The 144,179-nt window shown below is 45.0% G+C and overlaps 1 protein-coding gene across 1 annotated transcript; it reads left to right on the forward strand.

Moving 5' to 3' along the window:
- The first annotated feature begins 53,706 nt into the window (after positions 1-53,706).
- Positions 53,707-104,384, forward strand: PDYN (prodynorphin). The gene is made up of 4 exons (XM_082272398.1): positions 53,707-53,756; positions 54,548-54,666; positions 99,059-99,207; positions 103,385-104,384. The coding sequence occupies exons 3-4, from the start codon at positions 99,079-99,081 to the stop codon at positions 104,087-104,089; spliced, it is 834 nt and encodes a 277-aa protein (XP_082128524.1). The 5' UTR covers positions 53,707-53,756; positions 54,548-54,666; positions 99,059-99,078; the 3' UTR covers positions 104,090-104,384.
- The last annotated feature ends 39,795 nt before the right edge of the window (positions 104,385-144,179 follow it).

A 144,179-nucleotide genomic window follows, 5' to 3' on the forward strand; every position in this document is an offset into this window, starting at 1 on the left:
AAAATGCCCCAAGAACAAGCAGGAACTGAAGACAGTTGCAGTAGAGGCCTGGCAGAGCATCACCAGGGATGAAACCCAGCATCTGGTGATGTCTACTGTATGTGTTCCAGACTTCAGGCTGTAATTGACTGCAAAGGATTTGCAACCAAGTATTAAAAAGTGAAATCTGTCCCCTTACTTTTGGTCCCTTAAAAAGTGGGAGGCACATATACAAACTGTTGTAATTCCTACATCGTTCACCTGATTTGGATGTAAATACCCTCAAATTAAAGCTGAAAGTCTGCAGTTAAAGCATGTCTTGTTTGTTTCATTTCAAATCCATTGTGGTGGTGTAATAGAGCCAAAAAGATTAGAATTGTGTCGATGTCCCAATATTTATGGACCTGACTGTAAATCCAACTTGTGTGCAATAAATGCCTTTGGAACCTCAGATACCTTAAAATAGTAGTGACGTCATCACTGTGCCGTGCATAGCCTGTGCAAACAAATGGCTGTAGGAGGAGATCAGCAGGTCCACCCACTACAGGCTGGCTATAGAAAGTGACAGGTGAGGGCAGATACAAGACCAGTCACTCTGCACATGGAGAAAAAGCAGAGCTGTGTGAGGGGCCTAACAGGTCCCACCTACTACACTCTGCCTGCAAAATACTACAGGAGGGGCAGAGACAAGACCAGTTACCCTCCACAAGGAGAGAAAGCAGTGCTGGAGGAGGGGCCAGCAGGTCCCACCCGCTACACTGTAAAAAAAACTCCTGGAGGGGGCGGAGACAAGATGGCTGTAGGAGGAGATCAGCAGGTCCACCCACTACAGGCTGGCTATAGAAAGCGACAGGTGAGGGCAGATACAAGACCAGTCACTCTGCACAAGAAGAGAAAGTAGAGCTGTGGGAGGGGCTCAGCAGGTCCCAACCCCTACACTCTGCAGAAAACTATAGGAGGGGCTGGAGACAAGACCAGCCACTCTACACAAGGAGAGAGAGCGGAGCTGTGGGAGGGGTCCAGCAGATCCCCACCCACTACGCTCTGTCTGCAGAAAACTACTGGAGGGGGTGGAGACAAAACCAGTCACTCTGCACAAGAAGAGAAAGCAGAGCTGTGGGAGGGGCTCAGCAGGTCCCACCCCCTACACTCTGCAGAAAACTATGGGAGGGGGTGGAGATAAGACCAGCCACTCTACACAAGGAGAGAGAGCGGAGCTGTGGGAGGGGCCCAGCAGATCCCACCCACTACAATCTGCCTGCAGAAAACTACTGGAGGGGGCAGAGACAAAACCAGCCACCCTGCCAAGGAGAGAGAGCAGAGCTGTGGGAGGGGCCCAGCAGATCCCACCCACTACACTCTGCCTGCAGAAAACTACTGGAGGGAGGCGGAGACAAGACCAGTCACCCTGCACATGGAGAGAAAGCAGTGCTGTGGGAGGGGCCCAGCAGGTCCCAGCCACTATTTTCTGTCTGCAGAAAACTACAGGAGAGGGTGGAGACAAGACCAGTCATGCTGAACATGGAGAGAAAGCAGAGTGGGAGGGTCCCAGCAGGTCCCACCCACTGAATTCTGCAGAAAACCACAGGAGAGGGAAGAGAACAGACCAGTCACCCTGCACAAGGAGAGAGAGCAGCAGTGACTGGACTTTAATTCAGGAAATTCATTCACATAGGAAAAGTTACAGACTAAGACTTTACAGCCCTCTTGTATTTAGAAAATAATTGCTTATCTTGTGATTTAGCTTTAACAGAATCCCAGCAGAGTTTAAAAAAAAAAAACACTTTGGAGACTAATGCTTTTCTGACATTATCTTTTGTTTTGGTCAAAGATAAACGCTGATTGGTATTGTCATATGTTTGTTATCAGGGTAGATTATTGATCGCTGTCGTCTCTATGCCATACCTCAATATCTTGGGTGTGCTACCTCCTTCTCTGTGTTTCCATGTGGACATATCTCAGATTTATGGCTCCTCCACATTCTGCTGCCTCTGCAGATCACCGGCTTATTAATTTCTCTGGCAGAGTGGTGATAAACTGCCAATTAAAGGGATAATATCTGTCTTGCATCCACACTTCACCTGCCATCCAGCCAAGCAGGGTATATACATCACAATGATCTATGTATCGTGATGAATCTGGTTATCTCTGGTAGATGGAAGGCTGCCATGCTGTGCCACCAGAGAGGAAGGTGTGATCCTATTAACCACTTAAGCCCCGGAGGATTTGGCTGCTAAACGACCAGAGGGCATTTTGCGATTCGGCACTGCGTGACTTTAACGGACAATTGCGTGGTCGTGCGACGCTGTACCGAAACGAATTTGGCGTCCTTTTTTTCCCACAAACAGAGCTTTCTTTTGGTGGTATTTGATCACCTGTGCGATTTTTTGATCACGCGCTATAAACAAAAAAAGAGCGTAAATTTTGCAAAAATAGCAATATTTTTCCCTTTTTTTTATATGAAATTCCCCCCAAAAAAAATGTAAAAATCAAAATTTTTTAATATTTTCGGCCAATTTGTTTTATGCTACCTATGTTTGGTAAAAAAAATCGCAAAAAGCGTATTTTGATTGGTTTGCGCAAAAGTTATTGCGTTTACTAACAAAGGGAAAGATTTTTGTCATTTTTGTTGTTTTTTTTTTTAACGCGTAATGGCGGCGATCTGCGATTTTTTTTGCGGTACTGCGACATTGCGGCGGACAGATCGGACCCTTGACTGACATTTTTGACACTTTTGGGGTTACCAGTGACATTTCTACAGTAATCAGTGCTATACATATGCACTATTACTGTAAAAATGCACTGGTAGTGAAGGGGTTAACTTTATTTGAGAGGGAGGGGCTGTGTGTGTCCCTAGGGGCGTGATTCTAACTGTGATTGGCTGTGGCTTCAACTGTATGAGGAGTGATCAATGGATCTACATAGTAGATCCATGTGATCAGCTCTCATACAGAGAGGAGAATGACAGGCAGCTTGTTTACACAAGCTGCCTGACTATCTCCCTCTCCCCCGCCGATCGCAGAGTGGCCGGCGGCGATCGGGTCCGCCGGTCACGCGCGCGGGGGGGTCCGTGACCACGCGGGAGCGGGAGCGCGCCTCCGGCGGCGCGCGCTCGCTCCCTAAACCCTCACAGGCGAGCGACGTAGACCTACGTCACTTTGCCTGTGAGGGGCTGACCGCCCACGTAGATAGTCGTGCGGCGGTCGGCAAGTGGTTAAGGATGCAAACGATGCCTTCTCCCATACATGGGAAAAGTCTTATGTGGCATAGGCTGGAAGGTCTTTTCTTTATAGTATATAAGGCTTAAGGTATATGTCTGGTCGAAATATAAAAAAATATATTTTGTTATAAACGCTGCAAGAACAAAAAAATACCCATTGTTTCTTCCATAAATCTAGCATTTATCTGGCCGTTGACTTTCCATTCAGCTCCAGTGTTGGCAGTGGGTGGACTTCAAGTGATTGTAAAGGCACATTTCATATTTTGTAAAAATAACAAACATGGTATTCCTTCCTGCTCTGTGTAATGGTTTAGCACAAAGCACCCCCGATCCTCCTTGTGACAGACCCCCTTACTCAAGAAGAGTATGTCTGCCGTATAAGCTTCCCTTGCCTGGTACCAGCACGATCCAAGATCCCTTAGCCCACCCAGTCGCTTGTCAAGACATCAGTGTAGGGTGGTAAGAAGCATAGGACTGTTTATTCAAACACAGGCACAATGCGATATACACTCTGGTACAATCCCCTCTCCCCCACATACACATATACATCCCATAATAGATTGATTCCAAGGCAGACAGAAACAATAGAACAATGGGATACAGGCACTTAACAATAACAAACCCCACCCCACCTCAAACTATCTAGCAATCTGAAAAGTGAAATGTTTATCTTCATATATTTCTTGAGTGATATTATTCTGAAATATTATTGTTCCAAGTGAAAGAGCACCTTCATTCTTTCAACACAAACCACACATATAGAACCCAGGATAACCAGGGTAACAAGAAATGCTGAGTCCGGCGTGGTTGTACAGCGAGTGTGATTAGTGCAGACCCAACTGGGGTTCTTGGTCACCCTGTGTAATATACACAAGGTGACTTACACATAAGAGGGTCTGGGGAAGCTGGACAAGGAGTTTTCCAACCTCTCTAAGGTAATCTGGGTTCCAGAAGCCCCCCCGCCCAAAGTGACATCACACTCCTCTTCTCTGGTCTCCCACCGACCCTCCTAGGCCCCTCCCCTTATTGAGTTTCCCCATTGCAAGCTGCTTGCTATGGGGGGCGTGCATGCTTGTGCCCAAGCCGGTTCTGTGTGTCCATGGGTCACGCTGCTGTGTGTGAGCCAGTGAGGAGAGAGAGAGCCAAGAGTGCATCTGCTCTCGTGCACATCACTGGATGGAGATGGGGCTTAGGTAAGTATAGGGGGGGGGGAATTGGGAAAGCTTCTTGCAGAAGGTTTTCTACCATAATGCATAGAATGTGTAGCACTACCCCCATAGGGGTTGTCAAATGACAGGGTTCCCCACTGCTACAAAGCCAGGCACACAACAGCTTCAGCTTTCATCCAGACACAGCGAACAGTCCTTTTGAGCTTTGTTTTGTGTTTTTATTGGGGGTTAATTTTTTGGACGGGGATAGGAATTATGGGATGCCAAACTTGATAGTAACAAAACCAGGACAGCTTCCTCCCTATGTATAGCTCCAATTGATTCTTCTCCTTTATCCTGTACACCTCTGATTTCTCTTCCTTGGTCTGTACAGCGCTGATTGATTCCTCCTCCCTTAGTAGCTAACGGTCTCTATTAGATCAGCAACAGCTCCTTACAGGCTAGGAACTCTCAGTCCCTTTGAGAGTATCAAAATGTATTGTGAGCTGCATCCTGGAGTACCTCCAACTCCCTTGTAGACATTGGTCCCAGCTCTACCACTGCAGGAAATGCTAGCCCACCTGGCTTCTCCACCAGCCCACCTGGCTGCTTCTTCACCAGTCTTTCCCCGACTGACTCTCTTCACCAGTCTTCCCCCGGCTGACTCTCTTCACCAGTCTTCCCCCGGCTGACTCTCTTCACCAGTCTTCCCCGACTGACTCTCTTCACCAGTCTCTCCGACTGACTCTCTGAAGTTCTCCCTGGGCAAGGTAGGGAAGATTAAAGCACACCACAATATTCCAGAGAGTAGATCCCTGCACCATGCTGTAGTACTCACACAGTCGTACTTGCTCCCCTTGCCTTCCAAATGTCTCATGTTGTCAGGATCCTCCCAGGCTAGCGCTTGAGCCCCGGCCCGAGGTAGAGCCCCTCCCCAGTAGGGGTCCCTCAAGGGCCACCGACGGTACCCTGAGCAATGCATCTCTATCTTCCACCCGAATCCCCTGCTGGCATGACTCATTCATATTTAAAGGATCACTTAGTCCCCTGCCAGGCCCACCATCTTGGGATTGGCCAAGCTCCCTTAAACATGCAGAACAGTCCTTCTAGCCTCTGCCCTCCAGCTTCCAGAATGTTCTCCAACTTTCCAGAACTGGGGGGGCGGCACCAGACCTCCCTCCAACAACCACTGTTTGTTCCTAAAAAACATAAAGGGGAGGGGGAGGGGGGGGGGGTTCGGGAGCTCATTGAGAACGTTACAGGTAAAAAAAAAGCCAGTAATATTGATTTATTGAAAAATATATTACAGGGACTTTATATAGTGGATGTGAATAGGTTACTTTTGGAGAATGATTCACGTGTCCACACAGGGTTAATCCTGACTTTATAACTCCCACACACTACTAAACTTACCTCATTAGTATCACTTAGAGACCGCAGCATTGCTTTAGTGACCGCAGAGTCACTACTAACCCCAGGGCTTCTTTAAGCCTCTCTGTCACACTCCCCCGAATTCTCACCCCCCCTTCCTTATTTCATCACCTGGTAATACTATCATCACCAGGTAATACGTGACAATAAGCACACAACAGTAATCGAAGGAGAGATCTATAATGTATATTTAGCAGCGCTGTCAGCATCAGCGTGAATGAATCAGAGAAGCTATGAGAGGACAGATAGGTTCGGTGTAATTGGTCTTATACAGCGTGTTTGTTGTCTAATAAGTGAAAGCGCTGTCAGAACTGTGTGATAGAAATGAGCTGGCGGAACGTTTACTTGTAGGATAGCATTAGCCAGGATGACCAAATACGCAAGCAAGGCACGTGTGTCGGGTAGTAGCTGTAATAGTGAGCATCCCAAAAGTATTTGTATAAAAACAAGAAATGTAAGGTGGCAGGGATTTTTTTTAAGGCACCAAGAAACAACACTACACTGGACGTTATAAAAACACCAGTAGCTTTGTAGTGCGTTTTTAAGCATTTTTAGCTTTTTTGCATTGGCTTTTTTGAGCGTTTTTAGCTAAAAATCACCCCTCTGTTATTTTTGTAACTCAGACTTTCCCACAATGCAATGCTTGCCAGAAATGCATCGCATGGATGTTCAACACCAAAGCGATAAGATTTAGGTGCGGGGGAAAAAAGGGTCCTACAACGATTTGGTGCAAATGCGGACCCTTTTTTCCCCACATCAAAATCACATTGCATGGGTGTGAACACCCATGCAATGCGATTCTGTCAAGCTCACTACATTTTGCATTCTGTTTCGGGGTGTCGTTTATGGAACATTAAGCCGCCGTTCACATCGTGCAGATTTGACATGTCAAATCGCATGCCAAATCAGAGCCTATTGCGGGCAACGTCACTGTCCAAATTGGTGCAACCCTGACTTTGCGGCGCCGCAGCAATTCCCAAAAATAGTTTCTGCACTGCTTTTGGCGACTTCATGGCGATTTCAATAGACATCTGTGCATGAACCCGTACAGATGTCTGTCAAATCGCCCCCATAGTCGCACTGATTTTGATTCCCAAAAGTAGTTTCTGCACTGCTTTTGGTTACTTCAGGGCAATTTCAATAGACATCTGTGCATGAACCCATACAGATGTCTGTCAAATCGCCCCCGAAGTCACACTGACATGCGAGTTTGAAATTGTGAGTGTTCAGCTGAATGATTTTAAACCCACCCTCAGTGTGAACCGTTGCCGGAAATAGGCTCCAATTTGACTTAGGATTGGACATGCCGAATTGCATGCCAAATCGGCACAATGTCAACAGGGCTTCATGTTCTATGAACGATACCCCGAAACAGATTGCAAAATGCAGTGTGCTTGCCAGAATCACATTGCATGGGTGTTCACACCCATGCAATGCGATTAGGTGTGGAGGAAAAAAAGGGTCCTACAACATTTTGGTGAAAATGTGATGCAATTTGAGCCATACAAAATATATGGCTGAAATCGCATCGCACCGACATCACATGTGATGTGCACAGGAATGCGGTGCATTTTGGGTGCAAATCACATGCGGTGTTCAGCATGCACCAGTGTGAACCCAGGCTATGTTCCATAAATGACTCCTCCAAACACAACCCAGGCTTAAAAAAAGCAACGGAATATAAAAAGGTAAAAAAAATGCCAGTTAGCGGCATGAAACTGCCCCTACAAAAACTGCTGATAACAGCCTATGTGTGCATGGAGACATAGGATAACATGCTGGGGCTTTTACTTGCTGTTGAAAAAAACTTCTGATTCCAAAAACAGCCGCTGTAAAAACATCCAGTGTGCATGAGGCCTATTATCTAAAAAAAATGATCAAAACGATATTACAGCAATGTTAAAATCTACAGACACAGGCCTAGAACTATCACATCTCCCATAGTTTTAGTGATGCCAAGAAGATATGGCTATCTCTATACATCTAAACATCAATAAGACACCCATACTGGCTTGTTAAATAAAACTTCTACAGAATGTATCGTGCCCGTATTACCGACGCGTTTCAACACTTTTTTTAGGGGCAATCCATGGACCTTTTTTTTTTTTAAATCAAGAAATGTTTTACCAAAGAATAAAAGCACATATATCAGAATTTACAACAATTCCAAGACAGTCATTTAGATTCCTTAATCATATTCAGAAAACCTCTCATATAACAAGCACAGTAGTGTGAATCTTGCTTGCCTCACTCACTAAATGGCAATACAGTGTGGTCATATATAAACAATAGGAACAAGCTCCAGTTGATGGACTTTCATATTGAAAAATAAGAAGATGTAAACAGAACACCAATCTTTACATCCATGCATCAAAAAAAACCCATAAAAAGGAACTAAACCTAGTGGACTACCTTAAACATAGAGGTGAACAAAACACTGCAAAATATGTGTTAAGATGTGGCCTATGGTTATATTTTAACCAATTCAGTTTTCCTGCTACAGGGTGGCACCTGTGAGCCAGGTCACATGTGTTTATGTATATATATATATATATATATATATATATATGTTATCCAACAATTCTGGGTAGGGGGACGTACCTGTGCGCCAGATCACGTGTGTGTGTGTATATATATATATATATTATCCGACACACTTCTGGGTAGGGGGCGTACATGGATGCCCCTGGCTCACTCCCGCTGTTTTTACACACAGCAGACTCGATGTCCACCCGCACACGCCGATTGTGAAGAAAAGACAGAATTAGTGCACTGGTCCAAATCACTTGGTGGAGGGTTGTTTTTCAGGGGTTGGATTTGGCCCCAAGTTCCAGTGAAGGGAACTCCTAAGGCATCAGCATACCAAGAAATTTTGGCCAATATTTTAGCCTCCCAACTTTGTGGGAAGAGTTTGGGGACGGCCCCTTCCTGTTCCAACGTGACTGCGGACCAGTGCACAAAGCAAGGCCCATAAAGACATGGATGAGCGAGGAACTTGACTGGCCTGCACAGAGTCCCGACCTCAACCCGATAGAACACCTTTGGGTTGAATAAGAGCGTAGACTGTGAGCCACGCCTTCTCTCCAACATCAGTGCCTGACCTCACAAATGCGCTTCTGGAAGAATGGTCAAACATTCCCATAGACACACTCCTAAACCTTGTGGACAGCCTTCTCAGAAGAGTTGAAGCTGTTATAGCTGCAAAGGGTGGACCAACACAATATTGAACCCTACGGACTAAGACTGGGATGCCATTAACCACTTCCCACTCAAGGACGCACCTGTACTTTCTTGGATTTCAGTGGTTATACCGGGATGGTGGGGGCACCTACAGGCATCATCCCGGTATCATTCTTTGCAGCCGGCAATCCCCTTTCAGGCAGAAGTGATCCAAAAATTAGCCACTTGATCACTTGTGCAGGTGGCCGAAAGGAATCCCATCCTCCCTCCAACAGCCGCCGCCTCTTAATGCCAGGGCCCGGTTGCAAGTGTGACCTTTGCGATCCTGGAAGTTAACCCACTGGTGTCAGTAGTTTTTATTTTTTGGTATTTAATTGTATTATTTTTTATCATTTTATTTTTTTACAGTGTCACTGACTATGACTCTGTCCATTCAGAAAAGGAAGGAGCTGGTAAATTACATATTTACCGACCCTTCCTTATTCTCTATTGTGACACATCCCCTGCAGCAGCTGGCAGGAGAGGGGAGGGAGCACAGTAGGGGAGGCCAGGGGAGAACACAAGGCCCAGAGACAGCAGAACACAACTGAACTGGATAGGAGGAGTGGCGGGGGCAGCATACAGAGGAACCAATCTCCTCCATTTTCCCCCTGCAGCTACAGAAGGAAAAAAGAGGACAGATATTTCTCTACATGCTGCCCCCGCCGCCCCTCCTATCCAGGTGTACAGGGGAGCCGCACAGGCCCCCTGGAGCATGGGGTCCGGTTGCAATTGCAACCCCTGTAGTTACGCCCCTGACCCAAGTTGATCGATCGGTCAACTTGGCACAGACTGCCCATTAACGGTTCGAATATCGGCCGGTTCCTGCTGAACCAGCCAAGATTCAAACTGTGTATGGCTGGCCTTATACATGAAAGTGTAAAGTGTCTAAAGGTGTTCTTGTTGCCTCTAGCAGCCAAACAAATGGATGCCTTTTATTCTTCCAGATCTCTGTGGGAAACGGGGAGATTCTGATTTTCTTATTTCTGTACATAAAGCCAGAGAAACTAGAGAAAGCAGGGAAAAGAGTCAAGGTCAGTGATCTCCCTCTACAGCCATAGATCTGTTTGTGGTTTCCTTCTTCTGAAGGCTGCATAATCACATTATTTCCATTATACATTAATACTGAGATATATTCCAGAGTGCTTTTGTTCTTTAAAAGCCTGCTTTGACAGAGCATCTCTGTATTCACAAAGCTACAAGGGAAAGAGGGGGTGCTTCACCTAATATTAGCTCTGTTCCTATGCACACATGACAGTATCAGTTACAAGTCAGCCACCCACTAGCATCTTCCCCCTCCCGGAGTAGTTTGGTGTCCCGGGGAACTTTTAATGTCTGTCATTCTCACCTGACAGCAGAAATTGTTCCAATGACAAATTAGCCTATGAGAGTCCCACGCAGACAGCACTAATACAACACAAGATCTTATGCCAGGCTTGTGCTAGGGGGTAAGCTGGAGATAATAGGGTGCCCTTCCCAGGCTATAACCTTGTGGAGTGGGCAGGGGCTCAAATCATGCCCTATGTCTTAGAGCCCAGGTTCTGACACCGTACCGGTTATCAGATGCTGGCAGCCAGAGGGAGCCTGAAGCTGCTCGTAGGTAAGTTATAGTAGCAGTAACCTATACCTGCAATTAAACTCCACAACTCTAACCCAGTTTGTGAAAATACATCAGTTTGCTGTTAAACCCTACCAGTGTTGACATCTTGTGATTCCTTGCTTGGTTTTACCTATTCAACCTGCAGGTTTTGTGCATCAGCCAATTAGAAATATGCTTTCACTACGTCTCTGATGCTAAGCTGCTATAACATTGGTCTCCAAACTGCAGTACAGAGGCCAGATGCAGCCTTTTGCTTGCCATTATCTGGCCCTTGGGGCACTATTCCTCCCACCGACACCAATGATGGAGCGCTATTCCTCCCACTGACACCAGTGATGGGGCACTATTCCTCCCACTGACACCAATGATGGGACACTATTCCTCCCACTGACACCAATGATGGGACACTATTCCTCCCACTGACACCAATGATGGGGCTCTATTCCTCCCACTGACACCAATGATGGGGCAATATTCCTCCCACTGACATCAATGATGGGGCGCTATTCCTCCCACTGACACCAATGATGGGGCGCTATTCCTCCCACTGACACCAATTATGGGGCGCTATTCCTCTCAATGACACCAATGACGGCGCACTATTCCTCCCACTGACACCAATGACGGCGCACTATTCCTCCCACTGACACCAATAACGGCGCACTATTCCTCCCACTGACACCAATGATGGGGCACTTTTACTCCCACTGAGACCAATGATGGGGCAATATGCCTCCCACTGACATCAATGATGGAGAACTATTCCTCCCACTGACACCAATGATGGGGCACTATTCCTCCCACTGACACCAATGATGGGGCAGTATTCCTCCCAGTGACACCAATGATGTGGCAGTATTCCTTCCACTGACACCAATGATGGGGCACTATTCCTTCCACTGACACCAATGATGGGGCACTATTCCTCCCACTGACACCAATGATGGGGCGCTATTCCTCCCACTGACACCAATGATGGGGCACTATTCCTCCCACTGACACCAATGATGGGACGCTATTTCTCCCACTGACACCAATGATGGGGCAGAAATCCTCCCACTGACACTAATGATGGGACAATATTCCTCACACTGACACCAATGAGGGGGCACTATTCCTCCCACTGACACCAATGATGATGCACTAAGCTTCCACTGACACCAATGATGGGACACTATTCCTCTCACTGACAACAACGATGGGGCATTGTTACTGACACCAGGACTTTTCTACTCCCACAAGCCACAGTCCGGCCCCTCTAGTGTGAAAGTGTGAAAGATAATAAACTGACCCATTTTTATAGGATGATTTGTGATTGGTTTCCTTAAAATGTCTCTAAACCCATATTCTGCAAAAAACCTGGTTGATCCTCATGTTGTTTATTAGGGATGGGCTGTGTGTTGGAGTCGAATGTAAGTTCAACTCGAACATCAGCTGATGAGCACCCCATAATGCAATGCGATCTTGCAGTGCATTGATTGCTGATGATTGGCCAAAGCATGCAGCTGACCTGTATGCTTTGGCCAATCACAGCACAATGTTCTGTCAGAGCCATGATTGGCCAAAGGCGGAGTGCCTTTGGCTAATAATTGCTCAGGGGCTATGTCAGCACCCCACACTATACAAGGCTGCTTACACAGCAGCCATATATAGTGTGTGACAACGTAGATTAGGCAGGTAGTTAGTGGATAGTGTGTTCAATCAGTTTAGTGCAGTCAGTAGTGTACAGGCATACCCCACTTTTAAAATGTATGGATATGTTGTAGTCCTGGGTCCCCTCTTGGTTCTCCCCGAGTTTGGTATCCCTGTGACATATGGTTTGGGAGCAGTGCCATGTCAAGCTGACCAATATTTCCCATACACGCCAATGTTAAAAACAGGGAGCAGTGCCATGTTAAGCTGTGCAAGATTTCTCAAAGACACCAATGAGCACGGAAAGCTGAAAATTGGTCTGGGCAGAAAGGGGTGAAAGTACCCTGTATTTAACTGGTTAAGGGGAACCCTTTAAACTGATTTAAAAAATAAAAAATAAAACTGCATGGGCCCCCCCCCCCCAAAATCTAAACCAGGCCCTTTGAGGCTGGTAAAAATCTAAGGGAAACTCCACGACAAAATTAAAAAAAATAATAATAAAAACTGTGTGGGATCCTCCCAAAATACATACGAGGCCCTTTGGGTCTGGTATAGATTTCAAGGGGAACTCCATGCCAAAATGTAATAAAAAAAAAAAAGTTGTGTGGACCCCTCAAAATCCATACCAGACCCTTATCCGAGCGTGCTGCCTGGCAAGCGCCCCCCCCCCTCCTGAACCGTACCAGACCGCTTGCCCTCAACATGGTGCTCCCCAAAGCACCTTGTCCCCATGTTGATGGGGACAAGGGCCTCTTACCGACAACCCTGGGCTGTGGTTATGGGGGTCTGCGGGTGGGCTTATCAGAATTTGGAAGCCCCCTTTAACAAGGGGACCCCAAGATCCCGCCCCCCCATGTGAATGGGTATTGGGTACATCGTACCCGTTCACCAAAAAAGTGAAAACCACAGGAAACAGTTTTTGGCAAGTCCATTATTAAAAAAGAAAAAAAAATTGTGTCCCTTTATGTAAATCCATCGTCCAAATCCATCGTCCATCACAACGCCCACCGGACTGAGAGGCTACCCCCTGATGTCACGTGACGTCAGAAGGGGGAGGTGCCACCCAGTGATGTAACCCAGTGACTCGGCCTCTTAACTATAAAAGAACTGTCAAAGCCTAAGAGTGGGCATATGGCGGGTAGCGTTTTTTGCAATTTTTCTATTTTTCGGGTCGTATGCCCACTCTTCGGCTTTGACAGTTCTTTTATAGGCAAGGGGCGGGGCCAGCCAGTTACATCGCCGATGTACCCCATACCCATTCACATAGGGAGGGAGCCGGGATCTGGGGGCCCACTCGTTAAAAGGGGCTTCCAGATTCGGATAAGCCCACCACACGCAGGCCCCAGTAACTACAGCCCAGGGTTGTCGGGAAGAGGCTCTTCCCTTCCTTCTGTCCATGTTGCTGTTCGCTATCCCTTCCTTCCGTCCATGTGCCCAATGCAGCTAGGAATTTTGCAGAGCTATGCTGGCAGCTCTGCACATGCTCAGTTTTCAGTAAGCTTTTATGCTGTGCATTTCCTCCCTATCACATCTGAGCAGCCAATGTGACTATAGAGTCATACAAGTGGGCGTATACACAGCGGTAAAGACAGCCCACACCCTCCCTTCTCCTCCATGCCCACTAACCAGCTTTACACAATGGGGGTGGGATATTACATGTAGATTGATAGAGGCTTCACTTGTTATTCTAAGACACAGGCTGGAGGGGACTGACACAGCTTGTGACTGAAAAAATCCGCCCACAACATGTTATTGGCAAAAAATAATAAAGATTTGTTTCAAATATATATTTGTATGACAATTTATTTTCACTTTGTATTCCAAAGGCTGTTTTTTTTTTTAATTTTGAACATGTGACCAGCAGCTCCTCCTGCAGACTGGCTGTGCATGAGCTGGTTCATTTGACAGCTGTAAATCAATTAGGAAAAAGCTACTATGAATATAAAGCATTTTTTTTTTCATTTTGGATAGAGTAAGGTAGGGTTATAATTACTGTCGGTTTTTTGCCATCTGTGTCTCATTGGGGAGATTTCCCTTCACTTCCTGTCACATACAGGTGCATCTCAAAAATTTTTAATATCATCAAAAAGTAAATTTATTTCAGTAATTCCGTTTAACTTTACCATTGGAGGATTTTGCTGTCTTACGTCCGGGCCACTTTTTGCGATTCGGGCACTGTTCGACTTTAACTGACAATTGCGCGGTCATGCAACGCCGTACCCAAACGAAATTTACGTCCTTTTTTTCCCACAAATAGAGCTTTCTCATGGTGGTATTTGATCACCTGTGCGATTTTTACTTTTTGCGCTATAAACAAAAAAATAGCGACAATATTTTTCACATTTTTTTATATGAAATTCCCCCCAAAAAAATGTAAAAATCAAATTTTTTTATCATTTTAGGCCAATTTGTTTTCTGCTACATATTTTTGGTAAAAAAAAAAAAATCGCAAAAAGCGAATTTTAATTGGTTTGCGCAAAAGTTATTGCGTTTACTAACTAAGGGAAAGATTTCTGTAGTTTTTGGTGTTTTTTTTTTAACGAGTAATGGCGGCGATCTGCGATTTTTTTTGCGGGACTGCGACATTGCGGCGGACAGATCGGACCCTTGACTGACATTTTTGACACTTTTAGGGTACCAGTGACATTACTACAGTAATCAGTGCTATAAATATGCACTGTTACTGTAAAAATGACACTGGCAGGGAAGGAGTTAATTTTATTGGAGAGGGAGGGGTTAATATATGCCTGGTGCTTACTAACGTGTGTGGGGGGAGGTGACTGAGTGACACAGGGACAGATCGCAGGTTCAGCTATGCTGAACCCTGCAATCTGACCCTGCCTGTCACTTAGGAGATCCGCCCGCTTGTGTTTACACAAGCGGGTGGATCTCCAGGCTCGATTTCCTGACGATCGGGGAAGAGCAGTGGCGATCGCCGCCGCTCCTCCCCTGGCCCGACTCCCGCTGTGACTGAATACAGCGGGAGCGAGGCTCCGGCGGCGCGCGCGCGCCGCCAATAGAGGCGAATGTCTGGCGACTTAGGTCTACATTGCCAGACGTTATCGAGCCACTTTGCCGCAGTAGAGCTCTAGTGAGCAGCGGTAAAGTGGTTAAAAAGTGAAACTCGTATTTTATAGATTCATTACACACATAGTGATGTCTTTCAAGCAGTTCTTTCTTTTTCTTTCCTGGGATGAATTAGAGTGCAGACTGCGAGCCAGGCCTTCTCGTCCAACATCAGTGCCTGACCTCACAAATGCGCTTCTGGAAGAATAGTCAAACATTCCCATAGAAACACTCCTAAACCTTGTGGACAGCCTTCCCAGAGGAGTTGAAGCTGTTATAGCTGCAAAGGGCGGCCCAACTCAATATTGAACCCTACAGACTAAGACTGCGATGCCATTAAAGCGGAGTTCCGGCCTTGGAAACTTTTTTTCATAAAAATACCCCCGGGACAGTCTGGGCTTGTACATTTCATAATGGATAGCCTCTAAACTGTCCCAGGTCGCACTTACCTTTTAGAAGAAATACTTACCTTGAAAATGTCTTGTCCAGTGCTGCCATCTCTGGTGTGGGCAGCTGAAGCCAGAGCTCCCTCTTCGGTGTCCTTTTCTGTGTCCTCTTCGGTCCCACAATGCCCTGCACCAGCCCAGCTCATCAGTTCCGGGGCAGGCGCGTCATCCCTGCACAGCTTCTGGGCAAGCCCAAAAGCTGTTTAGCAGGGAATGAGGTGCCTGCACCGGAAGTGACGAGCGGGGCCGGTGCAGGCGCATTGATTCCTGGGAGCAAAGACGCTCATCTCCCAGGAGTCAATGCAAGCAGGAAGTGACGCGCGGGCCGCGGCCGCAGAGGGAGGAAGTGGAAGAAAGGTAAGTATATTTTCTTCAATAACAAGGTAAGTAAAGAAAAAAAAAATCGGGACTATCCATTTGTTTTTAAAGTGAATGTCAGCAAGCGGATGGCCCAAAGTCCTTTTTGAGGCCGGAACTCCGCTTTAAAGTTCACGTGTAAAGGCAGGCGTCCCAATACTTTTGACAATAGAATGTATTACGATTTTGGTTTTATTACTGCTTTAACCACTTAAGCCCCGGAGGATTTTCCTGCTAAACGACCAGGGGGTATTTTGCGATTCGGCACTGCGTGACTTTATTGGACAATTGCGCGGTCGTGCAAAGCTGTACCTAAACGAAATTGAAGTCCTTTTTTTCCCACAAACAGAGCTTTCTTTTGGTGGTATTTGATCACCTGTGCGCTTTTTACTTTTTGCGCTATAAACAAAAAAAGAGCGTACATTTTGCAAAAATAACAATATTTTTCACATTTTTTTATATGAAATTCCCCCCCAAAAAAATGTAAAAATCAAAATTTTTTAACATTTTCGGCCAATTTGTTTTATGCTACATATGTTTGGTAAAAAAAATCACAAAAAGCGTATTTTTATTGGTTTGCGCAAAAGTTATCGCGTTTACGAACAAAGGGAAAGATTTTTGTCATTTTTGTTGTTTTTTTTTTAACGCGTAATGGCGGCGATCTGCGATTTTTTTTGCGGTACTGCGACATTGGGGCGGACAGATCGGACCCTTAACTGACATTTTTGACACTTTTGGGGTTACCAGTGACATTTCTACAGTAATCAGTGCTATACATATGCACTGTTACTGTAAAAATACACTGGTAGTGAAGGGGTTAACTTTATTTGGGAGGGAGGGGCTGTGTGTGTCCCTAGGGGCGTGCTTTCTACTGTGATTGGCTGTGGCTTGAGCTGTAAGGACACTGATCAATGGATCTACATAGTAGATCCGTGTGATCAGTGTCTTTACACCGAGGAGAATGACAGGCAGCTTGTTTACACAAGCCGCCTGACTTTCTCCCTCTCCCCCGACGATCGCCGAGTGACCGGCGGACATCTGGTCCGCCAGTCACACGCGCGGGGGGGTCCGTGACCGCGCGGGAGCGCGCCTCCGCGCGCTCGCTCCCCAGAGCCTCACAGGCTAGCGACGTAGACCTACGTCACTCTGCCTGTGAGGGGCTGACTGCCGCAGTAAATATACTGTGAGCAGTCGGCAAGCGGTTAACATCAGAAAGGGATGTATCTGATGTCACTTCAGAGTCAGCCTCTCAGTGTCCCTGGCCAGGATGGCTGGAAAAGAATGTATTGTGCAATGTGATCTGCATTCCATTACATTCAGTGGAGCACAGGGGAGACATGCAGGGTTTATTAGACCCTGGATGTCTAATTAAAGAGACCCTGTCACCAAAAATCATCCCATAGAAGACTTTTTGTCCAATGTGAAGAAAAAAAAAGTTAGGTAAAAAAAAATGTTTTTGAGGCCACCCCTTCACCTCCACATATTTGCACATACGAACGTAAAAACATGCTTGAGCGCTTACGTATGAATCCGTCACCGGACTGAGAGCAATATTTCTCGCACCAGAACTCCTCTGTTACACTAAACTCATGAACTATAGGGGGCCTTTAAAGTGTTTTCTATGGAAAATATAGGGTGCTGAAGTTTGTCGCTGGGGCATGCAAATTTAAAGTTTGACATGTTGGGTATCTATTTACAGTGGGGATCGAAAGTTTGGGCACCCCAGGTAAAAATTTGTATTAATGTGCATAAAGAAGCCAAGGAAAGATGGAAAAATCTCCAAAAGGCATCAAATTACAGATTAGACATTCTTATAATATGTCAACAAAAGTTAGATTTTATTTTCATCATTGACACTTTCAAAATTACAGAAAACAAAAAAATGACGTCTGCAAAAGTTTGGGCACCCTGCAGAATTTATAGCATGCACTGCCCCCTTTGCAAGGCTGAGACCTGCCAGTGTCATAGATTGTTCTCAATCATTGTAAATAGATCCAATCAGCTTCATGTAAGGGGATCCAACCCGGCCACTTAAGGCACAGCACACCATGCAGTCTCCACCCCTACTGAGGAAGTCAACACCTGTGGTTGGGCTTCGACGTCACGCGTATAGGGGACAGAGCCTGCGTGCTGGAAGCTGTCTCTTACTAGATACCGTTTATGCTGATTGCCATGCTCTTTGGAAGCGCCACCTTTGTGAGTACCATTCCTTTTACTCAATATAGGGCCTGGTCATTGAGCAGCCAAATCCTCCGGTCTTAAAGTGGTTAAAGGATGTGTCCACCCTAACACTAAAACCCTTGCATCTACAGACCTCCACGATCTAACACTAATCTATCTAGCGCTGTAAAGAAGAAATCATTATACATACTTTTTTGAAACCCGACATGACCCGATCCCACGCTGAGCTGTCAGCTGCGGCTTCGCTATGGAGGCGGGTGCTGAGGACACAGCCGACAACGGAAGCCCCATAGTAAGTCTATGGGTGACGTCACTTCCTATTCATTTCACTGCCATTGTCGGGTGTGTCCTCTGCAGAGCTTCTGCCGCTTGAGACCGGATAGGATCGGCTTTAAAAAGGTAAATATACAAATTTCCTCTTTACAGGGTTAGATAGGTTAGTGTTAGATTGTGGAGGTCCATAGATGCAGGGATTGTAGTTTTAGAGTGGACTTCTCCTTTAATTTTGCCAGAACTAGGTTACAGCGTTTCTCTTTCTATTTTAACAAATCCTCTTATACCCCATCCTGTCTTCTGTGATATTTTCCCAACAAGAAATGCTTAGGATGCAAGCAAAAGACTAGAGCGAAATAAGACACTTTGTCTAGTGGAACTACAAGTTTCAGCAGGCCATGTCTGCAGCTTGATGGAACTAGTAATCCTCCAATAACTATTAAGTAGCAGATTTGGCCAAGTCTGTTTTTTTTTTTTTTTTTTTATTGCTGGTCTTATGTTTTTTACCTACCTTGGAAATTATTTGCCGTCACTTTGTCTTCTTGGTGTTTATATTGTCCTTCAGCCTCATGTTTCTACACTCTTCCTGTCCTCTCACTTCCACCCACTCCTAGTGACCTCTTCTCCCTCTCTTGATTCTCTTTATCACTCTCCTTCTCCCCCTTTTCTCACTTATCTGCTCTGCTTTCACTTTGTTCATCACAAGCCTGCGTTCTTTCTTCTTTGTCTTTTTCAAGGCAGCGATTTTCAATCACCAACGCATGAGCTTATACTATGTTGATCGATGTCAACAACATGCACCACTCCAGCACTTACTTTTTTTTAATAACAAACATGTTCTACTTACCCCCTCTGTGCAAGGGTTTTGCACAGAACAACCTGGATCCTCCTCTTTTGCGGGTTCCCCTGCGGAGAGCAGCTTTCCATGGGGGCACCCGTGCGGGCGTGCTCCAGAGTCCTGCTGCTGCATCCATTGACACAGATAGCAGGACTCGGCCCCACCTGGCGTGCCACTGGATTTGATTGACAGCAGCAGTAGCCAATGGCTATCCAATCAGGACCCGAAATAGCGGCTGGAGCTGCTGGGCTTGTCGCTGGAACGATCAGGTTCAGGTAAGAAAAAGGGGGGGGGGTCTGGGGGACAGGTGAAGAAGAAAAGGTTTTTCATCCTAATGCATAGAATGCATTAAGGTGAAAAACAATGAGATTTTACAACTCCTTTAAGAGGGCAGGCCCAATTAGCTCCTATGTGAGAGGTTAAAGTGGTTGTGAGCCCCAGAATAAAGTGGTTGTAAGCCCCGTTTCACGCCTAGTGTGTCTTGTTATGCAATTTGACAGTTCAAAAATCACATGACAAGTCGCACCCCATTGCCAGCAATGGAACTGTTTAAATCATTACAATTCAGAAAAGGTTCCTTCACTTTTTTGGGGGGATTTCATTGCGACTTGAATTGACTTCTGTTAAATGAAGTCGCAGACCGCAATAAAATTGGAGATCCAAATCCCACTGATCTGTGGCTTTGAAATTGTGCTGAAGTAGCGTTATTTCAAGGCTGCACTGTTGTTTTACCTTTTGGATAGTAAAACACTTTTTTCTGCCAGTAAATACCCTATACAGCCCACTTCCTTTTTCTTAACTCTTAAAAAGCCTAGTCTAATGACATCTTGCACAGCTCTCTCTCACTCTGGTGAGGGTTTACCAGCAAGGGAGGAGGGGTGAGTCATAGGAGAGCCAATGAGAGCTGCAAAGCAGGATGAGTATTCATCAAGAGAGGAGAAATGTTCAGGCAAGCAGTGATGTGAGTGTGTCAGTGTGTGTTTGTGTGTATATATATATATATATATATATATATATATATATATATGTGTGTGTGTGTGTTGAGTCATTTTGAGGGAACAGCAAATTTGCACTGTTATACAAGCTGTACACTCACTACTTTACATTGTAGCAAAGTGTCATTTCTTCAGTGTTGTCGCATGAAAAGGTAAAATAAAATATTTACAAAAATGTGAGGGGTGTACTCACTTTTGTGAGATACTGTGTGTGTGTGTATATATATATACAGTATACATATATATTGTGACAGGAAGTCAGGTAAATCTGTGGATGTTGTCACAGACAGGAGATACATGTCTGCTTGGTTTAGACAATTCACCAATTACTATAGGGTGTCGGCTGCAAAGGCAGCAGGAAGGTGTAAAGAAGTTGAAAATCATTCAGCTATTCAGAATGAGGAAATTAAGGCCTCTATAATTTGTCCAAAGGAAGTCTATTGATTGCTGCCTCCTGACGCCATGTGAGCTGGGGAGAGGAGGACAGTCAGATGTGTGCCTCCCGACGCTGTGTGAGCATGGGAGAAGGATTGCTGCCTCCTGACGCTGTGTGAGTAGAGGAGGACAGTCAGATGTGTGCCTCCCGACGCTGTGTGAGCATGGGAGAGGAATACCTGAGTCCAGCGATGTGCGCTGAGGAGGGTAAAAAGTGTGAAGACTACTCAAGGTGAGGTCTTGGATTGTTTCTATGTGAAAAGAAACCAATGGACATTTCCTGTGTGAAGGGAAAATGAATTAAGACTGAAGACTACTCAAGGTAAGGTCTGGGATTGTTGCTATGTAAAAATAAATAAATGAACTATTTCTATGTGAAGAGAAAAGGGACATTTGCTGGGTGAAGAGAAAAACAAAGGAATGTGTTCTATGTGAAGAGAAAAGGGACATGTTCAATGTGAAGAGAAAAGGGACATGTTCAATGTGAAGCGAAAAGGGACTGTCATGGGTCTGCAACCTAAGGGGTTAACTTAGTGTAGAGTCTGCAGACTAATTGCAGTGATTGGCAACAGGCTGCTCTATTTAAACTCCTCAGAAGCATTATGTCTTTGCTGTCTGATAAGCAGCTTCCTGTGACCCCTGCTCCTGTTTACCTGCTTCTGTGATTGATCTCCTGTTTGACCCGGCTTGACTTTGGACTTCCCTTGCTTTCCGCCTGCACCTGACCTCGGCTCCCTTCCGACATTGAACCTGCATGCTCCTTTGGATTCCACGCTGCCCGCCTGTTGTTGACCTGGCCTGTGAACTGATCCCTTTGCCTGTGAGCCCCCAGAGTGAGTGTGGACTTGGGTGTTCCGTCCTTCTGCCTGCCTGCTGTTGGGATCCTCCTACCTGCTGGTTGTCCCCTTTTAAAGCATCTGGGACCTTGGAGCTGCCCATCCAACAGCTGACCCGCCAGGCCCTCATACCATTCTGCTCTCCCGTGCCACCTGTCTGCTCTACCAGGGGCCGCAAGTCAGATACGTAAGGGAGGCCTTCCTCTGCACTATCGGGCTCATCAGTCAGGTCCGTGAGAAGTTGACAGGGACATGTTCAATGGACATTTGTTGTGTGAAGAGAAAAAACATGGACTATTGAGTATCTGCTTGTAACGCTCCTGCGTTTCATGTATGGTGTGGATTTTCAGCTGCAGAAATATTCCACTTCAGTAGTCATGTAAGAGAGATGCTGAGATACCATTCCCAACCTCAATGACTCATCATGTGTGGAAGGTCTTAATTCAGCTAGTAAATACACACACTCAACAAGCTGGTTCCTAGAGTGACTTTATGTATGTAGTAACACAGTGATGAAGATTTAAGAGATAGGTTGAGTGGAGGTGGTAGGTGACAGACACTTGAAGGTAAGACAGTAGCAGATGGATGCAGGTAGGTTTAGCAATCATGTATGGTAGCAGATGACAGAGTAGCAGGTGGACATACAAGAGTGATCAACCCAGTGCAGGAATAAGTAGCAGTAGTCTTAAGAGCTAGCAATCTAGATATGCAGATTTGATAAATAGTCTTTACTATGCAGAGCTAGATAGTGTAAGCTTAGTATAAGTTTATAGAGGGTTCCCCTGCGGGGTACTTAGCACTAATAGCAATACAGCCGAAGGTTGGTTCAGGAGGAGCGGATGATCCGGAAGCGGGATGCAGGGATCAGCGCAGCGAGGTTCCGTCAGCGAGGTATGCTTGCAAGCACGAAAGCTTCAAGCCAAGTTAGCATCCAGGTAAGGGTGTTTGAACGAACACATGTGAGTGAGAACCGGCGCTTTAAATAGCCATCTAGTCCGGCGCTGAGTGATGACAGCTTCAGTCTTAAAGGTGTATGCGCACCTTTCCAAAAGAGAATGGTGGGGCGCATACACTTGTGAAAAGAGTAATTTAGGGTACCAAAGGTACCGGAACATTACAATACCCCCCCCTTAAGGCCGGCTCCTGAAGGCCTCTGGAGCTGGTTTGTCTGGGTATCTCGCATGAAAATTGCGGATTAATCTAGGGGCATGTATTTCAGAGGTGTTTAGCCAGGTGTCGTCTTGGGGCCCATAGATCTTCCATCTAACCAAGTACTGAAGTCTTCTTCTGTAGATACGAGAATCCAGAATCTCTTTTATCTCGTATTCTTCTCCACCTTCAACTTGTACAGGAGGCGGAGGTGGAATATTAGGCCTTATTCCGTGGTCCGGAACATGGGGCTTCAGTAGCGACACATGGAAAATGGGATGGATTTTTAGGTCTATTGGCAATGTAAGCTGTACTGCAGCTTTTCCAATAAGTTTTTTGATTGGGAAAGGTCCCAAGAACAGAGGTCCAAGCTTTTTGCTAGGGATCTTCAGTCTTAAATTTTTTGTTGAGAGCCAAACGAGGTCCCCGATAGTGTACTGTGGAGAAGGTTTTCTGCGAAGATCATAGTACTTCTTTTGTTGACTGTGAGCGTGTGCAATGGTAGTATTTAATAAACCCAGAGAATCCTTTATTTGGGTAAGATAGTCTGAGGCTACTGGGTTGTTTGAAGGAAGGATGCGTGGTGGAAGAATAGAGGGATGAAACCCATAGTTCAAGTAGAACGGACTCTGCTTGGTTGTACTGTGGGTTGCGTTGTTGTAGGCAAATTCTGCCAGAGGGAGAAGATCCACCCAATCATCCTGTTGGTAAGAAGTGTAACAACGTAAATACTGCTCGATGCATTGGTTGACTCTTTCAGTCTGTCCGTTGGTCTGCGGATGGTAAGGAGAAGTGAGCTTCCGCTCGATCCGTAGTATGTGACATAGTTCTTGCCAGAACTTAGAAATAAATTGGGATCCACGGTCAGACAGAAGAGTTTTTGGGATACCATGTAATCTAAAGACATGTTTCATCAGGAGTTCTGCTGTTTGTTTGGACGAAGGTAGTCTGCGAATAGCAATGAAATGTGCCATCTTTGTCAGATGGTCCACTGACACCAAGATGGTATTAAATCCTTTGGAAAGAGGCAATTCTACGATGAAGTCCAAGGACAAAACTTCCCATGGAGTTTGGGGTATTGGTAGACTGCATAGTAGACCGGATGGTCTCGTAGTGTCAATTTTGGACCTGGCACAGACATTGCATGAAGAGACGAATTTTTGTATAGATGTTTTCATGTCAGGCCACCAGAATTGCCGGGAAATCAAATTAAGAGTCTTTGTCACACCCATATGTCCTGCCATAGGCACATCATGAGATAATTCCAAGATCTTGGTGCGTAGGGTAGGTGGTATGTAAAGTTTGTCGTTGTAGTAGAGGAAGCCTTCTGCATCAGTATTTAGTTGTGGTGGGGGTGAATCCAAACTTATACCATGCAGAACCTCTTCCTTCAAGGAACGGACAACTCCAATAATGGGTTTGTGAGGTATTATAGGAACGGAAGGGATTTCAAAGTAGTTTTCTTCAGTTAGTCGTGATAGTGCATCCGCCTTTTTGTTCTTATCTGCAGGTGTGTAAGTCACTAGGAAGTTAAACCTTAGAAAGAATAGTGACCATCGTACCTGTCGGTGCGAGAGAGTTTTGCTAGTCTGAAGATATTGGAGGTTTTTATGGTCCGTGTATATAATTATTGGTAATTGGGTGCCTTCGAGTAAATGTCGCCAATTCTCCAGAGCCAATTTTATAGCAAGCAGTTCCTTTTCACCCACGGGGTAATTTATCTCGGGACTGCTTAGGGATTTAGAAAAAAAGGCAACTGGATGAAGTGGTGAAGTGTGGGTTGGTCGTTGGGAGAGTATTGCTCCTACTGCCATGTTTGACGCATCTACCTCCAGAATGTATTGGAGGGATGGGTCTGGATGGCGTAATATGGGAGCGGAAGTAAACCTTGTCTTTAACAAGTGAAAAGCTTTATTGGCTTCTTCTGACCATTTGAATGGTTTTTTTATGCTAGTGAGCTGTGTGAGGGGTCTCACAATAGCAGAAAAGTTTTCAATGAACTTCCTGTAGAAATTTGAAAATCCCAGGAATCGCTGTAGCGCCTTGCGTGTGGTTGGTGTAGGCCAATCCTGAATGCAGGATATTTTACTCATGTCCATCTCGATTCCTGTTTTGGATATGATGTAGCCTAGAAAGAGTACCTCGTCTTTATGAAACAAGCATTTCTTCAGTTTCACATAAAGGTTATGTGCAAGCAATCTCGATAGTACAAGTCTTACATGTCTTATGTGTTCAGACAGGGATCGTGAATATATAAGTATATCGTCCAGATATACCACAACACAGACATCTAGTAAGTCTTTAAAAATATCGTTTATAAATCGTTGGAAAACTGCAGGGGCGTTGCATAGCCCGAATGGCATCACAAGATATTCGAACAATCCGTATCTGGTTCTGAATGCAGTCTTCCACTCGTCTCCATCACGGATTCGAATGAGATTGTATGCTCCTTTCAGGTCCAATTTTGAAAAATAGGTAGCTCCACGCACCTGCTCAATGAGCTCAGGGATAAGCGGTAGAGGATAGCGATCTTTTATTGTGATAGCATTCAATTTCCTGTAGTCGATGATAGGTCTGAGACTTGAGTCCTTATTGCGAACAAAAAAGAGTCCTGCTGCTGTGGAAGAAGTGGAAGGTCTAATAAAACCTTTTTCCAAATTCTCATCCAAATAGGTTTTGAGATGGGAAAGTTCATCCTGTGAAAGAGGATAAACATGACCGAACGGCAATTTGCTATTTGGGAGTAGATCAATGCTACAATCATAGTCTCGATGAGGAGGTAATGCTTGAGCATTTTTCTCAAGAAAAACCTCAGAAAGATCCTGATAACATAGTGGTGCAATCTCATCTGTCACCATAGACAGAATCTTCCCGGAAGACGGGAGGTTACACGTATCCTCGCAATAGCAAGAGAGGAAGGTCAAGGACCGTTCCTTCCAATCTATGGTTGGTTGGTGTGTGTGTAACAAGGGAAGTCCCAACACAATGGGAAAGTGGGGTGAAGATATTAAATCGAAGGTAGTAGTCTCCCTATGAGACTCGTTAATAGTGACTAGAAGTGCTTGTGTCTGATCGGTGATTGGACCAGAGGATAATGGGACACCGGTAATAAGACTTACTGAGACAGGTTTAAGTTTAGAAATAATAGGAATTTTATTTGAAGCAGCAAAACATATATCAATATAATTTCCACAAGATCCTGTGTCAATCATGGCCTTAGTAGTAATCCTGTTCTGGTCCCACTGTAATGTCAAACAAACAAAAATGTAAGGGTTAGTGAATGAAGTTGTCAATCCCCCTAGGAGGACATGTGAACACTCACCCTTCTTTTTGTTGACTAGGGGACAGACATTTATCTTGTGATCCGGGGATGCACCGTACAAGCAGAGATTTTCATATCGTCTTTTGGCTTTTTCCATAGTTGATAGCGGTGGGCGTATGGTTCCTACTTCCATAGGAACGGGGTTAACGGCCGGAAACCGAGAGGAAACGGATAATGGCATTCCCATTTTCTCAGCCTTTCTTTCTCGTAGTCTTCTATCTATGGTAATACTGAGTTGTATTAATGCATCCAGGGTTTTTGGTAGATCCGCTCGGGCGAGCTCGTCCTTAACGGCTTCTGATAGGCCAAGCCTAAATTGGGTTTTCAGAGATGCATCATTCCATTCTGAATCAAGGGTCCATCTCTTGAATTCCGCGACAAAGTCTTCTACAGGCCTCCTTCCTTGTTTCAAGGATCTTAATTGAAGATCGGCAGTACTCTGCCTATTGGGGTCATCATATAGGCTAGTGAGTTCTGCTAGGAACAAGGCATAGGAGTTGAGAAGCTGGTCGTTTTTCTCAAAAAGAGAGTCTGCCCAGGCTCGAGGATCGCCTGTTAGGTAAGAAATAATAGTACAAACCTTAATGTGATCAGTAAGGTAGGTACGAGGTTTTAGCAAAAAAAGTAACTCACATGCGTTTTTAAATTCGCGAAATTTTTTGCGATCGCCTGTAAATACCAAAGGGGGATTTATCTTGGGTTCAGGGGACTGAGCAGAGGTAAGTTGTGTCAGTCTAATTACCTGCTGCGACAGAGCCTGATTGTCTTCTTTTAATTCAGCAAGTGCGTGTATTAACGCAGTTACTTGCTGTTTTAATTGTGTCACCTGAGTGGTTATTTCTGCTGAATCCATTTGTGTGTTCGTTCAATCTGTAACGCTCCTGCGTTTCATGTATGGTGTGGATTTTCAGCTGCAGAAATATTCCACTTCAGTAGTCATGTAAGAGAGATGCTGAGATACCATTCCCAACCTCAATGACTCATCATGTGTGGAAGGTCTTAATTCAGCTAGTAAATACACACACTCAACAAGCTGGTTCCTAGAGTGACTTTATGTATGTAGTAACACAGTGATGAAGATTTAAGAGATAGGTTGAGTGGAGGTCGTAGGTGACAGACACTTGAAGGTAAGACAGTAGCAGATGGATGCAGGTAGGTTTAGCAATCATGTATGGTAGCAGATGACAGAGTAGCAGGTGGACATACAAGAGTGATCAACCCAGTGCAGGAATAAGTAGCAGTAGTCTTAAGAGCTAGCAATCTAGATATGCAGATGTGATAAATAGTCTTTACTATGCAGAGCTAGATAGTGTAAGCTTAGTATAAGTTTATAGAGGGTTCCCCTGCGGGGTACTTAGCACTAATAGCAATACAGCCGAAGGTTGGTTCAGGAGGAGCGGATGATCCGGAAGCGGGATGCAGGGATCAGCGCAGCGAGGTTCCGTCAGCGAGGTATGCTTGCAAGCACGAAAGCTTCAAGCCAAGTTAGCATCCAGGTAAGGGTGTTTGAACGAACACATGTGAGTGAGAACCGGCGCTTTAAATAGCCATCTAGTCCGGCGCTGAGTGATGACAGCTTCAGTCTTAAAGGTGTATGCGCAACTTTCCAAAAGAGAATGGTGGGGCGCATACACTTGTGAAAAGAGTAATTTAGGGTACCAAAGGTACCGGAACATTACACTGCTGTAGCATCAGCAAAGTCTGCCCAACAGTAGGTTGGGGACAGACTTCCTTAGGTAGGTTCCTGTGTGTAAGAAGGTAGCCGCCCACAGTGGCAAGGATTTATTTTGTGTTTTATTTTATTTTGAATGTTTTTGACGCTTGCACTTGTGTGAAGAAAATTGCATGAATAAACCAAACTGTTGTTTGCAACCACTTCTCGGCTATCTCCCTGTGTAACAAACCCCCCAAAGGGGTCATCCACACCCGCCACCGAGCTAATCCCTCACATATGGTGGAGGTATGCATTGGGCAGAAGCAGAGATCCCTGCAAAGAAGTGCATATGTTCTATGAACTTTGTCTGGTGCATGAGATTGCACAATCTGTGTGTGCAGGAGAGAAGATCCTGAAAGAGAGAGAAAAGCTACTTGCTTTAAAGAGACAGTGGTCTCAAAATTGCTGGACTGTGAAAAATTTATTGTGGAGTAATTGAAGATGGGGCGATCAAAACGCCTGAAAGATGCAAAGATAGCTGAAATGAGAGACCAATTCTATGGATGGAGGGGATGCTACTGCCTGAACGAGCCCCATCCATGCCTGAACAGAGTCTGCTAAAGAGAAAGGTTGTTGTCCCTAGCAACACTGGTGCAAATGAACCAGTTATGGAGACGTAGTGTTCTCAGATGGAAAGTAAACCCAAAATGGAGGAGATGCTGAAACAACTGATTATATCGAATGCAAAACAGCAGCAGGCCAATGCAGCTTAACTGCAGGCAAATGCAGCTCAACAGCAGTCAAATGCGGATTTTCAGCGGAGCTTTGCAGCTCAACAAAAGGCTCACCAAGAGAGCATGGCAGGCTGGAAACAGAGACGCCAGCAGCAAATGGAGGTCATCGGTTTGGAGGAGACCGAGTATGTGTGCAGGGCTGAGCTGGATGCCTTGCAATGGAAAATGGAAGAAAAGGAACACGCCCTGGAGTTGCTTAGGATGGAGCATAGAAACTTGCAGGCTCAGGTGTTACAGTGGGAAGAATCCACTGCTCTTCTTTTTTCCGAGTTACAAAAACGTAGAGAGACTATAATGGAGAAAGATACCATCCTCATGAAAAAAGGAAATTGAAATTCAGACTTTGCAGAAGCAAAGTATGTGTGATATGTTGGAGTTGCGTAATCAGCTGGAAAAAAGTCTTCAGTCTTTGGAAGCTACCAAAATAGGCCTGCAGGGTGTGCAGGAACAGAATGTCGCTCTGAAAACGACATTGTCTCTCAGCTACAAGGAGAAAAATGAGAGAGAGGCTAAATTACTGAGTACTGTGTATGAGCTCACCACTTTGAGCAATGTGGTAGATAAATTGCGTACGGACTGTGAAAGTTGGAAAGATGAAGCCCAACGTGTCCAGCAGCAGTTAAAGAAGAAAGAAGCCTGTGTGGCAGAATTACATTCTCATTCCCAGAAACTAGCCAATGAGGTGAAGGCTCTTATGCAGGGAAAAGGAGATTGTGAACATAAGAGGGAAAAAGTAGAGGCACAGCTTCTGGAATCGCAAGTCAAGGTGTCAGAAGGTGACCGATTGTGTGCTAAGCTGTCAGAGAAGGCAAACCGACTGCAGGTTGAGTTGGACACTGTCACAAATCAGCTTTCTCAAGCAGACAGCAAATCTAGAGAAATTGCCAAAGATTTCTCTATCTTGGAATCGCAGATGCAAGACACTCAGGAACTCTTACAGGAAGGGAGGTGTCAAAGGCTGAGTTTTAGCACAAAACTAAAACAAATGGAAGTTGAGAAAAATGGCTTCCTGGAACAATTAAAAGAGGAGGAGGAAGCAAAGAAAAACCTATCAGAGCAAGTCGCAACACTGCAAGCTCAGATAGCGGATATGAAAAAACGCATGGAAGAAAGCGTTGGTTCATTAGAGAGTGTTGAAGATGTGAAAAGGAAGTTTGATCAGATGCTTGGTGAGAAGAGGACTGTGTCTGCAAAATATGCAGAAGAACGCGACCGTGCAGAAACGGAGGCGCGTGATAAAGAGAGCAAAGCCCTGTTCTTGGCTCGCTCCTTGGAGGAAGCTCTAGAGTGTAAGGTTGAACTAGAAAGAGTTAACAAACAGCTGCGTACAGAAATGGAAGATTTGGTCAGCTCCAAGGATGACGTTGGGAAACGCGTTCAGGAGCTAGAAAAGTCTAAGCGAGCCTTAGAACAGCAAGTAGAAGAAATGAAGATTCAGTTGGAAGAACTTGAAGAGGAATTACAGGCAACAGAGGATCTGTCCCAAAGAGGGGATAGTGTGCCTGATGCAGTTTATAAAAGGATCAGTGTTTTGGGGTCTGTCCTGAGTGAGCAACAGAAATTTGATGACATGTTGTTTGAATCACCCCTCTGGAATAAACAGTTCCTTCAAAAACCTTTAAGCACTGGAAAATGTGTCATTAGAACTTTAGCAAACAAAGGAGCTGTGTAAGAAATGTGATGATTTCTCAGTTCAGGCTGAAAACCTAGTGGAGAAAACTAAGGCAAGTGATATAAAGCTTGGAGAAAAAAGCAAACACCACCTAGTGGAGAAAACTAAGGCTGTTGGTGAAAACGTGAAGCAAATTAATAAGTGCCTTTCAGGGAATATTTCCAAAATGGAACTGGTGAAAGACAGCTGGCAGAAGTTTGATCGTGATCTTGAGATGCATTCCATGTGGAGTTCAGATGGAGAAAAGGAACTAGGTGACCTTGAGCGGTCAAATAGTTCAGCAGATATGCAATTCAACCAAAGCAAGCAAATACTAAAGGAGCTACAAGGGAAAAGTAGTGCAATAGCAGAAAGTGCATTGAAGAAACCTGTAATAGACTGTGTTGTTGCCTTTGACCCATATGATGGTGGAAGGAAAGTTGATAAAGTACAGATATTTCTTGTAACAAAGCCAAGTGAAGCAGAGGTTCTCAAAGTTTTGTGGAAATCATTTATTGATTGCAGAGAGCAAGCTAAGCTCAAGAATGTTGAAGACATTAAGACTAGCAAAATTGAGTTGCCTATGGATCACGGTCCTCCTTGGCGGATAGGACAGACGGTTATGCAGGACAAACTTGAGAAGGAGCGAAATGGCAAAAATGCAGTTGAAGAAGATGTATATGAGATAAGAGACAAACTGTGTGACATTTATGAGAAATCTGTCAATGAAGATGACAGAAACAGTTTCACCCTGAAGCTTGAAGATACTAAGAGGCTTATCAGTGAGAGTCAAGAGAAGTGCCTGACACATGCGTGCCTGGAAAACTGTGTCCCAACCCTAGGGTTGAAACAAGAGGGGGGGGGTATGTGACGGGAAGTCAGGTAGATCTGTGGATGTTGTCACAGACAGGAGATACATGTCTGCTTGGTTTAGACAATTCACCAATTACTATAGGGTGTCGGCTGCAAAGGCAGCAGGAAGGTGTAAAGAAGTTGAAAACCATTCAGCTATTCAGAATGAGGAAATTAAGGCCTCTATAATTTGTCCAAAGGAAGTCTATTGATTGCTGCCTCCTGACGCTGTGTGAGCTGGGGAGAGGAGGACAGTCAGATGTGTGCCTCCCGACGCTGTGTGAGCATGGGAGAAGGATTGCTGCCTCCTGACGCTGTGTGAGTAGAGGAGGACAGTCAGATGTGTGCCTCCCGACGCTGTGTGAGCATGGGAGAGGAATACCTGAGTCCTGAAGCGATGTGCGCTGAGGAGGGTAAAAAGTGTGAAGACTACTGAAGGTGAGGTTTTGGATTGTTTCTATGTGAAAAGAAACCAATGGACATTTCCTGTGTGAAGGGAAAATGAATTAAGACTGAAGACTACTCAAGGTGAGGTCTGGGATTGTTGCTATGTGAAAAGAAATAAATGAACTATTTCTATGTGAAGAGAAAAGGGACATTTGCTGGGTGAAGAGAAAAACAAAGGAATGTGTTCTATGTGAAGAGAAAAGGGACATGTTCAATGTGAAGAGAAAAGGGACATGTTCAATGTGAAGAGAAAAGGGACATGTTCAATGGACATTTGTTGTGTGAAGAGAAAAAACATGGACTATTGAGTGTCTGCTGTAGGATCAGCAAAGTCTGCCCAACAGTAGGTTGGGGACAGACTTCCTTAGGTAGGTTCCTGTGTGTGAGAAGGTAGCCGCCCACAGTGGCAAGGATTTATTTTGTGTTTTATTTTATTTTGGATGTTTTTGACGCTTGCACTTGTGTGAAGAAAATTGCATGAATAAACCAAACTGTTGTTTGCAACCACTTCTCGGGTATCTCCCTGTGTAACGAACCCCCCAAAGGGGTCATCCACACCCGCCACCGAGCTAATCCCCTCACAATATATATATATATATATATATATATATATATATAGTGTGTGTGTGTGTCTGTGTAAACCCAGGAAGTGAATAGACAGCAGCTTCAGCTGCCCACAGGTAAAATGGCTGCAGCCAGACTTAGTGGAGGGAGATTTCTGCCGTATATTTAGCAAGTACAGAGCCATTGGCTCCTGCTGCTGTCAATCACAGCAAATGAGGAGGGAGGGGAGCTAGGCCAAGCTCTGTGTGTCAATGGTTGGCACACACACAGGGTCACACATGCGGTCTGCAGCTCGTGATCAAGCCTGCATGTGTGCCACCATAGAAAGTGGCTTTCTATGGTGGCGCACACACAGAAGAGATGGAGCCCAGTGCGCCGAAGGGGGAGCCCAGAAGAAGAGGATCAGGGCTTCTCTGTGCAAAACCATTACACAGAGCAGGTAAGTATGACGTTTGTTATTGAAAAAAAAAATATATAGGTTTACAATCCTCCGCATTGTGTAAAAAGGCTGTTTGATCCTTTCTTCTCTGATCCTCTCCCTATTCCACTGCCCCCAATCCATCTCCTAATAAGACAGAGCCTTTGAAGTCAGGCTGCACATGCTCAGTTTGGTGTGTATTGCTAGATAGTTTTTTTTTTTTTCGTAGGAGGGTGCATGTGATCAGCACAGGGCCAATCAGCACTGTCTAGACAGAGGACCAGAAGTCGTGCAGCCTCATAGGCCCCAGGATGACGCCACTTGTGACGAAACGCGCCGGGTAAGTGACCGCTGATGTCACCATGCTCATACGATCCCGGAAGGACGGGTGTGCAGCTGTAGCCGGCCGGCTTTTTTGTGCTTTGATCTAACTTCTTATGTAAGTGCAATTTGTATACATTTTTAAATAAATTTGTCGGTTTTACACTATGGCGCCTCTTCTATTGTGTTATATGGGGAATCCATATCTTGCTGCCAAGTGAGCTCTGGATGGATGTATATAGTTGAGCGCCCTGTGATCCTTATTGGAGTTGGATGCCCTGGTTGTCATTGTAACAAGCGCTGTTGACCCTTGAGGTCAGATTGTTCTGGTAAGCAGATTAACTTTAGCGGTGGCGGATACTCCAATTGGTTGTGGATACTATATTAATTTACGGACATCATCTTTGTGCTACTCTCTCACGTTTGAAGACTCGCATCCTCAATATATGTTGGACTGTCACTGGTGTTAACAATATTGAATTTTTCATCACATTACATTGTTTAATTATATTGTTTAATTTATATTCACCTAATAGTTCATGAATGCCATTTTTGATTCATGTCTCACATTTTTAGCGCAACTTGTATTTTTATTGGTTTGTTTTGGTGTATATCTCACTTTATAGTTTGCTGCTCAGAACTGTAGTTTAGCACAGTTTTTTTCCCCCTATTAATACAGACTCATAGGACAGTCAGAGGAGAATGAAAACTCCTCCAATATACAAGCTCTAACCAGACACTGATAGAAGTCACAAGACACTGTTGATGAGAAAAGGTATTTTAGCAGTTTATATTTACTAGAACTTGAATAGAATTTCCATGTTCTGTGTACTGGGGGAGACCAGATATAGTGACTGCAGGCTCCTGGGCTTTAGTAACACTTTTAAAGCGGAGTTCCACCCAAATTTTCAACTTAACAGATTTCAGCAGTGATATGGTTCTTAAAAATGAATTGGGCTATTTATTTATTTTTTTGGATCACTTACCTTATTTTAACCACTTTACCGCTGCTCACTAGAGCTCTACTGTGGCAAAGTGGCTCGATAACGTCTGGCAAAGTAGACCTACGTCGCCAGACATTCCCCTCTCTCGGCGGCGAGCGCGTGCCGTCGGAGGCTCGCTCCCGCTGTATTCAGTTACAGCGGGAGTCGGGCCAGGGGAGGAGCGGCGGTGATCACCGCCGCTCTTCCCCGATCGTCGGGGAATCGAGTGTGGAGATCCGCCCGCTTGTGTAAACATAGCTGAACCTGCGATCTGTCCCTGTGTCACATAGTCCCCTCCCCCCACACACGTCAGTAAGCACCAGGCATACATTAACCCCTTGGTCACCAATAAAAATTAACCCCGTCCCTGCCAGTGTCATTTTTACAGTAACAGTGCATATTTATAGCACTGATTACTGTAGTAATGTCACTGGTACCCCCAAAAGTGTCAAAAATGTCAGTCAAGGGTCCGATCTGTCCGCCACAATGTCGCAGTCCCGGAAAAAAAAATGCAGATCGCCGCCATTACTCGTTAAAAAAAAAAAACACCAAAAACTACATAAATCTTTCCCTTAGTTAGTAAACGCAATAACTTTTGCGCAAACCAATCAAAATACACTTATTGCGATTTTTTTTTACCAAAAATATGTAGCAGAAAACAAATTGGCCTAAAATGATAAAAAAATTTGATTTTTACATTTTTTTGGGGGGGAATTTCATATAAAAAAATGTGAAAAATATTGTTATTTTTTCAAAATTGTCGCTCTTTTTTTGTTTATAGCTCAAAAAGTAAAAATTGCACGGGTGATCAAATACCATCAAAAGAAAGCTCTATTTGTGGGAAAAAAAGGACGCAAATTTCGTTTGGGTACGGCGGTGCATGACTGCGCAATTGTCAGTTAAATTCGCACAGTGCCGAATCGCAAAAAGTGGCCTAGACGTAAGACAGCAAAATCCTCCGGTGGTAAAGTGGTTAAAGGATTGTTTGTCCTACTTCCTCCTTCTGCAGACGTGGCCCCAGACGTCACTTCCTGGTTTTGCAGTGCATCCTGGGAGATGTGTGTCATCAATCCCAGGAGGCAATGGGCATGGCTGGCCGCTCCTCTCATTGGCGATAGCAATCTGCAGCGCATGCGCGAGATTGCAATCTGCATTCTGTGTAGCTTGCAGGGAAATCAGGAAGCTGCAAACACAGCGGCTTCAGACGCCCACACTGGAGATGACCGCGTTCTGCAATCATTTAATCATTTAATCATGCAATCAGTAAGAAATTATCTACAATCAAATACTGTACTGTAATCTGAGAATAGTGTTAATGTAATTGGCGATATATTAGTATTGAAGGGGTATTTTTATTGAAAAAAAAGTATTTTACCCTGGTTACCCTGGTTTAAGGAAGCTTATATTGAGACACTGCCACATTTCATACCCCAGGAGAAGCAGTGCAGATCTTGGAAAAAAAAAAATTGCACTTTGAGAAAATGTCTGCTTTTTGGGAATGTCACCACACCTGCTAGAATGCTGTGACATACTGTACTGTATACAGTATAGTACTTTGTTTCAGTCCTGTCCCACATACTGGACTCGACTATCCAAGTTCAGTCTGATAACTGCTGGCAATTCAAAACAGTTGATCACTTTTGCCAGATGAGCCATGTAATGGTAACAGACAGCAGATAATGAATGCTTCCAAGAATTGCAGGGGCTTGTTATCACATAATGTGGGGAAAAACCTATAATCTTTGTGTTTCTCTATAGAAGGATGTAGCCTCCCAATTACTTCCTACTTAAAGCGGAGTTCCGGCCTCAAAAACAACTTTTCACCATCCATTTTTTACCTGAAAAAGAATTGGATAGTTAAATTTTTTTTTTTCATTTACTTACCTTGTTTTTAAAGAAAATCTACTTACCTTCCTTCCTCTTTCTCCCTCTGCGGCCACTTCCTGCTTGAATTGACTCCTGGGAGATGAGCGTCATCGCTCCCAGGAGTCAATGCCCTGCACCGGTCCTGCTCGTCACTTCCGGTTCAGGTGCGTCATTCCCTGCTAAACAGCTTCTGGGCAAGCGCAGAAGCCGTGCAGGGATGACGCGCCTTCATAGGAAGTGACGAGCAGTGCCGGTGCAGGGCATTCTGGGACTCCGACGTCACCGAAGAGGACGCTTCGGCTTCAGCTGCCCACACCTGAGATGGCAGCGCTGGAGACAACATTTTCAAAGTAAGTATTTCTTCTAAAAGGTAAGTGAAACAGGGGACAGTTCAGAGGCTATCGTCGCTAAAATGCACTAGCCCTGACTGTCCCGGGGGTATTTTTATCGGGAAAAAATTTTTGAGGCCGGAACTCCGCTTCAACCACTTCAGCCACGGAAGGTTTTACCCCCTTCATGATCAGGCTATTTTTTGCAATACTGCACTGCGTTACTTTAACTGACAATTGCGTGGTCGTGTGACGCTGTATCCAAATAAAATTTTCCTTTTTATCCCCACAAACCGAGCTTTCTTTTAGTGGTATTTGATCACGTCGGCGGTTTTTATTTTTTGCGCTATAAACAAAAAAGGCCGACAGTTTTGAAAAAAAAAAAAACAATATTTTTTACTTTCTGTTATAAAACACAGCCAATAAAAAAAATGTAAAAAAACAAATCTGATTTATTTATCAGTTTAGGCCAATGTGTATTCTGCTACATATTTTTGGGGAAACTAAATCCCAATAAGTGTATATTAATTTAGTTTGCGCAAAAGTTATAGCATTTACAAACTATGGGATAGATTTATAGAATTTTTATTTTCTTTCTTTACTGGTGTAGCACCCTCCTAGGTTGGTGATAGTGAGAGAGTATAGTTTTGAGCTCTGTCTGCTTACAAGAGGGGCTGCAGGTAAATCTATATTGTTCTTTGCCTATCAGAGAGCAGCATCTGTTAGCGAGGTCTGCTTATTGTGCTCAGTATGCGATTCATTCAGTCTGGAGAGTGTTTCACGCTGGTCCAATAGGGAGGCATGTTGGACAGTGGGAGGAAACCTGACAAATGGGTACATAGACTTTTGATACAGTTCTGATGATTGGCAGGGGGTGGGGGGGTCAGGTCACCTCGGTGCATGCTGGGATACTGTATAAAAGCCAGGAGCACATGTGCTCAGGTTCTTTCATTGGAGAGCGGAGTCCTGGGGGGGGGGGGGGAGCTGCCTTCTCCTCTGTGGGGGTGCCATGTGGTCGCAGGAGGTCGTCCTGAGGGCCAGAGGATCTGTTGAGAGGAGCTAAACCCAGAGGTCCAGGGAAGCTGACTGAGAGGGGAGACACTGGAGACCCTGTGGCCAGGGCCAGATTAACGTAGGGGCTATTGGAGCTGCAGCTCCAGGCCCCTACCTTTATATAGGCCCCGGGTTGGCCATATTCACTGTTACCGCTCTTCTGTCACTTGTAAACACAGAAGTCTGGCTTCTATGCTCGCTTCCCCAGGCAGCTCCCTCAGAACCTCCCCACACAGCACGAAGGCCAGACAAGGAGGGACAGTTGCCGATGCATGGATGTGTTTATGGGCTTCAGAGACAGCATCCCATGTTGAATTAGGCATGCATGGCTGCACCCTTCCTCCTCTGGGTGCATGCCAAGGCACGGCCCTTAAGGCCCTTCAAAATCCTCAGCACCAAGCCCATGATGCTCTTAATCCGGCCCTGCCTGTGGCTGCAGTACCCCGTGAGTACAGGGGCTCATGTCAAGGGGCTTGACCTGAGGGGGGCCACCCCTGCTCATAGGATAGTCAGTGGACAGGTGTCAGCAGAAAGAGGATGCTAGGGAGAGCATCTTGAAGATAAGATAAGATACTGTTCACCAAGTCATCTTGAGGGAAAGCAAGAAACCTAACCCCTATTCATCTAAAGTGGCAGGATGAATAAACAGCCTGGCTGTTCCATACCTACAAGTGTAGCAGTGAAGATAGAAGTCCTCAAATACTGCGAATAGTTAAATTGGAGTTTTCCACTATTCCCTTCTCCTATCCCCATTCCAAAATAAACAACAACCAAAAAACCAAATACCCCTGGACTGTTTATTGAAGTGAAGAGCCAAGGGGAGTGTAAGAACTGCATTCTCTTATAGCCGTGTGTTGGTAACCAGGGGGGACCCGCAGAGTGTATATTTAGCAGTCCCAGTGTTGCCAACCCCCCGGAGGGAAATTTACTGGCAGAACGTCCAAAATTTACGGACAGCACCAATTTTTTACGGACACTGAAAAAAGTACCTAAAATAAAAATTTTCAGTGCTAAACCGTGTAAATATCAATATTTTAACTATAAACATATAGCTAGTGCTATTAGCAATGTGTTCAAGTTAAACAAAAGTAAAAAAACATATTTCTCAAATTTACATGAAGGTTGGGTTACCATAACCCAGCCAGCACAGAGTTCCCCCTTACATCAGAGTCTGCAGACTCTGGTCAGACACGGTACAGGAGGTGGTCAGACACTGCGGACATGGTACAGGAGGTGGGCAGACACTGCGGACATGGTAAAGGAGGTGGGCAGACACTGCGGACATGGTAAAGGAGGTGGGCACTGGGCAGACACTGTGGACATGGTAAAGGAGGTGGGCACTGGGCAGACACTGCGGACATGGTAAAGGAGGTGGGCAGACACTGCGGACATGGTAAAGGAGGTGGGCACTGGGCAGACACTGTGGACATGGTAAAGGAGGTGGGCACTGGGCAGACACTGCGGACATGGTAAAGGAGGTGGGCAGACACTGCGGACATGGTAAAGGGGGTGGGCAGACACTGCGGACATGGTAAAGGAGGTGGGCAGACACGGTAAAGGAGGTGGGCACTGGGCAGACACTGCGGACATGGTAAAGGAGGTGGGCACTGGGCAGACACTGCGGACATGGTAAAGGAGGTGGGCAGACACTGCGGACATGGTAAAGGAGGTGGGCAGACACTGCAAGCATGGTAATGGAGGTGGGCAGACACTGCGGACATGGTAAAGGAGGTGGGCAGACACTGCGGACATGGTAAAGGAGGTGGGCACTGGGCAGACACTGCAGACATGGTAAAGGAGGTGGGCAGACACTGCGGACATGGTAAAGGAGGTGGTCAGAGACTGCGGTCATGGCACAGGAGGTGGTCAGAGACTGCGGTCATGGCACAGGAGGTGGTCAGAGACTGCGGTCATGGCACAGGAGGTGGTCAGAGACTGTGGACATGGTACAGGGGGTGGTCAGAGACTGCGGAAATGGTACAGGGGGTGGTCAGAGACTGCGGAAATGGTACAGGGGGTGGTCAGAGACTGCGGAAATGGTACAGGGGGTGGTCAGAGACTGCGGACATGGTACAGGGGGTGGTCAGAGACTGCGGACATGGTACAGGGGGTGGTCAGAGACTGCGGACATGGTACAGGTGGTGGTCAGAGACTGCGGACATGGTACAGGGGGTGGTCAGAGACTGCGGACATGGTACAGGGGGTGGTCAGAGACTGCGGAAATGGTACAGGGGGTGGTCAGAGACTGCGGAAATGGTACAGGGGGTGGTCAGAGACTGCGTGGACAATGGAAGTGCCCTCCTCACCCCCTCAAAGTATTTTCTTCCTCTGTCCCCCTTACCTTAGCTCTCCACATCAGTGTCCTCCTCCTAAGTCCCCTTCACCTCTCCATAGCCATATCAGTGACATTACTGCAGAGTGAAGCTGTGTGACTCTGCCTGTGGAGAAGTGAAGGGGGCACAGGAGCAGGACACTGATGTCCTCTGCCCCCTGACTCATCTCTCTACTACTTCAGTGACAGTCTGCGCTGCTACTGCTAGCTGAGTGTCTGAGCCTCAGTGGCTCAGAACCCCACTCACCAGACCAGTCCTCCTGCTCTTCTGTGTGCTCTCTCTGCGGCTCTGCCTCTGCTGTCACAGCCTGTCTGCTCTGTCCACTCCACTCCACCATGTGTCCGTCCGTCCAGCAGCATCTTCTAGAGTTCTAGTGTCCACACTCCACAGCTGCGCTGCAGCACAGACTCCACTCCATACTGCTGGCGCGGCGCCTGGCAGCCGGCGGGAAAATTTAAATGACGGCGGAGGCAGGGGCGGGCACAGGCGGGCACTCGCAGGACACGATCATCATCCAGTGCGAGTCTACATCTCTCTGCGAGTGTGAGAGAGCTCGGGGATCTCCGGAACTGCGCGCCGCGCACGCGCAGTTCTGCCAGTGCCGCCGCCGCCGTAGATTTACGGGCACTTTTCTCCTGCTACGGGCATTTACGGGCAGGAGAAAAGTGCCCTGATTTCACAGGCTGTCCGTAAATCTACGGGCGGTTGGCAACACTGAGCAGTCCTTACGGGGGCAGTGCTACACTGGTAATGGCGGCGATCAGCTTTTTTTTAACGTGACTGCTACATTGCAGCGGACAAATCTGCCACTAAGTGACACTTTTTAGGGACCAGTGATCAGTGCTAAAAATAATGCACTGTCACTGTATAAATGACACCGGCAGGGAAGGGGTTAACACCAGGGACCCTCAAAGGGTTAAGTGTGCTCCTAGGGAGTGTTTACAGCGTGTGTGTGTGTGTGTGGGGGGGGGGGGGGGGGTTGGTCTAACTCGAGGAAGGCAGAGATCCGTGTTTCTGCTTAGCAGAAACACGTGATCTCCATCTTCCTCTGGGACAGAACGACGGACTGGCTTGTTTACATAGGCAGACCGCCGTTCTGCCTCTCCTACAAACAATCAGCGGGTCACAGTGGACATCGCACCCGCCGGACCTGCTGATTGGCTCCCGCTGTGTCCAATCACAGAGGGAGCCGGCCGGCGGCGGTGTGCGCACCCCAGACCCAGAGCACGAGCCGACGTAAAGGTACTTCGGTTCGCACAGGAGGGCTGCCCTGCCACAGTAAATCTGTGTGAGGTGGTCCTGAAGTGGTTAAAGAGGAAGTAAAGTCTTCTTTTTTAATTGTACCTACAGGAAAGCCCATAATGAGGCTTACCTATAGGCACTGTGAATATCTCCTAATCTGCCACTGTTTAGGAGATATTCAGAGTGCATCCAGCTGATGACGTCATCGGCGCATGCGCTATGAAGGTCCGGCTTACTTTGTCGGACCTTCAAAGCCCATGCCGCAAACAGCGGCTCCATGGGCGGGAGTAACGTCATTGTGGCTCCAGCCATTCACAGCGCCAGAGCCCGCGAACCAGAAAGAAACACCTGGAAATATGTCAGCTGTCTCAGCGGTGTGCAGGCACTGCTGGAGAGCTTCGTTCTAAGGTAAGTATTTCATAAAGAGCTAGTATGCGATGCACGCTAGCTCATTATGCCTTTGTCTTACAGATTTTTTTTTTTCTAGAGGTTTACAACCTCTTTAAAATCTGCCTCCTTTTTATTATTATTGTTATTATTGTTGTCACATTTTAAAGACATAGCATTAGATATAGTGTCGGTTCACACTATGGCGATCCGACTTAGGGGGCGACCTGTGAAGTCGCGTGCACCGCGACTTCGGCGCGACTTGCATGGACTTCACATAATGGAAGTCAATGCAAGTCGCTCCGATGTCGCCCCGAAGTAGTACAGGAACTATTTTCTAAGTCGGAGAGACTTGAGTCGCTCCTATTAGAACGGTTCCCGTAGCACAGTATGGACCGCGACTTGTCAGGCTGACCAGTCGCCTGACAAGTCGCGGTAGTGTGAACCAGGACATAGGGCAGGTGAATCCATGCTTTGTGATGTGTTAGTGTAATATTTTCAGGTGTTCATTACCTATTACTACTCTCCTCCTGACAATGCCTTCTTCTGCTTTTCTCTTCCAAAGGTTGACACCTTCTTTGTCCAGATCTATAACAAAGAATACCGTGCTATTTGTCTAAGGAATTGAAGCTGCTAGCACTATAGTTGACAAACCATTGTGCAAAAAACAAATACAGTACAAGTGCTGCGCTAATTAGAAGCGATTCAGTATATATGTGAACCATATGAATCAAAATATGCATAATCAAAATGCAAAACATTAGTGAGTATTTAGTACATTCTCTAGAAAGTGCAACGTGCATATAAAAATAAGAAATAGTATATAACTGTGATAGTCCAAATAAATGGTGAAATAGTCCAGTTATTAAATCCCAGTGTTTTTCCAGCAATTGTGGTTAGCAGCCACAAATAACCATGTGCAAATCACCAAGATGTGATTATCCACCACCAGTGGAGGGTAAATGCGCTTACCAGAGACCAGCGGTACTGAGTCAGATGAGCTGATATAAACATATATATATCCAGGGGGATGGTCCATGGGGCAACTCCAAGGGTCTGGCACCTTAACGTATTTACCAGACACAAAAAAATTCCAAGCTCTTCTTACCGACCAGTCTGCAACCAACCAAATTGACCTGTCCAACAGTATGGGTTAAAAACAGGGGTTTAGTTGCACACATTTACAAATACATGCGTAAGCCACAGAGCCCCGACAAGGCATCCCATTTTCTGTGGTCCAAACTCTATATTCGGTGAGTCTCCAGCAATGGAACCACATGCATTTAAATGGACAGGTGTAGAGCAGATATACCTGAAGGGAGCCCACCCCCTTCTTGAAGGCACAGGGGCACACTGAACACCCAGCCTATAGCACCATGGCAGCATTGCCTGGCCAATATAATCCATATCACAAACAAGTGGTTACTGCTCCCACCTGTAACTGGTCTCTGCAACAAGGAGCATTGGAAAGGCAACGCATAGGACAAGACAACAAAAATTCCAAGCTCTCCTTACCCCACCAGTGTGCCACCAACCAAACTGACCTGTCCAACAGTATGCGTTTAAAACAGGGGTCTAGTTGCACACATTTGCAAATACATGCGTAAGCCACAGTGCCCCGACAAGGCACCCAATTTTCTGTGGTCCAAACTCTAAATTCTGTGAGTTAGCCACAAATATCCATGTGGAAATCACCAAGATGTAAATATCCACCACCAGAGGAGAGTAAATGCACTTACCAGAGACCATGGACTCAGATACCAGTGGTGCTGAGTCAGATGAGCTGATTTAAACATGTATATGCAGGGGGATGGTCCATGGGGCAACTCCAAGGGTCTGGCAGCTTAACGTATTGGCAGGGGCAGCACTCTCTTGGTTGCATCATACGATCCAAACATCCATTAAAAACAAAGCATATCCAGTCAGAAATTACAACGCTCATCAATACATCCAACGGGTATGGCTACAGAAGACATGTAGCACCCAAAGGCCGGGATATTACTCAACCTCAACTCAAATAGGGGTCGAGTCATATCCAGGACATTGCGTACTAGTTGTCTTCAGTACCCATCTGGTGGTGGAAAATCACATCTTGGTGATTTGAACATGGTTATTTGTGGCTGCTATCCACAATTATTGGAATAGCACTGGGATTTTATAACTGGACTATTTCACCATCTTTGTCCAGGCAACATCCAGGGTTCTCCATTTCCCCAGTGATGACGTCTGTTCGGACAAAACACACAGGGCGGTGCTTTAGTGGTCACATCATAAAGCCCGCCAGGGCGCACGATGCTGTGTACATATCATGCCTTTGTTACTTCTCGTTTATGCGAGTAGATAAATAAACGATCCCCTTCCTTTTTGCATGGGATCACCTGGACTTATACGGTTTGCGAGTACATTGCCTCCCTTTTAGTGTGTGATGGCGGCTTGAGAAGCACCTAGTGGAGATATGTGGAGCTGTCTGGTGCGCTGGCTGATTCAAGACTGGAGCTGAGTTGTATCCCATCCATCCATCCATTTGAGGGCTCTCTTCATTAAGCACAGCTGGATCTTTTTCATAGAGGTCTTAGGATCTGGTAGGGGGCTTTGATATTCCTCTTGATGGAACACATTCTGGTGATCACTGGAAACACAAGATTTTTTTTGGATGTCCTTTTGATGCACATGAAGAGCACCTTGATCCTTTCAGCACCTTTGCCGGGGTTGATTTTTTCACTTTTTCATGAACTTCATGAATTTTGGGACTATTTATTTATTCAAATATTTACTTATTTATATAGTTATTTATTTATTCATATATTTACTTATTTATTCATACATTTATTTATTTACTTATATATTTACTCATAAATTAATATATTTACTTTTTTATTCATTTACTGGTTTATTTATTTTTTTCATATATGTAGTCATTTTTTGTATTAATAATTTATGCACTTTATTAGACATTTCTTTAGGAGTTCACTTTGTATTGCTATTTTAGATGCAGTGAGTGCTTCTATTTATTGCGGGAAAATTATTTTATTTCTTTAATAAAATTTCTTTGATTGTTAGGATTTGTGACACATTTAGCACAGGATATCTCTGTTAACATCCATGGTCAGCATCTACTTCCTGGTCTGAGATGGCACAGTCATGTAGATCCTGGCGCCTTTGGAGTCAGGCCATTTTTCGCGATACGGCACTGCATTATTTTAACTGACAATTGTGCGTTCATGCAACACTGTACACAAATAATATTTATATCCTTTTGTTTGCAACAAATTGAGCTTTCTTTTGGTAGTATTTGATCACCACTGCATTTTTACTTTTTTTGCGCTATTAAACAAAAAAAAGACAGACAATTTTGAAATGAAAACAATATTTTTTACCTTCAGCTATAAAAACATATCCAACAAAACTTTTTTTTTAAAAAAAAATCAATTTTCTTCATCAATTTAGGCCAACATGTATTCTGCTATATATTTTTGGTAAAAAAAAATACCATTAAGTGTATATTGATTGGTTTGCGCAAAAGATATAGCGTCTACAAACTATGGGATATATACTGGAATTTTTACTTATTTATTCTATACTAGTAATGGTTTAGGGACTGAAGTTGCAGCGGACAATCGGACACTAACTGACACTTTTGACACTTTGTAGGAACCAGTGACACCAATACAGTGATCAATGCTAAAATATGCACTGTCACTGTACTAATGACACTGGCTTGGAAGGGGTTAAACATCAGGGGTGATCAAAAGGGATAACTGGGTGCCTAGCCAGTGTTTTTGTGTAGTTTGTGTGCTGATTTTACTAAGGGATGTGATGCAGGGAAAAATAAAATCTATCACTTTCCCCCCCTGTGAGGACGGCGTTCCATCCAGCCTTTTTTTCCCAATGATTGGCGTGGGTGCCGACGGACATCCAATGGCCGGCACCTGCTAATCGGTTTCTGCTGTGACAAATCACAGCAGAAGGGGCATGCCACCTACTTTAGAAATGCAGAATCATTATATATATATATATATATATATATACACATATACATACTGTGACAGGAAGTCAGGTAAATCTGTGGGTGTTGTCACAGACGGGAGATACATTTCCACGTTGTTTAGAAAATTCACCAATTACTATAGCTATATACTGTAGCCAGAAAGGTGTTAGGACGTTAAAAAGGCTTCAGCTATTTAGGATGAGGCAATTAAGGCCTCTATAAGTTATCCAGAGGATGACTACTGATTGCTGGCTCCTGAAGCTGTGTGCGCTGAGGAGAGCAGTCAGCTGAAATACTTCTGAAGGTGAGGTGATGGACTTTTTCTGTGTGAAAAGAAAACAAATGGACTATTGGATGTCTGCTGTATGACCAGCAGTGTCTGCCCAGCAGTAGGTTGGGACAGACTCCCTAGGTAGGTTCCTGTGTGTGAAGGTAGACGCCCACAGTGGCCAGGGTTTATTTTATGTTTGTTTTGAATTATGCTGTTTTGAGGCTTGCACTTGTTTGAAGAAAATTGCAAGAATAAACCACCATGTACACATAGCACCCCATACTGACAGAAAAACACAGAATTGTTGACATTGTTGCAGATTTATTAAAAAAGAAAAACTGAAATATCACATGGTCCTAAGTATTCAGACCCTTTGCTGTGACACTCATATATTTAACTCAGGTGCTTTCCATTTCTTCTGATCATCCTTGAGATGGTTCTACACCTTCATTTGAGTCCAGCTGTGTTTGATTATACTGATTGGACTTGATTAGGAAAGCCACACACCTGTCTATATAAGACCTTCCAGATCACAATGCATGTCAGAGCAAATGAGAATCATGAGGTCAAAGGAACTGCCTGAAGAGCTCAGAGACAGAATTGTGGCAAGGCACAGATCTGGCCAAGGTTACAAAAAGATTTCTGCTGCAATTAAGGTTCCTAAGAGCTCAGTGGCCTCCATAATCCTCAAATGGAAGACGTTTGGGACGACCAGAACCCTTCCTAGAGCTGGCCGTCCGGCCAAACTGAGCTATAGGGGGAGAAGAGCCTTGGTGAGAGAGGTAAAGAAGAACCCAAAGATCACTGTGGCTGAGCTCCAGAGATGCAGTCAGGAGATGGGAGAAAGTTGTAGAACGTCAACCATCACTGCAGCCCTCCACCAGTCGGGGCTTTATGGCAGAGTGGCCCGACGGAAGCCTCTCCTCAGTGTAAGACACATGAAAGCCCGCATGGAGTTTGCTAAAAAACACCTGAAGGACTCCAAGATGGTGAGAAATAAGATTCTCTGGTCTGATGAGACCAAAATAGAACATTTTGGCCTTAATTCTAAGCGGTATGTGTGGAGAAAACCAGGCACTGCTCATCACCTGTCCAATACAGTCCCAACAGTGAAGCATGGTGGTGGCAGCATCATGCTGTGGGGGTGTTTTTCAGCTGCAGGGACAGGACGACTGGTTGCAATCGAGGGAAAGATGAATGCGGCCAAGTACAGGGATATCCTGGACAAAAACCCACAAAAAACACAGCTAAAATAACAAAGGAGTGGCTTCACAACTCCGTGACTGTTCTTGAATGGCCCAGCCAGAGCCCTGACTTAAACCCAATTGAGCATCTCTGGAGAGACCTAAAAATGGCTGTCCACCAACGTTTACCATCCAACCTGACAGAACTGGAGAGGATCTGCAAGGAGGAATGGCAGAGGATCCCCAAATCCAGGTGTGAAAGACTTGTTGCATCTTTCCCAAAAAGACTCCTGGCTGTATTAGATCAAAAGGGGGCTTCTACTAAATACTGAGCAAAGGGTCTGAATACTTAGGACCATGTGATATTTCAGTTTTTCTTTTTTAATAAATCTGCAACAATGTCAACAATTCTGTGTTTTTCTGTCAGTATGGGGTGCTATGTGTACATTCATGAGGAAGAAGAATGAACCTAAATGATTTTAGCAAATGGCTGCAATATATCAAAGAGTGAAAAATTTAAGGGGGTCTGAATACTTTCCGTACCCACTGTATATATATATATATATAAATGATTCTGCACAGAATGGCCGCCCTATAGCAGTAAATCTGCTATGGGGCGGTCGATAAGTGGTTATGTCTAGCTACCCCATTTTATTGTATGTAGAAGCACAGTTGGACACCTGGCACCTACAGGGATGCTGTTATAGGTATCTATCAATTTTAGGCTCCGTTCACACTTAGGCATTCTGGTTTGCGGGCGGAATTGCCACCATTCTGCCTGGGATTCCAAAACGTGGGCCGCGTTTGCATTCCACCTAACTTTCAATGGCACCCTAAATGTGGTGGCCTGACGAATCATAGTAAAATCACCCAAACAAAATTGTGGGACACCTGTCACCCAAAAGAAGTTGCGGAACTTGCGATTTACCGCCATTCGTCTTACGATTCCCTCTGCGATCTGGAACGCCTAGTTGTGAATGGAGCCTTATGCCTCGTACACACGCAACGATTATCGGCCGACCGATCGTCCGACTTTTGTCCAGAGTGGTGTTTTGTTGGTTGGAATGTGCCTAGACTTCACCCGAATTTTCTCGGCCAACAAAAATCTACTTCAGAAGTGATGTCATGTGCTGGTTTACTTTCCGTATGTTTTTTCTTCTCTGAGCATGCCCAGTCTTGCTCATCAGATTTTTGTCTGCCGAAATCTGTACTGACTGACGGAAAATCGGCATTTGTGTTGACAGCCAACAAACATTTTATAGCCTGCACACTAGATTTTTTTCTGCCCAAAAGTCGGAGTAGGTTGTCGGAAGCATCATACTAACAAGCCGAAAATCGGCCGATCGGACGTTGGCCGAAAATTCACGGCCAATAATCGATGCGTGTGTACGAGGCATTACGAGTTTTTCTTATACGAGACACATTCTTCATTTTGGAGTAACAGGTGTTCATGAAGCCACACAGTAACAGCATTTACCATTACAATACTACACAACACTACTGTGAGAGGGAGCGTGTTTATATAAAACTCCTCAGCTCGGTACGTTGCCCAGGTAAAATGTCAGGTGGCATCGCTTTGGCAACATGTACGAATGTCGAGTTATTGCAGTATCGTCACAAGGAGTGCCGTGTGTAAAGAAACAGTGGGTAGATATAGACCGTGTAGACAGGCTAGAGTAGGAGTAAACAACGAGTGCAACAAATATAACATCTGGTAAGTTAGAATTAAAGAATAACTGCCTCTGATACAAAATGGGGTTGATTTACTAAAACTGGAGAGTGCAAACATTTCTCTGCATAGAAACCAATCCGCTTCCAGTTTTTTTTGTTTTTGTCAAAGCTTTACCACTTTAAGGTGTACGTTTAGTAAACTGAGATAAGCCGAGATCTGGATGATCACGGCTTGTCTCAGAGCATTGCCGGTTTAAATTACTGAGAAGAGTAGTGGAGAACATAGTCTTCTCTTCTCATCTCAGTACACAAACGGCTTGCATTCAGTGCAATAGAAACGGCCAGTTTAGTAACACATGATGTTACCTTATCACTGTGCTTCTCTTTGAAGATCTCCTCTTCCTGCTTCTCCAGCTCAGAGGTGGAGATAGCAGGAAGAAATAGGAGATCTCTGCTGTGAATGTCCCTGTGCCCAAAAGTGAAAGTAAAAACTCTCCCTACTGCAGTGAAATATACATCAACAGCAGGTTAGAAACACATTAACTATACAATCACATATATATCTGTGTGTATATATATATATATATATATATATATATATATATATATATACTGTATGTACTTGTGTGTATGTATGTATATATATATATATATATTTTTTTTTTTTTATTTCAGGTACTTATATAGTGCTGTCAATTTACGCAGCGCTTTACATATACATTGCACATTCACATCAGTCCCTGCCCTCAAGGAGCTTACAATCTAAGGTCCCTAATGCCTCGTACACACGTACCAATCGTCGGCCGACCGATCGGCCGTCTTTTGTCCAGGGCTGTCCTGTCCGCTGAAAAGTGCAAAAGACTGCACACGAATTTTGTCAGCCAACAACAGCCGACTGCAGAAGTGATGTCATGTAATGGTTAACTTTCCTTGTGTTTTTTCTTTTCTGAGCATGCCCAGTCTTGCAAATCTGCTGTCTGTCGGCCGAATTCTGTACTGACTGGCGAACAATCGGCCGTTCTGGTGTTGGACAACAAAATTTTTAATGCCTGCAGGACAGATTCTGTTCGGCCGAAAATGCGCTGTCGGCTGTCGGAAGCATCATACTAACAAGCATACAATCGGCCGATCGGTCGTCGGCCGAATATTTACGGCCGACGATCGGTACGTGTGTACGAGGCATCACTCACATACATACACAGTAGGGCCAATTTTTTATACAGGATCCAAGTAACCTACCAGCATGTCTTTGGAGTGTGGGAGGAAACCAATCTGTCACGATTCAACCACTCCCACGGCGACTAGCTAACCGAGACGTGATGAATCGTGACTGGGCAGTATAAGGGGATAACGTAAATAAAGAAAATTCCTACTAAAGGCTCGTACACATGTACCGATTGTCGCAGAAAAGATTCGGCAGACGACCGATCGGCCAAATGTAGGCTTGTTAGTATGATGCTTCCGACAGCCGACAGCGCACTTTCGGCCGAACAGAATCTGTCGTGCAAGCATTAAAATGTTTGTATGCCGACACCAGAACGGCCGATTGTTCGCCAGTCAGTACAGAATTCGGCCGACAGACAGCAGATTTGCAAGACTGGGCATGCTCAGAAAAGAAAAAACACAGGGAAAGTTAACCATCACATGACATCACTTCTGCAGTCGGCGGACAAAATTCGTGTACAGTCTTTTGCACTTTTCAGCGGACATGACAGCCCGGGGACAAAAGACGGCCGATCGTTCAGCCGACGATCGGTACGTGTGTGCGGGGCTTAAGTAATTAGATTGGTTGCAATACTTTCACAGCCTGCACTGCCTTCGGTCACCACTAGAGGGAGACTCCAGTCCAATCCAGCTGGCTGACCACACACAGGCAGATACAAATCTTACATACAATCTGATGCACTCTAAGGGTTGGGGAGCAGTCTAGCAATTACCACACACTACTAGGATTCCTCCAGCTATCCTACAAGCCAGAACCCCTGTGTTGATCACTCTTCCCACTGTTCCCACACCCACACACCACAAACGATAGCCTGCCACCACCCAACAGTTTGTCCGCAGACTGGTCTGCTGGGACACCACACACACGCAGATCTCCGTCTGGTGTACAATCTGCATGCAATCTGCCAACACACAGTGCAATTGCATACAGATTGGCATGTATGATGTATGTACTGTATGTACTGGTATGTGTGTGTGTGTATATATATATATATATATATATATATATATATATTTATATACTGTATGTATATATACCGTGCATGTGTGTGTGTGTGTATAGATATGTTTTCATGTGTCAGAACATGTCATTACGAGTTCTTTTAAACTTTAGTTTCACTTTTTAAATTTAGCAGTGCCTGTAATCTCACAAAATCTCGTGAGATTACAGGCAGTCCACCCAGTTATACAGAGATCACGGCAGTTCTCAGAGAAAAAACTTCTCCTCTGATCACCCTGTGAGAAGTGAAGTTCTCCGCCTTCTAAACTGGGTGCCAGAGGAGATATTTTTTCTCTGAGAACTGCCGAGAATTGAACTGAGAGAAAACTTCTCAGTTTACTAAACGTACACCTAAGGCCGGAAGGATTTGCCCCCTTCCTGACCAGGCCCTATTTTCCGATTCGTCACTGCGTTACTTTAACGGACAATTGCGCTGTCGTGCGACGCTGTACCCAAATGAAATTTATGCCTTTTTTCTCACAAATAGAGCTTTCTTTTGGTGGTATTTGATCACCTGTGCGATTTTTATTTTTTTACGCTATAAACATAAACATTATAAACAATCTTGAAAAAATATATATATTTTTTTCACATTCTGCTATATGACATTCCCAAAAAAATAAATTTAAAAATCAAAATTGTTTTAACATTTTAGGCCAATTTGCTTTCTGCTACATATTTTTGGTAAAAAAAAAAAAAAAAAAAACGCAATAAGCGTATTTTGATTGGTTTGCGCAAAAGTTATCGCATCTACTAACTACGGGAAAGATTTATGCCATTTTTATTGTTTTTTTTTTTTTTTTACTAGTAATGGCGGCGATCTGCGAATTTATGCGGGACTGCGGACAGATCGGACCCCTGACTGACATTTTTAACACTTTTGGGGGTACCAGTGACATTACTACAGTAGTCAGAGCTAAAAATATGCGCTGTTACTGTAATAATGACATTGGCATGGAAGGGGTTAACCCTGTGGGGGATCAAGGGGTTAAATGTGAGCCTAGGGGAGTGATTCTAACTGTGGGGGGGGGCGTGGCTTCTGAAATGACCATACTGTAGAGACATGTGATCCTATATAGCAGGATCACATGATCGCTATGATCATCCCAGGGAGAAGGACGATCGGCTGTGTTTACAACAGCCGACCGTCCTTATCTCTTAGCGGGGAACGATCGTAGGTGTCAGGCGGCAATCCGAGCTGCCTGACACAGGCATCGCCTTCCCCGCTGACGAGAGCGAGTGCCATACATGTACAGCGTTTCGCCTAGGAGCGGCTGCCTGCCACAGTACATCTGTGGTGGGCGGTCGTAAAGTGGTTAAAGTGGCTGTTAACCCACTTATACAACTTATATAATCCTCTGTGTAGCCTGACGAATGCCTCTCTCTGTATTTTATAAAAACAATGCCGCCTTTACCGTATTTCAGAGCGGCTCCCGGCGATCACTTGACCAGCCGGCTCTCTCCTCTCCACGTCTGACAGATGCAGGGGGCGGAGCCGCGATTCCCTTGCTGATGTCAGGCGGGGTGAGAGGAGGAGAAAAGAGAGAGCTGGCCGGTCACGTGATCGCTGAGAGCCGCTCTGAAATACTGTAAAGGTTTAAAACACTTTTTTTTAAGGCACAAGTTCTAAGAGGGTTTACAACCTCTTTAAGCCATACAGAATGAATGGCTCAAATCGTACTGCTGAAGAATTTCATGGGATTTGAACAGGAATGCGTTGCGATTCCTGTCCAAATCGCATGCAGTTCCCGCACTGCATCAGTGTGAACTGGGTCTTAGCCCTCGTTCAAACTGAACCTGGCATTGAAATAGTGTGAATTCATCTGAACTTGCAGGATTTGAAAGCCGCATTTCAGTCCGACTTCGGAGGCAACTTGAAAGACATCTTTGCGGGTTCATGAAAGTGCCCCCAAAGTTGTTAAGAGTAGTGCAGGAACTAATTTTTGAAATCAGTGCAGTGCCGCAAAGTCGGCGTCGCACCAATTGGGACACTCCTATTGCCCACAATAGGCTCCGATTTCACCTGTCAAATCGCGCTGATTTGAATGGGGGCTAAAAGGAGTGAATTAACTAACTAGAGACTCATATTCCGTTTTTGTCTGGGAGTAGCAGCATACATTTCGGCTTTTCTAGCATTTTCAAGGATGTGTTCTTACCGGTCATCTGTCTTCAGTCCATTGTTGACATCCACCCATACGGGGGGACTGAGGAAGGTGACAGATTGCAATCATTAAATCTTCCACTTTTGCAGTATATGGGTACATCTCTGTAAAGACATATTTATTATTATTATTTCAGGTACTTCTATAGCGCTGTCAATTTACGCAGCGCTTAAAGCCCCGTACACACGCACAGATCGTCGTCATACAAATGTTCGTCTTTTCTCCCCGGGATGTCGGTGTCTGTTGAAAAGTGCAAAGACAGCACAAGGACAGCACAAGAATTTTGTCCGCAGACTTCAGCTGACTGCAGAAGTGATGTCATGTAATGGTTAACTTTCCCTGTGTTTTTTATTTTCTGAGCATGCCCAGTCTTGCAAATCTGCGGTCTGTCGGCTGATTTCTGTACTGACAGGCGAACAATCGTCCGTTCTGGTGTCCGCAGACAAAAATTTTCATGTTTGCAAGAAAGACTCTTGTCCGCGGATTGTGTGCAGACAGCTGTCGGAGGCACCATACTAACACGCATACAATCGGCAGATCTTTCGTCCGCCGACGTTTGTATGACGACGATCTGTGCGTGTGTACGGGGCTTTACATATACATTGCACATTCACATCAGTCCCTGCCCTCAAGGAGCTTACAATCTAAGGTCCCTAACTCCCATACATACACAGTAGGGCCAATTTTTTTATACAGGATCCAATTAACCTACCAGCATGTCTTTGGAGTGTGGGAGGAAACCGGAGTACCCGGAGGAAACCCACACAGGCACAGGGAGAACATGCAAACTCCAGGCAAGTAGTGTCATGGTTGGATTTTTTTACAGACATGTCCTCCTTGCGTGGGTGCACTCACCCCGATTTTTATTTTTGGATGATTTCATCTTGATTATAACTATTTCTATTTTGTCCATACACATCAGTCATTTCTTAGCTGCTTTTGCATCATCATATCCATTGACTGAGTGTAACAGATGATGTGAAGCTGAGAGTTTGCAAGGCACGTGAAATGCAGGTTTGCACTGATTCCTGAGGAGGGGGGGTCACCATCCAAGCCCCTCCCAATGCACCTCCCATCACATAAGTAGTTGTGGAGAGTCTGATGTGCAGATATCAGACCTGTAAAGGATTGTGAAGAGTTGTCATCACTGTCTGGTCTCTGCACAGCCTTAACCCCCCCAAAAAAAGGAGACGGGGGTCCTCCACTACACCTGGACAGCATCATCCGCAGAACAGGTAACTTAATTAAACTCTAATTCATTTAAACGTTTTATAGTTTCTCTGATGCCTTAAATTTAGCCGGCACCCCAGAAGGGGTCCTGCAAAAATTGTTTGTGACCCCTAGATTTATAAAACATATATTATTTGAACAGGGGGTCTGCTAAAACTGGTCCTAGGAAACAGTACACCAATACATGTTTGCAGCTTAAAAGTGGACATCTCCTCGAAAACAACCGTCCTGCATCAATGTTTGTCCCCAACAAAGTGGTTCTTTTATTTGGATGCACGGGCATTGAAAAAGATCATTCCTTTATAGTGAGGAAAAGAGCAATTTTTGATCAACGGTAGAAATTTCCCAGCATATCTGAACAATCTCAAGGGGACACAATGGAATTATGATGTATCTGAGTAATCCTTATAATTAGCAATGCTCTGATCAGTTGCAAAGGTGCTGAAAACCTTGCCACTTTTAAATATGATCTCTATTCAGTTACTCTAATTAAAATCAATTACAATTCAAAAGGGAGGAAGAAACAAGAGTGCATGACACACCATCTCATACATTAGTGTCACATTGTGTCACCGCACAACAATAAACTTGCAGCCGTATGCCGTGCACCAACCCCGCATCAAATTCCACAATTAGCAGTCCCGTAATAATCACTAAAGTTCAGCGTTTAATGTGCAGATCTGTTGAACCTTGTAATTACATTACACCGTGCCTTTCTGCGCACCGCAACACTTGCAAAGCTAGGAGCCACACAGCTCAGTGTTCAATACTAATTGTCTGCTTCTGTATTTTAAAGGATCGGACCCTTTCAAACAAAAAGTGGATTTTCACAACAAAAGGAGTGTCTGAGGACTGAAGATCTCTGGAGACAAGCCGAAAAACAGAAGAGGATTGCGCAGAATATCTTTCACAAAGGTAATCGGTTTGCAAACATTCATTTGAAAAGCAGTACACAAGATGAATGTGTAGCTAGTAGCAAATATATAGCTAGAACCCTTTAATCATGGGAACATTAACAATTCTGATTGGTCTAGTTCTAATGAATCACTGTACTGTTTAGTACGTTTGACATTAAACTTTTCATATATGTATAAGCTTGTGAAGCCATTGTTTAACACCACTTTTGGCTCTTCTAAGCTTTTTCTTGTTTTTTTTTTTTAATAGTTTGTTCGGTGTCTTGTGCTTTTTATATAATATAATATATATATTTATTTATTATACATTTTATTTTTTTTTTTATTGTGGCTAATGGTTTTCACAGGGTTGGTTTGCTGTCCCAGCACCCAACCCTCCTCTTTTCGCAGCAGGGGTTTGGGACCGGCCATGGTTTCGTTATATATTTTTGTCTAATGGCAACCTGTTATGCCTTGTACACACGCAACGATTGTTGGCCGTGAATTTTCGGCCAACGTCCGATCGGCCTATTATCGTCTTGTTAGTATGATGATTCCGACAACCGACTGCGACTTTTCGGCCGAACAAAATCTGGTGTGCATGCTATAAAATTTTAGTTGGCCATCAATAGAACGGCCGATTTTCCATCAGTCAGTACAGATTTCTGCAGACAAAAATCAGATGAGCAAGACTGGGCATGCTCAGAGAAGAAAAAACACACAAAGTAAACCAGAACATGACATCACTTCTGAAGTTGGTTGTTGTTGGTCGAGAAAATTCGTGTGCAGTCTAGAGCACATTTCAACCAACACAACAACACTGGACAAAAGACGGCCGATCGGTCGGCCAACAATCGTTGCGTGTGTACAAGGCATTAGGTTAAAAATTATAAGAGCTCTCATTCTTGACTTGGGGGGAAATTTTCTAAAACTGGTGCACACAGAATCTGGTGTAGCTGTGCATTGTAACCAATCAGCATTTAGCTTAGGCCCCTTTCAGACGGGGTGGACAACGTCATGCGGTTCTGACTGCTCAGCGAGAAATCCCTCCGATGATCCCTGCTGAGCAGGCAGATGACAGGTCCGTGTCCGCTCTACAATGCAAAGCAGACACAGCCCAACTGTTTTCTACGGGGCTGTTGGATAGAAACAGACCACCTGTCTGTTTCCATCCAACTGTCATCCGATCCGCCGGACTAATAGGGAACGATCCCTATCTGTCTGTTTTTAGTGGGCTGTATCAAATTGGATGCCGGCGGGTGTCAGTGGACACCTGTCCGCTGACATCCACTGCTCCTTAGAGAGATATGGATGGTTTGATCGGGTTCGCCTGAAAAACTGACAGGCGGACCCAATCGGTCTGTCAGTGTGAAAGGGTCCTTACTTGAACAAGCTGAAGTTAGAAGCCAATTGGTTGCACAGCTGCACCAGATTCTGTGTGCTCCATTTTTAGAAAATCTAACCCGTGGTGTCTTAAAATATACCTAAACCCCATTACTGTTATCTCATAGAACCTTTAACACGTTAATGTTATTTCAAAAGTCGTTTTTAGTTTTAATAACTTTGCAGATTTTATTAAATTAATCCCTGGTAATCCTGCCATAGAGGCACCTTTACAGGCACTTCCTGTTATGGGGTGACAACATTCTGTCCCTATCTTCAAATTGTGCTCCAAAATTGTCACCCTGACTTCTTTATTGTCAACACAGGCTTCCGATGGAAACTACAGGTTGCTTTTTTAGCATACATTGCAAACACATTGTCCACTAGTTTTTACCATCAGGAAACTTCCACTGAGAAAGTGCCATGTATATATTGCTGGGGTGCAGGTAAACATGAAGTGGCTGCAGCAGATCAGCAGCATTGAGATATCAAGGATGTAAAAAAGGGGAAACCAGTATTTTGTTTATTAAACCAGATTAATTTGTTGTATGTGTTTCTCTTGATTTAAAACTAGACCTGTCATGCCATTAAATCTTTTGATAGTTGGCAAGGTAGTTAATGCACATTGCTATGGTAAGGTAAATGTCATTCAATAGGAGTTTGTGTCTACTTTCAAGTTGCAAGTTCTGGTGTCACCATCCTATCGTGTAACGTTTGAAAACCAAGTCCGACAGAAGATAGGATATTTAAAGGAGAAGTACAGCTAAAGCTCGTTTGGATATACTTCTCCTATGGATCAGAGTACAGTCCGTTCTGCACTCCTGTGTCTGTTGACGTCACAGAGCTGGTCCAGGCTTGGGCAGGATCACGACAATGGACGAGGGATCCGCCCACATGCCTGGACCAGTACCCGGCTCAGCCTGTCAGCGAATCTCTCAGAGCCGGAGCCTGCCGCTCCCGCCCCCTCCACAGCCCAGCACTCCAGTGAGTGTGGAGGGCAGAGCAGAGAGCTGGTGGTCACCAGCTCTCTGCGCAGGGAGCTGTGAGAACCGAGTGATCTGCTGTGTTTGATCGCTCGGTTCTCAGTGTTAGAGCCGGTGGGGGGCAGATGCAGCATCCACCTAGATGAGTGTGATTGGGGCAAAAAAGTCCATACTTCTCTTTAGAGATGAATTCCAGGCTTGACAAATTTTTTACATTTACAAGCGAGTGGGGATTGTTGGAGTAGGGGTGTCTACTGGGCATCGGCCAGGTATAGTATATTCATGGTTACATTGATCCAAGCTAGACCATTGTAACTATGCCAAATATACCATACCTGAAATTCTTTTTTTAAGTCTTCAATGGTTTATATCTGCTCCAAGTTGGTGAGTGACTAGTTTGTGATGTCAGAACCAAGATGACAACTATGTAGCCTGCCCCTTTAAAAACAAAATCGACAATGGTAGCACTTAGATTGTTTTTATGCTTACGGATTCCAAGTATAATCTAAGCTTTCAGAACCATGGACAGCACCAGACAATTAGATCTTTGTGGATATTGAAAGAAGGATGATACAGTCCTTAGTTTTTAACTGGTTTGAATTTTTTTTTTGCTATATTTTATCAGTTGCACATTCCCACACAGTGAGGTTGATTGATAAAAGCTGGGGCAAAAGTAATTATGCTTCCTAGATCAAGCAAGGTCCTTTGTTTCGATTGACCAGACCAGTAACATCTGAAAGCTGACTCTGTGCAGTGAAAGGTGGTTGGCCATTAGTCAAATTATTGTTGCCTTTATGGGACGCGTGAGAAATATGTAAAAACTGCGCTAAACCCAGTATTGGAGGGCATTGACGTCCTACTAATAGTATATGTCTGTATATATTTACTTATATTTTATTGTATTAAAATACCTTTTATACAGACATATACTATTAGTAGGACGCCAATGCCCTCCAACACTGGGTTTAGCGCAGTTTTTACATATTTCTCACATTTTATATTTACCTTTTTGTGGTATCTTTTGAAACTAGCTGCTCACCCTCCCATTATAAATAAGTACCAATTCCAGTGGCGCGAGTGGTGCACCAATATCACTTTATGGGACACGTGATTTAAAGTTAGTCCACTCAAAATAATATTTCCGTTATGAATGCAGAGAATTGGAGAGATTCGCCCATTGAAGTCTTATTTGTTTGGGCACTTCAGTTAGAGCAGGCATGTCCAACCTGCGGCCCGGGGGCCACATGCGGCCCGGAACCCCAGGCAATGCGGCCCACTGCCCCCTGACCATTTTTTATTTTTTTTTGCTGGGGAGGAATGAAGTTGGGTCGGGGGCACAGCCACAGCGGCTTCCAACTAACGGTAGGCAGAGGCTGCCTCGGAGGGTAGGTGGGGGGGGGGGGATGTGAGCATGTGCAGTGTTTCTGACTCCTACCACCATGACCACTTCAAATCACTGAAGTGGTCATGGTGGTTAGAGTGTTCCTTTATTATCTCTCAGAAGAAGTAAACCCCTGTATACTGATTCCATTTCATTTGATCATCCTCTAGTTGTGTTAAATTAGTGCGGGGGGTGCAGCCGCACGGGAAGGGCGCGGCGGCATTTTATTACTTTTATATCTTAACTATAGTATATATTTTATATGCGGCCCGAGAAAATTTCTCTTCACTCAACGTGGCCCAGAGAAGCCAAAAGGTTGGACACCCATGAGTTAGAGGATCTCTTTGCCTTCTTATTCCATCTAGCGTGAGGGCTTTCTGGCCTCCAACAGAGAGCCCAGTGTGCCCAAAGATGATATTTTAATTATAGGTGAAGCTTGGTGGTCAGAGCTCACCCCTGTCCACAAGGGAGTTTTGCATCTAGCTCCTCCTGTAACTCATCAGTAATTACAAAATTAAATAATAAAATCCAGCAGGGGTGGTGGGACCAACTCATAATGGGTATAGCAGGTGTGTACAGACCTGGGACCTTGGCATAGGGATGGTGGGAACCCCTCATAATTGGCACAGCAGGTGTACAGAACTACTAACTCTGCACAGGGATGGTAGGAACCCCTCATAATGGGCACAGCAGGTGTGCAGACCCAGGAACTTAGCACAGGGATGGTGGGAACTCCTCATAATGGGAACAGCAGGTGTACAGACCCGGGAACTCAGCACAGGGATGGTGGGAACTCCTCATAATGGGCACAGCAGGTGTACAGACCCGAGAACTCAGCACAGGGATGGTGGGAACTCCTCATAATGGGCACAGCAGGTGTACAGACCCGAGAACTCAGCACACGGATGGTGGGAAACAATCATAATGGGCACAGCAGGTGTACAGACGTGGGAACTCCTCATAATAGGCACAGCAGGTGTACAGACCTGGGAACTCAGCACAGGGATGGTTGGAACCCCCTCATAATGGGCACAGCAAGTTTACAGACCCGGGAACTCAGCATAGAGATCTCATTAATAGAAGGATTTGTCAGGAGATTTAACTCTCCAGTGTTTCTGAAAGATTAAAATATCCCTTTTGGGTGGACTGGCCATTTTAATACTCCTTTACATTAAGTGTTTCACTAAGATTCTAGTTTACTAACATTTCATGGATTACAGGTACATTTAACTATTTATTATAAAGAGATAATCCTGCAACATCATAAAAAAAAAAAAAAACTGGAATAGCAGAAGTAAGTGCAGTTGTCCATAACATGAGTGCACATCACAACTTTCAGGATAGGATATCCACTGAGCAGTGCTGTAAAGTTTTTTTTTTTTTAATGAAACTGCAATCATAAGGAAAGGGGATCTCTTCTTTACATGTAAAATTTTTTTAAAAATGGGCCTGGCGCTGGAGTCATACCCGGGCACCGCTGTCTCCCCCAATGTGCCCTTATGGATCAACCCCACTCTGCCACATTTGTTTTACCTTCCTGACCCCGCGGCCTGGACCAAATTTGGCATAAAAAAGATATCAGACCTGTCCACGGACCTTTCCCTCCCCATGTTTGACCAACTCCTTGCCTCTCATGGTGTGCCCCCTTCCCATTTCTTTCGCTACCTGCAGTTGTCCCACTCCTTTAGAGTCCAGCTTCCGCAGGGGGTGGCTCTGGTGGTGCAGTCGGACTTGGAGCGGGTCCTCCGCTACGACTGCTCCAAGGGCGCGCCGCCTCTGTCCTGCATGCCCACCTCCTCCGAGTGTTCTCTCCGGAGCTTTCGGGCCTTCACTCCCATTGGGCCCGGGACTTCCTGGACATGGACTTGGAGGACTGGCAGCAGGTGTGGGACTCTCCTTTCAAGATATTGGTTTCTCTCAGGGGCCGGTTGGTCCAATACAAGATTGCTCACAGGGCATACCTTACCCCCCATCGCCTGCACAAGATCCACATCTCTCACTCCCTGGAGTGCTGGCGGTGTGGCCACACCCCGGGTGACTTTATCCACATCATCTGGACCTGCTCGGAACTCTCTGTTTATTGGTCACAGGTGTTTGCTGTGGTGAATGGAGTCCTTCAGGTTTCAGTTGACCCCTTGCCTAAATTGGCCCTGTTAGGCCTGCTGGATGATCTGCTGCCCAGGGTAGCAGACCGTACTTTTATGGGTCTCCTCCTTTTCTATGCTAGGGAGAATATTGTGCTTCACTGGAGACAACGGTCCCCCCCCCCTTCACTTCAGCGGTGGAGGGCACTGGTGGACTCGGTGATACCACTATACCAGGACACGTACCATCATACGGAGTGCCCCAAGAAACATGATAGAGTATGGGCCAGGTGGTTATCAGACTCTACCTTGACCTTGCTTGCCGAGTGCTTGAGCACCAGAGTATCAGGGGATCAGTGATCGGCGGATCCGGATAATGACACTGTGCCGCCGTCTCCTCCCCTCTAATTGCCCTATTTGCTCCATTACTTGTCCCATAAGTATTGTTCGCTGCATTGCCGTGTTATGTTCACTTTTACTTTTCTCGGCCCTGAGAAGGTAATCCGCATTTTTGTTTATCATGTGCTGTACAGCTTACGAGTGAACCTTATGCACTTTGTTGTTGTTTGGTTTGTGTGTAAAAGCAAATAAAAAGATTAAAAAAAATAATAATTTTTTTTAAATAAGGAAAGAACCAGTCGGTAAAAGATGTATCTAATTTGTGTTCTGAATGATTCCTCGAATCAGTGAGAATCATGACCAGTTGTGTCCTGTGCATACGAGATTAATGTGAGATTCTGATACTGCATGTCATGTCTCTATAGAAACTATTTTTGGGGGTCCAATTGTTTGCTAAAGCTGAATTCCATACAAATATTAAGACACCACTATATATATATATATATATATATATATATATATATATATATATATATATATACACATACATACATACACACACAGTATCTCACAAAAGTAAGTACACCCCTCATATTTTTTGTAAATACTTTATTATATCTTTTCATGTGACACTTTGCTACAATGTAAAGTAGTGAGTGTACAGCTTGTGTAACAGTGTAAATTTGCTGTCTCCTCTAAGTTAAAATGTCCAAATTGGGCCCAAAGTGTCAATATTTTGTGTGGCCATCATTATTTTTCAGCACTGCCTTAACCCTCTTGGGCATGGAGTTCACCAGAGCTTCACAGGTTGCCACTGGAGTCCTCTTCCATTCCTCAATGATGACATCACAGAGCTGGTGGATGTTAGAGACCTTGCGCTCCTCCACCTTCCATTTGAGGATGCCCCACAGATGCTGAATAGGGTTTAGGTGTGGAGACATGCTTTGCAAGTCCATCACCTTTACCCTCAGCTTCTTTAGCAAGGCAGTGTTCGTCTTGCCGGTGTGTTTGAGGTAGTTATGTTGGAATATTGCCCTGTGGCCCAGTATCTGAAGGGAGGGGATCATGCTCTGCTTCAGTATGTCATAGTACATGTTGGCATTCATGGTTCCCTCAATGAACTGTGGCTCCCCAGTGCCGGCAGCACTCATGCAGCCCCAGATCATGACACTCCCACCACCAGTGGTGGCTGGTGCTCTATGGGCCGGGGGGGGGGGGGCGCGGCAGATGGACTGCACCATACTACCTACCCCAGAGGACCACACCAAGCCGCAGACCAAACCTACCCCGTCCCTGTCCCCGTCGTCCGCTCACTTATTCTGCCTGGATATGTGGAGGGAGGGAGGGCAGGCAGCAGCAGCACACGGCGACGGTGGCTTCAGCTTCGGCTTCTTCCTCCTGTCTTCTGCATCTCCTCCCTCCTCCTCCATGGCCAATGGCATGGCTTCTTCTTTCAGCCAATCGGGAAACAGGTCTCAGCGCCGCTTCCTGATTGGCCAGGAGGAGGATCCGTGTGACAATAGCGAAAATTCATTCGCTAGTGTCACACGAGTGGATGGGCTCGGGGCGCAGTGCTCTGCCCACCTTTTTTTTTTTTTGCCTATTGAAGCCTGGATTTTGCGGGAGCTGGGCATATCTGGCCCTGCAGTCTCTACCCCGGCGTCACTATCACCTTCCGTTCCCGCCCGCGGCCCGGCTGGCGCAGAGAGAGAGGAGCGGCGATCGACTCGCAAGAGCAGCGTGACCGTGGAGGAGGCAGGAGCTGACAGTCAGACGGATCGGACATCAGAGCGCGAGGAGGAGTGAGTGAGCGTAGCCGCCCGCGACCTAACGTAGGACGGTAGGAGACGTCCTGAATCCTGGCTCACCCCTGTTCATTGACCTGTGGCATCATGCCTGTACATTGACCTGTGCCATCATGCCTGTACATTGACCTGTGCCATCATGCCTGTACATTGACCTGTGCCATCATGCCTGTTCATTGCCTGTGCCATCATGCCTGTTCATTGACCTGTGCCATCATGCCTGTACATTGACCTGTGCCATCATGCCTGTACATTGACCTGTGCCATGCCTGTACATTGACCTGTGCCATGCCTATACCATCATCTGTGCCATGCCTGTACCATGACCTCAAAGTCACGCAATCTTTTTACCGCGTTTTTTGCCGCGAAGCTTTTTGAGCCCATTTGGCATATTCATCTGGTTATTTTGACCAGGAAGTTAGTCTTTTTGGTTGCAGTAACTTCAGTTAAAAGTGTCCGAATTAACGTCTCTTTCTTGTAAGGCGCTATTTTTGATTATACATCAAGATAGGGCGATTCTACATCCACACCCAGGGTTTTTGCCCAAGGTGGTGTCCGCTTTTCATTTGAATCAGGACATTATACTGCCTTCCTTCTTTCCAAATCTTCAAACAGCAGAGGAAAAGTGGTTACATTCTCTTGTCATACGTGCATTTAAGGTCTATTTGAAGATATCCACTCAGATTCGTTAAACCGACCTTTTGTTCGTGCTGCCAGAAGGGTCCAGGAAAGGGCAGGCGGCATCAAGGTCTACAATTTTTCAATGCATTTGCCAGGTTATTATCCAGGCGTATGGCTTAAAAGGTAAGGTTCCACCTTTTCCGGTAAAGGCACACTCTACCAGAAGTGTAGGTGCATCTTGGGCAGTTTGCGTCAAGCTTCTATGGCTCAGATTTGCAGGGTCGGTACCTGGTCTTCGGTGCATACGCTCACTAGATTCTAATAAGTGGATGTGAGGACCCAGGAGGAGTCTGCATTTGGCTGCAGTGTGCTGCCGGCAGCTATGTAGATCTTTTCGGTGTGATGGCGGTTTTTTCATATAGTGTCCCCCTCCCCTCAAGTGCATTGCTTTGGGACATCACAGTTTTATGCAAAGGGTTTTTACGAGAGGCCAATATCATGGCAGATTCATATACTTCTGTGGCAAGCAATAAACATCCCAAAGAAGAGGGGAGGGACCTCTGTGTCCCGTGATGTACTCCAAGAAAAGGATTTTACAGGAAAGCTGTAGGAAAAATCTGTTTTTCTTTATCATATATTACGGGACACAGAGGTCCCTCCCCTCTTCTTTGGGATGTTTATTGCTTGCCACAGAAGTATATGAATCTGCCAAGATATTGGCCTCTCGTAAAAACCCTTTCCATAAAACTGTGATGAGAATAAGGGGGTGTACAGCCCTCTGTGTCCTTCAAGAAACTATTTTCAGCCAGTGTGCAAATGTTTACAAGAGGAAGAGCAGGAGGGGCAACTTTATCAGCATACTGCTGCTTCTTTTTCCAGTCACAGGCCGAGGTCCAGGGTCTGACTTTAGTATCTGACCAAAGTGGCTGGATCTAAAGACCAGTTCTACAGTGTTACAGATTCTTGCCTTTCACATAAATTATATAGCTTAAAAACATATCTGTTTCATTCTAGTCCAGCTTTACCAAATGAACTTTCTGAATATGGAGAAGTGTATATATTTACACACCTGTCATCTTCTAGTTCAGCGTTGCTTGTGAAGGACATACATGTGTTAAAGTACAAGTTCTCCTTTGAAATCTTCTCTGCTGATAACATACAGGTATTGCATGTACTGGAATTTCTGTGCAGTTGCTCGAGAACCTCATAAATCCCTATCTGTATTTAAGCTGTCCCCAACTGAACCACTGTGTCATTCCAGAAGAAAACTGGATATTTTTTAATTTTAAATAACAATTCCAGGTATGGTGTTTAATACTTACTGTAGTTACATTGGTCCACCGTTGACCAGTGGAACAATGCATATATCATACCTGTGGGATTTCTCTAGAACAGGGGTCTCCAAACTTTTTAACCAAAGGGCCAGTTTACTGCCCTTTAGTCTTTAGAGGGAACCAGGCTGTGACCAGTGGGAGAAGAAAATAATATAGGTAGAAAGAATAGTACCCCGTGGATGGTGCCTGTGAGAATAGTAGTGTCCCATTAATGGGGTCACAGAAGAATAGTGTCTCATCATTGGCGTCAGTGGGAGGAGTAGTACCACAGCTTTGGTGTCAGAGTGAGAAATAGTGTCCCAAGGACCAGATAAAGGCAAGGAAATGGTCACACTTTAGAGCAGTGGTTCTTAACCTGGGTTCGATCGAACCCCAGGGGTTCGGTGAATCAGTCTCCGGGGTTCGGCGGGGGGGGGGGGGTCAAAGGGGCAATTGCTCCTCCCGAGAAAATATTACTGATTGTGAGGCCGAGTGCACCCTGGGAAATCAGAGCTGCGGTCAGGACAACTCACAGCCATTACACATAGACACTTGACACCCCGCCCCCTGTACCTCCCCCAGCAGGTTTCCAGCCTATCTCCTGCAGGCTGCTTGCTGAGTGAGTGGGCGGGATGGGGATGTACCTGACCACGGAGATCGCGCCCGCCTGGAAGAGGGAAGTGTGAGCAGCTGAGCAGAGGGAATGTTCCTGGAGGTAGGCTCAGCTAGCTGTACATGGTGGACAAGGACCTCTATGCTACGTCTGCTGAGTTACTGCAGCTTAGCATAGAGATGCTGTTAGCTGACAGATGGAAATGCATGTCCTTTTCATTTAGCTCAATAAAGCATTGTGAATACCCCCTGGTGTGTGCCCTCCTGATACCCCATGGAATGCTCTCCCAACACCTCCCCCCAATGTGTGCCCTCCTAACACCCCATGGTATGCCCTCCAAACACCTCCCCAATGTGTGTTCCCTCTTGACACCCCATGCTATGTCCTCCCAACCCCCCCAGTGTGTGCCCTCCTGATACCCCATGGTATGCCCTCCCAAACCCCCCCCCCCCAGTGTATGTCCTGATACCCCATGGAATGCCCTCCCAACACCTCCCACCAGTGTGTTCCCTCCTGACACCCCATGGTATGTCCTCCTAGCCCCCCCCCAGTGTGTGCCCTCCTGATACCCCATAGTATGCCCTCCCAACACCTCCCCCCTCAGTGTGTTCTCTCCTGACACCCCATGGTATGCCCTCCCAACCCCCCCACCCCAGTGTGTGCCCTCCTGACACCCCATGTTTTAATGGTTTTGTTCTTTGTTCTTAATGGTTTTGTTTTTTGAGATACAGTTGCCAACACTTGCAGGGAGGCCCCAGCGAGATTTGAACTCGCGACCCCTGGTTTACAAGACCAGTGCTCTAACCCCTGAGCTATGGAGCCTTTTTTTTTTTTTTTTTTTTTTTTTTTTTTTTTTTTATGGTTTTGTTCATTTTGTGCACCTATGTATAAATATATACCTAAATATATACCTATGTTTTGGATTTGAAAAAATCATATTTTATTTTTTCAATTAAGAAGGGTTCGGTGAATGCGCATATGAAACTGGTGGGGTTCAGTACCTCCAACAAGGTTAAGAACCACTGCTTTAGAGACCACTGCTCTAGAAGTTAGAAGTCACTGTAGTAGACACTGCTGCTCCAGTGGTCTTCACTAGCTTCTGGGTCCTGTGCCGAGCAACTGCATTTTGAACAAAGGAAGGTTAGTCGCTTGATAAGGGCACCATTCTCTTAATGGACAAGGAGGAAAGGCTGGGCAGTGATACCATGATGTCTACCTCATTCAGTCAGTGGATGCTTTGCATTTATTGTGAAAATGCATTCTGAATGGCGCCCATGCTGAGCTGGACAAATGTAATTTATATATTTTTTAAAATGCCGTACCTGGAATTCGCCTTTAAAATGGCATTCTTGCAGAGTTTCACGTTTAAAAGCTTTATATGGGCCCCCTTTTGTTAGCTATACTTTGAGTAAGCCTGACACCTTAGCTTGATTGAATTTCAGAGGTCATCTGAAGCCTGACAGAATGTGCCCTTATGGTTGACCTCATACATCCAATATGCAGTGCTTAAGGTTGGAAAGTTGACAGACTAGCACAATGTCAATTGTCAGGCTCATGGAAAGAGAAATAAGGGACCAAATACCAAGAACGCTTGCGTGTTAATACATATAAATCTGTAGATTAAGAATCTTGCAAAAAACCAATCATGACTGGTTCTCTTTAAAGCAAGGCAGTTAAGGAGATCCATTTATTTGTGTATAAGTAGCCCTAGCATCTGCAGAAACAGAAACTGTATGTTGCACCACTCAGCAGTCTCAGAAGATAAGTGCATGCGGTTTTTTTTTTTTTTCTAGTTGCTCACTTGACAGTTGAGTTGGAAAAAAAAATGTGAAAACATATACTGGAAATGAGGCATATATCTAAATGAAATGTATTGGCACATATGACGCATCAGATTTTATTTTTTTTTGCGCTACAAACCAACTCCTCACCCCGCCGATCCCTTGTAATGACGTTCATGGCACCGTGTCTGAGAGGACAGGGAGATGCGAGTTATTAACTTCATTTAAAGCAATTTTTCACCCCATTACAATTCCCAGGAGGGAGAGACTTAATGACCTGAATCTTCAATCAGTCACATAAAACATGAATAATGAGCTAACCTAATAAAAAAAAAAAAAAAAGATAAATACAAGGCAGAAACAATATGAGAAATGAGTTCATGACGAACAAAGAGGGGGAGTTCCGCACAGATGCCAAAATGTAACTGTGGAGGAAGGAATAAGAGACACCAGGCTTTCTGTTTGTGTAAAGCTATCTATTTTATCTTATCAGCATAAAACAGATGACCTTTATGCTATGGACGCTTCGGATCTCGCATTTTATGGTCTGTTAATTTTAAAATGGCACTGGGCCTTTATGGTGGCCAGATGCCTCACCGAGAACAACACATATTGCGATAGCTTCCATTCTTAAACCTGTCGTAAAGCCACCAGCATCTACTGTAATGTTCTTGCCAAGAAACAGGAGCTCCATGGGCTTGAATTCCACTTTTCCCATAGAAAAGAGAATGATTTTGACATCTTACGTAAGCTGTTCTCAACCAGGGTTCTGAGAAACTCTAGGGTTCCTTCAGAGGTTGCTAGGGGTTCCTTGAGCTGTGGCTAATTGACCTACCATTTAATGGTGCCTTCATGATTCCAGGGCCAACACTTTGGTAAAGCCAGGAGCATGACACTCATAGGCGTGCGCACAGTGTGTGCCTGGGCACACCCTAATCACCTAGTGCACATTAGCATTATCGCTCTATGTGCGGGTGGGGAGATGAGAAATATCTCACTCTTACCAGCTCAGCCATAAGAGAAGTGCTTAAGCACTTCTCTTTCATTGTGCCAGCAGGGAGATGAATGCACCAGGGACATATATATTTAGACACACTTGCATGTGTGTTTGAGATTTGGGGTGCACACCCTAATGCAATAGGCTGCGCACACCTATGAATTGACACTAACTTTTTTTTTTAGCTGTATGTAAGGGTGGCATTCTGACCAGCACTTGAAGGCAGGCATTTACCGATGGGGTGTATACTGCCTCATGTTACTGCTTTGCACTGTGTTGTAATGAAGTCTGTTTTAGTGAGTTTTTGTGTAATAGGCTGCCCAGAGAGTTAGTAAGGTGTTAAGTCAGCTCACTCATGGGTATTCATAGGGCTATAAATATAATGGGAGGCAGCCCCTCAGGGTCTCCCCTTCCACATGGAAATAAGGAGGCAGGAATGCTGCCCCAGACTAATGAGAAAATCTACTGGGCCTGCATCCCTTTAGATGTGTTCCTTTTTGGAAGTATCTCACCAAAAATTACATTTTTGTTGCAGGGGATGCCTGAAATCTGACTTGTATTTTAGTGCAGACTTCTGGGAAAATTGGTGAGCCAATCACACAAGCAGGAAAATATGTTTCTGGGGGTGTGGTCAGTATACATTCTGTGTACAGAACAGCTCCAGATGGCCATATTGCATTTTCAGAAAATTACAGCAGCTATAGATTGCAAAGGAAAGGTAATATTAAAAAAAATTCAATTAAAATATGACTTTTGTCGTAAATTGTATATGCTATATAATTTTTCTTTATTTGCTATGTTTTTTCCCCCACGAAAATGGGATTACCCTTTAAGGCCATACATGGAGCGGATTTTTTTTTTTGCCATCACTGGCTCAACTCCCCCCGATTAACACTATTGACAGGGGAATCCCTCCTGCCGAGCCATTGCATGCTTTCAGTGGAGGATGTCTTTCTTGCCGGGAGAAGACAGTGATTATTGCTAGTGGCTATAGCAGCCATTAGTGATAATTAATTGCATGTAAAATCCGGCAGGCTGGATCGATCAGCTTGGTACATTCAGCCTTCCCATACAGGGTTCAAATCTTGGCCGATTCCTGCTGAACTTGCTGGGATTTGAGCTGTCTATGGCCGGCATTAATACACCCTGTGTGAATGAGGCCTTATTGTCACTTTTACTGTTTTGTAAAGCAGTGCCTAAATCTAATGCACGCATGGTGTTATCAGTCTGCACGGGGTAAAGACTAGTACACACTAATAGTTTTAGCTTCCTGTCAGAGCCGCTGTACTAACAGCCTGATGTTAGTACAGTGATCTCCCCTGCTTAGCTGTTGTGTTCTGACGGGGGGTGGTCTGCTGCCAGAACCCCCCTGATCAGCGCTCCCAGCCATTGGTCTGAGAGCTCTGATTATGAGCCATTCAGCTGCTGGTTTACCAACATGCTTGTTCGACAGAAGCCAGCCAAATGGTCAGCATCATTTGGACCGGCTGACATATACACTGGTCGAATGTCACCGGTTTTTATTGAACCAGCCGATGTCTCCCCACATTCAGCTCATGTGTGCTACGTATAAGCCTAGGTTAGGATGGCCATAAATGTGTGAAACCTGCCCCTTTTATATGTTGAATCAGTGAAATACGCAGACAAGAATTATACTGTTCAGGGATATGAAAAGGGCGTTAATGAACATCATCAAGTGCTGTTTAACGCACGCAGAGAAAACCTTGAACGTCATGGCCTATTTGTGTTATCATGTAGATGCTGTCATCTCCTTATCGCATGATGCAGGTTTAGGCCTATAATGATCAGTTGTTGTTTTTTTTTACTGGACAATAAAAAGGCCAGAGCCAAAGATTAGACAGCCAAGGTCTTATCCCTTCAATGACCCTGACCTCCTCAAGGCTTTCCTTTATTTTTCCATCCCATTTCCCTTTCACAAAAAAAGGCTATAAAGCCATAAAGTAAAGATGCAGAAGGTAATTATAGGAGATGGTTTGTCAGAATAAATTACCTGATCATCATTTTTAGTTGACCATTTTTCCTCTTGTTGCAGAAGATGGTTCATTTACTGGATTAAATTCAATTAAGGAGTATATAACTCATCAATTTAAAGCCTAACTCTATATTTTTTAACATTTCTTACTATAACCTATTAGGGTCCATTGAATGCTGGAATTTTCGGACGCGTTCTGTCGCGTTTTCGCGTTTGAAACGCCGGGAAACACACGTTCGAACGCAAATAATTGCGTTCTAAAAAAAGTCCCTGCACGCAACTGCCCGCAAACGACCGCAAACGACCTGGTGTACATGGACAGATAAGATAAAATGTAGATGGGTTCAGGGGCTTCTAAAAAAAACGCCCAACTGCTCCTAAACGGCCATTTCCAGCGTCCCGTGTACATGGAGCCTTAAAGGGGAGCTTGAGTCCTTTCAGAAACATTTTCTTGTTTTGGTCCCCCCCCCTTCCCTAACAAAAAAATAAAAATAAAGAATTATAATTTGTATCTTTGTAATTTGTAGGGTTGACCCCCCCCCTGCCTTCTGGGATTGCTAGATTACAGCTATTCTAGGAGGCTGTACATCTGCACATGTTCAGATTTTCTGCAGATGCAAATAAATGCGTGTAGGCATGTTAAAAACTGCCCCTGTTGGTAAAGGTATGGTTAATTATGTTCTCAGGTTTTCTTTTTGGCAGGCTTTGCTGGGTCCAACCCACTGATTCCATGTGATATAAATGGAAACAGGGGGTTTGTACCCTGGGGCTCAGAGCTAGAGAGATGTACGGTTTGTCACTGTTGCCAGAGTCTGGATCGCCAATGACATGTCGCTATTGGAGGTCCTACTATTAGAGGAGATTGCTGGGACTTGTACTTCTCCCTTAAAGCGGTGCTCTGCCCAAAAGGGAAAGCTTTGCTAGTTTGCTTCCTCCACTGCCACATGTGGCATCTTTCGGGGGAGACCTCGCTGCGGTGAGGTCCCTCGGAAGTTCGGGCCCCCTTCTCCTATCCCCGCCACCAGGCCATTCACAAAGCACAACATGTTTTGCGCATGAGCAGTAGGGAACTGGCTGTGAAGTCGCGGTAGCACCTGAGAGCCGATAGGAAAATCGGCTGGGGTGCTGACATCGCGGGACAGGTAAGTGTCCTAATATTAAGTATGGAAGAGGAAAAGTTAAGTGAAATGCACGCATAGAGTCAGCGGTAACTGTACAGCGGGGCTCCATACCATTACTGGGAGTGAGGTAGCGGTGATATGCAGAACAGGGGGAGAGGGCAAGGACTCTGCGTGTCCCTTCTAGATGCACAAGTAACTGTGGTGATGTATATTACATCAAGAGAGTTAGAGGTCAGTCAGTTGTTCCAGTAAAGGTACCCTCTATGTAAGACAGTGAACCTGTGCAAAGTGCTCAGCGTAGCCAAGAAGAACCTACGCGGAATGCCTAAGCCAGGTGGACACAGCTAAAGTCTCCCATCTCTTTGATGTGTGGCATGGTGATCTTCCCACCTTGACAGATGGAAAGTAGTGCATGTAGGGTCATTTTAAAATGAGATACATGTTGCTACAAATTTGGTAATTGTGGGAGCAGAAGGTTAAAGAATGAACTTTGGAAGCGGTGTCCAAAAAAAAGCCAGGCAGAGGACAAAGGACTGGTCTCCCTGCAGCTGATTTTCCCTATTACGGATTACCATGCCTTGTTCTGAACTGTGTCTGTGTAGAAGCAGACATCTTGGTGAAGGCATGGTTTTGCTTCCTTATGTTAGAGCCTCCAGCAAGGAAAACTGTGAGGAGCACCACGATGACATCCCCAAATCTCCAGAGACGAACAGTCAAAGGCAGCAGTGCTGATACAGATATACAGCTATTAGGCTGTTGGTACAGGAGTACCTAGGCACTCTCATGTACCAGGAAGTGTAGTACTTGTAGCGCACCCCCAAAACCTCCTAGGGCCTAGTGATGACCCTCAGAGGCAGTGAGGGCCTACATACCTCGTGTGGGTGTGGATTGTCAGGCATGGTGGGTAGTGATGCAGGTAAAATAAACGATGGGCGCCAGTCACTTTTATGCTGAAGTAACAGAATAGTTTATTTCTTCTCAACAGGACAAGAATAAAAACTGGGGGAGAGAGGGGTAGGGCTCAAGACACCCTGTGAAAACAGTCTATTAGGCAGACTCCAATTACAAAAGACAGGTACTCAGACAGCGATATAGGATAGCAGACCTTGAGAATCATTAAGTATCCATAAAGCTTCAGATTGATCTGGGAGGCAACTCCTCTCCACCAGACATGTGACTAGGCCCCAGGCTTCAGGCCTAGCCAGCAGCAGCACAGCAGTACACACCCACCCCAAGGGGGTCCGGGCGGAAGAGAACGATTATTGGACCTCCCCTCACTTAAATAAGGTCTCCCATAATGCCACAGTAACACTGTAATTGGCTGAGATAGAAATGGACATTAACAGTTTGTTTAACTGTAGTCCTCACTCTAGTGTCAGAGGCAACAGTGCCACCTACTGACAGAAGGGAGAAATGCAGTCAAACCCAGATTAAGAGGAAGCCCAATTGACCACAGTATAATTACAGCCAAGCTAGTTACTGCCCAGCAAACTAAATTTGAATAGCAACCTTGCATTAAGACAAGGGTGCTACATACTATTTTAGGAGGACTTTATGACAAAGGGTAGATTTTTCAGGGTATTGCATAGGCATCAATAATATTTTTAAATGTTCCCTAGAACAGTGTTTCCCAACTCCGGTTCTCAGGGCACACTAACAGGCCAGATTTTAAGCATTACCTTGGGGAGATGCAGACTAGTATACTGCAATCACTGAGCAGCAAATGATATCACCTGTGATGTATTTCAGTTTTCTTGCAAACCTGGCCTGTTAGTGTACTCTGAGGACCGGAGTTGAAAAACACTGCCCTAGAAAATAACAAAATATTCACTTTTTGAGTATGGGTTCACTTTAAGGCAGTGGGTAAGATAAGTGTAAGAAGTGATAAGAGTCCCCACCCTCCTTGTCCTGGGGACACAACAGGAAGTGTGAGGAAATCTCTACAACATGAGAGAAATACAGTTGTCACAGGAAAAGGTGTGCCCATTGGAAGATTTACCCTGACTTCTTTCTCTGGTGACTCCTAAAAACCTTTTAATTTAATATTGCTTTTTGTGTTGGTGACAAAGGACATTGGCACCGTCAAAACAAAAAAAATGCAATAGCAGTTGTCAGGAGCTGGATCACCTGCTGGTGACACTGTGGTTTTCCAGAGCGTAAAATCGTAGTTTTAATTTCCACCAGCGGGTGTCTCCTAGCAGTCATCATATCTCAGTATTTAGTTTCCACCTGATGCTGGCTGCAGAGAGGGTATTTAGTCCTCCTCTACTGTTCGCTTGTGCTTCAGTGTTTGGCCCTGATAGCCAGGCACTGCTTGCTGTTTGATCCTGAACACAATTATTGCCTGTTCCTGCCTCTGCCTTGTACCTGGCTCTATCTTATCTGATCCCTTGTTCCTGATCCCAGTCCTGGCTCCCCTTTCCTTACACCTCCAGTTTTACCCTATGCTCTGTGTTCCCCATTTTGCATATATTGTGTATAGTTATTTTCTAGTTAAGCTTTCTGTTACTTATTTAGGTCTGTTGGTTATGGTTCACTTTAAATCTACCTAAAATGGTTCTAAAGGCTGAAGGTTTTTTACCCTCATGCATTCTGTGCAGGAAGGTAAAAACCATTCAATGTGCAGCTACCTTCTTAGCCCCCAATATTTATCTGAGCCCCATCTCGCTCCTGCATTGTGCAAAGGAGCAGCAGCTCTCCCGGGTCTTTCCCTCTTCATTGGCTGAAAAGTAGCAGCAGGAGCCATTGGATCCCGTTGCTGTCAATCACAGCCAATGAGGAGGAAGCAGGCGGCGGGGCTGAGCCCTCTGTGTCTTATGGACAATTTTCAGCAACAACGGAGCATAGATCCTGCCAATATCATCGACAATGGGACACTAGTCCTCTCATTGACACTAACTATGGCACACTATTCCTCCCATTTATACCAATGATGGGGCACTATGCTTTCCATTGATACCAATGATGGGGCACTATGCTTTCCATTGATACCAATGATGGGGCACTATTCCTTCCATTAATATCAATGATGGGGCACTATTCCTCTAACTGACACCAATTATGGAGCTATATTCCTCCCACTGACCCAAATAGAGGGGTACTATTCCTCCCATTGATACCAATAATGGGGTACTATTATTAGCCCCTAATACAAATGATGAGGCATTGTTTAATCCCGCTGAAGCCAAGACATTTTCTTCTCCCAATGGCCACGGTCCGGCCCCCCTAGAGTTTGAAGGACAGAAAACTGCCCCTTTGTTTAGAAAGTTTGGAGACCCCTGATGTAGACTGTAGCAGTTTGCAGATATCTTGCTACCTAAGATGAATTTTATATTGTCGAAGCTTTAACAGTTTTTTTCTACAATAGATTTACCATAATCATTTAGTCCATCAAATACCTCCCATCAATGTACCTAATGATTAAATCACCCTTAATGGCCATCTGACTCTTACATACCTGTTTTATTGTATTTTATCGCTCAAGGACGTGTGTGGCAAGGCCGCTTTATGTTTATTTCCTAGGATAAATGGGCCATAGACAATACTGGGGGAAGACAGGAATGATGTCTAACTTTAGCCCACCACCTCCTGCTTCAATACAGCTGTGACAAATGGATAGAAACTAAACTTCCGACTGCATAATCACTTGATAATAATCAATATCAGGCAAGGACTGAAAACTAGCATGTATTATACGTGTGCATAGACTTTAATGGCATCCTAGTCTTAAGGGCCATACACACTATAAGATTTTCTGAAGACTTTTTTTCCTTCAGATTTACCTTTTCTATGTAGTGCAAGGGCCTGCCAGATTGCATACAAATTGAAAGTGTTTAGGTTTGACCTTATATTATATGGTTTTGGTAAATCTAAAGGAAAAAGTCTTCAGAAAATCTTATAGTGTGTATGGCCCATTAGTGTGTAGGGTTCAATATTGAGTTGACCCACCCTTTGCAGCTATAACCGCTTCAACTCTTCTGGGAAGGCTGTCCACAAGGTTTAGGAGTGTGTCTATGGGAATGTTTGACCATTCTTCCAGAAGTGCATTTGTGAGGCCAGGCACTGTTGTTGGACGAGAAGGCCTGGCTAGCAGTCTGCGCTCTAACTCATCCCAAAGGTGTTCCATCGGGTTGAGGTCAGGACTCTGTGCAGGCCAGTCAAGTCATTCCAAACTTGCTTATCCATGTCTTTATGGACCTTGCTTTGTGCACTGGTTCAAATCATTTGGTGGAAGGGGATTATGTTGTGGGGTTGTTTTTCAGGGGTTGGGCTTGGCTCCTTAGTTCCAGTGAAGGGAACTCTTAAGGCATCAGCATACCAAGACATTTTGGACAATTTCATGCTTCCAACTTGGGGATGGCCCCTTACTGTTCTGTTACATGACTGTGCACCAGTGCACAAAGCAAGGCCCATAAAAACATGGATGAGCGAGTTTGGGGTGGAGGAACTTGACTGGCCTGCACAGAGTCCTGACCTCAACCCAATGGAATACCTTTGGGATAAATGAGAGTGGAAACTGCGAGCCAGAATCTCGCCCACCTCAGTGCCTGACCACATGAATGCACTTCAGGAAGAATGGTCAAGGATGGGCCAACTCAATATTGAACCCTACAAACTAAGACTGGGATGCCATTCAAGTTTGTGTGCATGTAAAGGCAGGCGTCCAAAACCTTTGGTAATATGGTGTATCTGAGAGGCAGAAGTTGTTGCTCGAGGACCCCCTAGCTACCTCTGGAGGGCCCCTCGAGTTCCATGGAACCTTAGTTGAAAAACCCTGTATTAAAGTGACACTAAACAATATCCTTATTCTCCAAAAATAATCCATTCACATCCACAACTTAATGACCATGTAATCTAATTTTTCATTAAATTGTTTTTTTCCTCCTTGTATGATCCTCTGTGACATCCTGAACCTCTTAATTTCCCCATCACTTCACAAATGTCCAAGGTGTCCAACTAAAACTTTTATGATGTCTGATAAAGCCATGCTAGTAAATACAATGCAAAAGGGAAGGGTTCTCTGTGTCTATTGCAAATTATCCTTGTTTAAGTCAGTTGTGGAAGTTGGTTGGGAGTGATTTGTGAAGCTGCTACCTTCCCTAAAGTACTCCATTCTGCCTTAATCGGTCACTATGAATTTTCAAAGGATATCTACTGAGATGTTTGGGTTTCATTGTGAAACACTTCCAAGTTGTGGTCCTCAGGGCTGTCCTGCAGTCGGAATGGCATACGAAAACATGGGGCAAAAAGCTAGCCCATGAAGATGCAGAGGTCAGGCGGAGAGTGCTCAAGCAGAGTTGTACCATAGGTAAAAAGTCAGGGCAGACAGCAAATAGAGGAACACGCCAGTGAAGCAAGAGAAAGAAGAACAGGACAGAATCTCTTAAACAGAGCAAGAGGAACTTTTTTTGCTCAGGCACTGTCCCAGAATTCATAATTACTATCCAGTAACTTTGTAGGCATTTCTCTATGCTGTATAAACAAATGGCAACCACCCCAACCTATAACTGGCCTTTGCAGCAAGGAGCACATGAAAAGGGTGACGCATGTCAAAAAACAACAAAGAAAAATCCCAGCTCACTTGCCATCCAGCCTGCAACAAACAGAATCGTCCTGTGTAACAGCTCACATTAAAACCATGGGTTTAGTTTTCGCACATTTGCAAATTATATAAATAAGCTGCAGGGCCACTTTGTGGCACCCTAGTGTATTGCAGTCCTAACTCTATAAATTTTGAGAGTCTCCAAAATTTGATCACATATATATTTATATTCATGGATAGATTGAGGACAGGTATGCCTACAGGGAGGCCACTCCTCCTTAAAGGTATAGGGACGCACTGGATACCCAGCAATAGCACAATGGCAGCGAAGGTATCCAGTGCGCTCCCTCACCAAATAACCAACAGTACAAACAAATGGCAACCACCCCAACCTATAACTGTCCTTTGCAGCAAGGAGCACATGGAAGGGCAACGCATGTAAAAAAAGCAAAGACAAATTCCCAGCTCATTTACCAGCCAGCCTGCAATAAACCGGGTTGTCCTGTCTTACAGTTCATGTTAAAACCAGGGGTTTAGTTTGTACACCAGTGGCGGCTGATGCTCCATGGGTCGGGGGGGGGCTGCAGATGGACCTGACCACAGACCACAAACCACACCAGCTCCAGCCCGCACCGCACACCCCCCCACCCCCGGCTCACTTACCCTATGCTGCCCCTGGACTGACATGTGGAGGCGGCGGCGCCAGCTTTCCCTTCTCCACAGTTTCCCCCTTCGTTGGTCGGGCTTCCCCTGCATCTCCTCCCTCCTCCTCCTTCACCAATAGGATGGCTGCTCCTTTCAGCCAATCAGGACCCGTTTCTTGATTGGCCAGAAGGAGAATCCGTGTGACAATAGCGAATATTCATTCACTATTGTCACACAACTGGGTGGGCTCGGGGCGCAGTGCTCAGCGCCCCGAGTTCACCTTTTTTGAAGCCTATTAGAACCTCTGGCTCTAATCATGTGCTTAAAAAAAAAATCCCCCATTGGAATCCATGCATCCAGCACCCTGCATGTAGATTAGGGGGCCGGATGCATGGATGGGGGGGGGGGGCGGCTCCCCTGCTCCCCTAATGGACGGGCTGCCACTGTTGTGCACATTTACAAATATATGCGTAAGCTGCAGGGCCACTTCACAGCACCCCAGTGTACTGCAATCCTAACTCTATACATTTTCAGAGTCTTCAAAGCTGGAGCACACATATAGCACGTATTTGGTATGCCCACCAGCAAATGCTGGCACATGTCTAAGAGCAACAGGGTAAGCCACGCAAGGAAGACACAATTTGAAGATGGAACTGAATTCTGCCAAAAAGACCTGGAGATTGGAGACTGGGCTGATGTGCTACTGAACAATAGACCAAATTGTCCACCATGGCTTATATTGCTTCCATGATGTTCTGCAGAACCACATTGTTCTCCAGGAGGCTGCCTTTTATGCATCCATCAATATAGTGACAGTTTGGGTACTAAGATGCCCTAACCCACAAGAGTAAAGTATTTTTTTTTTTTTTTTTGTTTTATGCAATTGCCAATGAATCCAATGATAATGACTCATTCTTTAACATTGACTGTCTCCATGGAGATTTATTATAACACCTACTGTGGATTTGCACAGAGCAAGCTCCGTATATTGACAACCTGGCCTTGCTTCCTGACCTGCTTTGTCTTCAGCTACATTCATGACACAAGTTCTCAATGTCTCCAGCGAACACATAGGCAGAACAAAAAAGTAATTCCAGTGATAAAGATTGTTTTTTTTTTTTCTGGAGTTGCCAAAGAGCTCTTTGTGTATATATAGCAACTGGTTTGATAGCTCTTTTTCTGGTTTTTACCTTGACAAGATAATTGACAGATGGGTTTAGTTGTTATACTATTTTTTTTTCCCCCTGAACCTTTTTTATTAAGGCAAAACTTGTAAAATAAATAATAATTTGAAGAAGGAACTAATGAAGCTGGTCTGAAACACAATGCAATGTATTTACTAAAGGCAAATAGGTTTTTCACTTTGCAATTGAATTTTCGCATAGCTTGGTGAATGAGGCGAAGCTCCGTTGACTTCCATCTTTGTCATGTACTCCTTTTTTTTTTTTTTTCAAAGTGTATTTTCACCATCTTCACTAAGCTAAGGGAAAATAAAACTCCTTGCAAAGTGAAAAACCTATTTGCCTTTAGTAAGTAAGCTAAATTAGTTCTTTTTGCTTCCAAGAAAAAAAATGAAATGTCAAGCCCCCCATGCTTTTATTTTATTTTGTTGATCTTGGCTTTGTTCCTAAGACACTGCCCTAGGTCCAAGGTTAAAAATCAGGGTCAGATGGACCAGTAGAAAGGTGAAAGTGGGCCAAAAATGTCACCCAAAAAAGCTAGTCACCATTTTTTATTAGCACCCTTGGTGTTTTAGATGCTGGGATGCTGAGGAAGCTAAATTTGGTCAACACTGAGACACATGGAAAAGTTTAGACCACCAAAAGTTACAGCACAACTCAAGACCCTATGCACTGTGTCAGGGCTGCTGTTAGAAATCGCGGGGCCCCGTACAGACTACCTGGGCCCCCCCCAAGAAAATATTAAAGATGTATTTAGCTAAAATTACAACAAAATCACTATTATCAGACACAAATATAACATAACTCGCATAATTCCTACTAAATCTAAAAAAAAACTATGTTAAATAAAAAAGAAGATGAGATGAGAAAAATATACAGGCTGGGCAGTTGGAGCTCAGTGATCAGAGAGACAGAGAGAGAGAAACAAAGTTACAAATAAACTTCTAAGCAGAGATAAGTGCTGGGAGGGGGGCCCAGACAAGGGAGGGGGATTAGTGAGGGACAACTGTCTTTTTCTCAACAGATAAAAGCTGATAGCAGGGAGAGGGACAGAGATCAGATTCAGGTGCTGGAGGAAGATTTCTGTATTTGTTGTCCATTACTAATCCCCCTCTCTGTGTGGGCCCCCCTGTGTGCTCGGGCCCCCTACAAGAGGGCTGGTGGTCCCCCCCTATCAGCGGCCCTGCACTGTGTACGCCTAGGGTACCGGCTCATCAAGTCCATCTTCACTTGTCATCTAGACCTATTGATCAGTAGAAGCGGCATGGCAAAATCGCCTTCTATCAAAGCTCTTTATTCAGCTATTATATTATAGTGATACATGTGCCTCAATAATGTCTCCACCTCCTTAAGGGCTCTTTCACACGGAGCGGACCGTATTACGATCCGCTCCGGCACTTTTTTTTTTCACGGACAAGGATGACACTTGTGTCATCCGCTCCGTATGCCCGCATATCCCATCCATTTGCGGATGATATACGTACATAATGTATGTCTATGGGCATTGCGGATGTCAGCGGATGACATCCGATTTTGCATCCGTTTCGCATTTTAAACGGAACAAAAATAGGGTTCTGTTCCGTTCCAAAAAACGGAACAGAACTGAAAGGACGAAAATCGGATGTCAGCGGATGGTCATCTGCTGACATCCGCAATCCCATAGACATTCATTATATCCGTTTATCACCCGCAAACGGATGGGGTGATTTACGGACATACGGAACGTCCGTGTGAAAGAGCCCTAACACGTTTCCTAATTATGGCTTGATCACAAGGGTAGGCTTTTTATCTGAAAATGCCAGTTTCCTACTTCCCACTGACTTCAATACATTCTGACTTTGTGATCTTTGGCCACTTTTGGACCGGAAGGTTTTACCCCCTTAATAACCAGGCCATTTTTTTGCGATTTGGCGATGTGGCTACTTTAAACGGACAATTGTGCGGTCGTGCAACGCTGTACCCAAATAAAATTCATGTCTGTTTTTCACACAAATAAAGCTTTCTTTTGGTGGTATTTGATCACCTGTGCGATTTTTATTTTTTGCGCTATAAACAAAAAAGTGCGACTGTTCTAAAAAAATAATAATATTTTATATATATATATATATTATAAATAAATAAATAAATATTTCACTTTCTGCTATATAAACACCCCCCCCCCCCCCCAAAAAAAAATTGTTTTTAAAAGAATCAAAATGTTTCATCATTTTAGGCCAATTTGTGTTCTGCTACATATTTTTGGTAAAAGGAAATCCCAATAAGGATATATTGATTGGTTTGCGCAAAAGTTATCGCGTTTACAAACTATGGGAAAGATTTATGTCATTTTTAATTATTATTATTTTTTTTTTTGCTAGTAATGGCGGCGATCTGCGGTTTTTAGCGGGACTACGACATTGCGGCAGACAGATCGGACCCCCTAGCTGACATTTTTGACACCTTCGGGGGGACCATTGGCATTACTACAGTAATCAGTGTTAAAAATATGCATTGTTACTGTAATAATGGCAATGGCAGTGAAGGGGTTAACCCAGGGGCGATCAAAGGGTTAAATGTGAGCCTAAGGGGTGTTTTATAAGTGTCGGTTCACACTATGGCGATCCGACTTGGGGGGCAACCAGCGCGACTTCAGCGCAACTTGCACGGACTTCTTAAAATGAATGTCTATGCAAGTCGCTCCGAAGTCGCCCCGAAGTAGTACAGGACCCTTTTTGTGTCGCTTCTATTAGAACGGGTCCTGTAGCACACAATGAACCGCGACGGTCCGCGACTTGTCAGGCTGACAAGTCGCCTGACAAGTCGTATTAGTGTGAATGGGGTCTAACTGTGGAGGAATGGGCTTATTGCATCAACACAGGGACCTATGTTTCTAAATAGGAGGAGCCCTGTGATGACAGAACAACGGTCTGCTGTGTTTACAACGGCAGACCGCCGTTCTGTCTTCCCGGAGAGTGATCGCGGGTGTCCCGAAGAGCGACGTATGGGTATGGCGATTGGCGCAGCCGAGCCACAGCCTGTCGCAGTATATCTGCAGAGGGCGGTCGGCAAGTGGTTAACAAGCATGAATCAAGTGAACCAATTTGTTTACCGTGACAGCCAGTGAATGAGAATTTTCAGGAAAGATCAATAATAGCAGCAAACATATTTCTTTTAGCGCAAATGTCCTTTGTTAGTAGGCACAGATTTATGTACATTGTACAGAGCAATAACTCCCTCGTCTTATGTCTCTCACTTATATGCATTGAGGTTGATTTATTAAAACTGGAGAGTACAAACTCTGGTGCAGCTGTGCATGGTAGCCAATCAGCTTCTGCCTTCAGCTTGTTTAATTATTCTTTGACAAAAAAAAAAAGACCTGTAAGCTGATTTTTTTTTAAATTTTTTTAACACTGTTGAAAGTAGAAAGGTATTTTCACTAAAGTGAAACTCCAGCCAAAACTTAAAATTTTTAGTAGTGTAGGCAAGGGCCCAGCGCCGCTTTGTTGTTGAGTAATATTCTCCTGAAGTCTTCTGGGAAATTAACACTTCTGAAAGTATCAGTCTCCTGTACCCCTGCGGTACTTACAGTGGAACTTTAGTCAGAAAATGAAGTCCTGCTAGATCACTTCAGGCTGGCCCCTTTTGCAGGTATATACAGTGGGTACGGAAAGTATTCAGACCCCCTTAAATTTTTCACTCTTTGTTATATTGCAGCCATTTGCTAAAATCATTTAAGTTCATTCGTCTTCCTCATGAATGTACACATAGCACCCCATACTGACAGAAAAACACAGAATTGTTGACATTGTTGCAGATTTATTAAAAAAGAAAAACTGAAATATCACATGGTCCTAAGTATTCAGACCCTTTGCTGTGACACTCATCTATTTAACTCAGGTGCTTTCTATTTCTTCTGATCATCCTTGAGATGGTTCTACACCTTCATTTGAGTCCAGCTGTGTTTGATTATACTGATTGGACTTGATTAGGAAAGCCACACACTTGTCTATATAAGACCTTCCAGATCACAATGCATGTCAGAGCAAATGAGAATCATGAGGTCAAAGGAACTGCCTGAAGAGCTCAGAGACAGAATTGTGGCAAGGCACAGATCTGGCCAAGGTTACAAAAAGATTTCTGCTGCACTTAAGGTTCCTAAGAGCACAGTGGCCTCCATAATCCTCAAATGGAAGACGTTTGGGACGACCAGAACCCTTCCTAGAGCTGGCCGTCCGGCCAAACTGAGCTATCGGGGGAGAAGAGCCTTGGTGAGAGAGGTAAAGAAGAAACCAAAGATCACTGTGGCTGAGCTCCAGAGATGCAGTCAGGAGATGGGAGAAAGTTGTAGAAAGTCAACCATCACTGCAGCCCTCCACCAGTCGGGGCTTTATGGCAGAGTGGCCCGACGGAAGCCTCTCCTCAGTGTAAGACACATGAAAGCCCGCATGGAGTTTGCTAAAAAAACACCTGAAGGACTCCAAGATGGTGAGAAATAAGATTCTCTGGTCTGATGAGACCAAAATAGAACGGTATGTGTGGAGAAAACCAGGCACTGCTCATCACCTGCCCAATACAGTCCCAACAGTGAAGCATGGTGGTGGCAGCATCATGCTGTGGTGGTGTTTTTCAGCTGCAGGGACAGGACGACTGGTTGCAATCGAGGGAAAGATGAATGCGGCCAAGTACAGGGATATCCTGGACAAAAACCTTCTCCAGAGTGCTCTGGACCTCAGACTGGGCCGAAGGTTTACCTTCCAACAAGACAATGACCCTAAGCACACAGCTAAAATAACGAAGGAGTGGCTTCACTACAACTCCGTGACTGTTCTTGAATGGCCCAGCCAGAGCCCTGACTTAAACCCAATTGAGCATCTCTGGAGAGACCTAAAAATGGCTGTCCACCAACGTTTACCATCCAACCTGACAGAACTGGAGAGGATCTGCAAGGAGGAATGGCAGAGGATCCCCAAATCCAGGTGTGAAAGACTTGTTGCATCTTTCCCGAAAAGACTCCTGGCTGTATTAGATCAAAAGGGGGCTTCTACTAAATACAAAGAGCAAAGGGTCTGAATACTTAGGACCATGTGATATTTCAGTTTTTCTTTTTTAATAAATCTGCAACAATGTCAACAATTCTGTGTTTTTCTGTCAGTATGGGGTGCTATGTGTACATTCATGAGGAAGAAGAATGAACTTAAATGATTTTAGTAAATGGCTGCAATATAACAAAGAGTGAAAAATTTAAGGGGGTCTGAATACTTTCCGTACCCACTGTATGTAAAACATTTAAAAATAAGTATCTATACTGTTTAAAATCCAGTGATACACTGTCTCACCTGGCTCCGCACATGCTCAGCTGCTTTTTTTTTTTGCACTGATGAGAGGCCGATCTGCTGACAGCCTAAAGCGGAATTAAACCCTCCTATCCTTTACAGCCAAGGAAGCTGCTTCTGTTCAATCTGCAACTGCCATAGTGCTGCACATGTGATCAGTTATGATTCCAGCCATGATGGTTTGACAGTTTGGTTGAGGAAACAAGCAAAAAGGTGACAGTTTGGCAATGCCAGCATTCCAGGAATTAAACTTTTTTTACACCGTTTAGTTCCGCTTTATGATTTACCTCTGCTCAGGAGGGGCTCTGGGCTTCAGCAAAATGGCAGCCTCCAGCAAGAAGAATCAAAAGTAATGCAGGAGACAATCTACAGCACACACTAATTTTGGTAGAATAATCATTAGGGCTCTTTCACACAGGCGGACCGTTCATATCCGCCTGTCCGTTTTTTTGGCGGATCTGAATGGTCCCCCCATACATCCCTATGGGGCATCGGATGTCAGCGGAGACATGCCCGCTGACATCTGACCCGATCCGATCCCTCAAATCTGGACGGATGGAAACCCTATTTTCCATCCCTCCAGCAGATCAGATGAGAACGGACCGATGGTCCGTTCCCATCCGATTCCCCCATAGAGATGCATGGGGACCTAACAACTGTGTCTCCGCACACAGCACGGGAACCTGCTCAGCGGGGGATCAGCGGATCGATCCCCCGCTGAGAAAAACGAAGTTCGTCCGACGGACGGATAGTGTGAAAGGGGCTTTAATGTGGAATGTATGTTCCTTGTTAAAGAACATTCATGGGTAAAGTTCAGCTTTAATGGTATTCCCTGCCGACCTCCACGTCACTACAAAACACATTTGTATGTAAAGTCTAGTTTTTTATTTTTTTTTAAATAACAAACTTGTTATACTTACCTCCTTTGCGCTATGGATTTACACAGGGCAGTCTGGATCCTCCTCTTCTAGGGTCCCTCTTTGCTGCTTCTGTCCCCTCCCTCCTATCGAGAGCCTCCACAGCAAGCAGCTTGTTATGGGTGGAACCTGAGCCGACCTGCAGCTCTGTGTATCCATTCAGAGACAGAGCTGCTGTTCGGCCCCGCCCCCCCTCCTGATTGGCTAACTGACTTTGATTGATAGCCACAAGAACCAATGACGCCACTGCTGTGTCTCAGCCAATCAGGAGGGAGAGTCCCGAACGGCCAAGGGACTCGAGAACATTGCTGGATAGAGATTGGACATAGGTAAGTATTAGGGGGGCTGCTAGGGGGTGGCTTAGCGGCTATACACAGAAGAATGCATTAGGAAAAAAAACTTCTGACTTTACAACTCCTTCAATAACATGGAGGTTGCTGGGAGGAACCAATGAGCACTGCAGGGGACACAGGAGATCAACACTCCCGGAAAGCAGCATTTGGCAGTGTGGCCAGCAAAAAAAGTAAGTCTTTAGCCTGGGTTCATATAGAAAGTTTAGAGTAGTCATGGACTTAGGCAACAGAGTAAAACACTTTTCTTTAGAAAAAAAAAATAATACATTACAATATTTTTCATAAAACAATTCAAAATGCATTTGAAATCATACAATGAACTTGCTACCCAAATTGAGCGAATTTCACCAACTGGAACACCATGAAAAACCCTGTCCTAGTCCATAGTGTAAGCGCCAATAGGGTATAGCTGCCAGTATCCAGGCGGGTTTGGTGTAGTTTAATGTAGCTTTTGAAGCTCTACATGTTTCGTGCAACTGCGCTTTCTCAGGAGCTTAAGCAGCAATTACATTACAGTAGCAATTGTTAAAGTAGAAGTTCAGGCAAAACCTAACGCTAACCCTGCTCTCTGCCACATTCTAAACCTAATCTATATAACCCTGTAAAGGAAAAATCGCTATACTTATCTATTTTGCAGCCGATCCAGGCTGGTCCCAGCATCCGCTGTCAGCGGCAGGTTCAGTTTGGAGGCAGGTGCAGGATCGGCAGCCGTCAGCGGAAGCCCCATAGTAACTCTATGGGTGATGTCACTTCCCAGGCATTTAACATTGTTGATCCTCTCTTGCACAGACCTTCTGCCGCTGGGGACTGGACCGCATTGGCTGCAGAATAGGCAAGTTTGGCGATTCTGTTCTTTAGAGGGTTAGATAGATTAGGTTTAGAATGTGGCAGAGTGCAGGTTTAGCGTTAGTAAGGTTTTGTCTTGACTTGCACTTTAGGACTGTATTGTAGGGATAAAAGCCAACTGGAGGAGTAGTAGATACGGAGACAACCATCCAAATTATCAGGTATCCAAAGGAAGATAGAGGTTATAGTGACGGAATATTAGCTCAACCCTAGTAAAGAGAATTGGCTCATTTGGAGACTGAAGAGACGCAGACTGAATATATGTTAAATTCTGAGATACAAAACAACTCAAATAGGGGCCTCCTCAAATCTTATAGACCAAGTCTTCAGTGGGTAGATGTCCTAGGAGCAAGCCAGCTAATTGTCCAGAGTCTGAGATAGTAGTCTCCATGTAATATGTCTGCAGCCTCACAGGACATCCACATGCGTGGTGTGTTCACACTACATGCGGTGCGAACTCACAGCAAATTTTCGGCGGATTCTGCACTGCATCTAAATCGCAAACCATCCATGTGAACCAATTGAGAAGTGTATGTTAAAGGGTAACTCCACTTTCGTGGGGGATAAAAAAAATCAGCAAGTAAAGAAAAACAATATAACGTATACAATTGCAACACAAATCATATTGTAATTAAATGTTAACCACTTGCCGACCACCGCACGACTATCTACGTCGGCGGTCAGCCCCTCACAGGCAAACTAACATAGGGCTACGTTGCTTGCTTGCGAGGGTCTAGGGAGTGAGCGTGCGCCGCCGGAGGCGCGCTCCCGCGTGGTCACGGACCCCCCCGCGCGTGTGACCAGCGGACCCGATGTCCGCCGGCCACTCGGCGATCGGCGGGGGAGAGGGAGAATGTCAGGCAGCTTGTGTAAACAAGCCACCTGTCATTCTCCTCGCTGTAAAGACACTGATCACATGGATCTACTATGTAGATCCGTTGATCAGTGTCCTTACAGCTCAAGCCACAGCCAATCACAGTAGAAAGCACGCCCCTAGGGACACACACAGCCCCTCCCTCCCAAATAAAGTTAACCCCTTCACTACCAGTGTATTTTTACAGTAACAGTGCATATATATAGCACTGATTACTGTAGAAATGTCACTGGTAACCCCAAAAGTGTCAAAAATGTCAGTCAAGGGTCCGATCTGTCCGCCACAATGTCGCAGTACCGCAAAAAAAAAAAATCGCAGATCGCCGCCATTACTCGTTAAAAAAAAAAAAACAACAAAAATGACAACAATCTTTCCCTTTGTTAGTAAACGCGATAACTTTTGCGCAAACCAATCAAAATACGCTTTTTGCGATTTTTTTTTACCAAACATAGGTAGCATAAAACAAATTGGCCGAAAATGTTAAAAAATTTTGATTTTTACATTTTTTTGGGGGGGAATTTCATATAAAAAAATGTGAAAAATATTGCTATTTTTGCAAAATTGACGCTCTTTTTTTGTTTATAGCGCATGATCAAAAAATCGCACAGGTGATCAAATACCACCAAAAGAAAGCTCTGTTTGTGGGAAAAAAAGGACGCCAAATTCGTTTAGGTACAGCGTCGCACGACCGCGCAATTGTCCGTTAAAATCACGCAGTGCCGAATCGCAAAATACCCCCTGGTCGGAATGGGGGTAAAATCTTCCGGGGCTTAAGTGGTTAATAGAAATTACCTTTCCTATCTGCAGCTGTTGTAATTTTCTGAAAATGCAATATGGCGACCTGGAGGTGTTCTGTACACAGAATGTATACTGACCACACCCCAGAAACATAATTTCCTGCTTGTGTGATTGGCTCACCAATTTTCCCAGAAGTCTGCACTAAGATACAAGTCAGATTTCTGGCATCCCCTGCAACAAAAATGTCATTTTTGGTGAGATACTGCCAATGGGAACACGTCTAAAGGGAAGCAGGCCCAGTAGATTTCCTCATTAGAGCCCTGCAGCTATACAGCTGATCGATAATTATGAAACCACTCCCATTAGACCCACTCAGCACAGAGGAACAAACAGTTATTTCTTCAGAATAACAAAAGGTAGGAATCTGCAACAAAATTTGTTACCATCCCTGCAATATACAGAGATCATATAATTAATAGTGTAATAACCGCGCTAATGAAAAAATATTAAATAGCTGCAACTTCAAGTGTGACCACACCCTTACATAAATACAAATATTGTATAAAAGTCGCGCTCATCATTAGATAGACCAAATTAATGTCCATAAATCTGGTGAATAATTAAATTATAAGTGATAAGTGAAAATCAGACAGGGACCAATAATCAAGAAATGTAATTCATTGATCATAGACCAAATATATGTCCATAACAGTCCAAAAATTGTGAAATTATAAGTGATGTGTAGAAACAGTTGATGTCAATCCAGACTCCCAATGGTAATATGCTTACCAAAACATAATTTATGTGAAGCAAGGAATCCAAATCAAGGATCTTGACAACTTGTCTTGTAGATATCCGTGGTTGGGCTCCCAAAAATAAATGATGTGGAATCATATATCAAAGAAAAGAAAAAAACGCCATAGCGTAAAACCCCACAATACATGAATTGTACTGATAATACGTTGGCATTAAATAAAATCACCAGTGAACTCAAACACCAGTGTGAACGGGAACAAAAAAGCAAAAAAACAAATCCTTAATAAGCCAAGGTGATTGAAGAATTGTGAATAGAGAAATCTGCCACCAATAATCACGCTGCTTACCAGAACTAAAGAGTAGTGAGCAAAGGGTGTAAATTAAGGGCGTGAACCAGAGGCGTAACTAGAACCTTCAGGGCCCCGTGCAAGAAACCATGAAGGGCCCCCACAGGCCCCTGGCCGGGGCCCTTCCCTTCAAGCCTGGGGCTCGTCCCACTGATCCTGGGGCCCTTTACTCTTGTTGTGTGGCCCCTTATTATGGTCCCGCAGCAGGACCCCCTTTTGGCCATCTTGGGGCCTCCCCGCGGTGGTGGAATGCCAGGGCCCGGTCGCAAGTGTGACCTTTGCGATCCTGGAAGTTCACCCACTGTTTTTTTTTTTTTTTTTATATTTTAATTGTATTATTTTTTATCATTTTATATTTTATTTTTTTACAATGTCACTGACTCCGACTCTGTCCATTCAGAAAAGGAAGGAGCTGGTAAATTACATATTTACCGACCCCTTCCTGGTTCTCATTTGTGACAAATTCCCTGCAGCAGCTGGCAGGAGAGGGAAGGGAGCACAGTGGGAGCACAGTGGGGGGGGGGGGGGGACAGTACAGTAGGGGAGAAGCCAGGGGGGCACACACGGGATGAACTGGATAGTAGGAGTGGCGAGGCAGCATACAGAGGAACCAATCTCCTCCATTTTCCTCCTGCAGCTAAAAAGGAAAAAGGAGGACAGGGATTTCTCTACATGCTGCCCCCGCCACCCCTCCCATCCAGGTGTACAGGGGAGATGCACAGGCCCCCTGGAGCATGGGGCCCGGTTGCAATTGCAACCCCTGTAGTTATGCCCCTGGGGTGAACCCAGTGGAGGAGAGGCACTTCTAGGTACTCCTTACCAGAAGATGAAAATGGTAGGCTTATAGAACACACTAATAGGCAGATGAGCAATCCACCACCGATAAATTCGCCCCTTACCAGACTGCAATCTTAACGCTTGTAAGATATCCTGAAGTCAGGAGGATGACTGGTACTTCACACGAGATACTCCAGGAAAGTAAAGCCCGTACACATGAGTAGAAATTCGGCCGGGAAATTTCGTCCGGCGACCGATCTGCCGATTTTCGGATTGTTGTTGACAACCGACTCCGAATTTTCGGCCGAAAAAATCCTGGTGTGCAGGCTATATTATATATATTTTTGTCGACCGTCAAAACAAATCCGATTTTCGTCTCATTAGTACAGATTTCGACAGGGAAAAATCTTATGAGCAGGACTAGGCATGCTCAGAGAAGAAAGAACACAAAGAAAGCAAACCAACACATGACATCACTTCTGAAGTAGAATTCTATCATGCGGGAAAATTCGTGTGCAGTCTAGAGCACATTCCAACCAACAGACACCACTCTGGACAAAAGATGGACGACCAGTCGGCGGAAATTCGTTGCGTGTGTATGAGGCTTTAGCCCCAATTTGTATCGACTTGAAGAGTTCAGATCTGCTGTTCAGTGGCGTAGCGTGGGGGTGCAGGGGGGGCCGGCCACACCGGGCGCAACATCTGGGGGGGCGCATCCGCAGTGTCACTCTTTCTGTCTGACTCTGACATACACAGTTCACACACTGTCTGCTGCTGCCTCCATCTTTAGGCTGGGAGATGTCCAGCGCAGCCGCCCTATGGCTGAAAATGGCGGGGCGGGGCGGGGCTGGACTATGCCTCACCTATCCATTGGTGTAGGGAAGGGTGGTGTTGCAAGCCAAGCCCCGCCTATACCGCCTCTCCTCACTGCTCAGTCAGTTAAGCAGCGAGTGAGTCAGCAGCCTGGCGCTGTCACAGAGTGGGTTTTTTTTTTTTAATCACCTGATTAGAGCCAGAGGCTCTAATAGGCTTAAAAAAAGGGTGGACCTGGGGCGCAGAGCAGTGCGCCCTGAGCCCACCCATTGTGTGACAATAGCAAATGAAAATTCGCTATTGTCACACGGATCCTCCTCCTGGCCAATCAGGAAGCAGGTCCGAGACCCGCTTCCTGATTGGCTGAAAGGCGAACGCATGCCATTGGACGAGGAGGAGGTGGGAGGACTCAAAGAGATGCGGGGAACTGAGGAGAAGCTGCCGCTGCAGGTAAGTCTCTCTGCATTGAAAGGGAGCACGCTGGTCATTCTGCATTGAACGGGGGCTCGCTGGTCATTCTGCATTGAACGGGGGCTCGCTGGTCATTCTGCATTGAATGGGGGCACGATGGTCTCTCTGCATTGGAAGTGGGCTCGCTGGTCATACTGCATTGAAAGGGGGCACACTGGTCATTCTGCATTGAAAGGGGGCACGGCACGCTGGTCACTCTGCATTGAAAGGGGGCACGCTGGTCATTCAAACTTGTATTTAGATGCATTTTATTTTAATTACATCAGTATTTTCATAACAAACAATACATGTGCTTAGGGGGTAAGGGTTTCTTTAACTAATCTAGTGGAAGAGACTCGAGTGCTAAAATCCCGCGGGTTAGGGGGCGCAAATTACTTGCCTTGCCCCGGGTGCTGACAACCCACGCTACGCCACTGCTGCTGTTGCAGTTAAACAGTCCCCATTTTTGGATAGGGTAACCTCCCCTGACAACTGGTTTCCAGCCAGGACACTGACATGCACCCTCTCAGCTGTGATGTACAGAGATCACCCAGAGGGAAATGTTTTTTTTCTTAACAAAAGTGGAGTTATGCTTTAAGTTAAAGACACCCCGAAATCGGTTTTCAAGACACAGCGCACCCATGCGATCCGATTCTGGTACAGACAAAAAAGGGTCCTGCACCAGTTTGGTGCGAATGCGGTGTGATCTGAGCCAAGCGAATCAAAGGCTCAAATCACACTCCAAAGACACTGCATGTAATTCGCACAGGAATGTGCTGCGATTCCAGTGTGAACCCAGGTTTACAGTCTTTTTTTCAGGCACCAGCTTTATTTTAAAGTTTATATTGACAAGACTCCTTATACTCATGAGTGGAAGTTTGTAATGAATGAGCTGTAATTGATGTTTAAGAAAAAAAAAGCAAAGGACCCTCATGTTTGGTTGATAATTACGTTGGTTTTTTTCATTTTTATATCCTAATTTGATAATCGGCGTACCTTAATGTGTACATGCTAGATAATTATCCGGATACACCTACTACACTGCCCGCAGTCTGCATTCAGATCACCAATCTTCTTGAGACACACTACAAACCTCTGACTGCTAATAACCGCCACTGTGTTATTGCCAGTTCAAGTATAAGTCCCACGGAAGTCAAGAGCCTTCACTGACGTTAACTGGAAGTAGGTCATTATCCATCAGGGGACACAGTTCACTTAAGTGTAGGATGACATTTAATGACCTGTAATTCTGTTCATGTGTACAGGCTGATACTAATTGTACTAGGAAAGTAAATTAAGACTGCTCTGTAGCTGAATGGCTACATAACAAGATTGAAGGCGATCTACTTGAATAAAAACACTAGAAAAAAAAAAAACTTTATCATAAGCATTATTATTCATTTATTCAACAAAAATATCAATAGATGTATTATTATTATACAGAACTTGTATAACGCCAAGAGTTGACGCAGTGCTTTACAACTTTAACCCCTTAATGCAGACGTAACACACACACTATATTATCAAAAGTACTGGAACGCCTGCCTTTACAAACACATGAACTTTAATGGCATCATAGTCTAAAGCAGGCATGTCCAACCTGCGGCCCGGGGGCCGCATGCGGCCCACTGACCTCTGACAATTTTATTTTTTGCTGTGGAGGAAGGAAGTCGGGTCGGGGGCATGGCCACAATGGCTTCCAACTAACGGTAGGCAGACGCTGCCTCAGAAGGGAGGGGGGGGGGGAGGAGAGCATGTGCAGTGTTTCTGACTCCTACCAACATGACCACTTCAAATCACTGAAGTGGTCATGGTGGTTAGAGTGTTCCTTTAATATCCCTCAGAACAAGTAAACCTCTGTATACTGATTCCATTTAATTTGATCATCCTCTAGTTGTGTTAAATTAGTGTGGGAGGCGCGGTGGCATTTTATTACTTATGTACTTTAACTATAGTATATATTTTATATGCGGCCCAAGAAAATGTCTCTACACTCAATGTGGCCCAGAGAAGCCAAAAGGTTGGACACCCATGGTCTAAAGGCTCGTACACACGCAACGAATTTCCGCCGACCGGTCGTTCGTCTTTTGTCCAGAGTGGTGTCTGTTGGTTGGAATGTGCTCTAGACTGCACACGAATTTTGTCGTCCGACAGAATTATACTTCAGAAGTGATGTCATGTGTTGGATTCCTTTCTTTGTGTTCTTTCATCTCTGAGCATGCCCAGTCTTGCTCATAAGATTTTTCCCTGTCGAAATCTGAACTGACTGCACGAAAATCGGACGTGTTTTGACGGTGGACAAAAATTTTATAGCCTGCACACCAGAATTTTTTTCGGCCGAAAAGTCGGAGTCGGTTGTCGAGAGCACCATACTAACAAGCCGAAAATCGACAGATCGGTCGTCGGACGAAAATTCCCGGCCAAATTTCCACTCTTGTGTGCGAGGCTTTAGTCCGTAGGGTTCAATATTGAGCTGAGATTGTATAGGAAATGGTTGGACAGCACTCCAATGTGAGCGGGTAAAAAAGTATTTATTTCTCCAAAAACATGACAGCACAATGAACAAATACCTCAAACAGCAGACGCGTTTCACAAATCAAGTTTGCTTATTGATTGCCCTGTGCTTACTCCCAGGCTCTGTGGACCTCTATTGGCATTTGTCATTGAACATCAGAATTGGCAGGTCCACCACTGGTGCCCTGTACTTTTCACGAATGAGAGCAAGTTCACCCTGAGCACGTGTGACAGATGTGAAAGGGTCTGGAGAAGCTGAAGACAATGTTATGCTGCCTGTAAATTCGTTTAGCATGACCTTTTTGGTGGTTGGTCAGTGATGGTCTGCGGAGGCATATCCATGGAGGGATACAAAGAGCTAGACAATGGTAACCTGACTGCCATTAGGTATCAGGATGAAATCCTTGGACCCATTGTCAGACCCTACGTTGGTGCAGTGGGTCCTGGGTTCCTCCTGGTGCACAACAATGCCCCGCCTCACGGGGAGAGTATGCAGCCAGTTCCTGGAGGATGCAGGAATTGATACCATTGAATTGCCCCCATGCTCGTCTGACCTAAATCCAATAGAAAACCTCTGGGACATTAGGTTTCAGGCCATCCGATGCTGCCAGGTTGCACCTTAGTCTGTTCAGGAGCTCAGTGATTCCCTGGTCTAGATCTGGGAGGAAATACCCCAGGACACTATATGGAGTTGTCATGTTCCCTCGGCGTCGGCAAGGAGCCTGCCAGACCTTCAGAGCGCATGCGCCGCTGGCTTGCAGGTTTAGGAGATATTAATTTTACCTACAGGTAAGCCTCATTATAGGCTTACCTGTAGGTAAAAGGTAAAAAAGCGACGATACTTCCGCTTTAAAGCAGGCTGCAATACACCATTTTGGCCAACATGCCCTGGTGGCGCTAATAACACACTCACCTGTGTACCTTCAGCTTTGACAGTTTGACTTAACCCCATACAAACTGGGTTACACATAGGGCGAGTGGACTGCTCCCCCACACTTACAGCATGGTGCAGACCCAGTCTGTTCCACCAGAGCAATATCAGTGCTGTCCTTGACAACCTCTGGCTCCAATACACGGAGACCGGCTGAGATTCCTATGAACAACCCTGTGGCTCTGTCTCTGGTTTTCACGGGAGATATCCTACTCCCACCATGGCTAGTGAACACATCACCAACATTTTTCAATGGTAATTCCGTTATCATCAGCATTCACAGACATATTACCAGTATTATAATCTTTAACAGGGTGTTTTTGGTCATTACCCACTGCAACCTGTGTGCCACTCAGCACACCACCCTTCCTCTCCAAAGGGATTATTTTGCCCAATAGGGCGGCTCCACAGTTGTCCTGGGAAAACCATGTGCCTCGCCACTGCGGGCTTCTGGGAGGTTTCCCTGGGCATCTCTGCAGCACCTGTTGGGAACCTGGCACACAGACTGTTTTGGTCACCCCTAGTACATCTCTCCCAGACTCCCAGAACTCTGCTGGATAACCTTAGGTGCATACAGAGTCCATATGTCCTTTTCAGTCCTTGACCTTACTGCAGGTTGAGCTTCAACCTGTGTCTCCCCACTGTTCTGGGTAGCACACTGCAACAAGGTCATTTTCACATGTAGTGCAGATCTCCCCGCTGGACACACTCCCATTTCTTTGGGATCAGTCCCATATACTGCATCAGAGTGCAGTGTCTGATTGTTGTGGCACAGGCTGATTTCCCCCATGCGGTCACAGGGCACCACTGCAGCCCTTCTTGACACTCCAGCACCTTCTGCAAGAAAGATGGGCTCCCGGGTGCTAGGGGGTAACTGCAGCTTTGTACTCCTCAGGAACACGCTGACTTTTTTCCACTCCCATGGGATACAGCATTCTCCCTGCAGAACTTTTCCAGCGCTCTCTAGACCAGATTGCTGCTATGTAGTTGTCATAGTCATTTCAGTTATAGACCATCCAGCGGTACACATCTCGGTACTCCTCATGAGAAACGGCTGCACCAATTCAGCCCAGCGGCTTCTGGGTCACACCTTAAATTAAGCCATGTTCTCAAATTCAGCCAAAAAGTCTTCGAGATCATCAATTAACAAATTAGACACACAGGTTACTTCTTTGTTGCCACAGACAACCACCCCCACCTGTGCACTCCTTGAACTGAGTGATGGCTTGCTTTCCTTTTTTCTTTGCTCTAGTGTGGCCATATGCATCTTGCACCAGTCTGGGGCTTTTTCTGTCGGTAAGAACCCCTCCAGCCACAGAGTTCTGTCTCTCATCTCAGCAAATCTTGCCTCCTTTTTGCACTTTGACCGCCCCATCCTTGCAGTCATGCACACAGCAACTTGAAACACAGTTCACAGCAGAAAATAAATAAATACATTTCCTTTTGCACGTAAACCACCTGCATGCAATGCTTTTTGCCTGGCTGCACTTCTGTACGTGGCCAACAGTTCCTGACATGAATTTACTGTGGAGCAAGGACCCAGATTCCACCATCTTGTGCCTGCATCCAACAACCAATTGTAACACGGTAACATTGGAGTTCTAGTGGTAGATTCGTTTTTTTAAGGCGTTCACATCAGTCAGCACTTTGGTTTTAGGGCATGGCAGCCCATTTTTATTTAAAAGCATAAGGAAAGTCCATAACATATATAGGGTTTCCCATACAGGGGTTCTTCTCCAGTCAATATATGATAAACAAAAATAGCTAGCCCACCTGGCTCTTAAAGCGGAGTTCCACCCTATTTTGACACTTTGCTCCATCGATTACATTAAAACATCCTGAAAAAGAATTGGATAATTAATATATATTTTTTTTTTTCACTTACCTTATTTTTCCTGAAAATTAACTTACCTTCCTTCCACTTCCTCCCTCTGTGGCCACGGCCCCCGACGTCACTTCCTCCTTTGCATTGACTCCTGGGAGATGAGCGTCATCAATCCCAGGAGTCAATGCGCCTGCATCGGTGTCACTCTTCACTTCCAGTGCAGGCGCGTCATTCCCTGCTGAATCAATTAGAACAGCTTCTGGGCATGCGCAGAGCCAGCTGCGGGATGACGTGCCTGCACAGGAAGTGACGAGCAGGGCATTCTGGGACTCGGACATCCAGGAAGAGGGACGCGATGAGGGACGCTCCAGCTTCAGCTGCCCACAACGCAGATGGCAGCGCTGGACAAGACATTTTCAAAGTAAGTTTTTCTTCTTACAGGTAAGCTAAACAGGGGACAGTTCAGAGGCTATTGTTGCTTAAATGCACTAGCCCTGACTGTCCTAGGGGTATTTTTTGTTGAAATTTTTTTTTTAGGGTGGTACCCTGCTTTAAGCTCTCACTCAGCTTTTCAGTTGCAGTACCTCTGCTCTTTATGCTGGTCTCCAGACCATGAATTCTCCAAAGCGGACAGCTTCACTCTGGCCTTAGTACTCAGGCCATCACCTGTCTCTTGCAGACACACACATGCTCTGGCTGCCACCTGCAGCCTCTGACTGCTAGAGACCTCATTTCTCTCTTGGATGGAGTGGAGCCATCTCCAACTGAGAGCTCTGAGATATTCCTTCACCTCCATTATAAGGGCTGTGCGCACCTAAGCACACACCCTGCTGGTTATTCACAAAACATGGACACAGGATTGGAGATTCCATCCCACCCAGGACACTATGGAATTTCCAAGCTACAGAGCCCCATCCAGGTGTACCAAAACCTGGAGAAAGCTGCAAAAGCAGTTTTCTCCACTGCACATCTACGCTCTGTAGTCAATGTGCACACTGTGTCCTTTAAATCAGTGGTCCTCAACCCTGGCCTACAGGGCCCACTAACAGGCCAGGTTTGCAAGATAACTGAAATACATACCAGGTGATATCATTTGCTGCTCAGTGATTGCAGTACTCTAGTCTGCATCTCCCCAAGGTAATACTTAAAATCTGGCCTGTTAGTGGGCCCTGAAGACCGGAGTTGAGGACCACTGCTTTAAATGACAATTTTCACCGTGATAGAGTCTCGACCTGTCACAATAGGAACACTAATATTGTCATTCACAACAGTCATTGACTGTTTATGTTCAGATCTGAATGTTAACACACTTGACACTGTATAGCATTGCAATTTTTGTTCTCAATATCTGAAAGGATTTAATATACAGCAAAACCTTGGATTACGAGCATAATTAGTTCCCGGAAACATGTATGTAATCCAAAGAACTCTTACATCAAAGCAAATTTCCCCATAAGAAATAATGGAAACTCAGATGATTCGTTCCACAACAATTTATTCATAAGTCCTTCCATTTATAGTCCATATAAAAAGATTATAGCAATGTGATAGGTTGTGTAACCATAAAATGTCCTTCCACAAATGGAGCCTCCACAAGGGAATTAGAAGCAAAATACAACTACAGTGTATAAAAGAGAAGAGAGGAGCCTCTAATTGTAGCAATATGGTTACATTTAATGAAGGTTCCACATTTAGCAACTGAAATGGTTGATGACTAAAACAGGCACATCTAAGTATGCAGGCATCCGGGGTAAAGCTGTCCACATAGACCATCCTCCGCACCGCCGGCTCTCCCCGCTGTAAGTCTTCAGTTGTGACCGGAAAGAATACCCTGCAGTGGAGTGATCTGAAAGCAAGGCTTGAAGCACTCGTGGAGTGCAGTGTGGAAGGAATGACGTTGATGGCGGTGTGGAGGATGGTCTATGTGGACAGCTTTACCCCAGATGCCTGCATACTTAGATGTGCCTGTTTTCTTCATCAACCATGTGATTTTCTAAATGCTGTACCTTCATTAAATGTAACCATATTGCTACACTTAGAGGCGCCCCTCTTCTCTTTTATACATAGTTGTGACATGATGCTACTTGTATATCAAGACATCGCTTGTTTATCAAGTCAAAATTTGTTTAAAAATGTTGCTTGTCTTGCAAAACACTCTCAATCCAAGTTAAGCTGGATGCAGACTATACACCTTTTGTTGGTAGATTTCCTTTAGGTTTACCTTCAACTATGTAGTGAAAGGGCCAGCCTGATTGCATACAAATTGAAATATTTAGGTCTGAACTCATATTATATGGTTTTGGTCAGGGTTTTTTTTCTCAGAAAATAGGTGCAGCAACTCAACCACGACCCCCCGAAAACTCCCTCCCTCCGACACATACACCTTCCAAACTGCATCAAATAGTGGATGTGGTGAGATTTCAATAACAATGGGAGGGTCTTAAAGTGGCATTAAATACCAGGAGTGCATTATGTACAGAGTGCAGAGTTTAGGGGTGCTCCATGTGCAGAGTTCGGGAGTGTGCTACACACAGAGTGCAGAGTTCTGGGGTGCGCTACACATAGAGTGCAGAGCTCAGCCTTCTTTCAAAGCTGCTTACCTCTGCATCCCCCATCCACATCTCAATTTACCCCTCTTCTTTTCTAGTACCTCTCCGCACACTGTGGGTGGCTCTGCCTCTCTCGCTTGCAGGGAGATCATCCAGTAGGTTGTGTCCGCATCTCCACTGCACCCCGGGCACCTTCATCTCCCTTGTCTTCATCCTGCACTCAGTGGGAGCCACTCAGGAGATCAGATCTATGGAAGCCATTGCGAGACAAGTTGTCACTTGTAAATACAGAAGCCAGACCCCTGTGTTTACAAGTGATAGTGGTTTGCAGGGAGTGAGGGCCTGAGCCAAAGATGGTGGAACTGAGTTCCACCAAGTTCCAGCTGAAAAAAAGCCCTGATTTTGGTAAATCTAAAGGGAAACATCTAAAGAAAATTGTATAGTGTATATCCAGCTTAACTCTCAATCCAAGGTTTTACTGTATTGCCTTATTGCAAGCAGCTGTGCACTTTTTTGGGGTGTTTAGCACTGGCTATTTATTTCTATGTTTGATTATTCTGTCCATGTATAAGCTGTGGAGGTTGTCCTTCTATATTCCCACTATAACTGATTCCTCATCTCTCATTACAGAGCTCCCTTGTCTGAACACGATGGGCTTGCTGCTTCTGATCCTGCTCCTGAGCCTCTCTGCCCCAAGAGCCAGCTGTGCCGATTGTGTGTCCTGGTGCTTCTCCTGTGCCATGCAACTACGCTTCACCAATACCCACTTTAATCCGTTGGTAGGTTTTCTGTTCAAGGGTGAATCAATATATATGGGGACATTTTATGACTGGGAAGAGTTGAGGTTATTTAAAGGATAAGTTCACCTTTGGGAACGTGTTACATGTCTTACCGGATTTTAGGGTGGAATATGTAACATGTTCCCAGTGCTGCAACCGCTGCCTGCTGCTCCCCAAGTGGATCCCTGGGGCAATGCTTTACAGGCTCCTGCTACAAGAAAATAATAAATGCCCATTTTTTTTTACCTGTAAAAAATGAGCATATATTATTATTTTTTTTTTTAAAGTGAGCTTATTCTTTAAGACATGCCCAGAACAAAATATCATTCTAACTATATTGCCCAAGCAACTTTGTATAGGAAGCAAAATGTGTAAAAGCATTGCAGATGTCAATATGTTTATAATAACAGACCAACTGGGCAATGGCAGTGTCCAGGGACAATCAGATCATGTATATCTAATTACCCTCTACCTTTGAGGTCTATGGGCAGCCTATGATACTGAAATCTGATTCTGACAGATTCCTTTTTAAGCGAAACTAAACCCATCAATCTAACTGTTTTCCAAAACAGTTAAATTTGAAGTGGAGTTCCGCCTCCCCCTCCAAAAATTAAAAGTTAGCAGCTACACATACTGTAGCTGCTGACTTTTAATATTAGGACACTTACCTGTCCTGGAGTCCAGCGATGTTGGCACCGCAACCGATGTTTCCATCTGCTTTTCGGGTGCTGCGGCCGCCATTGCTGGTAAGGGAACCCGGCAGTGAAGCCTTACGGCTTCACGGGTGGGTCCCTACTGTGCATGCAGGGACGACGCCGCTGAACAGGTACACGTTCCCCCTTCCCCCCTGAAAGGTGCCAAATGTGGCACCGAGGAAGGGGAGGAAGCAAAAGAGCAGAAGTTCCACTTTTGGGTGGAACTCCGCTTTAAGGCATGCTGTGAATGGTAACTGTCACAGTTGTTTGTGCTGTCAAGTCATCAAATGGCTGGTGTCATAACTGGTCACATGTGCAGCACCACGGCAACTGCAGATTAAACAGAAACTTAAGCCTCGTACACACGCGTCGAAAATCGGCAGGGAATTTTCGTCCGACGATCGATCTGCCGATTTTCGGCTTGTTAGTATGATGCTTCCGACAACCGACTCCGACTTTTCGGCCGAAAAAAAACTGGTGTGCAGGCTATAAAATTTTTGTCCGCCGTCAAAACACGTCCGATTTTCGTGCAGTCAGTACAGATTTTGGCAGGGAAAAATCTTATGAGCAAGACTAGGCATGCTCAGAGAAGAAAGAACACAAAGAAAGCAAACCAACACATGACATCACTTCTGAGGTAGAATTTTGTTGGGTGAGAAAATTCGTGTGCAGTCTAGGCACATTCCAACCAACAGACACCACTCTATACAAAAGACGGACGACCGGTCGGCCGATAGTCGTTGCGTGTGTACTAGGCTTTAGATGGCAACTTCCTTGGCCATTAAGGATAAGAGAGTTTAGTTCCGCTGTAATATTATTTTATTTTCTAAGCTTGATTAGCTGAGGGTGTATTGTTACCTATAAGTAAAGTGCAGAAAGGGGTTGTAAACGGCGCTACCTTTGTGCAAATAAATAATAATAAAGTGCATTCACTTGCAATCAAATGAAAAAAAAGGAGGTGTGTCCCATAAAACCAAAAAAGGTAAATAAATATATACTGTGTATCAGGTGGGTTCAAGTAAAATAGATCAAATATCCTGATGTGTGATAGGTAAAACCCAGAAAAGTGCTGAAGTGCAATAAATAAATTAATGACATAGACAGTGTATTTATTGTGATATACAAATAATTAAATCAATACAGTGCAGAATAAAATTAATCAAGTATTTGGTGATATTCCTGGCACTGTTACTATTATGAGCGCAATATGCCAGTAGAAGACATATAGGTGAAATAAAAGTGATAAGTAAAACCAGGGAGAAATTCCCTTAAAAGTAAATGTCAGCTGCAATCACCTGTGTGACCACTAGGTGTTGCGCTGTATATACAACCTGCCTTGTACGGAAGTTAGGCAAGAGTGAATCTTCCAGGGTCCCCCTCCACAGTCAACAAGGCACCAGTTGGCGTGTTTCCATATGGAGAGAAAGAAGAGGGGAGCCCCGTGAAGTATTAATCGCAAAAAGTAAAGAAAGAACGTAGCATCCACTCACTGTGAGAGCTGTGATAGCTGCCTCGGATCAGTAGCACTCGCCGGGAAGCTTCCGCGTTCCACGGCGGTAGAATCTCAAAACCGGAAGTGACGCTGTGACGCAATGGACCCGCCCTACGCGTTTCGTCATCAACGTCTGCTGGAGCGGATATTTGGATATTTGATCTATTTTACTTGAACCCACCTGATACACAGTATATATTTATTTACCTTTTTTGGTTTTATGGGACACACCTCCTTTTTTTTCATTTGATTGCAAGTGAATACACTTTATTATTATTTATTTGCACAAAGGTAGCGCCGTTTACAACCCCTTTCTGCACTTTACTTATATCTTGACCCCTTTTGGGGTTTTGGTTGTTGGCCGCTTACACCTGTTAGTTGTTCACGCTTCACCGCACACTCCATAGCGCTGGTCATTTTCTGCCTTTATTTATTGTTACCTATGGCTGCCAAAACACTTCAACATTTTTTTTTTTTTTGCCAAGACACTCTTTATACATAAAGTTCCTTATATGAAAACCTTAAGACTACATTCACACCTGAGCGTAGGGATTTACTGGCCTTTTTATTTGAGAGTTTTTAGAAGTGTATTACAAGCGTTTTACAGCTTCGGGCATTTTTGTTTAGCCAATAGAAAGCACTAGGGGGAGGAGAAGGAGAGGAAATTAGGGGTGGAGAGCTCCTGTTTGAGCAGAAAACAAGCGACAAAACGCTTGTAAAATGCTCAAGTCAAGCGCTTCTATTGAAGTCTATGGGGCCAAAAAAAAAAAACGCTTGTAATCTGCCAAAAAGAAGCTCGTACTTTTTTTGAGTGACAGGCTCATATGTGAACAGGACCATTAAAATGATGGGGATTTGGCTTGTTGAGCATTTTAGAGCTACAAGCTTCAAGCAGAAAATCGCTCAGGTGTGAACAGGGTCTTAACCACTTAAGCCCCGGAAGATTTTACCCCCTTCCTGACCAGGGGGTATTTTGCGTTTCGGCACTGTGTGACTTTAACGGACAATTGCGCGGTCATGCAACGCTGTACCCAAATGAAATTGATGTCCTTTTTTTCCCACAAACAGAGCTTTCTTTTGGTGGTATTTGATCACCTGTGCAATTTTTTGATAATGCGCTATAAACAAAAAAAGAGCGACAATTTTGCAAAACTAACAATATTTTTCACATTTTTTTATATGAAATTCTCAAAAAAAATGTAAAAATTACATTTTTTTAACATTTTAGGCCAATTCATTTTCTGCTACATATGTTTGGTAAAAAAATCCCAATAAGCGTATTTCGATTGGTTTGCGCAAAAGTTATTGCGTTTACTAACTAAGGGAAAGATTTTTGTCATTTTTATTGTTTTTTTTTTTAACGAGTAATGGCGGCGATCTACGATTTTTTTTTGTGGGACTGCGACATTGCGGCAGACAGATCCGACCCTTAACTGACATTTTTGACACTTTTGGGGGTACCAGTGACATAGTACAGTAATCAGTGCTATACATATGCACTGTTACTGTAAAAATGGCAGGGAAGGGGTTAACCTTATTGGAGAAGGAGGGGTTAAGTGTGTCCCTAGGGGCGTGATTCTTACTGTGCAGGGATGTGGCTTTTCATGTAACAGCAGAGATCTACGATCCTACATAGCAGGACCGTATGATCTCTGCTGTTACACAAGGAGAATGACAGGCGTCTTTTGTTTACACTAGCCGCCTGCCTTTCTCCCTCTGTAACTGACGATCGCGAGTGACCGGCGGACATCGGGTCCGCCGGTCACAAGCGCGGGGATCCCAGTGAGCGAGCGGGGGCGGGAGCGCGCCTCCAGGGGCGCGCTCTCGCCCCCTTCTGGCTCGCAGGTGAGTGACGTATGGGTACGTCACTTTGCCTGCACGGGGCTGACTGTACTTGCGGTGGTCGTCAAGCGGTTAAACTAGCTGTAGTCACTGTCAGATATAAGAATGTTGCATTTTTCAGGCTGTAACACTGTGAATTCTCTTACAGATCTGCTCTTTACAGTGTGAAGGGTCCCTGTCATCTCTTACAGAATGGGAGCGGTGTGAAACAATCCTTTCTCCTTTAGGAACCATTCTTGAAGTCTCCAAAAGGGAACAGGAGCGGGTACCCACCTCTGCAGATCTTCAAGAGGTGCCAGAGAAGCGCTACGGAGGGTTTATTAAAAAACTGGATAAGAACAAGTTCTTCTTCAGCTCCCCAAAACGAGAGAGTGGTGTCTTTCGAGGTGAGGATGGCAAGGCCTATGGTGGTCTTCTACACAAGTATGGAGAGAGGGACGTCTTGGAGATAGCTGACCCAGATCAGGAAACAGAGATGAGTGAGGAATCAGAGGAGCACAACCAAGCATGGAGCACAAAAGATGAGAAAAAGCGTTATGGAGGGTTCCTTCGCAAGTACCCCAAGAGAAGCACAGAGAATTTACAGGGTGCCGAATTGAAGAAAAGATTCATAGATCCAGAGATTTCCCCGGACCAAGGGGTGGAGGAAGTGGAGACGGAGCAGGGGGTAGAAACAGAGCACGGAGTGGCGGAACTTCAAAAACGCTATGGTGGGTTCATGCGCAGGATCCGGCCCAAGTTAAAGTGGGACAATCAGAAGAGGTATGGCGGATTTCTCAGGCGTCAGTTTAAGGTCATAGCAAGATCAGAAGAAGAACCCAATACCTTTTCAGGGGAGTTGTCTGATCTTTAAGATATAGTCATGTGTGCTGAAGGTAAACAGGAGGTGGTGGAAGGAGGAAAACCAGCTCAAATCCTTAAATATTGCTCCCTTCACTTCTCATTGCTTAAGTTAAAGTGGACATGTCTCCGGTATACAGCCAGAGCAGACATTCTGTGGGCTAGGTCAATTATAGAGCCTCAGTTCACTTGAATTTCTAGTTAGTAGGCCACATAATAATCCACTCACAAAATGGCTGCCTCCAAGGAATTTTTGCTGCTATTGCTGATCCCTTCTTCTGTAAATGCAAAATACCTGTCTGTCATGCTTGATGCTGGAAAAAGTGTTCCAACCAGACTTCATTTGCCACATGCATTTTTCAATATACACTATATTACCAAAAGTATTGGGACGCCTGCCTTTACACGCACGTGAACTTTATTGGCATCCCAGTCTTAGTCCGTAGGGTTCATTATTGAGTTGGCCCACCCTTTGCAATTATAACAGCTTTAACTCTTCTGGGAAGGCTGTCTACAAGGTTTAGTAGTGTGTCTAGGGGATGGTTTGACCATTCTTCCAGAAGCGCATTTGTGAGGTCAGGCACTGAAATTGGAGAGAAAAGGTGTTCTATTGGGTTGAGGTCAGGACTCTTTGCAGGCCAGTTAAGTTCCTCCACCCCAAGCTTGCTCATCCATGGCATAGTGCAAAGTCATGTTGGAACAGTAGGGCCATCCCCAAACTGTTACCACAAAGTTGGGAGCATGAAATTGTCCAAAATGTCTTGGTATGCCGACGCCTTAAGTGTTCCTTTCACTGGAACTAAGGGGCCAAGCCCAACCCCTGAAAAACGACCCCACATCATAATCCCCCCGCCACCAAATGATTTGGACCAGTGCACAAAGCAAGGTTCATAAAGACTTTGTTGAGCGAGTTTGGGGGGGAGGAACTTGACTGGCCTACTGGTCCTTACCTAAACCCGAACACCTATGAGATGAATTTGAGTGGAGTCTGTGAGGCAGGCCTTCTTGTCCAACATTAGTGCCTAACCTCACTTATGCGCATCTGGAAGAATGGTTAACCACTTAAGCCCCGGAGGATTTGGCTGCTAAACGACCAGAGGGTATTTTGCGATTCGGCACTGCGTGACTTTAACGGACAATTGCGCGGTCGTGCGACGCTGTACCTAAACGAATTTGGCGTCCTTTTTTTCCCACAAACAGAGCTTTCTTTTGGCGGTATTTGATCACCTGTGCGATTTTTTGATCACGCGCTATAAACAAAAAAAGAGCGTAAATTTTGCAAAAATAGCAATATTTTTCCCTTTTTTTTATATGAAATTCCCCCCAAAAAAAATGCAAAAATCAAAATTTTTTAATATTTTCGGCCAATTTGTTTTATGCTACCTATGTTTGGTAAAAAAAATCGCAAAAAGCGTATTTTGATTGGTTTGCGCAAAAGTTATTGCGTTTACTAACAAAGGGAAAGATTTTTGTCATTTTTGTTGTTTTTTTTTTTAACGCGTAATGGCGGCGATCTGCGATTTTTTTTTGCGGTACTGCGACATTGCGGCGGACAGATCGGACCCTTGACTGACATTTGTGACACTTTTGGGGTTACCAGTGACATTTCTACAGTAATCAGTGCTATATATATGCACTGTTACTGTAAAAATACACTGGTAGTGAAGGGGTTAACTTTATTTGAGAGGGAGGGGCTGTGTGTGTCCCTAGGGGCGTGATTCTAACTGTGATTGGCTGTGGCTTCAACTGTATGCAGAGTGATCAATGGATCTACATAGTAGATCCATGTGATCAGCTCTCATACAGAGAGGAGAATGACAGGCAGCTTGTTTACACAAGCTGCCTGACTTTCTCCCTCTCCCCCGCCGATCGCAGAGTGGCCGGCGGCGATCGGGTCCGCCGGTCACACGCGCGGGGGGTCCGTGACCACGCGGGAGCGGGAGCGCGCCTCCGGCGGCGCGCGCTCGCTCCCTAAACCCTCACAGGCGAGCGACGTAGACCTACGTCACTTTGCCTGTGAGGGGCTGACCGCCGCCGTAGATAGTCGTGCGGCGGTCGGCAAGTGGTTAAACATTCCCTAAACCTTGTGGACAGCCTTCTCAGAAGAGTTGAAGCTGTTATTGCTGCAAAGGATGGGCCAACTCGATATTGACGGACTAAGACTGGGATGCCAATAAAGTTCTTGTGCGTGTAAAGACAGGTGTCCCAATACGTTTGACAACATAGTATTGATAAGGCAGCCATCATAAAAGAAAACTAAAGTTTTGACAGCTGCAATCTGGAGACAGTTGACTTAGCAGGAAGTAGTAGAAGGCGTTTAAAGACAGGACAGGTCTGTTTCATTTTTCTCTAATGACTACTTTTTCCACCACCTCCCACCCAGCCCTCCTCTCCTGCACTTGACACCCTCCTATGACTCCGATGGATGAAATTGTACAGCTGTTTTTTTCTCTCCCCAATATACTGCTACAACAAGACACCATCTTTTCTTTTTATTTCTTCTTTCCTTCGTACAGTTAACGAACCGACGCTGTCATTACCATTTTTTGTAAGCGGAAAGCCTCCTCTGCATTCTGTGAATCACCCTAGACAATATATCTCAAGTCCAGCAAGTCCTTGTAACTATGTGAAGAAATAGATGACTTTATTGCTCTTAATAAATTAATTTTGTGTTCAATCATTTTCTGTGTGTGGAGTTTGTGACATCTTATCTAGAAGATGGGTTTTCTAGACTTGGGTAGGTCAAAGCGTTTTTACACCTACAATTACATGGAACTGGTAAACTAATTTACTGAGCTTATAATGCAGTAAACACTGTCACCCTGCTTACAGATCACTGGTTCACATATGTGCGGCCACTGGTTCATGCCACAGGTCCGCCGCTTGTCTGTTCACCGGTACAGGTGCAATTCAGGTCCGAATTTTTGCCTGAATTCGCACCTGAACTTGACCCAAAAACACAAAGGACCCATTTGCAATCCGCTCTACGGCCGCCCCAGACCTGTGTGAACGGCTCCCTTGAGAGCCGGTCACATTAACATGTCATGCAAATCGGATGCGGGGGTAAACCACATTCAATTCGCACACATGTGAACCCAGCCTTAAGGAGAAGATAGTGTTTTAAAGCCCAACATCAGGAAAGAATTATCCCTTGCTGTGGGGCTCTACCTGCATTCCAAGGTTAATTGGTTGTTTAGGTCTAGGGGACTTGTTAAAGTAAAGTACTTACCTAATCCCAGGTGCCAGAGGCATAACTAGAACCTTCAGGTCCCCGGTGCAAGAAATCATGAAGGGCCCCCCGGGCCCCTGGCCGGGACCCTTACCTTCAAGCCTGGGGCTCTTCCCACTGATCCTGGGGCCCTTTACTGTCGTTGCGGGGCCCTTTCACAAGTTCTGCTGTGGCCCCCTTCCTGCCATATTGGGGCCTCTGCCAGGGCCCGGTCACAAGTGTGACCTTTGCGATCCTGGATGTTCACCCACTGATGTCAGTAGTTTTTTTTTTTTGGTATTTTAATTGTATTATTTTTTATCATTTATTTTAATTTTATTTTTTTACAATGTCACTGACTATGACTCTGTCCATTCAGAAAAGGAAGGAGCTGGTAAATTACATATTTACCGCCCCCTTCCTGGTTCTCTATTGTGACACATCCCCTGCAGCAGCCGGCAGGAGTGGGAAGGAAGCACAGTCGGGGGGGGGGGGGAGCAGCACACAGGGGCCCAGAGACAGCAGAACACATGTGAACTGGATAGGAGGAGTGGGGGGGCAGCATACAGAGGAACCAATCTCATCCTCCATTTTCCTCCTGCAGCTACAGGAGGAAAAAGGAGGACAGTGATTTCTCTACATGCTGCCCCCACCGCCCCTCCTATCCAGGTGTACAGGGGAGCCGCAGAGGCCCCCTGGGGCATGGGGCCCAGTTGCAATTGCAACCCCTGTAGTTACGCCCCTGCCAGGTGCTGCTGTTCCCCACAGCGTCTTCTCCCCAATGCTCCAGCGGTCCAAGGTCCCCACATGAATAGCCCTGCATCAGACTTGAGGACGCCCAGGGACAGTCCATTGTGTGGGGAGTGCCATCTGCTGGGAGAGCAGAGGATCAGGTAAGTACAGTAAAAGGGTTTGCCCTCTTCCCTAGACAAAAGGAGCTAATAACCCTTGCAGTGCGCCCATCATTTTCAAGTTTCCCATAGCTGAACTTTAAGGATAATATAAGTTTTTTTTTTTTTTACATTTTTTATCACATCTTTGTAAAAATGATTCACTTGATGTAATTAACCATATCAATGGGAGCTACATCGGTCAAAAAACCTGTTTATAATTATATACTGTAGGTGCACAGTGGCACCCATATTTGCTTGTTACATATTCAGGCTCCGCTTCCTGCTTTACATCACTACACAATGGTTGTGCCACAATGGGGGATCAGATGAAAACGGATTGCCTGTCCGTTTTTCATCTGATCCGATCCTCCAGACGGATGGAAAATAGGGTTTCCATCCGTCTGGATTTCATGGACAGGATCGGATAGCAGCGGGTGTCAGTGGACATGTCACCACTGATATCCGCTGCTCCATAGGGGTTCATGGTGTATCCGATCAGGTCCGCCTGAAAAACTGACAGGAGGACCTGATCGGAAAGCCCGTGTGAAAGGGCCCTAAGGCTTGTATCTTATCACAGCAGCTGTGGGGAATCCTTAAGGCCCCTTTCACACTGTAGAGTCCATCGGCGGACTCCGTTTTTCTCAGCGGGGGATCGATCCACCGATCCCCTGCTGAGCAGGCGAATGGCAGCTCTGTGTCCGCGCTGTGTGCGGAGACAGAGCTGTCAGGTCCCTGCTGCTCTCTATGGGAGAATCGGATGAGAACGGACCGCAAAATTGCATCAGGAGCAATGCTGGAGGCAATTTACAGCACACACTAATTTTGGTAGCATAATTATTAATGCGGAATATATGTTCCTTGCTAAAGAATATTATTTATATCAAGTTGTTATGGGTAAAGTTCCACTTTACCTCTATGGAATAGAATATAAAGAAACCAAACTGTACATAAAAATTAACTTTTTGGCCTAAAAGCAAAACTCTATGTGTGGCGGAAAACTAACACTGCACATCACCCTGAACACACCATCCCCACCGTGAAACATGGTGGTGGCAACATCCATGTTGTGGGGATGCTTTCCTTCAGCAGGGACAGGGAAGCTGGTCAGAGTTGATGGGAAGATGGATGAAGCCAAATACAGGGCAATCAGAAGAAAACCTTTTAGAGTCTGCAAAAGGCTTGAGACTAGGGCGGAGGTTCACCTTCCAGTAGGACAACGACCATAAACCTACAGCCAGAGCTATAATGGAATGGTTTAGATCAAAACATATTCAGTTGTTAGAATCCCCAAGTCAAAGTCATGACCAAAATCCAATTGAGAATCTGTGGCAAGACTTAAAAATTGCTGCTCATAGACGCTCTCCATCCAATCTGACTATTTTGCTATTTTGCAAAGAAGAATGGGCAAAAATGTCACTCTCTAGATGTGCAAAGCTGGTAGAGACATCCACAAAAAGACTTGCAGCTGTAATTGCAGGGAAAGTTGGTTCTACAAAGTATTGACTCAGGGGGGTGAATACAAATGTACGCCACACTTATTACAGATTTGTAACACATTTTAAAAACCATTTATCATTTTCTTTCACTTCACAATTATGTGCCACTTTGTGTCGATCTATCACATAAAATCCCAATAAAACACATTTACGTTCTTGGTTGTATCATGACAAAATGTGTAAAATGTCAAGGGGTATGAATACTTTTTCAAGGCACTGTAATTAACTGTAGAATTTTGATTGAGGCATTTCTATGAGTTGCAGTCCAGTCTCCAAACTGGAAGTAAAACTTTAAAATAACAGCAGTTTACTTCCATTTCCTTGGGATAGGATGCAATTCTTTTGTAACCATAAATCAATTTGTTTTTTATCTCGGGGCAATGAGAAGAAAAAGAAAATTCCTTGGATGCAGAATACACAGAACTGGTTTCACTTTTATTACTAGGCTATGACTTCCCTGCCTTAAAGACTACGCCGTATCCCCCTGCAATGGGTCGTTGGCCAATAAGGAGAACAATCAACTGAGTAGTTGATTTAAAACCAATAAACTAAATTCTGATTGGTTGCTGAGCATTAGTGCATGTTACACTCTTTTAACGAATAAGCTTGTATATGTCCTTACACCCAATCACACCGAATCCGACATTGAAATTATGTGACTTCACTTGAAATTGCAAAATTTCAAAGCCGCAGGTGAGGTCAGTGTGACTTCAGGTGCGACTTGGCTAACATCTGTGCAACTTCATGCACAAAAGTCTATGCAAGTTGCACCGGAAATCGCAAAAACAGTGCAGGAACCTTTTTTTCAAATCACTGATTTTCACGCACCGATGTGAATAGTTTCATTGCCACAATAGCTTGTTACTTGTCATGCAATTTGGACCTGTCAAATCATATGACAAGTCGCACCAGTGTGAACAGAGACTTACACACTCTAACCGGATTACGAAAGCTGAAGGTTTTTTTTTTGTTTTGGTTCTCTGGTTGTACATACAATATACAGTTAGGTCAGGGGCGTAACTACAGGGGTTGCAGGGGTTGCAATCGCTACCGGGCCCCATGCTCCAGGGGGCCCGGTAGCAAACCAGTGGGTGAACTTCCAGGATCGCAAAGGTCACACTTGCGACCGGACCCTGGCATTGCACCACTGTGGGGAGGCCCCAAGATTGCAGGAAGTGGGCCCACAAGATTGCAGGAAGGGGGCCCACTGCAGAACTTGTGAAAGAATCCTGCTGCGGGACCGTAATAAAAGGCCATGCAACGAGTGTAAAGAGCCCCAGGATTAGTGGGAAGAGCCCTGGGCTTGAAGGTAAGGGCCCCGGCCAGGGGTCTGGGGGGCCCTTCATGGTTACTTGCATCAGGGCCCTGAAGGTTCTAGTTACGCCTCTGAGTTAGGTCCATATAAACTGCCTGGCCAAAAAAAAAGTCCAAACAAAAAAAAGGTCCACACACTCTAATATTTCCTTTGCTTTGATTACGGCACGCATTCGCTGTGGGATTGTTTGGATAAGCTTCTGCAATGTCACAAGATTTATTTCCGTCCAGTGCTGCTTTAATTTTTCACCAAGAAGATCTTGTATTGATGATGGGAGAGTCGGACCACTGCACAAAGCCTTCTCCAGCACATCCCAAAGATTCTCAATGGGGGTAAGTTCTGGACTCTGTGGTGGCCAATCCATGTGTGACAATGATGTCTCATGCTCCCTGAAACACTCTTTCACAATTTGAGCCCGATGAATCCTGGCATTTTCATCTTGGAATATGCCCGTGCCATCAGAGAAGAAAAAATCCATTAATGGAATAGCCTGGTCATTCAGTATATTCAGGTAGTCAGCGGACCTCATTCTTTGGGCACATGCAGTGACTATCCAATAGGATAATTATTGCATGCTTAGTTTAGTTAGTTGCTTAGTTAATTCCAGGTGGCGACTTTTTTTTTTTTTGGCTAGGCAGTGTATATTTGGACACAGGCACAATTTTAGTTTTTTTCAGGTATTTACCAAAACATATTTAAGCTATAGTTATATAATGGATATGGGCTGAAAGTGCACACTCTCGGGTCTAATTTGAGGGTATGTACATCCAAATTGGAAGAAGGGTTTAGGGATTACAGCTCTTAAGAATAGCCCTTCCCCCTTTTTGTTAAGGGACCAAAAGTAATTGGACAATTGAATCAAAAGCTATTTCATGGCCAGGTGTGGGCTTCTCCTTCATTATTTCTTCATCAATTAAGCAGGTAAAAGATCAGGAGTCTATTCTAAGTGTGGTATTTGGATTATTTTGCTGTGAATCTACATCATGTGTTCAAATGAGCTGTCCATGCAAATAAAAAAGGCCATTGTAAGGCATCAGAAATTAAACAAATCCATCAGAGGGATAGCAGCAACATTAAGGAGTGGCCAAATGAACAGTTTGGTATATTCTGAGGAAAGAAGAACGCACTGGTGAGCTCAGCAACATAAAACGGCCTGGACGTCCTCGGAAGACAACAGTGGTGGATAATGGCAGGATCCTCTCTATGGTAAAGAAAAACCCATTCACAACATCCAGACAAGTGAAGGACACTCTCCAGGAGGTGGGCGTATCATTGTCAAAGTCTACAATCAAGAGAAGACTTCACGAGAGCAAATACAGAGGGTTCACCACAGGGTGCAAACCATTCATAAGCTTGAGGAATAGAAAAGCCAGATTAAACTTTGCCAAAAAAACATCTAAAAAAAGCAAGACTAGTTCTGGGAAAGCATTCTTTGGACGGATGAAACTAAGATTAATCTGAACCAGAATGACGGGAAGAAAAAAGTGTGGAGAAGGCTTGGAACAGCTCGTGATCCAAAACACACAATGTCATCTGTAGAACATGGTGGAGGCAGTATGATGACATGGGCATGCATGGCTTCCAGTGATACTGGGCCATTGGTATTTATTGATGATGTGACAGAAGACAGAAGAAGCCGGATGAATTCTGCAGTGTTTAGAGATATACTGTCAGCCCAGATTCAGCCAAATGCAGCAAAGTTGATTGGACGGCGCTTCACAGTGCAGACGGACAATGATCCAAAACACACTGCAAAAGCAACCTAGGAGCTTTTGAAGGAAAAGAAGTGGAATATTCTGCAATGGCCGAGTCAATCACCTGATCTCAACCCAATTAAGCATTCATTTCACTTGCTAAAGGCAAAAATAAAGGCAGAAAGAGCAAAAAACAAAGAACAACAGTTAGGGCCTGGCAAAGCATCAGAAAGGAGGAAACCCAGTCTTTGGTACTGTCCATGAGTTCCAGACCTCAGGCAGTCGTTGCCAGTAAAGGATTCTCAACAAAATAATAAAAATGAACATTTTTTTTATGATTATATTAATTTGTCCAATTACATTTTAGCCCCTGAAAATGTGGGGACTGTGTATACAAATGGTTGCAGTTCCTAAAATTTGTACTTTAATTTGTAATTTATGCTCAACCCCTTGAATTAAAGCTGAAAGTCTGCACTTTAATTTTATTCTGGTGGCATACAGAGCCAAAAGTAGGAAAATTGTGCCTGTGTCCAAATGTATGTGGACCTAACTGTATAAATTATGGAAAGGGATGAAAATTTCTAAAATTACATTGAAGAATACATAGCCATTGTAGGCAAATGGGAACCCACTGACAACTAGCAGTATCCTTGTTATGGGGTTTACACTTTACAGGCAGAAAACCCAATGTCTAATAAGAAGATCAACTTGTTCAGTCAATGGAATTTGAGTTAGTTCAGAACTATTGACCTGTTATGGATCAATTATTTAGAAAACAAAGAAGAGAGGCAGCCAGACAACTAGTATTTTAAAACTGAACTCCCAGAAAAATTCAAATTACCCTTGCAGTGGGGGTCCCCCCACACTCAAAGGGGTAAATCCAGTAGAAAGTGTTAAGTGCCAACCCTAGATGCCATTGAGCCAAGAAAAATCCTGCCACATCCCTAAGAGCATATGAGAGAAAAGTATATCAAATGGTATTGGTGTTCCAATACATCAGGCCCTGAGTGAGCCCCGCAGAGAACCGTGTATTCTAAGGAAACACCCAACCTGGGACTTTGTAGGCAGGAATTAATTGGCATAAATAGATAAATAAAAAAACATTTAAAATATAATAGTATAATTTTATTAATACATGTGTACAAAATTGTTAAAAAGAAGACACAGATGCAAATGCATCAAAAAACAGACAATGTAGAAAATGTGTGATACATAAAATTATGAACCATATCCTAGAGTAGTGGGGTCACCCAGGTCCAACATGTTTCGCCAACTCTGCAGGCTTCTTCGGGGACTGTGAGTGCTGGTGACCTCTATGCAGGTTCTAGGTATAGATAACATATTGTCAATACAAAGCTATATATATTTTGCTTCTTAAGCATCACATAGAAGAAACATATTAGTAAAGTATGACACCATATATATTCATCATCTGAGTGTAGCTATAGAGTCAAACACTCACCACTATTATAGAATTTGGGGCACAATCAAAAATCAGCAATGAATGGCATGATCTGCGAATCCAGCCGGGGAGTACTCCCACTCTCGGACGACAGTCCAGACAGAAAAGTCCTCAAACAATAGTGAAAACTGGACCGGGTTATACCAGACAACGGTTTCAATATGGCGGCCTGAAATAGAGGAAATATATCTGCTTTCTGCCTTCAAAAAGAAAAAAGGCAAGAGATAACATATGTATGGTCTAAATGGGCGAACAAAGTAAGCCGTATCCAAATTGCCAAACCAATATGATGATTATCGTTCAACCGGTATGGCAAACATTAGTCAGACAGAGTGTCCAAAGAGGAAATATGTTACACCAAAAAAGTGCATCTAAAAGACCAGGGAATATTGACGGGGTCACCATCCACAGTTCTACTCCTGTGTTCCCAGCAATAAGTATCCGGGTGAGACTAATCAAGCAAGAGATAAGGTAAGATGAAATAGAGTTAGACCCAAACAGCCGTGTAACCTAGCCAAGGGAAAGATGTATAGGTAAGTAAGGATGATGAAAAGAGATCTACCCCTGAAGATAAGAAAAGAGAACACAAGTGTCCATAATGTTTGCCAAACAGGGTTACGTTCAATGATAACACTTACCAAAATAGCATAGCAGTGTGTCCAGGGGTGTATTCTCAGCTCGGCAGGTAAAGCCAATCAATAGTCGTGACCTACCTGAGCTGCGCCGTTGCTGGTCATTAAGTACCCGGTCCCACCGGAAGTGATGCGGTCGTAACTGACCTCTGTAGATCACTTCCGGTGCGGGCGCCATTTTGCGGTCCTGTCCAGCATAACCCGCCAAAACTAAAGAGGCGGGTGCCGAGACTGGATCGCCACATCCGTCCACAAGAAGGGGCGGACTCGGGGAAACTGGGGAGGAGGCGAAAGTTCTTGGCACAGCCTCAAAAACCCCTCCCCCGGCTTGGCGCCCGAGTGTCCACCATTAAAGAAGAGGATCTTAAGTATGCCCAGCTGGACTACCGCAGAAAACATTGCCATTATATACAAAACAATCAGATATATCAAACTTACATGTTATCATCAACAGTTGATTATACATGATTATTTGAAGTGAAACAATGTATAATTGTATAAACTCAATACTGTAAATGTGCTAATCAGCACATATTGGTATCCCAAAGATACCAGCAAACCCCAAAAGACATAGAGGAGGACAGACAAAAACAACATAAAAGAAAAAGAAAAAAAAAGGGGGAAGAGAAGGAAGAGACAGTGTCGTCCAGAGTCACTACAGTTCCCTTCTTATTCTAGAAAGGGTTTGAACGATAGTGTGGTATTTAACCCTGGGGGTCTTGTGGCCTGCAATTGATAGATCCATTTTACTTCAGCCTTAAGGATGGCATTATCAAAATTTCCCCCTCGTGGGTTTTGTTTTACTGCCTCCAAAACTATAAACTGTATCGTATGTGGGTCGAAGTTGTGATGTATCCCCACATGCTTACATATGGGTGTATACATTAGACCAGTGTCTATGTAATATAGGTGGTCATGGACACGTCGGGCAAAAGGTCTCTTTGTTTTGCCCACATAAAAAGCCCCACAGAGGCATGTGGCAAGATATACCACACCCTCTGTGAGGCATGTGGCGCGAAACAGAGGTTTTAAAGTTCCACCACGAGGTAGGGGAAATAAATAACCCTCCCTCCCCCATGGACATTCAGGGCACTCACCACATCGATATGTGCCAAAACCACCTATCGCTCCAACTGATCCCTCATCTGCATTTTTGTAGTGACTATGGACAAGTCTGTCTCTTAGGGAGGGTGTCTTACGATAAACCACTTCCGGATAAGGCTTAACATACTTGTTGATAGTGGCATCCTCAGTGAGGAAATGCCAGTTGTTTGCTAAAATACCTCGAACTGTCGAATGATGTGTGTTAAACTTTGTAATAAGTTTGGTGGTATTGGTTTGCTGCTTTTTACGGGGACCAAAAATGAGTCTATCCCTGGATTGCAAGTTAGCCCTATTAAACACTTTTTTTAGAATTTTTTTACTGTATCCTCTTGCTAGGAGTCTTCCATGAAGGGCTTTTGCTTCTCGCTTGAAATCCGCATCCAGTGTGCAGTTCCGCCGCACTCTCAAATACTGAGAGTACGGGATACTGCATACTAATGATCGGGGGTGGCTACTTGTATAGTGCAGAATTGTATTCCCCGCGGTATCCTTACGGTACAGTGAGGTATGTAATGTACCATCAGAATTCAAAAATATAATGGTGTCCAAAAAATATATTTTCTCCAAATCGTGTTGGACCGTGAATTTGAGATTATAATTATTGTTGGAGATAAAGTCCACAAATTGTAGTAGTTTTTAACTGTTCCTGTCCACACAATGATGACATCATCAATGTATCTGCGCCACAGAACAAGGTGGCGCAGATACATTGAGGCGGCATCATTGGCGAATAGTTCCCTCTCCAACCCCCCCAGGTACAGGTTGGCGTACGATGCGGCACACGAAGTCCCCATCGCCACCCCCTGTACCTGGAGGTAAGTGGTATCGCCAAAAGTAAATACATTGGACCTGAGGATGTGGTCAAGGAGCTGTAATGTGAAATTGGCCAATGGCCATTTTTGATGAGTCTGCTCTTTGAGGAACAAAGAGATGACCTCCACGCCTTTACAATGCGGGATGCTAGAATATAGGGCCTCAATGTCCAGGGTGACAAGCAGGGAGCCCACCGGTACCGTAAGATCCTCCAGTACCCTTAACAATTCCAACGTATCCTTAAGATACGATGGAAGGCCCATAACATGCGGGCGAAGTTGCTCATCCACAAATCGACTGGATGGTTCAGTAATTGAACCCATCCCCGAGACGTTCTGCCGGTCGGGTGGTTTCTCCAAGCATTTGTGCACCTTTGGCAATGAGTAAAAGGTGGGTAATACTGGCCATTTGACATTGAGATATTCATAGAGATCCTGGTCTATAACATGTGATTGTAAGGCATCCAATAAGATCATCTTAAATTTAGATTTAAAGGTCTCAACTTTGTCCAGGGATATCGGTATATACCACTCCTGATTTGATAAAATATCGAAAAACACATAGTTTCATACTGATGCCTGTCCATGACGACCACGTTGCCCCCTTTGTCAAAGGGTTTGACGACAATGAGGTCATCATGGACTAGGTCATCTAAAGCAGCCCTTTGGGAGGGTGACAAATTGGAGGTCCCAAAATGGGGGACCTCCAAGTTGTCAATCTCCTTCTGGGCCTGCTTCACAAATGCCCATATCGCTGGGCAGGTTTGAAGCTTAGGAAATTTGGTAGATTTGGGTTTAAATTTGCGTGGCTCACTGGCTTGGTCTTGTTCATCATCAGACGAAGAGCCAGAAGAGGAACCATCAGTGTATTGCCTATTCTCCTCTAAAAGCTGCATCAATATCTTGAGGTTGCAAAAGTCCTGGGCTTTAAAGCCTTTATAGAGATCTTCATCTCGCGTATTATCATTACCTCTGTCCTTATCGAACAAAAATTTATACGTGAGGCTCCTGGCAAACAAGTGAAGATCCTTCACCAATTCTAATTTATTAAGGCCCTGATTGGGGCAAAAGCTTAAACCAAGCTGGAGCACCTCCCTCTCTTTTTCCGAGAGTGGACGAGATGATAAAAACAATGTCCAAAGAGTCAGTTATCACTCCTAGAGGATCTGTAATATGTGGGTCGAGGGGTATGAGACTATCCCCCCATTCCAATGGTACTTCCTTATGGGGTTTAATTTCAGTGGATCGAATACTATCGATTTGATGACTCATTCCTGATCTCCTATTTGACCCCTGATCACGAATGTAAATCCAGTTTTATTTACCTTCTCCCTCATTTCCATAGGCTTTCTTGTTCTCTGTGCAAACCGATCCCCTGAAGCCTTTCCTCTTCTAAGCTCCAGCATTTGTACTCTGAGGTCATCAGTGTTCAGCTTTAAATGGAACCAGGATTCAATGAAAGGTGCTGCAAATGGTGCTGCTCTGGGTGGACTCCTGGATATCCACAGCTGGCCACAGGTGCAGGGCAGGCTAACAAGTTCTATCTGCTTCCCTAGGAAATGTTAATAAACAGTTAAAGGAAAGCTGCACATAGCCGTAATTCTCTTGGAAAGGCAAGGGTCTTTTAGTGGGGCATGACACTAAATGTAACATACAGCCCAATAAAGTTTATTGAAGAGATAAGATAAAACCCAGAAGCTCCAACGTCATAATGCCATGCATTGAAATTCAAACTCATTTCAGAGGCCCTTGGTGAAGACTGGGCAGTCATCATAGACTCCATACCTCTTGAGGGACTGTGCCATGCACTTGGGACACACATAGACTCCCTACCTCTTGAGGGGCCATGCCAAGCACTTGTGACACAAATGGACCACACTAACCCTATGACAATCATAGTTTTTCCTTTTAATAATCTGAATCACTGTACTGAATATAAGAGATATGGAGCTGTACATGGATATATAGCTGTGAAGTAAAGAGGTATTTGAAAAGGACCGTTGGATCTGATCTACAGTACTTATTTGGATACCTGTGTAATAGCACATTATATATACTAATTCACTAGCTGACATATCAGTATGGCTGTTCCACCACTTCCTAAAGCTAAATTTTTCTACAACGTAAAAATTAGCTCATATTATTCCCCCCGACACCACCACCACCACCTTCTTAAGTTTTCATCCAGATCCATGGTATAGCTGTTAGTCCCCTCCCATCATGCCAAGGTGCTAGATGTAATTCTGAGCTCTGACCTGTACTTTCAGCCCCACATCCAATCACTGTCCAAATCTTGCCGCCTATGCTTTCATAACATTTCTAACATATGCCCCTTCCTAACTAATGACACCACCCGGCTTCTAATTCCCTCCCTTGTTATCTCTCACCTTAGCTATTGCAACGTCCTCCTCATTGGACTACTTCTGCAATGTCCTCCTCATTGGCTTACCTCTGCACAGGCTATCTGTCTCAGGTTGTGCTTATCCTTCTTACCAACCACCACCCCACTCTATTAATCCCTCCATTGGCATCCACCCACCCAACAATTAAAATACAACAATATACAAAGCCATCCACGACTCCTCCCTGAGCTATATACAGTATATTGCCAACCTCGCCTCAAACGGACCAAACCATCCCCTTCGTTCTTCCCAAGACCTCCTGCTCTCAAATTTCCTTTTTACCTTCTCCCATGGTCACCTCCAGGACCTCTTCAGAACCTTTTCTATCCTCTGGATCTCCCCACTCCAATCTGTCCACCTTTGAGCGATCCCTGAAAACTCATCTCTTCAGGGAAGCCTATACAAACTCTACCCAACAAGTGAACTTTTCCTTATCAGCTAATCCCTTCTTCAGTTATCACCTTTTGTATTACTTCCCTTTCCCTTTGAGATTGTAGGATCTCAGGAACAGGGCCCTCTTGTTTTGAATTGTATTGTAACCCTACTGTCTCCCTTTATATTCGAAAGCACTCAGCAAACTGTTGGCACTCTATAAGTCCTGTATAATAATTATAATACAAGCATATTACCAAAGTGTATTTACAATGATAGAAGCCAGCAGAATGTACAGCAACAGCTCTGTGTGTATCGGGGAATTAGAGACTCTCTACAGCCGCATTACTGAACTTTTTTTTTTTGTGCCAATTCAAGTTGCTGTTGAGCTTCTAATGATATTCCTCAGTATTCTGCTGATCTAGAATATTGATTAGTTACTGTCGTAATTACTTCAACTTTAATAAACGCTGCATAACCTCTTGGCTCTCAACAAAAACTGCTGCATGCATAATTACAGAGCCTCATAACTCAAGCTTGACTGTCTTGCTGCTGTATCCTTTTATTTTTTTTAAAGGTTCAGTTCAGCTAGAAACCCAATATTTTTGTGTTGTGTTGCTGCTGGCTGATCGAGGGCCTCTTTACTGGAATTGATTGCATTGCTTGTTTTTTTTTCTTTGCATCAGAATGCTTATTTTCATCAAATTTTTTTTTTTTTTCATCAGAATACTTTTTATGTATCAGCATACTTTTTTTTGCATCAGAATGCATTGTTATATCAAAATACCTTTTTTTTGCATCAGAATATACAACTGCATCTCATAGGATTAAAATATCACCAAAAAGGTAATTTATTTCAGTAATGAAATTCAAAAAGTGAAACTCATATTCATTTTGATGATTATGGCTTACAGATAATGAAACCACAGAATTCAGTATCTCAGAAAATTAGAATATTACATATAGTATCTCACAAAAGTGAGTATACCCCTCATATTTTTGTAAAAAATTTATTATATCTTTTCATGTGACAACACTGAAGAAATGACACTTTGCTACAATGTAAAGTAGTGAGTGTAGAGCTTGTATAACAGTGTAAATTTGCTGTCCCCTCAAAATAACTCAACACACAGCCATTAATGTCTAAACCGCTGGCAACAAAAGTGAGTACACCCCTAAGTGAAAATGTCCAAATTGGGCCCAATTAGCCAATTTCCCTTCCCGGTGTCATGTGGGGAGCAGGTGTGTTAAATTTGGTGTTATTGCTCTCACTCTCTCATACTGGTCACAGGAAGTTCAACATGGCACCTCATGGCAAAGAACTCTCTGAAGATCTGAAAAAAGTAATTCTTGCTCTACAGAAAGATGGCCTAGGCTATAATAAGATTGCCAAGACCCTGAAACTGAGCTGCAGCATGGTGGCCAAGACCAAACAGCGTTTTACCAGGACAGGTTCCATTCAGAATAGACCTCGCCATGGTCAACCAAAGAGGTTGGGTGCACGTGCTCAGTGTCATATCCAGAGGTTGTCTTTGGGAAATAGACATATGAGTGCTGCCAGCATTGCTGCAGAGGTTGAAGGGGGGGGGGTCAGGCTGTCAGTGCTCAGACCATACGACGCACGCTGCATCAAATTGGTCTGCATGGCTGTCGTCCCAGAAGGAAGCCTCTTCTAAAGATGATGCACAAGAAAGCCCGCAAACAGTTTGCTGAAGACAAGCACACTAAGGACATGGATTACTGGAACCATGTCCTGTGGTCTGATGAGAACAAGATAAACTTATTTGGCTCAGATGGTGTCAAGCGTGTGTGGCGGCAACCAGGTGAGAAGGACAAAGACAAGTGTGTCTTGCCTACAGTCTAGCATGGCGGTGGGGGTGTCATGGTCTGGGGTTGCATGAGTGCTACTGGCACTGGGGAGCTACAGTTCATTGAGGGAACTATGAATGCCAACATGTACTGTGACATACTGAAGCAGAGCATGATACCCTCCCTTTGGAGACTGGGCCGCAGGACATTATTTCAACATGATAACGACCCCAAAAACACCTCCAAGATGACCACTGTCTTGCTAAGTAAGCTGAGGGTAAAGGTGATGGACTGGCCAAGCATGTCTCCAGACCTAAACCCTATTGAGCATCTGTGGGGCATCCTCAAATGGTAGGTGGAGGAGCGCAAGGTCTCTAACATCCACCAGCTCCATGATGTTGTCATGGAGGGGTGGAAGAGGAATCCAGTGGCAACCTGTGAAGCTCTGGTGAACTTCATGCCCAAGAGGGTTAAGGCAGTGCTGGAAAATAATGGTGGCCACACAAAATATTGACGCTTTTGGCCCAATTTGGACATTTTCACTTAGCGGTGTACTCCCTTTTGTTGCACATGGTTTAGACATTAATGGCTGTGTGTTAAGTTATTTTGAGGGGACAGCAAATTTACACCGTTATACAAGCTGTACACTCACTACTTTACATTGTAGCAAAGTGTGATTTCTTTAGTGTTGTCACATGAGAAGGTATAATAAAATATTTACAAAATTGTGAGGGGTGTACTCACTTTTGTGAGATACTGTAAGACCAATAACAAAAAGGAATTTTAATACAGAAGTGTTGGCTTACTGAAAACTATGTCCTTGTACAGTATAGTGTACACTCAATACTTGGTTTGGAGCTCATTTCGCATTAATTACTGCATCGATGCGGCTTGGCATGGAGGCGAGGTGTTATAGAAGCCCAGGTTTCTTTGATAGTGGCTTTCAGCTCGTCTGCATTGTTGGGTCTGGTGTCTCTCATCTTCCTTTTGACAATACCCCACAGATTCTCTATGGGATTTAGGTCAGGCAAGTTCATTTGGTTGGTAAGCAAAAGATCCTGGACTGTAGTGAGACTTGACTCTTGACACTCTGTTTAGCTCAAAAGTCCTGTGAACAGCTCCCTCCAGCCCTTCACTGACTGAGGTAGCTCCTTGTAACTGGTTGTGCTGCTGCTGCAACTCTTGACACTGTACACTGCACACTGCACTGTACACTTAACTCTTCAGGGCCCAACTGCTGGTGCACCCTTTACACTTTCAGGGTCCTCTAACTAGGCACCCCCTCTGACACCTTAGGGTCCTCTGACTAGGCACCCCCTCTGACACTTCAGGGTCCTCTGACTGGGCATCCCCTCTGACACTTCAGGGTCCTCTGATTAGGCACCCCCTCTGACACTTCAGGGTCACACTGGCACCCCCTTTACCGCTAGCTAGCTCCTGGATCCCTTGGACCTTCACCGGAGTGGTCCCCTCACAGCTAGGCAGACCCCCAGGGGTAGTTCACAATACTCACGAACTTGGAATGCTTTCCTGGAACTGGGCCCCTTTTTCTCCACTTTAATGCTAATTTCCTAACCAGTACTTCAAGGTATTTATTATGACCACAAACCTGCAGCTTGTATCCTTGAGATATGAGCTTACCCAGAGACCAGCCATGATCATTAAGGTGAGGGCCAGGTAGGTATACTATACTAAAAAATAAAAAAAATAAAAACTCTCCAGCTCTTAATACCAGCACCACTTCCCAAAGGAAAAGAGGCAACTTGTTCCTTCAACAGTGACAAGTCCTCTCTGGCTCTGAAGAAAACCGCTATACATTCAAGGTGCTGCCAGGAGGGCAGACTAAAGGAAATCACAATAAGGACCAACCTGGGCAGTATGGGGAGTGTGATTAGCTGACATGTCCACAAAGATGCTATGCCAAGTTGCATTTTAGGCGTCAGTAAACAAAAAGGGAAATGTTTTGACACTGTTCAAACTGACTGGGTGGATCTCTATTCGCTAACGCTCAGGTACTAAGATAATTAAACAGCTAAATATGTTTAAAGGGTATCTCTGCCTCAAAAGCAGCGGGCCAAGGAGCTTTCATCAGATTGGCCAGATGTGTCTTCATGCTAACAGGGGATGCAAGGTCCTTACTGTAAAGCCCAGCTTTACTTCAGAGGCAGTTGGCAAAGGAATCTTCATCAGACTAGTCAGAAGTGCCAGTCTGCCAGCGAATGATGCAATATCCTTTGCAGAGGCATGGGAACAGCAATATGGATTTGGAAATTAATGTTTATTTTACCATTAGGTAGTGTTGTGTGGCCTGCGTGGGAGTTTATTTTAGAAGCCAAGGCTATATGGTTATCAGTAGACGAGTTGAAGGCAAACTGGACCAGTAATAAGTCTCTGTGATGTGTGATCCCTGAGTGAAATTAAAGTGACCAGCGATGCAGTATGCTGTTCCTCTAGTATTCTGTGTGGTTAGTCAAGCCCTATGGCTTAACCCACTGATTGCATAAACCCCTTTCTAAAGTGAATCGACTGCTATTCAAGATAAAATCATTTATGTCTAGATTTGGGACTAATCACATAGGCTAGTCACCTAGGCCAGAGCAAAGCGTTGGTGATAGGGCCTGAGACGAGTTATAGAAGAGAATGAAAGATCCATGATAATCTTTCTTTGGTCGCCTAAATCCAAGTCTGCTCCTCCCATGCTTCTGAGAGTTTCACTTCATGTTTATTCAGCAACCTTTGGTCTTTCCACATACTCAAGACATTTTCCAGGAAAATTGCATCTAGTAGTGGCCATCTTTGGGAAGCAAGGGCAACAGGTTCCATAGCTGGCCTGCAGGAAGTTTAACATCCCCCAGGTCATGGCAAATTCTGATTCAGACTTAGATCAAAATAGGACAGTTCATCGGCTGGGGAAGGCCAACTCATCTCATTATAATAATGACATTTTGGACACTCAGGAGAATACTGAAAAGTTGCCCTCACAGAAGGTGACAGTATTAGGTTCTCACTTGAGGCAAGTTATAGCTCTATCCTATCTGTTTATATCCCATGGTCTCAAATGGTCGAGAAGTAGTCTGCAGTAATCCATGCAGTCGGTTGGACTTACTGGAAGATTGAGAATATTATAATCTTACCTTCTAAAGTAATGGAGGATTCGCTTCCTACTCCAGATAAGATGATCCCATATACTGTATGAGACAAGTCCCATTGGTGGTGGCTAAAGATAGATAATCTTTTCATCTTTCATCAGCTTCCTGGCATACCAATTGTCACAATCTATTCACTTTCTTGGTATTCACCTCAGTAACCCCCTAGCTCAAGGTCAGTGACATGCCGATGGAGGACTAAATGGCTAACATCAGGGGTGCAGTGATTCCCAAGCATTAAAGCCGTTTGGGCAACACCTTGGAGGTCTCAGTTATACTCCAGACAGACAACATTGGTAAACTCCTATCTTCATGGCAAGAAGGAATACAATATTATTAATTGTATGTCAAAAGTATCTCCCATTCGGGTTTTCCAACAGTAGAACCTGTCTCATCTCATTGTTCTTTGTGTTCTGGCTTCCCAGAACTTCCTGTCAGACACTGTAAGACAGGGCTCGACAAACCCCAGTCACCAGGTCGCATTTGCGACTAGAATTAGCGACCTGGCACCAGGGGTGCCCTGCAGGAGGTGTCCTGTCCCTTTTGCGCCACCCGCCTCCTCCTCCAGTGCACGGACTTCCGCGCCGTCCAAAAATTGAGGCCCGGCTTTTCGGCCTTCTTCTGTGAGATGAGAGGCTATGGGAACTGGTGCCCTCTTGTGGTGGCCGGGAGTAATGCATGTTCTCAATGCCTTCCCATCTCCTTCCAAAGAGGAGAGGAGAGGGAAGTTTTTTAAGGCTTCATCTCTCTGTCCAGTTACCTTTGCTTAAAGGTAAGTGGACAGGGAGTGTGGTTATTATTATTAATTTATTTTTTAAATGTAAAAAAAATAAATAATCATTTTTTTTTTTCCAATTCTTATTATATATAATAATCTTTTTTTTTTTTTTTTTTTTTTCATCATCGCCGTGCCACAGCCGAAGGCTCCTTTCTTTCACATGGGCTGTCTGATCAGGTCCGCCTGTCAGTTTTTCAGGCAGACCTGATCGGACCCTTCATTCTCCTCTATGGAGCATTAATCTGCCGCCATCTGATCCTGTCCGCCAAAAACAGACGGATGGTGGTTCTATTTTCTATCCATCCCATGGATCGGATCAGATGGCATCGGATGGAAAGAGACAGACAGTCTGTTTCCATCCAATTGTGCTATAGAGGAGAGTGGGGTTCTAGTCATATTTATGTGTAAATTTAGTATCCGTTTTATTAAATAAACTTGGTTGTTAGTTTAAAAAAAAAAAAAAACTGGCTCCTAACTTTTTTAGCTGGCTCCTAGATTTCAGGCAAATTTGTCAAGCCCTGCTGTAAGATATCAAAGTCTTGGATGTCAAAAGTGTGTCCCTAGACCAAAAAGCAGTTCAATGGATCTCAACCTGACAGTAACCTCTATGGTCATGAATGGAAGTTATTCCTGCAAGAAGGAGCTTCCCAGAATTTGAAGCAGTGGATCTACTAACATCCAGTTGGGTCAGCAGGTTATCCTATAGTCACCAGACCCAGTGGCCTCCAAGCTCCTCATCAGGATCCATAGTCGTCCAAGCTGTAATAAGGACAACAATGTCCTGGTGGTCTTGCAGGCCGTGGTGTCCTCAAGTACACCCTTTGGCCCAAGAACCTCCTATTCTCCATCCTGAGATTTCAGACCTTACACATTGGGACCAAGCGTATACAAATTCAGCCAAGTTAGATCTAGCAGCTGGGAGTCCAAGTAGGGAAGGCTCATCTAGGGGTCTCACATTCAGTATTTGAAACCCTGTGGATGCCAGGGCACCTGCTACAAACTCCAGGTATACTAGAACATGGGAAACCTTGCAGAATTTAAGGATGGAATCCTCCGCTCCTGACTGTAAAGATTAAGATGTCTGCAAGTAAGCCGAGATAAGGGATTAAGTGGTAGTCAAGTCTTGGTCAGGTCCTCACTTCCTGAGATCCAGTGACCACTGCACATCTTGGTAAACCAATTCCAAAAGGCCTGTACAGATCAATCTTTCCCCTTAGAACTTGCAGTGCAACTAGTGTTGGGAAGATTGTCCCACTCCTCCATTCTGAGCAAGACTTACTCAATATTTTCCGTGACACTGAAGCAGTATTTCCTAAGGCTATCACGTCTGGGAGAAGGATTTCAGATATCCAAATGGTAAACTACCTTATTGCTACCATTATCAAACAAATAAGCTTTAGTTTCTTCTTCTCCAGCACCATAGGTTTGCATCTTTGCATCTGGAATAGGACATCGCCCTTCCAGCATGTCAAAACTGAAATGTCTAAGTCGCCATAAGCTTGGGTAGTGGACTTGATGTGGAAGAAATACATGGAAGTGACCCTTCTCTAGAAGGTCAGACAGTGGCCTCTTCAGGCCTGGTGGTATCAGAAAAAAGACTTTCACTGTCCACTAGGATGATGGCATCATCTTGGGTCAAAGTAGCCTAGGGAGCTTATAGGGCACAGATGAATCCATCAATCTTGTGCAGAGCCCACTTTATCAGATGGGTGGCGTGCTCATGGGCAGAATTCATAGGTCCAGAATTATTTTTACAGGATACCAACTAGCCTATTACAAAGTTAATGAAGCAACATTGGAAGCAGGGGAGTTGTCTGTGGGAATAAGTCTAAGGATATGTTGATTAAAACTCTTCAGCATGGCCCTCCCTTATGGGTTTTTGTTGGCATGCTACATTCCAATACGTGTATGCTGTCATGCTTGTGTCATGAAAATGGAAAATGTTATACTTACCTGACGGTAATAAGCATGACAGTACACAGGTCCCTTCCTTGGTTGGCTTTGCATTTGAGTATAGTTACGAAAATGCAGCCTTAGGGGGGGCGACTCATTTATATAGTATAACCAGTTCTGATTGGGCGAGGGGTGGAGCATATACCCATACATGTATGCTGTCATGCTTATGCATCAGGAAAGTTAAATTACCATCAGGTAGACAATGTGGGCTATGTGGGACTTTAAGTGAGACACCAGCAGGAATGCCCAGCGTCTCCATCCCTGTATCGAAAAAAACAAATTGAAAAGGATTAAGAGAGGTGCATGGAAGCCAGCCAGCCCCCAGTCTGATGTACTCACCCTCCAGTCTGTCACCAACCAAGTAGACCTGTCTCATGATATAAATAAAAGAACAGGGATTTAGTTGACATGCATTTGCAAATGCATGTGTAAGCTGCAGAGCCACGACACGGCACCCTGTTTTATCTGCAGTCCTAACACTTTTAAATTTGATTGTCTCCACTCTGGAAGCACATGGCTGCTAATGGATGGATAGGAGGCAGGTGAGAGGGAGCAGCCCAAACTCCCCCCAACCCACCTCCATCCATGACTGGTCTAGTATCTCAAAACTCTAATAGCTTAAGATGGTACAAACTGAAAATGACCAGCTGAGAAGCATACACCTCCAATCCCTTGGTGGATGCAATGTACAACACAGATTGGGACTTTATATGAGGCAATTTGCCTGTATAGCACAGTGCCTCCATCCCTAATTTCATAAAATATTTGGGACTTTACATGAGACAAGCAGGTCATGATATGGTCTCCATCCCTGTATATGAAAAAACTGGGGTCAAATTAGACTGCGTCCACCAAAAACGCACAAAAATCACACGGTGGGACTTTAAATTAAGCACCAGCCTGTAGGCAAGGTGCCTCCATCCCTGGTTACATAGACAATGTGGGCTATATGGGACTTTAAGTGAGACACCAGCAGGTATGCCCAGCGTCTCCATCCCTGTATCGAACAGGTAATTTTTTAAATTACCATCAGGTAAGTATAACATTTTCCATTTTGCATACTATGTATTGGCAAAAGTTTGACTGGGAATGTGTATATAAAAAGTGCCCCCCCCCCCTTTGGTATTTCTGGAAGTCAGGAGGTCTGCTTTCCTACTTTCTGAGCAATGTTTCTTACTTCCTGTCTAAATGACTCTGCCACCCGCGCACAATCCTCATGCCGCATTGAACCCTTTTAATATTATCCATTTCCGCCATTTAGATTGTGCCCATTCACAAGCAAGGTTAAAGACGACGTATACCTGTGTATGTTCCATACCTTGGGTTGCCTGTTTGTTCTACGTTTCCATGGAAACAATAATAAAAATAGAGATCCACATACTTCTATAAGCCTTGCTGAGATTATAATGAATAATAGTACAGACAAGCAATATAAATAACAAGAGTAGTTAATGGGAAAGGACACAAGGCCATTGGCTTTCACTGCATTAGTATACAGCTTAACTTTCTCAGATGGGAGAGAAGGACACGTATTGATGCAAAAAGCATTACACAAAATCGACTCCCCGATAATCTGTGAATCCCTTAATTATTTTGAGTAAATAAGGAACCTCTTTCATACTATAAATAAAATGCTTCTCCCAAGCGCCTTCATGTGACCTAATGCCCAGGCAGAGAAGTCACATGATCTCCGGCGGCTACCATGAGCACTTTGGATGTCTTATGTTTTCAATATTTAGAGGTAAACATTACATTATGAGCCGGTTGACACTGGGGGTGACTCAAATTCTCCCCGACTTTGAGCCGCCCCGTGCAGCACGACTTAACCGCTTGCCGACCGCCACACAACTATTTACGTCGGCGGTCAGTCCCTCACAGGCAAAGCAACGTAGTACTACGTCGCTAGCCTGAGAGGCTCTAGGGAGCTCCTGCGCGCCGCCGGAGGCGCGCTCCCGCACGGTCACGGACCCCCCCAGCGCGTGTGCCCGGCGGACCCGATGTCCGCCGGGCACTCGCGATCGTCCGTTACACCGGAAGAAAGGCAGGCGGCTAATGTAAACAAAGCCACCTGTCATTCTTCCCTGTGTAAGAATGGAGATCACACGGATCTACTATGTAGGACCGTTGATCTCTGTTCTTACACTAGTAGCCACAGCCAATCACAGTTAGAAACACGCCCCTAGGGACACACTAAACCCCTCCCTCTCCAATAAAGTTAACTCCTTCACTGCCAGTGTCATTTTTACAGTAACAGTGCATATGTATAGCACTGATTACTGCAGCAATGTCACTGGTAACCCCAAAAAGTGTCAAAAATGTCAGTCAAGAGTCCGATCTGTCTGCCGCAATGTCGCAGTGTAAATATATGTATATATATATATATATATATATATATATATATATATATATATATATATAAAAATATAAAAAAAAAATATATATATATATATGTATATATATATATATAAAATATATACAGTATATATATATATATATATATATATATATATATATATATATATATATATATATACAGTATATATATATAATATGCACTGTCACTGTAATGACACTAACAGGAAAGGGGTTAACATCAGGGGCAATCAAAGGGTTAAACGTGTTCCATGGGAGTGCTTGCTAACTGTAGGGGGTGGGGGTGCTCTGACTGGGGGAAGACCGATATCCATGTTCCTGCTTAGCAGAAACACAAGATCTCCGTCTACCTCCCTGTCAGAACGGCGATCCGTCTTTTTTTCATAAGCAGACCGCAGGTGGCCGGTAGACATCGGGTCTGCAGGACCCGCTGATTGGCTCCCCTTCAAGCCAATCAGCGTGCGAGTGCGCCTCCGCGCACGCCCCCTGGAGCTCCTGCGCGAAATGACGTACAGGTACGTGATTTTGCATAGGGGAGCTGATTTGCCGCAGTAAAAGTACATTAGGCAGTCGTCAAGTGGTAAAGCATGACTAAAGTTGAAAAAAAAAATGCAAACAGGTAGACTCTTTTTTTGTATTGCGCACCCCACGTAGGAGCCACTGGTGAAATGGTATCCCCCACCCTGCCGGGCACACTGGATTTTCACAGGCACATGTGAGATAGGAAAAAGTCCAGCAACTTTGTTTTTTTTGTTTTTATGGGGGATAATGAACTTGGATAGAGATGGGGTAATTATGGGATGCCCACTTGACTTCAGCAAACTCTTCAGGGACAACCTCTACTATTTACAGTTTATGTACACTTCTTCTTCCTCCAGCACTTGCTTGCAGAAAAATCACATACCCAGCTGGCACACTGATAGATGATCTGACGAAAAGGCAACAGTCAGATAAAGCAAAGGCCCTTTACAGGCAGGGGCAGTGGGCCCCTTTGGTTGTGTAGAAAGTTAAGTGTCCAGCTACATTTCTGTGGCTACTGATTCCAGCACCACCTCTTCAGGCACTGCCAGCCTGCCTGGCTGCAGCTGCCCCTTTCCTAGCCCTTCTGGCTAGTCCTCCCACAGTCCTCCCAGACTGCACACTCACCAGCCCACTTGGCTGACTTCTCCCTGGAGATCTCCTCTCCCGCTGACCTCACACCTGATCCCTCCAGCACCTGAGCCCCAGGCCCGAGTACACCCCCTTCCCCCATACTGGGGGACACCCCCAAGGGCCTCCGACAGTCTCCTTAGCACTCCTTCTCCAATTTTCCACCCAACACCACTGCCTCTGCTGGGCTGATCCTGAATTTAAAAAAGGGGCCTACCCCCCCTGCCAGCCAACTTGCTGGGGATTGGCTGGGACCCTCCTCTATACTCCAGGCAGCTCCTCCTAACCTCCCCCCCATTCTACTGAAAACTTATTCAAGGTTCCAGCAAGTAGGGGGAGGTACCAGAGGTGCTACTGGATGAGTCATTCAGCCTCCCTGAGTCACTCACCTTGACCTAGATTCAACCAGGCCTGGCTTTCAGCCAGGCTAAAGTTACCTACACTACAGAAAAACTTACACTAACACACTACACTAGAGGGTGCTACAGTTGCAGCAGAGACATGCAATGTCTCTTCTGTAATAAAATAAACGAATCTGCCTATTTGCAAGCTCCTGCAGAATGTACATTGGTTTGCGTATGTGCAGCTCAGTTTGCATTTCCTGCATGGTGCTGGTGTGCCTGGATGAATGACTTCTGTGCCGGCCAATCAAGATGGCCAATCAAGAAGCCAGGGAGAAGAGGCAGATGCTGGCGAGGGACCTCATGGGCGTCAGACCATTGGAATTGTTGCATTTTATAGGTCCATTTTAAATCCCATTCACAATGTGTTTGTTGCCACAATGCATGGCAGTGCACCTGCTCTATGTTCAGTACTATTCATTTTGAATGGCACCCCTACCCATTGTGTGGTAGAGGCCAAAGCACCACAATGCTTATACCGAGTGTTTTGGTATACTGAATTCATTTAAAGCGTAACTCAAAAAGCGTAAACTCAGAAAAAAACACATTTCCATCTGGGTGATCTCTGTTCATTGCATGGATTTTAATAAACTTTGTTGCAGATTCCTACCTTTTATTATTCTGAAGACATTCCTGTTTGTTCCCCTGTGCCGAGTGAGTCTAATGGGAGTGGTTTCATAATTATCATTCAGCTGTGCACCTGCAGAGCACTAATGAGGAAAGCTGCTGGGCCTGCAACCCTTTAGACATGTTCCTATTGGAAGTATCTCCCCAAAAATGACATTTTTGTTGCGGGGGATGCCAGAAATCTGACTTGTATCTTAGTGCAGACTTCTGGGAAAATTGGCGAGCCAATCACACAAGCAGGAAATTATGTTTCTGGGGTGTGGTCAGTATACATTCTGTATACAGTACAGTTCCAGGTTTGCCATATTGCATTTTCGGAATATTACAGCGACTGTAGATTGAAAAGGAAAGGTAACTTTTAATAACATTCAATTACAATATGATTTGTGTTGCAATTGTATTTGCTATATTATTTTTTCTTTATTTGCTATTTTTTTTCCCCACGAAAGTGGAATTACCCTTTAAAATTAATGGACTACTTTATGCAAGTTAAGTGGTTCTGAAGGCTGAAGGTTCTGAAGGTTTTTGCATTCTCTGCATTAACCACTTCCCAACCACCCGTTTACTGCGGCAGGGTGGCTCTCCTGCGCAAACCAACGTAGACCTACGTCGGTCGCGCGGGAAGCTAGGGGGCGAGCGCATGCCACCAGCGGCGTGCTCCAACCCCCACTCGGCAGCGGGGAAGCCAATGCATGGGTCAGGCAGCTCCGATTGCCACCTGACACCCGCAATCACTCCGCCCCGGAAAGAGACGACGGTCGGCTGTTGTAAACACAGCTGACCGTTCTTCTCCCTGAAATGATCACAGAGCTCCTGTGATCCTTCTATATAGGATCACATGTCTCTATGGTCATTTCACAAGCCACGCCCCCCACAGTTAGAATCACTCCCCTAGGCTCACATTTAACCCATTGATCACCCATAGGGTTAACCCCTTCGCTGTCAGTGTCATTTTGACAGTAACAGTGCATATTTTTAGCACTGATTACTGTAGTAATGTCACTGGTACCCCCAAAAGTGTCAAAAACGTCAGTTAGGGGTCCGATCTGTCCGCCGCAATGTCGCAGTCCCGCAAAAAAAAAAATCGCAGATCGGCGCCATTACTAGCTAAAAAAAACAAAACAATAAAAATTACATAAATCTTTCCCGTAGTTAGTAGACGTGATAACTTTTGCGCAAAACAATCAAAATATGCTTATATTGTGATTTTATTTTTACCAAAATCATGTAGCAGAAAACAAATTGGCCTAAAATGTTAAAAAATTTTGATTTTTACATTTTTTTTGAGAATTTCATATAAAAAAATGTGAAAAATATAATTTTTTCAAAAATTTTTCGCTCTTTTTTTGTTTATAGCGCAAGAAATAAAAATCACACAGGTGATCAAATACCACCAAAAGAAAGCTCTGTTTGTAGGAAAAAAAAGGACGTCAATTTCGTTTAGGTACAGCGTCGCACGACCGCGCAATTGTCCGTTAAAGTCACGCAGTGCCGAATCGCAAAATATGGCCTGGTCTTTAAGCAGCCAAATCCTCTGGGGCTAAAGTGGTTAAGGGGCAAATCCTTCCCGTCTTAAAGTGATTAAGGTAAAAAAAACATCTGATTGTGCCCCCCCCCTTATACTTATCTGAGCCTAATCTCAATCCAGAAATGTGCATAAGAGCAGCGGCTCTCTGCACTCTCTCCCTCTGCATTGGCTCAGAGATAGCAAAGGCAGCTGTCAATCACAGCCAATGAGGAGGGAGCAGCAGGGCAGATCTGTGCTCTGTGTGTCTATGTCTCACACAAAACCGGCTCTGGAGCAAGCCCACACAAGTGCCCCCATATCAAGTGGCTTGCTATGGTGGGCACTCAGCGGGGGAAGGAGCCAGTAGCGCCCGCAGTGGACCCGGGAAAAGGAAAACCGGGCTGCTCTTTGCAAAACCATTCCACAGAGTAGGTAGGTATAACATGTTTTGTCATAAAAGAAAAAATAAGTAATGGGTTTACAATCACTTTAAGGCTTGTGTATCAATGCACCGCATGTATTAATGAGCCCTTATAGTTGCGTTAAGTAGCCATCTTTACAAAGTTTAAGCAACTTTACCCTATTTCTTTTTATAGGCAGTCCCACAACATTTTCCTTATCATGGGGTGACACCTGTGGAAGGAGGGGGGCAGAGAACACTGCTATGGGGGGCAGAGGACAATACAGTGGGGGAGAGTGATGTGGAGGGGGGCAGAGGACACTGCTTTGGGGGGTACAGGACACTACAGTGGGGGAGGGTGATGTGGAGGGGGCAGAGGACACTGTTTTGGGGGGTACAGGACAAAACAGTGGGGGAGGGTGATGTGTAGGGGGCAGAGGACACTGCTTTGGGGGATGGACAGACACTACTATGGGGGGAGAAGGGCAGAGAACACTGCTATTGGGAGCGAAGGGCACTACAATGGGGGAGGGTGATGTCATGGGGGACAGAGGACACTGCTTTGGGGTGGGGACAGACACTACTGTGGAGGGAGGGGGGCAGAGAACACTGCTATAGGGGGCTGAGGACACTACAGTGGTGGGGAGGTTGGTGTGAAGGGGCAGAGGACACTGTATTTGGGGGGTACAAGACACTATAGTGGGGGAGGGTGATGTGAATGGGGGCAGAGGACACTTTGCTTGGGGGGGGGGGGGGGTGGACACTCCTGTGGAGGGAGGGGGGCAGGGAACACTGTCATGGGGGTGGAGGACACTACAGTTGGGGGGGGGGGGGGGGTGATGTGATGGGGGCAGAGGACACAGCTTTGGGGGAGGCAGAGTACACTGCTATGGGGGAGGGGGACACTACAGTGGGGAGGGGGGGGGGTGATGTGAAGTGGCAGAGGACACTGTTTTTTTGGGGGGAACAGGACTCCACAGTGGGGGAAGGTGATGTAAAGGGGGGCGGAGGACACTGCCTTGAGGGGAGGCAGACACTACTGTGGAGGGAGGGGGGCAGGGAACACTGCTATGGGGGGCAGAGGACAATACAGTGGGGGAGGGTGATGTGAAGCGGGCAGAGGACACTGTTTTGGGGGGTACAGGACACTACAGTGGGGGAGGGTGATGTGGAGGGGGCAGAGGACACTGTTTTGGGGGGTACAGGACACTACAGTGGGGGAGGGTGATGTGGAGGGGGCAGAGGACACTGTTTTGGGGGGTACAGGACACTACAGTGGGGGAGGGTGATGTGGAGGGGGCAGAGGACACTGCTTTGGGGGGGGGGGGTGGACACTCCGGTGGAGGGAGGGGGGAAGGTCACATTGCTAAAGGGGACAGGCGGACATTACAGTAGGGGGATGATGTGAAGGGGACAGGGACAGAGGATACTACTGTGGAGGGAGGGGGGGCAGGAAACACTGCTATGGGGGGGGGGGGAGGGGCAGAGAACACTGCTATGGGGGGCGGAGCACACTACAGTGGGAGGGGGAGGATGATGTGAAGGGGCAGAGGACGCTGCTTTGGGGGGGCGGACACTACCGTGGAGGGAGGGGGGGCAGGGAACACTGCTATGGGGGGGTGGAGGACACTGAAGTGGGAGGGGGACGATGATGTAAAGGGGGCCGAGGACGCTGCTTTGGGGGGGGACACTATTGTGGAGGGAGGGGGGCAGAGAACACTGCTATGAGGGGGAGGGGGCAGAGGACACTACCGTGGGAGGGGGTGAGTTGATCTGAAGGGGGCAAAGGACACTGTTTTTTGGGGGTACAGGACATTACAGTGGGGGGTGATGTGAAGGGGGGCAGAGAACACTGCTTTGGAGGACAGATGGACACTACTGTGGGGGGGGGGGGGGGCAGAGAACACTGCTATGGGGGGCAGAGGACACTAGAGTGGGGGGGGGGGGTGATGTGAAGGGGGCAGGGGACATTGCGTTGGGGGAAGGGTACATGACACTTTGTCTATGTGCCCCCCCCCCAGGAATGTTTGCTTTCCTCCATGTTGTCCAGGTACATCTAAACCTCTGAAAGGTTGCCTGCCCCTGTAAGATCTGTACATGAAACATCTGAATTGAAACAGTGACACCCTGTGGCCAAATAAAGTAATTTTTCTATCAGAACTCTACAGTACATTTCTTTACCCAGTGTACATACAGGGCATTGATTGAGTCTTCTTTTCTCTTTTGATGTGTATTTGTGAAACAGTTTTAAAGAACTGGAACAAATTTTTATTTGGAGCCTACGAAGAAGTGTTCACTTATTGCCCCATTTGCTGTGCTTTTTCCCCACCAATGCAAGTGAATGCCAATGCCAACTAAATCAAATGCATCTCATAGGCAGGCCATTTATTTTCTTAAAAAAAAAAAAAAGCTGCTGAATTTGATTTACTTCTGAGTGTTATTCTCGTGATCTTTTCCTATCATGAAGAGTAAAACATTACTTATTAATGCAAATAAACTCCAGCTTTTTTTTTCTTTTGGAAATGAACTTGTGACTGGTGAATGGCTGTGCTGACCATTGTCACAGGGACAGAAAGGGAAGGGTAATCTAAATAAGAGCCGAGTGTAAATCCTCTGATGGGGACACCTGTTACAGTAACGACTGTCCAAGGTGGGACTTCCCCTTGCAGACCTTGATACTCTGTAAAGCCAATATTGACTTCAGTTTCAGAAAACACGGTCTGGCTCTGCCCTTTTCTGTACCCTCTGATTGGTGATGATGTTGCCTACATTCTGAATCACATTTATGGACTAGTATTAAGTCTAGCAGAAGTTTTCACTCCTCCCTTCTCTATCCAAAACCTAAAGTGACAGTAAACCCTCAGTTTTAAGCACTTTTTGCAGCTGATTCAATTACTTACTGAGTATGCAGCTTCTTTATCTTTTAATCCTTGGCTACGATATGTTTCTGTTTCAGCTGGTGCCATGACCACTGCCCCATATTTTATGTTTCAATGTGGCTTGCAACATCCTACGGAGCCACCCTTGCATGCAGGGAGCAGGGTTTTGTCTTCCTACACTGTGTGCATCAATAGAAACACACAGCCCCACAGCCTAGGATACCATTTTTTGTGAGTTAAAATGAGAAAAAGAAAGTCAGAGGTGAAGAAAAAAAGGGGAGAAAGACAAAGAAAAAAGGTGGGGGTGGTAAGGAGAGGGAAAGGGAAGAGGGAGAGGTTAGATAGGAGGCAGAGTTCCAACCAGGGAGTGAGGAACGTCGGTGCATATCATGCAATACGAGTGTCAGGCACAGGGCTAAAGCTATACATATTGGAGGTATTTACCTGAAAAGCAGAAAAGGTCCAAATAAAGCCACCTGGTCTTATATTCCTCTGATTTATACCCCGAATGGTAGAAGTCAGGTCTTTCATCTGTTCCATATCATTAACCCTTGGCAACAATTGGGTCACTGTTGGGGCAGACTGTTGTTTCCACTGGGATGCACACCCGCACAGTGTTAAGAAGGTGTTTGAGAAGAAATTTGTGATTTGTCCGAGTTTATAAAAGTTGGATGTGATTTGATATTATCAGTGTGGGACTGCTGAGCTTCTGGAGCAAGGCTGGAATCATTTTGGTCAGAACCTGGAGTTCCAGAGAGATTTTTATACAGACTTGGAGAAGTGACATCTCTCTACATGCATGTCCGTACAATGGTCAGAGCCTGCAGATATGCTACTGCTGTTGGCTGCAAAAGGCCGTCCATACACCAATGACCTCAGCGTTTCAAATGAAGTCCATCCTAGGGTGAAACGCGTCCCAATTAAGAATGGGATGCTTCAGATGGGGAGACTTAAAACCTCTGCAGAAGACAGTAAGGCTTGGTTCACACCTATGCAGTCTGCTTTTGATCTGTTTTCGCTGTGCGTTTTGCATTTTTTTAATCTATTTTTTTTTTTCGGGGGGGGGGGGCAATTTGTTGTTGGGCAAATTAAAAAACGCAAAATGCAAATTGCAGTAAAATTGCAGCAAAATCAAAGCAAAAATGCACTACATGCTTTTCTGCAGCTTCTCTATTGAAGTCTATTGAACCAAATAAACAAAAAAAAGCACCGGTTTGCATTTAAAAATGGGCCCTTTAAGGCTGTTGGGAGGAAGGCCATAGGTCCCCCAAGACCCCTAAGGACATGGACGGACCGGATTATTTTCCTCGCTACTGACGGCTCTGGTAAGCAGAGAAAACGACCGGGAAGCGGCAGGAGTGGAGGGGGGGCACCTCTCCCGCTGCCCATAAAAGTAGTCCCAGGGCGAATGCCTGCTTGGACCACTTTTTTGTGAAAGAGGACCTCCCGTCCTGTAAGAAAATATAGGGGTTATGGCAGCTATCTGCTACCATAACACTGGTATTTAATGTCGAAGTACCGATTTGAGTGATTAACGAAATTAGGCGTAGGGCCCATCATGCAGCACATGAAAATGCGGCATACTTACATGTAATACGAAAACTGGGAAAAGACCATGGGGACTGCGCAAACTATCGACCCATTTCCCGGATAAACATTGACCTTAAAATAATGTCCAAAATACTTGTAACGAGACTAAACTCATTCCTTGGTCAGTGTAACAGATCCCCAATACTTGGACCAAGTATTTCTGTCTTAAGTCCCCAGAATCTCAAGTGATGCAGTGACCTGGCCCCTCAATTCCCCCCAAACATTAGCCTGAGCTAAATGAAGGGTAAAACAAAAGACAATTTATTCACCAACTCACTTCCAATATATATCCAGTTTTAGGAGCTTGATTACATTATGCAAATGTATTGTCTACAGAACATAATTACCATACCTGGCCATCTGGACAGACACAGGTGAATGACATTGCAGGCTCAGACAGGATTAGCATTATCATAATTGACACAAACAACCAGCCCAAACATAGCCGAATACACTTTCCTAGAGGTGTGAACACGCTTAACCTCTAAACAGATAAAAGCAGAAGACATAGGCTCTCAGACTGCCTGTCTCCATTTTCAACACACCTTATTATAACTGTCAATACACATCCCTCCAGTATACCAAAGCTGAGTCTTATGTCATTAGCATCTGTTTAGTCTCTCATGGTGTGAAGTCCTTTGTGGTAATATGCAGCTTAGGTCCAAAGTCTGTGTCGCTTGGGGTGACAGGGACTTGAATTCAAAGTAACAGTACTCCAAGGGTCCCCCAGCATACACCCCCAACCAGAGCCGCGTCCCCTACAAGCCAGGGCCGTAGTCCGTGGGCAGGAGGCTGGCCTCCACACTCCTCCAGTAACCGTGACGAACGTCCCAGCAAATGGGCGTTCGTCACAGTCAGTATATACATCCTGACCAACTGGGATTTGTTCCGACTTTCCAGGCTTCTGACCAAACTAGGAGAGTTATAGATGGTATCACAGCCATTCATTCCTACTGGAACGCTAAGGGACTTTGAAGGGGCATGTTGCTATCCTTGGATGTCCATAAAGACTTTGACAGACTGTCATCTGTTCCATGTTTTATCTAGTTTCGGCTTTGGACCTTGATTCCTGTTGACGCTACAAATATGATATAGCTCACAGACCGCATCGTTAATGGTGAAGAGCTATTCCTCAAACAACCTCAAAATTCACAAAGGAACTTGTCAGGGATGTCCTCTATCCCTACTATTGTTCATCCTGGCTCTGGAACCTCTTGCTATCAAAATTTGAAACAGCATTGATGTTAAGGGGATTAAGTGCGGAGATAGGAAACACAGATGTGCCCTTTTTGCAGATGGCATCATGTTGCTCATTTCATCCTCCATTACCTCTCTACCGAACCTATATACCGCAATTCCACCTTTCTCAATAATCTCCGGTCTCAGAATCAACCATGATAAATCCCAGGGGCTAAACATATTACTGGAAAGCAGTCACGACCCTCAAGAAGTCCTAAAAAATTATTTGGCAACCTGAGGATATTCCATATCTGGGAATAAATAGCATGCCCTCCTTGCATATCCTCTACTCCAGAAATTACCCCATCCTTTATAAACGCTATTGCTAGATGACAACATCAACCCCCATTGTGGTTTGGCAGAATACACTCCCCGAAGATTAATGTCCTTCCGAGGACATTATACTTGTTCCGTACCCTTCCAGTGACACTGGTTCGATCTGACTTGGTAGCTTTCCAACAGAAGGTACTTTCCTTTTATCGGGGAGACAAGAGGCCTACGGTGAACAAAAGCACACTATTTACTCCTAAACAAAAGGAAGGTTTGGGGGTTCCAGATCTTCTTAAATATTTTTATGTGGCCCAACTGGCTCAGTTGAATAAATTAAATTCCCATCAGCCCCACCCACTATGGATGGAAGCAGAGACCTATTCATGCAAATTGGGACCAATTTCCCACGTAATGTGGCCCCCGGCAAAGGAACGACTACCAAGTCTATGGCCTTCCTTTTCATTTTCCTTGGGAAAATGGGACAGACTCTCTAAAGCACACACATTTAAATCTCCCCATAGCCCCTTGGCTCCTTTGCTCCAAAATAGAAAATTCACCCCAGGCTTCTCCCCCCCGGACATTTGACTGGTGGACGAATAAGGGCCTGTTGCCATGGCTGACTTTTGTGATCATAAAGGCATTTTAACTAAACAGGCCTTACAGGAGAAGTATCAGCTGCCTATATTGGAATATTTTCGGTATGCTCAGATAGTATATTTTCTGAGCACATTGTCTCGTAAATCTGATATTGTTACTATGTCGTTTATGGAGTCTCTATGCCACAAATATGACGAAATCCGAAGTCACATCTCAGCGATTTAGGGCATTTTAGCTCACACTTCTACTAAGCTTGGGTACATGGTGAAATGGGAGCAAGATTTCAACGAGACCCTTGAATGTGATGAATGACATTCATTAGGCTCAAGCAGCCTCGAGATCCCTTATTAACACATCCATTATCAAGGCAAACTATAAACTGCTCTTGCGATGGTACGTTGTTACGATTAGGCTGGCAACCTATGTAGCACCCACCTAGGCAGGTGCTAGTGAGAGAGTATAGTTTTTGGCTCTGTCTGCCTATCAGAGGAGCAGCAGGCAAATCTATATCGCTCTATGCCTACCAGAGATCAGGATCTGTGAGTTCGGTCTGCTCAGTGTGTGATTCATTGGGTCTGGATAGTGTTTCACACTGGTCCAATAGGGAGGCAAGTTGGACAGTGGGAGGAAACCTGACCAATGGGTGCACAGGCTTTGATACAGTCCCGGTGATTGGCAGAGACTGGCTGTCTCGGTGCAATATGGGATACTATATAAAAGCCAGGAGCACATGTGCTGCAGGGTCTTTGGCTGGTGAGCAGAGTCCCGGAGGGAGGGTGGCGGCTGCCTCTTCCTCTGTAGTGGTGGCACGTGGTCACAGGTGGTTGGCCTGGGGATCAAAGGAATGGAACTGAACCCAGAGGTCAAGGAGAACTGACCAAAGGGGGAGAGACACTGGAGACCCTTGAAAAACAGTATCATGAGTACAGGGGATCGTGTCAAGGGGCCTGACCTGAGGAGGGCCACCCCGGAGTAGGATAGTCAGAGGACATGGGTCAGTGTGTCAAGTGAAAGGGGATACTAGGAGAGTATCCTGAAGAGATATAGTTCATCAAGTCTTCTGGATAGAGACCTAATCCAAATTCACCTAATGGCAGGGTGAATAAGCAGCCTGGCTGCATCATCAGACAGGAGTCCTCATATCTTGTAAATAGGTAATCTGGAGTATCCCACTATTCCCTTCTCCCATCCCTATTTAAAATGAAACACCAAAAACAACTACAAACCCCTGGACTGATCATTAACTGAGCTGAGAAGTAAAGTCTTGTGAATACCAGAGTTGCTAGCGGTAACCCAGGGGGACCTGAAAGTGTATTATCCAGCAGTCCTCACTGGGACAGTGCTACCCTTATGTCCTGGGTTCTTCACCGCTATGCTTCTGAGGGCGTGGTCAGGAGAGAACTATGTTACACATTTGGTGGTAGTGCCCTAAATTGAGGCATTTCTGGATTAGAGTATATAACTTTATCTTTGCCCTCACGCAAGTTAACCTGATCAAATCCCCGAAACATGCCTTACTGGATGGAGTGGTGGAGGAGGCCCCGAGATACCAGAGAAAACTCATCAATTATATTTTTGTGTCTGCTAAAATTGTCATTGCCAGGTCCTGGAGCTCGGCAGCCATATCATTTGATTAGCTCAAACACAAATTATCCTGGGTCATGATAAATGAGCGTTTATCTGCGAATTTAAAAGACAAAATGAAGGTGTTTGAGAGGGTGTGGGACCTGTGGGTAAAATACTTGGCTGCTAATCCCAGGGCACTACCTGATTAAATTGTTTGTTGGTCTGTAATACTGTAGTGCGTGGTCCTCCTACCCAGTGCTGTAATTTGGCCTAAGCCGACAAGGCCCAGGCCTAGGGCGGCACTTTTCAGGGGAGCAGCCCCCCTCCACCTGAGACTCTATTGGCCACTGGTTGCTAGAGCCGCCCCTCTCACCCCCTCTCTCTCTCTCTCTCACTCACCCCCCTCTCTCTCACTCTCACCCCCCTTCTCTCTCTCTTACCCCCCTCTCTCACCCCCCTCTCTCTCTCACACTCATCCTCCCTCTCTCTCACCCCCACTCTCTCTCTCCCTCCCTCACCCACCCACCCTCTCTCTCCCACCCCCTCTCACCCCCCTCTCTTGAGATCTCAGGGGTTCATTCTGGGACTTGTAGTTCTTCAATTTTGGAGGGACTCCCATCCGTTAAAAAGGAAGGAGAGGGGAAAATTTACTTTGGAGGGGGACGCCCAATTTTAGTCTTGCCTAGGGCAGCACAAAACCAAAATACACCACTGCTCCTACCCTTTCTCCCCCCCCCCCTTTTTTTCCTTTTTCACTCTCTTTCCTTCACCTTTTTTCTGGGTTTTCTAGCCTCTCTACTGGTAACTACAATTTCTCCTTTTGACAACCCTGGGAATAGGCTTGTTCTAGGGGTTCACATGCTGCGATTGCCCCCCCCCCACAATGGGGGCCGACAGCCGTTGAGCATGTGACGAGTGTACTCCAGGTTTTAACTAGTGAACACATGTCTTACTCAGAGCATTTTTTCTCAGAAAATAGGTGCAGGAACTAAACTACGACCCCCCCAAAACCCCCTCCCCAAACTGGTCAAAATTTCACTAACAGTGGAAGGGTCTTAAAAGGGGCATTAAATACCAGGAATGTATTATGTACAGAGTTTGGTGGGGTTACACACAGAGTGCAGAGTTCGGTGGGGTTAAACACAGAGTGCAGAGTTCGGTGGGGTTAAACACAGAGTGCAGAGTTCGGTGGGGTTACACACAGAGTGCAGAGTTCGGTGGGGTTATACACAGAGTGCAGAGTTTGGTGGGGTTACACACAGAGTGCAGAGTTCGGTGGGGTTAAACACAGAGTGCAGAGTTCGGTAGGGTTACACACAGAGTGCAGAGTTCGGGAGTGTGCTATGTACATAGTGCAGAGTTCAGGGGTGTGGTGCTTACAGAGTTCAGGGGTGGGCAACACACAGAGTGCAGAGTTTGGTGTGGTTAAACACAGAGTGCACAGTTCAGTGGGGTTATACACAGAGTGCAGAGTTTGGTGGCACAGAGTGCACAGTTCAGTGGGGTTAAACACAGAGTGCAGAGTTCGGTGGGGTTATACACAGAGTGCAGAGTTCGGTGGCACAGAGTGCAGAGTTCGGTGGGGTTAAACACAGAGTGCAGAGTTCGGTGGGGTTATACACAGAGTGAAGAGTTCGGTGGGGTTAAACACAGAGTGCAGAGTTCGGTGGAGTTAAACACAGAGTGCAGAGTTCGGTGGGGTTAAACACAGAGTGCAGAGTTCGGTGGGGTTAAACACAGAGTGCAGAGTTCGGTGGGGTTAAACACAGAGTGCAGAGTTCGGTGGGGTTATACACAGAGTGCAGAGTTCGGTGGGGTTATACACAGAGTGCAGAGTTTGGTGGCACAGAGTGCAGAGTTCGGTGGGGTTAAACACAGAGTGCACAGTTTGGTGGGGTTAAACACAGAGTGCAGAGTTCGATAGGGTTACACAAAGAGTGCAGAGTTCGGGAGTGTGCTATGTACATAGTGCAGAATTCAGGGGTGTGGTGCGTACAGAGTTCAGGGGTAGGCAACACACAGAGTGCAGAGTTCGGTGGGGTTAAACACAGAGTGCACAGTTCAGTGGGGTTATACACAGAGTGCAGAGTTCGGTGGCACAGAGTGCAGAGTTCGGTGGGGTTAAACACAGAGTGCAGAGTTCGGTGGGGTTAAACACAGAGTGCAGAGTCCGGTGGGGTTAAACACAGAGTGCAGAGTTCGGTGGGGTTATACACAGAGTGCAGAGTTCGGTGGCACAGAGTTCAGAGTTCGGTGGGGTTATACACAGAGTGCAGAGTTCGGTGGCACAGAGTGCAGAGTTCGGTGGAGTTATACACAGAGTGCAGAGTTCGGTGGCACAGAGTGCAGAGTTCGGTGGGGTTAAACACAGAGTGCAGAGTTCGGTGGGGTTATACACAGAGTGCAGAGTTCGGTGGAGTTAAACA

The sequence above is a fragment of the Pelophylax lessonae genome, assembly GCF_965119305.1.
Source record: "Pelophylax lessonae genome assembly, chromosome: 11".
Taxonomy (NCBI): Eukaryota; Metazoa; Chordata; class Amphibia; order Anura; family Ranidae; genus Pelophylax; species Pelophylax lessonae.

Excerpts from the sequence above, each read along its gene's own strand:
- PDYN (XM_082272398.1), top strand. The coding sequence starts at position 99,079 with ATGGGCTTGCTGCTTCTGATCCTGCTCCTGAGCCTCTCTGCCCCAAGA. Across the intron at positions 99,208-103,384 it reads ATACCCACTTTAATCCGTTG|ATCTGCTCTTTACAGTGTGA; the intron begins GTAGGTTTTCTG and ends ATTCTCTTACAG.